The sequence below is a fragment of the Oncorhynchus nerka genome, linkage group LG1 (genome assembly GCF_034236695.1).
Source record: "Oncorhynchus nerka isolate Pitt River linkage group LG1, Oner_Uvic_2.0, whole genome shotgun sequence".
In the NCBI taxonomy this organism is placed as follows: Eukaryota; Metazoa; Chordata; class Actinopteri; order Salmoniformes; family Salmonidae; genus Oncorhynchus; species Oncorhynchus nerka.
The window spans coordinates 13,118,926-13,240,255 of record NC_088396.1 but is presented as its reverse complement, the minus strand read 5'-3'; the positions used below and the strand labels follow the sequence as shown (position 1 = coordinate 13,240,255).

Below are 121,330 nucleotides of genomic sequence, written 5' to 3'. Positions count from 1 at the left end.
TGTCACAACGCAACACAACTGATTGGCTCAAATGTGTTAAACGCATCAAACACATTAAGAAGGAAAGGCACACCTTTTAACAAGGCACACCGGTTAATTGAGATGCATTCCAGGTGACTACCTCATGAAGCTGGTTGAGAGAATGCCAAGAGTGTGCAAAGTTGTCATCAAGGCAAAGGGTGGCTACTTTGAAGAATCTCAAATATAAAATATATTTTGATTTGTCAAACACTTTTTTGGTTACTACATGATCACATATGTGTAATTTCGTTGATGTCTTCGCTATTATTCTACAATGTAGAAAATAGTACAAATAAAATAAAAACTCAAATGAGTAGGAGTGTCCAAACTTTTGACTGGTACTGTATATCTGAGAGCCATTAGAAATATCAGGAAACTATTTTAAAATGTTTTTGCATGTATTTATCCCCTTAATTAAGGCGCTAAACTATCTCCATATAGACTAGCACCGAGACCTTAAGCCAAACAGAGAACATCATCCTGTTAGTGAGTGTCTCATCTTTCAATAGAGGGTCATAATAGTTTTGTTAGACCAAACCGTTCGGACGCAACAGACGTTTTTGTGAGGAGACCGATTTTCAGGATATCTCATGATCTGACAAACACTGCTCTAGCTCTGCCACCTCTCAGGGCGATGTCAGCGGATGTGGTGGATTGAGACGCAGCCCATGCAACAACAAAAAACAACATATCTCTAGTTTCAACAGACCGATTTTGATGGGAATTTCTGTGTGATGTTAGTTATTCTTATTTGTTTAGGTGGTAGACCAGTTTTAATATTGCAGATAGATTGTAGCATCCATCAATGTGATTGTCTGCATCATTTCCAATCCCCCATATATTTTTGGGCAAATGTATATATATAGTGAACAACAACGCTTAGGCCTCTACTTCCAGCTTATATATACTATATACATTTAATGGACACAGTCTGTTTTACAATAGTTATATTCTGTTTGTTTTTACTCCTGTCCTTCCTCTACCCTCAACCTCCCCCATCTATTTCTGATGTCCATCCGGTTTGATTTCTATTTGCCATATATTTCAAACTGTGCTCTTTCACAAAAGGTCTTAGCCCATAAACGTTTTGTTGTTGTTTGTAACATTTGCAAAAAGCTTTGGGAACTTTGTACCTGTAGTCAACTTCATTCTGATTCTGCGGTCACAGTCAAACAGATACCTAGCCTAAACATCTTGATTCTATGTTTAGCGGAGATCTTCTGTGAATAAAGTAGTTATAAAAGGGAAGAAGAAAAACGTCTAACAATGTCATTTGACTGCTCTATGAGTGGTCTGGATCACTCTGCGATGTGGGAAGGTGTTTAAGAGCAAAGTTACTAACGAAGGCTCAGGGAAACGAGGCTCTGATGTTTCCATCTTTTCCCCCCCATAGAACATATATCAATATATCAAATTGTGCAAAAGGCCTGATGCCAAAGGCACATCTTATCTTTAACTTTTCACCCAAACACCAGATGTGCTCTCTCTCCCATGTCAAGTATGGGCAATGGCCCTGAGCGATAAACATGCAAAAGCACAGTGGGGTTAGCGCTGCACCAACCAAAAGAATCTGGAGTAGGAAACTACTGAAGAGGAAGTCCCAGTAGGCTGTCTCTAGTGTAAACTAAAGAGAATGGAATGCTGACATTAACTTGACTATCGGTCTCTCTGCCAGGCTTATGTCTGGAATTACAACATTTATTTGAAACCCAACACCCCTGCTGAAGCCATGCAAGTCACCCATAATGGAAAAGATCATCAGATCTTTAACGGTGGCCCTGACTGGGCATATAAGGGTGAGTACTGAGTAGCATTGACACATTTTAGAGGGAAGGGACAAGGTGGGTTTCATCACACACAAGGCTTTTGAGTAATGTGATATCTTCCACTTTTTTTCAGAGGAGGTTTTCTCATCCATTGAGGCAATATGGTGGTCACCAACTGGAAAGTGCCTGTCTTATGTTGATTTTAATGACACAATCAACTTATTTTTGTATGGATATGGACAATACCTCAGAACGGTGGTTGTCCCATACCCTAAGGTGGGATGTTGTAATATGTGCCCTTTTAAAACATGGTATGAATGTCATAAGAATGATATATATACCACAGATAGCAGGTAGTACGTCAAATATACAGTATACCGTGATCACACATTATGTGTGTGTTGTACATTGTACAGAGTAAATACAGTATTTGAGCTACAGTGGGGCAAAAAAGTATTTAGTCAACCAACAATTGTGCAAGTTCTCCCACTTAAAAAGATGAGAGAGGCCTGTCATTTTCATCATAGTTACACTTGTGGGCAAAAAATGTGGAGAAAAAATCCAGAAAATCACATTGTAGTCACACATTGCAATCACATTGTTGATTTTTAATGAATTTATTTGCAAATTATGGTGGAAAATAAGTATTTGGTCAATAACAAAAGTTTATCTCAATACTTTGTTATATACCCTTTGTTGGCAATGACAGAGGTCAAACGTTTTCTGTAAGTCTTCACAAGGTTTTCACACACTGTTGCTGGTATTTTGGCCCATTCCTCCATGCAGATCTCCTCTAGAACAGTGATGTTTTGGGGCTGTTGCTGGGCAACACGGACTTTCAACTCCCTCCAAATATTTTCTATGGGGTTGAGATCTGGAGATTGGCTAGGCCACTCCAGGACCTTGAAATGCTTCTTACGAAGCCACTCCTTCGTTGCCCGGGCGGTGTGTTTGGGATCATTGTCATGCTGAAAGACCCAGCCACGTTTCATCTTCAATGCCCTTGCTGATGGAAGGAGGTTTTCACTCAAAATCTCACGATACATGGCCCCATTCATTCTTTCCTTTACACGGATCAGTCGTCCTGGTCCCTTTGCAGAAAAACAGCCCCAAAGCATGATGTTTCCACCCCCATTCTTCACAGTAGGTATGGTGTTCTTTGGATGCAACTCAGCATTCTTTGTCCTCCAAACACGACGAGTTGACTTTATACCAAAAAGTTATATTTTGGTTTCATCTGACCATATGACATTCTCCCAATCTTCTTCCGGATCATCCAAATGCTCTCTAGCAAACTTCAGACGGGCCTGGGCATGTACTGGCCTGGGCATGTCTGGCACTGCAGGATTTGAGTCCCTGGCGGCGTAGTGTGTTACTGATGGTAGGCTTTGTTACTTTGGTCCCAGCTCTCTGCCAGGTGCAGGTCATTCACTAGGTCCCCCCATGTGGTTCTGGGATTTATGCTCACCGTTCTTGTGATCATTTTGACCCCACGGGGTGAGATCTTGCGTGGAGCCCCAGATCGAGGGAGATTATCAGTGGTCTTGTATGTCTTCCATTTCCTAATAATTGCTCCCACAGTTGATTTCTTCAAACCAAGCTGCTTAGCTATTGTAGATTCACTCTTCCCAGCCTCGTGCAGGTCTACAATTTTGTTTCTGGTGTCTTTTGACAGCTCTTTGGTCTTGGCCATAGTGAAGTTTGGAGTGTGACTGTTTGAGGTTGTGGACAGGTGTATTTTATACTGATAATAAGTTCAAACAGGTGCCATTAATACAGGTAACGAGTGGAGGACAGAGGAGCCTCTTAAATAAGAAGTTACAGGTATGTGAGAGCCAGAAATCTTGCTTGTTTGTAGGTGACCAAATACTTATTTTCCACCATAATTTGCAAATAAATTCATTAAAAATCCTACAATGTGATTTTCTGAAAAAAATCTGTCATAGTTGAAGTGTACCTATGATGAAAATTAAAGGCCTCTCTCAACTTTTTAAGTGGGAGAACTTGCACAATTTGTGGCTGACTAAATACTTTTTTGCCCCACTGTATATGTACTGTATCCTGAAAGAATGCTCATCATTTTTGTTATTCGTGTTATCTCCTGTCAAGGCTGGTTCAACAAATTCTAAGGCAAAGCTGTTTGTGGTGGACACAACAAATCCGTCAAGGCGACCTGCCAGGTGTGGTATTTGTTCAAATGTGTAGATTTTAATGATTGATTCCAGTCTACTGTAAATGTTAGCAATGTCAGAATTCAATACCTACAGTATGAAAGTGTATATCATTCCAAAGGGAAAGGCAACACCCATTACCTCAGGCAAATGGGAGGTCATCTACATTGCAAAACTCACCCAAGGCGCTATGTAAGTACAGATGCAAATCCATTTCACTTAATTAGATAACAAAATAGAGTAAACCTACTATTTATCTATCACTTTGACCACATTGTCTTTAATGTGTTTCTCATAACCCCCCATGGATATTTCATTTCAAGTGGTTTCTCTAAATTCATGATCCTGAATACCAAATAAACCATGAAAGTATGTTCAATTGTTCATCGTTCAGATGGAGATGTTCACTCGTATGAACCTGTGTTTGTTTGTTTGTGAGGGTTATGATCGGAAGGAGCCATTCTGCTCCCCAGTGCCTCACCTGCGGCCTGTATAAGGACAGGTGTCAGTACAACTCAGCCTACTTCAGCTACGATGCCTCTTACTACCGCATGGACTGCTATGGTCAGTTACCCCATTCCCCATTCACACCCTGAGCACTAACCCATCCGTGATCAATGCACAAAAATAACTGTGCTGGTCAATATCAATGAGTAACACAATAAGTGTCCCAGATAACACCCTATTCCCTATGCAGTGCACTACTTTTGACCAGGGCCTATAGGCCACAGTCTCAGTTCTGACCTCTGACCTCCAGGTCAGTTAGTACCTGAGGTTATGTGGTGAACAATTAGCCTACGTGATGTTTTAGTGTATTGTGTGTGCTGATTGTTTCTTAACAGGACCTGGAACACCTTTGTTCACACTCGGGGACGATAGAGGCTCAGGTGAAGGTATGCAAAAAAGTACCACTATTATGAAAATACTCTTTGTAACTGACCAATACTCAGGTTCATGAATCTTCACCACAAACGGGCCAACTTCTGATATGACTTTTAATTGATAAAGAAGTTTTGTTTTAAAGCTCCTGGTTCTTCGTGACAACAAAGATCTTGAAGACATGATAAAAAATAATTCCAAATGCCGACCATGCAGTGTGGGACCCTGAGGGTAGCAGAATTTGGTGGGACTGAAGTTTTACAGACTGGCAGATCAAATCATACCACGCTAAATCAAATGTATCTCTATTGGCCTCATGTTTCACTACCTTTTTGCCAACAGATCTTTGGTATCAAATGATGTTACACCCTAATTTCCCCAAAAAACGAAAAGTACCCTCTTCTAATTGATATGTAAGTACACAGGCCTAAGCATCTTACAGGATTTGCAGAGAGTTGATTATCCATTCCACTTCACTTTACTGCCTCCAGATCCAGTACATTATATTACAATAATTGTAATTGGTCAAGTTATATACTGATTTCCCTTGCAGATATGGAGGCCCCTGTAGTCAGAAGGCAGATTATCGCTACAGACTGAAATGGGGGTTCGTACCTCTCCATAGTGGCCAGTTTCGATGGATGGGGAAGCAGTTACCAAGGGGACAAAATAATGCACTCCATCTACCAACGTCTTGGAACGTTGAAGGTGGATGATTAAATAACGGCCATGGGGTAAAATGCCATTGAACTACAGAGACTTCAGTGTGTCAAGTATAACATCTGTTTAACAGTATGTAAAAACAATTTACAAGTTCAGCAATGTATTCATTTCTGATAATTCATGCAAATCGGAATACCCCAAAGTGGGCTATCTGTTGCTCTTGAAAAAGGTCTCATTAATGTAATCTGCTCTCATCGGTTTTTGATTCTGATGAGATCAACACTTGAATGACATAATACTGTAATTCCCGTCGCCGGGAATACTAACCACCGGTCCTGGGATCCATCATTACGCACACCTGGCATCCATCATTACGCACACCTGGCATCAATCATTACCTCCCCTATATCTGGCACTCCCTTAGGTTGTTTCCCCAGTCAGTATTGTTGATGTGTTTCATGTCTACACGCTACTCATGTTTGTTATATTGTTTGCTGTTCCGTTTATTATTATTAAACTCACCACCTGAACTTGCTTTCCGACTCGTATACACCCAGATCCCACGATCTCCTTTGCGGTGGAGGTGGACGCTTCAGAGGTGGGCATGGGGGAAGTTCTGTCTCAACGACAGGGTCATCCACAGATATTGTATCCGTGTGAATATAACTCTTAAGAAACTGTCCCCTGTAGAGAGGAATTACGACGTCAGTGATCGAGAGCTCCTGGCGGTGAAGTTAGCATTAGAGTGGAGACACTGGCTAGATGGCGCCAAGGAACCATTCTGTATCCTTACCGACCATTGGAACCTGGAGTACATACGGACAGCGAGGAGGCTGAATCTGCACCAAGCAAGGTGGGCCCTTTTCTTCACAAGGTTTGACTTCACGCTGACCTATCGCCCATGTTTAAAAAAACACCAAGGCCGATGCCCTGTTCCGTCTCTACGATTCGGGAGAGGGTCCTGTCCAGAATGCACCAATAATCCCATCCTCCCGAGTCGTAGCTCCTGTGGTCTTGAATGTAGATGTGGACATTCGCCAAACTCTGGAGAGGGAGCCCACACCCACTAACTGTCCTCCTGAGCGTATCTACTTTCCCAAAGGGATAAGGGATCGGCTGCTGACCTGGGCACACACAGCTGTTATCACTTGACATCCAAGCATTTCTCGCACTTCCCAATCCATCTCTGAGAAGTACTGGTGGCCCACCTTGGCGCAGGACGTCACTCGTTACATCAACTCCTGTTCCGTATGTGCCCAAACCAAATTCCCCCAGAACGCTCCAGCAGGGAATCTCCTTCCCATGCCTCAGCGTCCATGGTCCCATCTATTCATTGACTTTGTTACTGATCTCCCCTCCTCTGACGGTTCCACCACCATTTTGGTGGTTGTGGATAGATTTTCAAAACCCTGCCGTTTAATCCCTCTTTCTGGTCTCCCTACTACTATTCCAGCAGGTCTTCCGGCATTATGGCCTTCCCGGAGGACATTGTCTCAAACAGTGCCCCCCAATTCACATCACAGGTAGGTAGAGCCTTTATGGAGAATCTTAGGGTCACTGTCAGCCTCACTTCCAGGTATAGGCCTCCGTCCAACGGGCAGGTGGAGAGGATGAACCAGGAGCTGGGGAGGTTCGTGAGGAGTCACTGTCAGGACCGGCAGGGAGAGTGGGCTCGATTCCTTCCATGGGCGGAGTATGCCCAGAACTTGCTACATCACTCCTCCACTGGGTTGACCCACTTCCAGTGTGTTCTGGGTTTTGGAGCGTCTCTCACGTGAGACTCCAGCATGTCATCCACCGTCAAAAGGAGCAGGCAGACTTCCACCACAGTTAGACCCCCGTGTACCACTCTAGGGACCGTGTCTGGCTTCCTACCAGGAACCTCCCACTCCGCCTGCCCTGCAAAAAGCTGACCGGAGGATCAACGAGGTGACATTTCGGTTTCAGCTTCCCATTGACTTTTGTATTTCACCTTCTTGGTTCGCTAGCTGATGCTGTCCCCCACGACACTTCTCCACCCATCCTGAACATCGAGGGCGGTACGGCCTAAGCCGTCAGATCTCTACTAAACTCCCGACGTCGTGGGGTCGGCTCCACTATCTGGTGGACTGGGAGGTGTATGGCCCGGAGGAGCGGTGTTGGGTTCCGGTGAAAGACATTCTGGATCTCAACATCATCCGTGATGTCCACCTTTGCCGCCCGGACCAACCCTCTCCTTGTCCTTGGGGCCGTTCCTCTGGTCGGCGTCGTCCTGCATCTGGAGCTGCGGGGGGGGGGGGGGGTACTGCCACATCTACTCTCACTCCTCCCCTCCGGCGTTCGATGTTGCAGGTATACTAACCACCGGTCCTGGGATCCATCATTACGAACTCTTGGCATCAATCATTACACGCACCTGCACGTCATCAGGCACACCTGGACTCCATTATCTCACTTATTACCACTCCTATATCTGGCACTCCATTAGGTTCTTTCCCCAGTCAGTATTGTTTATGTGTTTCATGTCTATACCTGCTTGTGTTTGTTACATTTTTCAATGTTCCATTTATTATTGAACTCACCACCTGCACTTGCTTTCCGACTCCCAGCGTCTACATTACAGGGTGCTGGAAGTGGAGTTAAGTGTCGAATAGCAGTTGCCCAGTAGCTAAGTGGGTATATTATGGTATGTATCAGGGCGTATAATCATACAACCGGTCTAATACTATAAAAACATGCATTTAGTAATGCAAAAAGTTCAAAAGGCAATGTTTGTTTCATGTTTATATGAGTACAGTCACTAGCTGGATATTCCTTTCCCAGACTTGTGTATACTGAATGCTATATTAGTAAACCGGAGAAGAATGCTGAAGGTAAAGACATCAGAAACATCACAATGTCCCTCTTAGTCATCAAATAATCTATTGTATGTCAACTGTAACTGTGTCTATTAAAAAAATATTATATTCTACAGTAACAACTAGAGCACAGAATTTCAAATCAGTGGACGATATCCTGGTTCATGGGACAGCTGCTGGTATGTGTCTTCGTTTCAGTTAAATATTTTACATGCTACTCAGTCACGCACTCACACACAATGCTGTATTCTTAATTTTGTATAATGATGTAATAATGTATAGAATATAGTACTCGGTATAGCCATTAACAGGTGAATGCTCCTGATCTTATTCAAAATTGGTTTTAATGGTATTTGACCGATGCATATATTTCCTTGTTCAATAAGGTATTACAAACAGTTTGTTTTTCTTGTAGACAATGTTCACTTCCAGCAATCTGAACAGATATCCAAAGCCCTGGTTGACCAGCACGTTGACTTTGAGGCAATGGTAAATATTGGTTTGGGGAGGACAACCTGAGGAAGGTGGTGGGGATGATGAGTTACACTTGGAGTCCGCGTGAGGAGTGTCAAATATTCTACATTGGTTCTGATCTACAGTATGCCTATGTTTGATAGTCATAGGGCTAACTATAGTACGTGTAATAATATTTGGGGGAGTTACTACTGTATGTTACATGCAAACTATATGTTACAACTTTCATTACACACATTTGACAGTTTATAAGACATTTTGCATACCCTTCACTGAGTGGTTTTGAATATGACCTAACTGTATCTATGATATGAACTACACTGAGTGTATAAAACAATAAGAACACCTGCTCTTTCATTGACAGACTGACCAGGTGAATCCAGGAGAAAGTGAATCCAGGTGAACGCTATGATCCCTTATTGATGTTACATTCACTTCAGTCAGTGTAGATGAAGGGGAGGAGACAGGTTAAAGAAGGATTTTTAAGCCTTGAGACAATTGAGGCATGGATTGCATATGTGTGCCATTCAGAGGGTGAATGGACAAGACAAAAAATGGAAGTGCCTTTGAGTGGTTTATGATAGTAGATGCTAGGCGCACCGGTTTGTGTCTAGAACTGCAACGTGCTGGGTTTTTCACACTCAACAGTTTCCCCTGTATCAAGAATGGTTCACCAGCAGCGGCGACCCGTCATTCAGGTTAGGTGGGGCAGACCTCCACCTGTTTTGAGCCCCACCTGTTCAGCAAAAAAAAACATATACAGTTCCTTCGGAAAGTATTCAGACCCCTTGACTTTTTTCCACATTTAATCCTAGTAAAAATTCCCTGTTTTAGATCAGTTAGGATCACCACTTTATTTTAAGAATGTGAAATGTCAGAATAATAGTAGAGAGAATGATTTATTTATTTCATCACATTCTCAGTGGGTCAGAAGTTTACATACACTCAATTAGTATTTGGTAGCATTGCCTTTAAATTGTTTAACTTGGGTCAAACATTTCGGGAAGCCTTCTACAAGCTTCCCACAATAAGTTGGGTGAATTTCGTCCCATTCCTCCTGACAGAGCTGGTGTAACTGAGTCAGGTTTGTAGGCCTCCTTGCTCGCACACACTTTTTCAGTTCTGCTCACAGATTTTCTATAGGATTGAGGTCAGGGCTTTGTGATGGCCACTCCAATACCTTGACTTTGTTGTCCTTAAGCCATTTTGCCACAACTTTAGAAGTATACTTGGGGTTATTGTCCATTTGGAAGACCCATTTGTGACCAAGCTGATGTCTTGAGATGTTGCATCAATATATCCATATCATTTTACTACCTTATGATGCCATCTATTCTGTGAAGTGCACCAGTCCCTCCTGCAGCAAAACACCCCCACAACATCATGTTGCCAAACAGTTCTATTTTTGTTTCATCAAACCAGAGGACATTTCTCCAAAAAGTACCATATTTGTCCCCATGTGCAGTTGCAAACCGTAGTCTGGATTTTTTAAGACGTTTTTGTAGCAGTGGCTTCTTCCTTGCTGAGCGGCCTTTCAGGTTAGGGTGATATAAGACTTGTTTTACTGTGGATAAAGATACTTTTCTACCTGTTTCCTCCAGCATCTTCACAAGGTCCTTTGCTGTTGTTCTGGGATTGATTTGTACTTTTCTCACCAAAGTACGTTTATATAGACAGAACGCGTCTCCTTCCTGAGTGGTATAATGGCTGAGTGGTCCCATGGTGTTTATACTTGTGTACTATGAATGTGGTACCTTCAGGCATTTGGAAATCTGCTCCCAAGGATGAACCAGACTTGTGGAGGTCTACGATTTTTTTTTTTTTGGTCTTGGCTGATTTCTTTTGATTTTCCCATGATGTTAAGCAAAGAGGCACTGAGATTGAAGGAAGGCTTTGAAATACATCCACAGGTCCACCTCCAATTGACTCAAATGATGTCAATTAGCCCATCAGAAGCTTCTAAAGCCATGACATAATTTTCTGAAATTTTCCAAGCTGTTTAAAGGCACAGTCAACTATGTAAACTTGTGACCCACTGGAATTGTTATACAGTTAAGTTAAATAATCTGTCTGTTAACAATTGTTGGAAAAATTACTTGTGTCATGCACAAAGTAGATGTCCTAACCGACTTGCCAAAACTATAGTTTGTTAATGAGAAATGTGTGGATTGGTTGAAAAACATGTTTTAATGACTCCAACCTAAGTGTATGTAAACTTCCAACTTCAACTGTATGTACATGTGATATATCAGTTTTTATATTTTAAATACATTTGCAAAAAAATCTAGAAACCTGTTTTTGCTTTGTCATTATGGTGTATTGTGTTGAGGGGAAAAAACGATCTAATACATTTTAGAATAAGGCTGTAGCATGACAAAATGTGGTACAAGACAAGGGGTCTGAATATTTTCCAAATACACCGTAAATAGTATAATTGCTACAATAAAATGTTTGACCGCTTTTCTTTAATTATGTTCTTATTGATATTCTGAAGTTATTTTACAAGTTATATGCTGTAATTAACATTGTCTTGCTTGTATTGACTATTTGTATTTGATATTAAATGATTTTGTTGATCACAAGAAAAATGTGACCATTGAATTCGCCAGTATGTACTGAAAGCCAATGCATGTTTGTATTGTATAGCATTTTCATATAAATTATTTCAGTGGTATTGGTTAAACTATTTATTGCACTGAATTAGTTGTGTAATGTTAATCTTGTTTTTATTTTAAATTGTATGAGAAATGTAATTCAACTGTATTGTAATTTAAACATTGGTATAAGTATAATGTACCAAGTGCCTTTAGAAAGGCAGACATTTTTACAAATGAATTACAAATGAAAAGCTGAAATGTTTTGATTCACTAATTATTCAAACTCAAATAAGTTCAGGAGTAAGAATTTGCCTAACAAGTCACATAATAAGTTGCATGGACTCACTCTATGTGCAAAAATAGTGTTTAACCTTATTTTTGAATGTCTTCCTCATTTCTGTACCCCACACATACAATTATCTGCAAGGTCCCTCAGTCAAGCAGTGAATCTCAAACACAGATTCAATCACAAAGACCAGGGAGGTTTTCCAATGCCTCGCAAAAAAAAAGGGCACGTATTGGTAGATGGTTGAAAAAATGAAAGCAGACATTTGAGCATGGTGAAGTTATTAATTACACTTTGGGTGGTGTATCATGGCACCCAGTCCCTACAAAGATACAGAAGTCCTTCCTAACTCAGTTGGCGGAGAGTAAGGAAACAGCTCAGGGATTTCATAATGAGGCCAATAGTGACTTTAAAACAGTTACACAGTTTAATGGCTGTGATAGGAGAAAACTGAGGATGGAACAACATTGTAGTTACTCCACAATACTAACCTAATTGAAAAGAAGGAAGCTTGTACAGAATAAAAATATTCCAAGACATGCATCCTGTTTGTAACAAGGCACTAAAGTAATACTGCCAAAACCATTTGCAAAGCAATTATCTTTTTGTCCTGAATACAAAGTGTTATATCTGGGGCAAATACATAACAACACATTACTGAGTACCACTCTCCATATTTTCAAGCATAGTGGTGGCTGCATCATGTTATGGGTATGCTTGTAATCGTTAAGGACAGGAGTTTTTCAGGATAAAAAAATAAATGGAATGGAGCTAAGCACAGGCAAAATCCTAGAGGAAAACCTGGTTCAGTCTGCTTTCCACCACACTGGGAGATTAATTCACCTTTCAGCAGAACAATATCCTAAAACACAAGGCCAAATCTACATTGGAGTTGCTTACCAAGAAGACAGTGACTGTTTCTGAGTGGCCTAGTTACAGTTTGGACTTAAATTGACTTGAAAATCTATGGTAAGACTTGAAAATAGCTGTCTATTAACAAACAATTAGACAGAGCTTGGAGAATGTTGAAAAGAATAACGGGCAAATGTTGCACAATCCAGGTGTGGAAAGCTCTTAGAGACTTACCCAGAAAGACTGACAGCTGTAATCACTAACAAAGTTGATTTTAACATGCATTGACTCAGGGGGTTGAATACTTGTCTAATCAAGATACATTAGTGTTTTATTTTTCATGAATTTACAAATGTTAGTATTTTTCTTCAAATTGACAAAAAAATGACAAATCAATTTTAATTCCTCATTTTGTGGAAAAGGTCAAGGGGTGTGAACACTTTCTGAAGACACTTTATATGATTGCTTCATGGTATATGATTGTTCACATGGTACGCTACATTGCCAAAAGTATGTGGACGCCTGCTCGTCAAACATCTCATTCCAAAATCATGGGCATTAATATGGGAAGGCTTCTGGGAAGGCTTTCCACTAGATGTTAGAACATTGCTGCAGGGACTTGCTTCCATTCAGCCACAAGAGCATTAGTGAGGTTGGGCACTGATGTTGGGTGATTAGGCCTGGCTCGTAGTTGGCGTTCCAATTCATCCCAAAGGTGTTCAATGGGGTTGAGGTCAGGGATCTTTGCAGGTCAGACACATTCTTCCACACCGATCTCAACAAACCATTTCTATATGGACCTCGCTTAGTGCACAGGGTTATTGTCCTGCTGAAACAGGACACTGAAACTAAGGGGCCTAACCCAAACCATGAAAAACAGACAATTATTCCTCCACCACCAAACTTTACAGTCGGCATTATGTATTGGTGGCAGGTAGCGGTCTCCTGGCATCTGCAAACCCAGATTCGCCAGATGGTGAAGTGTGAATCATCACTCCAGAGAATGCATTTTCCATTGCGCATAGTGATTTTAGGCTGTGTGTTGCAGCTCGGCCATGGAAACCCATTTCATGAAGCTCCCGACGACGAGTTCATGTGCTGACGTTGCTTCCCGTTCTGTGAGCTTGCTTGGCCTACCACTTTGCGGCTGAGCTGTTGTTGCTCTGCACTTTACAATAACAGCATTACAGTTGGCCGGGGCAGCTCTAGCAGTGCTGAAATTTGACGAACTGACTTATTGGAAAGGTACATCCTATGATGGTAACACGTTAAAGTCACTGAGCTCTTCAGTACGGGCCATTCTACTGCCAACATTTGTCTATGGAAATGTCATGGCTCTGTGCTCGATTTTATAGACCTGTCAGCAACGGGTGGAGCTGAAATAGCTGATCCACTGATTTTAATGGGTGTCCACATACTTTTGGCCATGTAGTGTATATGAGTATATACCAAGTTCACATGGTATATGATTCTTCAGTCTGGACACATTATTGATACAGACTGTGTGTTTTGCATATGATCACATTAGTATTGAACAAATAAACAAATTAATATAATACTGAATTACATTGTGTTTGTTCCTTGATCACCTAAATATCTGATCAGTCTCTAAATTCCACTCAGGGATAAAATGCTGAAAGGAGGTGTTTCAATGTTTGCTTAACTCCATGTTCTTACGTTCCACAAACACTGAACCTGCAGTGCAAACCAGGCTATCTGAAAACAGATGGTAGACTGTTATATAAGTATTTGGATTTGTTGGACAGGATGAAATCATGTTTGATTTCGACACCTAAGTGACAGCTTTTACCTCTGGACAGTTCCACATTTAAACAACGATGGACTGCAAATGTATCTAGTGCGTTGAGTCGAGTTCTGACTAATGGATTGAGAGTAACGAATGTGCTTGTGCGTCTGTGAGGAGGGTGCCACCTGAGCAGACAGTCACCCAGCTCAACTATATAAAGGCTGGCCAGACCAAGAAGGGGCCAAGAAGCAGCTCCAGGGAGCCAAAGAGAGAAAAAAACAGCAGAGATCTACCTACGCACAGCAGGCAGCCAGGCACAGACTCCCCCTTTCTCACCGACACTCAACAGAGGGAACACAGGTGAGCAGCACCAAATCCCTAAAACTCATTTTCAACCATTGATACCTCACATCAGGAAGTTTCTCTGAATTTGTTTTTAACAATCTCCTATTTCCACTGCTAATATCTAGGAGGTCAAAATATGAAAGGCACCCACTCTTTCGCTGGACTTCTGCTCTTGATCATTGCTCAGAGCAGCTTGCAAATCCCGCAGGACACAGAGGACAACTCCAGGTAGGAGCCTCAAACTCTGAGAAACTTTTGAACTCTGCACCAATCAGGCTTAGTCTCTCTCTCTCTCTCTCTCTCTCTCAGCATCCTGTAACTACTGACTTGTCTGTTTCTGCAGCCTATTGACAGAGGACTCTATGTTCAGCGAGCCAAGGGAGCTTTCGAACACGAAGAGACATTCAGAGGGAACATTCTCTAACGACTACAGTAAATATCTCGAGTCGAGACGAGTGCAAGACTTTGTCCAGTGGCTAGTGAACTCGAAGAGAAGTGGGTGAGTGTGTCTTTCTTTTTCTCCTACTGTGTGTGTCTGTTTTCCTCATTCCATTTCAAAAAGCAGTAGATCATCTTCCAATATGTTCCAGCTTAACCTGAAACGGTATGAATGCAGTACTTAAGCGATAGGATGAATGAGCTATAATGAGCCATAAACAAAGACAAAAATGACATACTGTAAATTTTAATAATGTAAATTTTTATGACATACTGTAGATATTTACTACATGTTGGTTATTTTCATGGTTTTACATTGTTTTCAGTTACAGCTCAGAGAAATCTTACTATAGCAGCTTAATAATGCACAGTGAATCAATGTGTTTAACAACTACTTATTTCTCATGTATTATTATTTTTATATAGTTACTATCAACACTATAAAATCTCTCCATATTTTTTCAGGGGTCCCATCAAACGACATGCAGAGGGTACCTACACCAGCGACGTGAGCTCCTACCTGCAGGACCAGGCAGCCAAGGAGTTTGTGTCCTGGCTGAAGAATGGTCGAGGCAGACGAGAATAGGGCTCCTCTACTCAGTCACAGAGTCTCAGTGTCTTATGTCTTATGAGCCCCCAGTCAAGAGAGAATGCAACTCATCCAGAATGAACCCCCTGTTCAATTTCCTGTTTCATAACCTGTATCCTCCTTCCTCTGGTCATGCTAATAAATCCCCCGACAAGAAATTGTGTTGCCTGTCAATTGCTTTTTGTTTGTTAACATAAAATGGTGACATACTGTATTAACTAAATGCTTCACTTTGTACTTCAAGGGCAAGTTTTTCAGTGTTAGGAGGGGAACAAGATCGAATGGTTAAACAATAGCCTGATTAAAAAAGTTTGAGAAAAAAACAACACTCTCCTTCTAAAAATAACAGGTTAAAAATTTTGGTAAAACTGGCCCAAAATCTGTAGTCTGTACTTTGCTAATTTTGTTGGAGAAAAATGTTAATGAACCATTATTCTTGCCATACAAAATGTATTCAAATATCCAAAGATACACTCAAAAGTATGTGGACGCCCCTTCAAATTAGTGGAATTGGCTATTTCCCGTTACTGACAGGTGTATAAAATCGAGCAAACACCCATACATTCTCAGTGCTCCGTTACTTTCAACGTGGCACCGCCATAGGATGTTTCCAGTAAGTCAGTCATCAAACTTCTGCCCTGCTAGTGCTGCCCCGGTAAAAAGTGCTGTTATTGTGAAGTGGAAACGTCTAGGAGCAACGGCTCAGCTGTGAAGTGGTAGGCCACACAAGCTCACAGAGCGGGAACACCGTGAAATGGGTTTCTTTGGACGAGCAGCCGCACACAAGCCTAAGATCACCGTGCTCAATGCCAAGTGTCGGCTGGAGTGGTGGCCTGCACAAAGCCCTGGCCTCAACCCCATTGAACACCTTTGGGATGAATTAGAACGCCGACTTCGAACCAGGGCTAATCGCCCAACATCAGTGCCCGACCTCACTAATGCTCTTGTGGCTGAATGGAAGCAAGTCCCCGCAGCAATGTTCCAATATCTAGTGGAAAGCCTTCCCAGATGAGTGGAGGCTGTTATAACAGCAAAGGGCAGACCAACTCCATATAATGCCCATGATTTTGGAATGAGTGTCCACATAATTTTGGCCATGTAGTGTATCTAAACACTAACCAGAGATGCCTTATCATATGAACCCATAAACACAAATATTGTGGAAATACTATATTCAGTTCAAATATAATCCTTACTTTTATAATAAATGTAATTGTATTATATATAAATATAGAACCTGTGTCAATCGATGAGTAACAATTCAATATCATGTTCGAGTAGAGAACCTGTGATCACGGAGGTGGAACCCAAATCAATCAGCCTTGAGGACAGCCATATCACCAAGGGGAAAACACACCCAGGGATTTCAATCAAGTAATGGAATGACGTGATGTGAATCAACAGCCTGGCAGGGATCAGTGATCAGGGAGCACTTCCTAGGTGTTACTGGCATGGAAATAAACTAGTCACATGTGCCAGACATATGTCATGCTTTGGGATGTGATACCTCTCTAAGCTGTCAGCTAGTGAATTGAAAACCATCTGTTGATTTAGAAAAAAAAACACCTGCCCACACAATTCTATTTATATTCCAAATCATACTGGGCATTTGTCGTAATAGAAGTTGGGTCTCTTTTGTTGTTGAATAAAAAATTATATGTAATTCACTTCTGTGGATGAGGCTGTCATTGTTTTGTACAATATGTTCAAGTGAAGTCAGTGTATAATCCACCGTATTACCTCCAGGCAAATTGAGGTCCTGCAATGAATGACTTCAGCAATTGTACTTCCTCTTTATCCAACCTTATGCTCAACAAGGCAGATGTGGCTGTGAGTGAAGTGGAAGACTCAGTTCAGTTGTGGAGATTTCTGTCAAACACTTTCACCCACAGTGTAACGTGACCTGACCTTTGACCAATCACATCCAATTTTTTTCAGAGCTGATCTGATTGGTCAAAAAAACAATTAGTGAAAAAATGATTCTGTCTAAAAGCTGCCCTAGTGTATAAGGTTAGTCAACCTTTGAACTCAAAGTTGACCCTCCCTGCCTTTATTCACTGGAAATTGCATACTCCTTGGCTTTCTCGTAGATCAAAGCATACAGAGTAAATCTAAAAACTCTTACAGATTTAGAATTAGGGTTCTATTTAGGGCATTTGTTTTAGGTGTCAAGGCCACTTCAGATCACTAGTTGACTTACTCCAAATCAGACATTCCAAACAGCATGCAGTAATATTGATGGGGAAAAGAAACATGTTCAAATAAATGTATTAAGTTTGAGTTTTATACTTTCATAGTAAATGTGCATACAGTTGAAGTCAGAAGTTTACATACACTTAGGTTGGAGTCATTAAAACTCGTTTTTCAACCACTCCACAAATATCTTATTAACAAACTATAGTTTTTCTACTTTGCACATGACACAAGACATTTTTCCAACAATTGTTAACTGACAGATTATTCCACTTATAATTCACTGTATCACAATTCCAGAGGATCAGAAATGTACATACACTAAGTTGACTGTGCCTTTAAACAGCTTGGAAAATTCCAGAAAATTCTGTCATGGCTTTAGAAGCTTCTGATAGGCTAATTGACATACTTTTAGTCAATTGGAGGTGTACCTGTGGATGTATTTCAAGGCATACCTTCAAACTCAGTGCCTCTTTGCTTGACATCATGGGAAAATCAAAAGAAATCAGCCAAGAACTCAGAAAAAAATTGTAGACCTCTACAAGTCTGGTTAATCCTTGAGAGCAATTTCCAAATGGCTGAAGGTACCACGTTCATCTGTAAAAACAATAGTACGCAAGTATAAACACCATGGGACAACGCAGCCATCATACCACTCAGGAAGGAGATGCATTCTGTGTACTAGAGATGAACGTACTTTGGTGCGAAAAGCGCAAATCAATCCCAGAACAACAGCAAAGGACCTTGTGAAGATGCTGGAGAAAACCGGTATAAAAGTATCTATATCCACAGTAAAACGAGTCCTATATTGACCTAACCTGAAAGGCCGCTCAGCAAGGAAGAAGCCACTGCTCTAAACCCTCCATTAAAAAGCCAGACTACAATTTGCAACTGCACATGGGGACAAAGATTGTACTTTTTAGAGAAATGTCCTCTGGTCTGATGAAACAAAAATAGAACTCTTTGGCCATAAAGACCATCGTTATGTTTGGAGGAAAAAGGGGGAGGCTTGCTAGCCGAAGAACACCATCCCAACCGTGCAGCATCATGTTGTAGGGGTGCTTTGCTACAAGAGGAACTGGTGCACTTCACAAAATAAATGGCATGATAAGGAAGTAAAATTATATGGATATATTGACGCAACATCTCAAGACATCAGTCAGGAAGTTAAAGCTTGGTCGCAAATGGGTCTTCAAAATGGACAATGACCCCAAACATACTTCCAAAGTTGTGGCAAAATGGCTTAAGAACAACAAAGTCAAGGTATTGGAGTGGCCATCACAAAGCCCTGACCTCAATCCTATAGAGAATGTGTGTGAAGAACTGTGCGAGCAATGCGTGTGCGAGCAAGGAGGCCTACAAACCTGACTCAGTTACACCAGATCTGTCAGGAGGAATGGGCCAAAATTCACCCAACTTATCGTGGGAAGCTTGTGGAAGGCTAGCCGAAACGTTTGACCCAAGTTAAACAATTTAAAGGTAATGCTACCAAATACTAATTGAGTGTATGTAAACTTCTGACCCACTGGGAATGTGATTAAAGAACTTAAAGCTGAAACAAATCATTCTCTCTACTATTATTCTGACATTTCACATTCTTAAAATAAAGTGGTGATCCTAACTGACCTAAGACAGGGAATTTTTACTAGGATTAAATGTCAGGAATTGTGAAAAACTGAGTTGAAATGTATTTGGCTAAGGTGTATGTAAACTTCCAACTTCAACTGTATACAAGATACATAATAAACAGTAATACTTCAGCTCTAAAGACCAGTAACAATAGCAGAAAATAAACTTAATATTGTTTTGCAGTGCCATGTTTCCTTACACTGCTCCACAAACAAAACTGATTGAGTGACTTTTCAAACACATTTATTCAGAGCTAAGTACAATGAGTAACACGAGTAGTAGTAGCAGAGTAGAAATGTTCAACAAGAGATTTCAAAATATTTTGCAGATACTAATCATTTAAAATGAAGCAAAAGGTGTTATAGATAAATAGGCTTAGAAAATTAGATGTGAACAAATTCGTTGTTGGTATTGTACAAAGGAAATATAGTTTAATAATCTTTATAACAATAAATATACAGTGCCTTGCGAAAGTATTCGGCCCCCTTGAACTTTGCGACCTTTTGCCACATTTCAGGCTTCAAACATAAAGATATAAAACTGTATTTTTTTGTGAAGAATCAACAACAAGTGGGACACAATCATGAAGTGGAACGACATTTATTGGATATTTCAAACTTTTTTAACAAATCAAAAACTGAAAAATTGGGCGTGCAAAATTATTCAGCCCCCTTAAGTTAATACTTTGTAGCGCCACCTTTTGCTGCGATTACAGCTGTAAGTCGCTTGGGGTATGTCTCTATCAGTTTTGCACATCGAGAGACTGAATTTTTTTCCCATTCCTCCTTGCAAAACAGCTCGAGCTCAGTGAGGTTGGATGGAGAGCATTTGTGAGAAGCAGTTTTCAGTTCTTTCCACAGATTCTCGATTGGATTCAGGTCTGGACTTTGACTTGGCCATTCTAACACCTGGATATGTTTATTTTTGAACCATTCCATTGTAGATTTTGCTTTATGTTTTGGATCATTGTCTTGTTGGAAGACAAATCTCCGTCCCAGTCTCAGGTCTTTTGCAGACTCCATCAGGTTTTCTTCCAGAATGGTCCTGCTCCATCCATATTCCCATCAATTTTAACCATCTTCCCTGTCCCTGCTGAAGAAAAGCAGGCCCAAACCATGATGCTGCCACCACCATGTTTGACAGTGGGGGTGGTGTGTTCAGGGTGATGAACTGTGTTGCTTTTACGCCAAACATAACGTTTTGCATTGTTGCCAAAAAGTTCAATTTTGGTTTCATCTGACCAGAGCACCTTCTTCCACATGTTTGGTGTGTCTCCCAGGTGGCTTGTGGCAAACTTTAAACAACACTTTTTATGGATATCTTTAAGAAATGGCTTTCTTCTTGCCACTCTTCCATAAAGGCCAGATTTGTGCAATATACGACTGATTGTTGTCCTATGGACAGAGTCTCCCACCTCAGCTGTAGATCTCTGCAGTTCATCCAGAGTGATCATGGGCCTCTTGGCTGCATCTCTGATCAGTCTTCTCCTTGTATGAGCTGAAAGTTTAGAGGGAAGGCCAGGTCTTGGTAGATTTGCAGTGGTCTGATACTCCTTCCAAATCAATATTATCGCTTGCACAGTGCTCCTTGGGATGTTTAAAGCTTGGGAAATCTTTTGTATCCAAATCTGGCTTTAAACTTCTTCACAACAGTATCTCGGACCTGCCTGGTGTGTTCCTTGTTCTTCATGATGCTCTCTGCGCTTTTAACGGACCTCTGAGACTATCACAGTGCAGGTGCATTTATACGGAGACTTGATTACACACAGGTGGATTGTATTTATCATCATTAGTCATTTAGGTCAACATTGGATCATTCAGAGATCCTCACTAAACTTCTGGAGAGAGTTTGCTGCACTGAAAGTAAAGGGGCTGAATAATTTTGCACGCCCAATTTTTCAGTTTTTGATTTGTTAAAAAGTTTGAAATATCCAATAAATGTCGTTCCACTTCATGATTGTGTCCCACTTGTTGTTGATTCTTCACAAAAAAATACAGTTTTATATCTTTATGTTTGAAGCCTGAAATGTGGCAAAAGGTCGCAAAGTTCAAGGGGGCCGAATACTTTCGCAAGGCACTGTAGCTCCTATAAATGTTCCCCTTCTAGAAAAAGTGCTATTGCATTTGTTTCTATAGCCCATGTATGTTGCCCTTTAGTAGACACCTTCAAGTATCAGTTCAGCTTCATATTTAGTTACTGAGTGGACAATCATTCCTGGGCACACACAAACAACTCAAATAAAAAAAGAACAAACAAGCATTAACTTTGCAGCTTGAAAATATTGATATACTGCAATAACTGCAAATATTTAAACTTTGGCAACAAATATTATGATTTAAAATAAATGCCAGGATTTTCTTTTCTTCTTGAACATTGTTTCAATACTATCTATTGATATGCATAACAGTATTCTACAACGTAAGTCAGGCGTTTTACTAATCAAATCCTCAATGCAATGTTTGCTCTTTGTACAAGAATAAATTGCCAACAATAAATAATATAAAAATGCTATTTTCAGCTAATCTCTTTACTGGTAGTAACACAATTGGAAAATATTCTAAACTTAAAGACTATTGCAAATAGCTAAACTCATAATGCATTGAATGTTTTAAACAAAGATACTGTAGATTTTTATTTGCCAATGAAAGTAGCCAATTCCTGCAGTCAAACGACCTAGTGGCCCCATGGGTGAAATTTTGTTTTTTACGCCGGGATGCAAACTTAAAAGGTAATAAAAAATGTTTAAACCCATAACCATCATGTGAGGTGTATACTTTTGTTTCAAAGTAGATTTGTTTAAGACGACCAAGAAACACTCCAAGTGACCCTGATTGAGCCCACTGCAGTAAAAGGTTCATCAGATGCTGTATATTTCACAAAAGTGGATTAATAAAAGTTGTATGCATACAGTACATTTTCACTTTGCATATATTGTAGATATATGAACTCATCAATTGTATATACTGATGCACAGTAGATAGTCTTTAACTGCAGTATTGTACACACTTTTTTAATCGATTGTTTATCTGGTTGGATAATTTAGCAATTTCAAAACAACTGTCATATTAGGATATTGAAAAAAATACAAAAACATACAAAATACATTCAATAAATTAAAAAACAAACACAAGCTGAAAACAGTTTCTCAATGTGACAGGTACATCCTCGACAAGAAACTTTGTTGCTTTCACATACAGTCAAACGTACCTTTCCTATATCACACGGGTATTACTTGACATTTAAAAACACAAAAACAAATCAAAACAAAGAAGCAGCTTCCAACGCATAAACTATAAACACTAACGCTTTTGAACACACAAAGATTTACAAGACGAATGTAAAGGAATGGTAAACTGTGGCACACAATTTTCATTTGTTTTCAACACAGTGAAGGGGGAAACGTCATAGACTTGTCTCCCTTGCGAAGCAGCCCTTCTGCATATTTCTCCTCTTCTTTTGTTTCCTTCCACTGTTCTTGGATAAGCTGTGGGTATCAACACTGGCTGTTAGTGCTTTCAAGTATACAATTTCAGAACGTAGCTTATAACTATCAGCTGTCCGGCTCCAACAATGGAGATTCTCCATTATGAATCTTTTTTTTTGTCCAGGATTAGACTTAATCTGTGTCCCCAAATGTATCATCAACTGATGTTTTAGTAGGGAGGGGCTTTAACGTGAACATTAACACCATATTGATGTGCTTTAGTAAATCGCATGGTAATCCCATCCCATACAGAGTTGCACTGTATGTTCAGGCAGCTGAGAAGTATAATGGGATCAGAATCTCAGACAATGTTCATGAAAGAGCAGTTTTCACAAGAGAGATGTACTAATATAATTACACTCTCCAGCTGTTGCGTAATGGGAGCCTGCAGCTAGTACACTGTCGTGCTCCTTGCCGAACTGCCCGTCACGGCCATTGGCTGAGGCATAGTAGATTGGGTAGAGGGATGACTGTCATGCTAGCAGAGCCTGATTGGCACAGCAGCATCATGTTGTCAGAGATGCACTTTCCTACATGCACTTTACATCCTTGCTTTCTCAGTCATGTCACTTTAGACTGAGCACATTCATTTGTCACTGCCTGTAATACGCTGGGTTTATATTCCAAGCAGTGAACAGGTAACGGATTTAGCATCCATAATATTTACCTTTGCCTAACATTGGCAGTCATCAAAGAGTTTCAAAGAGCTGTGCTCTCCCAGTGTTCATGAACTCGAAAATGCAATAACATGACAATTTGAAAGATGCAAAATAAGCAGCATCTAATTTCAACCTGATGGTAAATTGAGGAATAAGACATTGTACAATCCTGCCTCATATCATGCAAAGATAAACATAATTATTTTTATTCCAAAAAGTGATGGTCACCAAATGGAGAAAGGATGCTCAAACGGGCACGGGGAACAGACTCTTACCTTTGAGGGGTTCAGCATCTTAGAGGACATAAGAGAGTTTATGACAGAGATGGAATGGGAAAATACAGTCAAGAAAATTCATTCATTCATAAAGTGGAGACAACTCCTTTCTACAGTGAATAAGTAGCATCTAGTTTCAACCGAACGGTGAATCTGCAATTTCGTTCATATACAATAGCCATGACATATCAATATCCTGAAAATTCTCTATGAGCATGGAACTTGGTCAATATGAGGCATTTTATGAATTCAATGGTACATTGTCATCCGTTTCCAATATAATGGTTATAACACGGTATCTATTCAGTATAGGAGGTATCCTAACTTGAGATATTCTCAACAAACTCCATATTTTCACAAGGATTGATGCCATGGGGAAATGTGCAAGAAAGTTTGAGTTGCAGGCACATATCTTAAATTAAGACACATTTTTATACAAACTGACAGAAGAGAAACAAAGATATGTTTTAAATGAAAAACCCCAATGTGCTGATTTTGGGGAAACATGCTTGAGGCAATGCAATACCATTTTGAGTTGTCGGAGTTGACATTCCACGTGTTTCCAAAAGAGCCTTTGGACATTTCATCTGTGATGTTGAGTACGGATTCACTCCTAAAAAACAAGACATAATCATGCATTATAATACACAACAAACAAGTCAACTATTTTACTACCAATGAAGCTTGAAGTCTTTTTACAGTTTAAAAAGGGAGATATAATGTCATCATAATGGCCTGACTTACTTTTGATATCCTTCTAATGGTAATTGCACTATTCCCTCATCCTCTCCCAACATGCTTTGCTCCTCCTCCTGAAGAATATGATCATCAACAGGAAGTTGTTAAACTATAGTGATAGTACTATATATAATTAATTGGTTAAAACACATGCAGAGATAAATCATTACAATAAAAGTTACATATCTACAGTAAAAATGAACATTATTTTGAGTTGACATAGCCTTGTTCTGTTCAATGTTCTCTAAGGCCTTGCTGGCCTTATCTCAGGGTAGTAAGTTGGTGGTTGAAGATATCCCTCTAGTGGTGTGGGGGCTGTGCTTTGGCAAAGTGGGTGGGGTTATATCCTGCCTGGTTGGCCCTGTCCGGGGGTATAGTCGGACGGGGCCACAGTGTTTCCCGACCCCTCCTGTCTCAGCCTCCAGTATTTATACTGCAATAGCTTATGTGTCGGGGGGCTAGGGTCAGTCTGTTATATCTGGAGTATTTCTCCTGTCTTATCCGGTGTCCTGTGTGAATTTAAGTATGCTCCCTCTAATTATCTCTCTCTCTTCCCTCGGAGGACCTGAGCCCTAGGACCATGCCTCAGGACTACCTGGCCTGATGACTCCTTGCTGTCCCCAGTCCACCTGGTCGTGCTGCTGCTCCAGTTTCAAATGTTCTGCCTACGGCTACAGAACCCTGACCTGTTCACCGGACGTGCTACCTTGTCCTGGACCTGCTGTTTTCGACCCTCTCGTCCTACCACACCTGCTGTCTCTAACTCTGAATGATCGGCTATGAAAAGCCACCTGACATTTACTCCTGAGGTGCTGACCTGTTACACCTTCTACAACCATTGTGATTATTATTATTTGACCCTGCTGGTCATCTATGAATGTTTTAACATCTTGGCCATGTACTGTTATAATCTCCACCCGGCACAGCCAGATGAGGGCTGGCCACTCCTCATAGCCTGGTTCCTCTCTAGGTCTCTTCCTAGATTCCTGCCTTTTCTAGGGAGTTTTTCCTAGCCACCGTGCTTCTACATCTGCATTGCTTGCTGTTTAGGGTTATAGGCTGGATTTCTGTATAGCACTTTGTGACATCGGCTGATGTAAAACGGGCTTTATAAATACATTTGATTTGATACTCTAAATAACCAAATTCATGTTGTTACTTCAAAAGAATACAATATAAAAATCGCTGGCACCATTCAAACTAATGAGAGTCTGGAACTTTAAAGCCAATTATCTCAGAATCATCTTTTTGCAGATAGAACCTTATAGTCTCAAACTCTAGCCTTGTTATGCAGATGCTATTTTCATACCTCTTCTTCGGCATCCTTCAATTTCTTCTTCTTACTCTCTGGCATCAGATCATCCAGCCAGCTCATCTCTCTCTTGGTGAAGAAGCAATCCATCAGCTTCCTAATAAACACCAGAGCCAACACCTGCAAGGAACACAAACACACTTACTACTTAACTTACTATTCACGGATTGCATGTTTCGTCAAAATATAGTTTTGAACGTTCGTTTTGGACGGATGCCTAACTGAGCATTCTACTTAATGCATCATCAAGGAGCGCTGATGAACATTTAATCAAAAGTGCATTACGGTGGCTGGGAAATAGAATGACATTCAAAAGGGGCAAATAATTAGTAGGAAAACCTTTTGTCATCATTTTGATGTCACCAAATTTACTTTAGATGCCGTATAATATTAGCTAGCTAGCTAAAATTGAGGGGGTGGCACCGGATTTTAGCTAGCTAACGTTATCATTGCTAGCTATTTATGACGAATTTTGCTAGCTAATGACAACACTGCTATCTGTCTAAAGATAATTTGACAACATGATAATGCTGGCAAAGTTGTTTCCTACAAAATATGTCTCTACTTTATCAATGTCATTCTATTTCCATGCACTATAGTGTCATTTCGACGAAACAGTAGTTATTCTCCGTCCAGAATGGCTGAGTTTATCACCACTTTAGAGGGCTGATAGATGGCTTGAGAACGTTCAAAAACAATGGCATGACGTGACCGAGTGACGGAGGTGCAACCTATGACACTCAGACAAAATGATCTACGTAAATAATCCTTGTCCCAGCAAGAACGGCCCATAGAGCAGGAGCCTATCTCCTGTTTCTGGTGTGCATCTATGCAGCTTGATGCACAAGTACACCCACTGGACAGGACGCATTCTAATGTAAAACTTAAGTCAATGGCTATACTGTACATCTCATAGTGGTGCTAATTGTGTTAAACTACAATGTGGCCAAATAAATCTACATGTAACCTATGACCTAGGGAGAAAGCTAGGAGAAAGGCATTTGCGAACCATCATGGGGAAGACGATGGCATAATTGGAGGTCTTGATGACCCAGAGCATGACCAGGCAGCTGAGCTGGATGATGGTGAAGAGGTGGACCTTCCTCAGGGGAACGTATCTCAGGTAGATGAAGTCTGGCTGGTGCTTGGCTGGCATGCCAAACAGCTTCAGACGGTCAAAGAACTGACGAGCAAATAGAACAAAGGCTTTACATGATAACCTCGGGAGCATTCAATTTAGGCCAACTGTGTTGTGATAAGTCTGCATTTTCTCAAGATGGCCTTTTTTGAACTTAGCTTTAGATGTTAGCCAAGTGTGTTAGAACTTAGCCTTTACAAGCCTATTTTGACTGAGAGTGTACATTAACTTCATCTGAGTGTGCTTCGTGACATCGTACCTGTATCCCTCTGAGCGAAGATGCTCCCATGTACAGGAATACTCCATACAAGACAGGCATGGGAATATACTGAAGGGACGAGAGCAATCGTATTATGATTCAGTTATACAAGCATCAGTAAAGACGAGAAACAGTCGAATACGTGGGATTGAACCACATGAAACATAATGGTATAAATGATCTGTTCACTTTGAGGCACTGCAGACTTATACTCTGGGTGCAAAATAAATACAACTTGAGCAAGACAGAGATACTTATATTGCATTCGGAAAGTATTCAGACCCATTGACTTTTTCCACATTTTAATACATTATAGACTTATTCTAAAATGTATTCATTTTGTTTTCCTCGTCAATCTACACACAATACCGTATAAAGACAAAGTGAAAATAGTTTTTTTTTAATGTTTGCAAATGATTAAAAATAAAAAACAGAAATACCTTATTTACATAAGTATTCAGACCCTTTGCTATGAGATATGAAATTGAGCTCAGGCGCATTCTTTTTCCATTGATCATCCTTGAGATCTTTCCACAACTTGATTGGAGTCCACCTGTGGTAAATTCAATTGATTGGACATGATTTGGAAAAGCACACACACCTGTCTACATATGGTCCCACAGTTGACAGTGCATGTCAAAGCAAAAACCAAGCCATGAGGTCAAAGGAATTGTCTGTAGAGCTCAGAGACAGGATTGTGTCGAGACACAAATCTGGGGAAAGGTATCAACAAATTTCTGCAGCATTGAAGGTCCCCAAGAAAATAGTGGAACCACCAAGACTCTTCCTAGGGCTCGCGCCCGGTCAAACTGAGCAATCGGGGGAGAAAGGCCTTGGTCAGGGATGTGACCAAGAACCCAATGGTCACTCTGACAGAGCTCCAGAGTTCCTCTGTGAAGATAAGAGAACCTTCCAGAAGGACAACCGTCTCTGCAGCACTCCACCAATCAGGCCTTTATGGTAGAATGGCCAGACGGAAGCCACTCCTCAGTAAAAGGCACATGACAGCCCGCTTGGAGTTTGCCAAAAGGCACCTAAAGGACTCTCAGACCATGAGAAACAAGATTATCTGGTCTGATGAAACCAATATTGAACTCTTTTGCCTGAATGCCAAGCGTCACGTCCGGAGGAAACCTGGCACCATCCCTACGGTGAAGCATGGTGGTGTCAGCATCATGCTGTGGGTATGTTTTTCAGAGGGAGGGACTGGGAGACTAGTCAGGATCGAGAGAAAGCTGAACGGAGCAAAGTACAGAGAGATCCTTGATGAAAACCTTCTCAAGAGTGCTTAGGACCTCAGACTGGGGCGAAGGTTCACCTTCCAACAGGACAACGATCCTAAGCACAAAGCCAAGACAATGCAGGAGTGGTTTCAGGACATGTTTCTGAATGTCCTTGAGTGGCCCAGCCAGAGCCCGGACTTAAACCTAATCTCTGGAGAGACCTGAAAATAGCTGTGCAGCGACACTCCCCATCCATAGATTGATGAGGGGGGAAAAGGATTTAATCAATCTTAGAATAAGTCTGTAACGTAACAACATGTGGAAACGTGAAGGAGTCTGAATACTTTCCGAATGCACTGTATATTACACTGTGATAGGAAAAGCCTTTGGACAGCCCGGAGGCTAGGGCCAAAACAATATGAGCTCAGAGAAGCTATCTGACCTTGAGCACAGAGGTCATGAAGACGGAGCAGCCCATGAGCAGGAAGATCATGAGGCCGGTGAAGCGCTGCTCCCGGATGCCCAGGAATTTGGGCTGTTCCCCGGGGGCCGAGCACTCCGACTCCAGCTTCAGACTGTTGACGTGGGAGATGGAGAGCACGGTGGCAGCCACGAACCAGGGCAGCCCCATGATGGAGCACACCCCCAGCATGATGCCCACCACAAACAGATCCAGATGATACCCACAGCCTTTCTGTGGGAATTGATAGACAATACAGCACAACTGAGAATGCACTACTCAATACATAGGAATGGCAACACTTTCAAATGGAATGTTTCAAGAAATTATGTTTACAGAAGTGCTCCACTGTCAAAGACTTCTGAAGGGGGCGTCTTTAATCCATGTCAACAACCAGTACCAAACAGGTAACGGTCAGGCTATGGTATACAAATCCTCCCAGATGATCTGAGCCTCCCCATTCCAGTAGCCTACTGCACGGTTTCCCAAACTCGGTCCTGGGGTGCACCTTTTGGTGTTTGGCCCTAGCACTACACAGCTGATTCAAATAATCAAAGCTTGATAATGAGTTTGGTTATTTGAATCAGCTGTGTGGTGCTCGGGCAAGGGCCGACTTTGGGAAGCACTGGTCTACAGTACCTTTAGTTTGTGCTCCTTCCTGTTGATGATGACCGCGGTGATCTGCTGGTCCATGAAGATGAGGATGGTGCAGAGCAGAGCAGGGATCACTGTCACTAAGGTGGTCCACCAAGGGTTTCCGCCTAACGGGCTGATCAACCAACCACGGTCATCTCTGGTCGGCTGCAAGGATTTAGGTTCTTGGTAAATATTGCATCGACATAGCATGGCGACTGTCCATAGTGTAGAGTATCTTGAGTTAAAAATGTGGAATCACATGGTAATATCTTGTTATCTACCTCACCTTAAACACACTGGGGACTTTTAGTTTTGGAGACGGGACCCCTAAGACATAGTCCACCAGGACCATGGTAAAGATGGTGATGAACACAGCAAAGTCACTGATGACGGCTCTCAACTGTGCAAGAGAGGGGTGCATGTCAACTGTCTGGTTTTAGCACGGGGGAAAAATCTATATTATTGTTCAACATCAAACTACTATGTCAATCACAGATTGCACAGGTAAATCAAACACAGAGCACCTTGGTTGTTGATTCAATTCTCACATGGGCCACACATTTGGCTTGAAGAAAAAACGCGGGTTCTGTGCTCAGACAACGGGAGAAAAAGTGCTGCTTGAAACCATAATAGAATCCAAAGGAAGTGGTGGAGGCGGACACTTCTCCATTAGAAACTCCGACAGTATTCTCATATGACCACTGGAGTGCTCCACTGCACCATAAAACTCAGGAGCATGACAGAAACCCTGTCTGCAGTCGACAAACACATAACAGATACAAATGAGTGGGATTACAGCAGGAACTGGGTCTGCTGCCTTACCTTGGTGGGGAAGTAACTGCTGAACTTGAACTCTTTGAGGAAAGCCGACATGAAGACAGTGGAGAAGAAGAGAATGACAGACCAGAAGAGAACATCTGGAATGTAGGGTCCATGAGGGCCACAGGCGGTGCCCACAAACTCCCCTCGCCTCTTTATGCAGTCCTGCAATAACAGGTGGTCATTAAAAACATCCTGTATTACAGGGTTGGGGTCAATTCCATTTCAAATCAGTCAATTTACACGGATAACGGGACTGAGTGTATAGGGGATGTTTTTCCAAATGTGACTATTAAAACCTACCCAAACCAAACTGAAAGCACAAAACATTATATTTAATCATGGCAAGGTGACTGGGAATATGGTTGAATACAAACAGTGTAGATATTCCCTCCGTTAGGCAATCAAATAGGCAAAACATCAGTACAGAGACAAAGTGGAGTCGCAATTCAATGGCTCAGACATGAGACGTATGTGGCAGTGTCTACAGACAATCACGGATTACAAAGGGAAAACCAGCCAAGTCGCGGACACTGACGTCTTGCTCCCAGACAAGCTAAACACCTTCTTTGCCCGCTTTGAGGATAACACAGTGTCACCGACGCAGATCGCTCCCAAGGACTGTGGGCTCTCGTTCTCCGTGGCCGAAGTGAAAGACATTTAAGCGTGTTAACCCGGCCCAGACGGCATCCCCAGCCACGTCCTCAGGGCATGCGCAAACCAGCTGGTTGGAGTGTTTATGGACATATTCAACACATCACCGGGGGCACACTTCCTGCCCTCCGGGACATCTCCGCAATAACATCTGCTAAATATGTGTATGTGACCAATACAATTTGATTTGATTTGAATTAACTGAAATTACAATTTAAAAAAATTCTCAGAGCATTTAAGGGAATTGGAATTGGAACATCCTACATTTAAATGGAATTGACCCCAGGGTTCTGCTGGGATAAGAGCATGCTTGTCCACAAAAAAGTTAAATTAATACTAAAAATGTGTTTTCATGATTTGTCATGGGGTAATCCAGAGTAATCCAGCCCACATGTCCTTAATCCCCTGCACTGGGCCAGCTCCATCTGGGAGAGCCTGCCACTTTGTGTGGAACAACCTAAATGTGCTCTTTTTTGGTCTCTACCATCATGCTGGGGGTGGGCTGCTTAATCAAAAATACAATACAACATTTCCTTTTGTGTGTAGAGTAAAACGTTTATCCTCAACATGTGACAAAACCTGGAAAAACCACAAGACTAACCATTTGTTCTATTTACAGTATCCATCATCTTCCTAATTTTGCTTGATCCTATCAACAAATTATGCCACACCCTCTCATACACTACCTTGACCTCAAGTGCCTCCCAATAGATCTCCGAAGCAGTAATGTTGTTCTGCTCCCAGTACCGTAGGGTGGCATTACTGGGATCCGGAGGTTCAACACATGAACACCTATGGAAACAACAGAACACTTCACCATCAAATCCCTTACCGATCACGATCATCTCAAATGCTATGCAGGACTTCTTTCAAACACAAGTTAATATGTTGCTGTCATTCTGAACTCTAAGGGACGGTTTGCTTGACACAGATTATGCCTAGTTCTGGATTAAGATGCAGTTTAAGAGGCCAAGAAGACGATCAAGGACCTCAGCGAACCGAGACGGTCTGTTCACTCTACCTTCTAGCAGAAAGAGATGGTACAGATGCATCAAAGAGAGACTGAATAACCACAATAACAGCTTCTACCTTCAGGCCATCCCTAGCCACCTGGGAATCTGCCCTGCAGTTTGAGACTAATGTGCCACGTACTGTATATAGAGAGTCATTGAACGCTGGTCACCTAATATTCTGTTTATATACTGTTGTTTACTCACTGTGTAATTATACTATATTCTCGACATAGCCCATCCTAATATACCTACTACTGTACATACCAATTTATATCCAAATGATATACTGTCTATACACACCACGTATTTATATTCTGCTTCTGACACATGCTCACTCTAATATACAGTATCTACGGTATCTTCTCAGGATTATTAATTGGACCTGTTCTGTCAATTTTTTATTTCATTTTTCTTAAAAATGTTAGTAAAAAAAAAATGGTACTTGTTCTATTGCACTGTTGGAGTTAGTACCACAAGCATTTTCACTGCACCTGCTATAACACCTGCAAATCTGTGTACGCAATCAATAAATGTTGATTTGATTCAATGGAGTGAGTGCACACTTACGAGTATCGTGTGAGTTTGTCCAGGTTGTTGTTCATGTTGATGGGGTAGTGTTCCCCCAGGTGGATGAGCTTCTCCAAGGCCTCGTAGATGAAGATGATGCAGATGAGCGAGGCGAAGGCCTCCTCTGTGAATCGTGTGATGTAACAGACCAGGGAGCTGGCATCTGTGGCCACCAGGAGCAGACAGAGGAATGCTGTCCACAGCCCTATACAGGTTCTCAGTGAGAGGTAGGATAATCCATACTCCCTGAGGACAGAGTGCAAAACATCCCTTTTATTTTATATTTGTAAATGTAATCTTATTTATTCAGGAAGTCCCAAAAAGGGCAGCTCAATTAAAAAACACATAGATCCTTCACAGTACAGTGCATGCACAGCACCGGAAGAAAAATCACTGACACTGCAGCACTAACATTTCGTAAATTATATGACAACATCTGAGGTTTTAACCTCCTCTCTGATCTATCTGCAGGATATGGGATCTAAGGTTGTCATTACCACAATGGTATTTTAATACTACTTAAAGCCGTATAGAACATTAAAACAAATGATCGATGTACTGTAGCAGTACTGTATATGACATCCGGTCATCCTCCATCAGTATGTGACCTTAACTATTGTTATAGGGACGGATGATCATCACGCAATCAAATTGCACATTATCAGATGTGGTGGCAGAATTTGGGGTGAGCTGTTGTAACTTCTCAAGGGATATGTTCTGTGTTGGACTGTGATGTTATGCCTTTCACAGACTCCTGGTGTGTCTGCACGCTAACACAAAGCCGTTGTGTTCCAGGACTGTTGCTTGTGTTGAAAGAGCTGTTGGGTAACAATATGATTGTATTATCAGCTCCCACTATATAAGGGGCATGTAACCATTTATTATTTGAGTTCTTCCCTGTGAAATCAGAGGTGGGATCTCCCTTCCAGCTCCTTGTATTACACATGTTTCTATGATATCATTATATTATATCTCTGCCTTAATCTTTGGATGGAATTTTCCACAACACAGAGATGTGAGTACAGAAATGGCCTGAGTGCTATAGACAATACATAGAGATTATTAATCATGTGGGCCCATAGCGTTATACTACTGTATATGTAATTATAACTATATATAACAATACAAATATACTGTTGTCAACAAACTTACTTGCAGAATTTGTACAATATCTTCTCAAACACCAGCACAGGCCCTGTGCTGCCCAATATGGTGAGTGGCTGGCCAGCAAAGAGGGAATAGGCTATTCCTGTCATTGAGGCGCCAAACAGTGATTCAATTGCACTCTGAGGGACACAAAGAAACATACACTGTAAACCCCAAGGCATTTTTAACTCAAATACTTCTAGTAAGTTGTACTCAAACTCAACGAAGTCAGTATTACTTCAAATGTTAATGTGGTACTGACTCAAATCTAAATGAGAAGTCACACCAACTACATTTTTTTTGAAACGTATGATATCTTCTGTTTTTGAAATCCCAGCATGCGCTTTTGCAGGTTGATTTTATGCAATTGTTTTTAACATCTGCATTTTTGCATGTACCTTGTTTGATTGATTGATTAAATGTTTAGCTACACAAATATATTTTAGAAACTTATCCGATCATTGAATTTTTACATCCCGTTACTGAAATGGTTGTTCCAGTTGAAATGGCTTTAGATAGTTTCCCCACCACATGTCTTGACCCTGGCAGTCATTCTGAATGCTGGTTACGGGTGAATACAAATGTAAACTGTTGGATAGCCTAATGCTGGCTAGGTTCCAATAGGAATTAAACATCACTTTGCAAGCCAACAGAATGTGATTTACAGTGAGGGTTGCAAAATTCTGCTAAATGTCCCAGGGTTTTCCAGAACACCTGGTTGGAAGATACCTGAAAAAATACTTGGGAAAGCTTGTGGAATTTTGCAACCCTACTTGCAGGACTGATGTGCCCATGTGGGGGCGTTGAATTTAAGTATACCTTACAACAATAAACAAAAAATGCATTTGTGTTACTTATATGGAGGTAGTACTGCTCACTTCAGCTATTTAATCTTCTTAACTCATTTATTTTTTTTATAGGTAATTGGTTTCCTCAAAATGTTTGAGCAGACAGAATTGGTTTTACAGCGTAGATAACATTTATGAGCAAGAGAAATCTCTCAATAAATGTCTAAGCCGTTTATTATTCTATTACTGTGTACTTGATCGGGATGGGTTGCATCCTAAATGGAATGCTATTCCCTATATAGTCCATTACTTTTGACCAGGTCACAAAAGTAGTGCACTATGTAAGGAATAGAGGGAGCCATTTGGGATGAAACCCATGGTGTCTTACTATGCGTCCTTCTGTTGCCTCTCCCAGTAAACCGCCGAACGTGATGACAGGTGACATGCAAGCACAGTACAGGAAGAGGAAGGAGGCCAAGCACTGCAGGCTGAGACCGTCTGTGTAGTCGGACAGGTAGTGGGGCGCCTTGCGTTTGATGTCCATCAAGAGACCACCAAATAATCTGTAAACATAATGATAACATAAGCCATTTAGCAGACGCGTTCATCCAAAATGACTGATATTATTGTGTGCGTACACGTTTAGGTGGCTCCAGCAGGAGTCGAAACCCTGAAACCATGCTCTATCAACTAAGACACAGAACACCTACTGTATATCTAATACCAGCACAGGTCAAATTATTTTATTTTATATAATGGTCAGTCATTTAAACCTCTTGTGACGCTCACATTGAAACTAACCTCCTTACAACTGCCTGCATTTCAAATCCACATCCAACCGCATCTGCTGTCTCGTGGTGAAGTGTGGATTTTGCAGTTGGAGCCTTTTTATACAATTTTAAAAAACTTTATGTACTCCTCACACTACTTAATGAGCATGAAATACTGTAGAGAGAGTAATGAGGATGACTTAGTATGAGCTCATGCGGAAGAATATAGACCAGGCATTTGGGAACCCATCAATAGGTTGCTACACTCTGAGGTTGCAAATTGTACTTAAATTGGGACAAACTCTTGTCACTATAGTTGTACACTATAAGGTACATCAATTGTACTATTAGTTATAGGTACATAATTGTACCCTTATAGGCCATGCTCAAACGTGAATTAACAGACTATGGGCAAATTTTCCCCTCACGGGTGGCAAAAAGAACTAACTGAAAGCCACTCCCCCACTAAGCCACACCTCCAATAATTATACCTTTCTATTCAAAATGTTGTGTACACAAATGTACCATTATACTAGATTGTCTTCACATATACCCTTAAAGGTACCGGACAGTACCATGTGAGATCATATGTGTACCTCTGTTAGTACATTATGTGTATTTTAATCTTTTGTACCCCATGGAACAATACTGTACCCTAATCGTACCTTTATTCTGAGAGCGTATGGCAACCATTGCATGACTTTCGTTCACACCTAAAAATGAACTGCATGCAATGGCATCCTGTCCTCTGTCCAAGGATCCGTAGATGTTTTAAAAAAAAAAATAGGTGAAAAACCTGGTTACTTTGAATCTATCGTTATTTCTTAATACACAACCACAACCACATACACTCACACTCTCTGAGCCCCAGGCTGCCCCGCCTCACCTACCGTCCTGTCCGCTGCAGTTCCGGACCACCATGTCCCTCGTGCTCCTCTTCATCACCTAGATCTGTGCCGGTCTGTGCTGCAATCCTCCTCTTCTCCTGTTATTCAAAGAACACTTATCTGTTATTTCTTTCATTTTTTTTGTTGAATGAAAGAAAAATGCTGTGATTTGTATGTCTGCTGATGACAGACTTGTTAAAGAAAAGGCTTCAACTTACCTGAGATGGCACATTTTTTGGTGGCTCTATTCGTATAGAAGGATCCCACTCCCCTGGTGGCAGGACAGTAACTTGGTCCAGGAACTCATCGATTCCAGCAATCAGATCATTGCGGTCCTTCGCTTTGTAGGCAACATCATGGAAAACCTTGGAACGAAGAACAAGAATAAATTCAGTCATGAATTGACATGTTAATTCAGTCATGCCCAACAGCTATGTTCATTATCGGAGAGGCTGTCTTACCTCGTCTGTCATTAGTGTTGCGATGGATCGGCCAATCTCATGGTACTGTGGCCCTTTCCCAAGAGGCCCTAGTAGAATGAACAAGAACCTAAAAAAAACAGAGCGGTATAGAGACAGTTGAGGGTCACCCCAAAAAGGACTAAGGAGGGCATAGTGTTAGTCATAGACAGAAGACCATAGTTACAGACTTATAGAAGGTAGGGTTGTGAAATTCCCGTAACTTAAAAAACTAAATCCCAGGCTTCCAGAAATCCTGGTTGGAGGATTCCCGGATGTCCTGCTTATTTTCTCCTGATTCCAGGAATATTCCATCCGGGATTTCAAGAAATCCTGGGAATTACGGGAAGTTACGGGAATACTGCAACGTTAATTGGGGGTCATAGTGTTACTAACCTGGTAACGATGGGGACCTCAGCCAGCCCGTTGAGCATGACTGCAGGTGAGAGACGTACAAACGCCACCACAGGCTTGTCTAGGAACTCCGCCTCACCCACCAACACGTTGGACGCTTCCGCTCCCGGGGGAATCTTCTTCATGAAATGGAGGTCTATCTGGATGGACACAGGATAGAATATGCCAACGTTTAGTGGAGCATTTTACGACTGAAGTCTTAATATAGCATTTTACTGTATTAGTATCTCAACTCCTCAATTCAAAAGAGTATTCATGGGTGGCACGTTTCGTCACAATATTGTTTTGAATGTTTGTTTTAACATTTACATTTACATTTAAGTCATTTAGCAGACGCTCTTATCCAGAGCGACTTACAAATTGGTGCTTTCACCTTATGACATCCAGTGGAACAGCCACTTTACAATAGTGCATCTAAGTCTTTTAAGGGGGGGTGAGAAGGATTACTTTATCCTATCCTAGGTATTCCTTAAAGAGGTGGGGTTTCAGGTGTCTCCGGAAGGTGGTGATTGACTCCGCTGTCCTGGCGTCGTGAGGGAGTTTGTTCCACCATTGGGGGGCCAGAGCAGCGAACAGTTTTGACTGGGCTGAGCGGGAACTGGACTTCCTCAGTGGTAGGGAGGCGAGCAGGCCAGAGGTGGATGAACGCAGTGCCCTTGTTTGGGTGTAGGGCCTGATCAGAGCCTGGAGGTACTGAGGTGCCGTTCCCCTCACAGCTCCGTAGGCAAGCACCATGGTCTTGTAGTCTTAAGACTGATGCCCAACTGAGAATTCTACTCAATGCATTGTCAGTGGGCACTGTCTAAAATGCATTACTGTGGCTTGGAAACACGATGACGTTTCAAAAGTAGGCAAAAAAATTGTAGGGAAACCTTTTGTTATCATTGTGATGTCGCCAGATTGACTTTAGATGCAGTATTTAGTTAGCTAGCTAGAATTGAGGGGACGCCACCGAATTTTAGCTAGTTGACATTAGCATTGCTAGCTATTTTTGACAAACTTCGATAGCTAATGGCAACATTGCCATCTCTCTAAAGTAAATTTGACCACATCATAATCATGCCAACGTTGTTTCCTACTAATAATTTGCCTACTTTAGCAATGTCATCATATATCGAGGCCACGTTAGTGTAATTTTAACGAAACAGTCATTAGTCCCTGTTATGTGTGGGCACCAGTCACCTTAATGGCGCAGGTGTTGTAAGAATGCTCATAACAATGGCATGACGTAACCGAGTTTTTTATTTATTTTTATTTTTATTTCACCTTTATTTAACCAGGTAGGCTAGTTGAGAACAAGTTCTCATTTGCAACTGCGACCTGGCCAAGATAAAGCATAGCAGTGTGAACAGACAACACAGAGTTACACATGGAGTAAGCAATTAACAAGTCAATAACACAGTAGAAATAAAATGGGCAGTCTATATACAATGTGTGCAAAAGGCATGAGGAGGTAGGCGAATAATACAGTTTTGCAGATTAACACTGGGGTGATAAAAGATCAGATGGTCATGTACAGGTAGAGATATTGGTGTGCAAAAGAGCAGAAAAGTAAATAAATAAATAAATAAAATTTAAAAAAACAGTATAAAAACAGTATGGGGATGAGGTAGGTGAAAATGGGTGGGCTATTTACCAATAGACTATGTACAGCTGCAGCGATCGGTTAGCTGCTCGGATAGCTGATGTTTGAAGTTGGTGAGGGAGATAAAAGTCTCCAACTTCAGCGATTTTTGCAGTTCATTCCAGTCACAGGCAGCAGAGTACTGGAACGAAAGGCGGCCAAATGAGGTGTTGGCTTTAGGGATGATCAGTGAGATACACCTGCTGGAGCGTGTGCTACGGATGGGTGTTGCCATCGTGACCAGTGAACTGAGATAAGGCGGAGCTTTACCTAGCATGGACTTGTAGATGACCTGGAGCCAGTGGGTCTGGCGACGAATATGTAGCGAGGGCCAGCCGACTAGAGCATACAAGTCGCAGTGGTGGGTGGTATAAGGTGCTTTGGTGACAAAACGGATGGCACTATGATAGACTGCATCCAGTTTGCTGAGTAGAGTGTTGGAAGCCATTTTGTAGATGACATCGCCGAAATCGAGGATCGGTAGGATAGTCAGTTTTACTAGGGTAAGCTTGGCGGCGTGAGTGAAGGAGGCTTTGTTGCGGAATAGAAAGCCGACTCTTGATTTGATTTTCGATTGGAGATGTTTGATGTGAGTCTGGAAGGAGAGTTTGCAGTCTAGCCAGACACCTAGGTACTTATAGATGTCCACATATTCAGGTCGGAACCATCCAGGGTGGTGATGCTAGCATGCGGGTGCAGGCAGCGATCGGTTGAAAAGCATGCATTTGGTTTTACCGTTTAAGAGCAGTTGGAGGCCACGGAAGGAGTGCTGTATGGCATTGAAGCTCATTTGGAGGTTAGATAGCACAGTGTCCAATGACGGGCCGAAAGTATATAGAATGGTGTCGTCTCGTAGAGGTGGATCAGGGAATCGCCCGCAGCAAGAGCAACATCATTGATATATACAGAGAAAAGAGTCGGCCCGAGAATTGAACCCTGTGGCACCCCCATAGAGACTGCCAGAGGACCGGACAGCATGCCCTCCGATTTGACACACTGAACTCTGTCTGCAAAGTAATTGGTGAACCAGGCAAGGCAGTCATCCGAGAAACCGAGGCTACTGAGTCTGCCGATAAGAATATGGTGATTGACAGAGTCGAAAGCCTTGGCGAGGTCGATGAAGACGGCTGCACAGTACTGTCTTTTATCGATAGCGGTTATGATATCGTTTAGTACCTTGAGCGTGGCTGAGGTGCACCCATGACCGGCTCGGAAACCAGATTGCACAGCGGAGAACGTGGGATTCGAGATGGTCAGTGACCTGTTTGTTGACTTGGCTTTCGAAGACCTTAGATAGGCAGGGCAGGATGGATATAGGTCTATAGCAGTTTGGGTCCAGGGTGTCTCCCCTTTGAAGAGGGGGATGACTGCGGCAGCTTTCAATCCTTGGGGATCTCAGACGATATGAAAGAGAGGTTGAACAGGCTGGTAATAGGGGTTGCGACAATGGCGGCAGATAGTTTCAGAAATAGAGGGTCCAGATTGTCAAGCCCAGCTGATTTGTACGGGTCTAGGTTTTGCAGCTCTTTCAGAACATCTGCTATCTGGATTTGGGTAAAGGAGAACCTGGAGAGGCTTGGGCGAGGAGCTGCGGGGGGCGGAGCTGTTGGCCGAGGTTTAGCCAGGCGGAAGGCATGGCCAGCCGTTGAGAAGTGCTTATTAGCTTTAACGATTTGGATTTATCGGTGGAGACCGTGTTACCTAGCCTCAGTGCAGTGGGCAGCTGGGAGGAGGTACTCTTGTTCTCCATGGACTTCACAGTGTCCCAGAACTTTTTGGAGTTGGAGCTACAGGATGCAAACTTCTGCCTGAAGAAGCTGGCCTTAGCTTTCCTGACTGACTGCGTGTATTGGTTCCTGACTTCCCTGAACAGTTGCATATCACGGGGCTAGTGCTATTGCAACAGGATGTTTTTGTGCTGGTCGAGGGCAGTCAGGTCTGGAGTGAACCAAGGGCTGTATCTGTTCTTGGTTCTGCATTTTTGAACGGAGCATGCTTATCTAAAATGGTGAGGAAGTTACTTTTAAAGAATGACCAGGCATCCTCAACTGACGGGATGAGGTCAATGTCCTTCCAGGATACCCGGGCCAGGTCGATTAGAAAGGCCTGCTCACAGAAGTGTTTTAGGAGCGTTTACAGTGATGAGGGGTGGTTTGACTGCGGCTCCGTGGCGGATACAGGCAATGAGGCAGTGATCGCTGAGATCCTGGTTGAAGACAGCGGAGGTGTATTTGGAGGGCCAGTTGGTCAGGATGACGTCTATGAGAGTGCCCTTGTTTACAGAGTTAAGGTTGTACCTGGTGGGTTCCTTGATGATTTGAGTGAGATTGAGGGCATCTAGCTTACATTGTAGGACTGCCGGGTGTTAAGCATATCCCAGTTTAGGTCACCTAACAGAACAAACTCTGAAGCTAGATGGGGGGCGATCAATTCACAAATGGTGTCCAGGGCACAGCTGGGAGCTGAGGGTGGCCGGTAGCAGGCGGCAACAGTGAGAGACTTATTTCTGGAGAGGGTAATTTTCAAAATTAGTAGTTCGAACTGTTTGGGTATGGACCTGGAAAGTATGACATTACTTTGCAGGCTAGCAGTAGACTGCAACTCCGCCCCTTTGGTAGTTCTATCTTGACGGAAGATGTTATAGTTGGGTATGGAAATCTCTGAATTTTGGTGGCCTTCCTGAGCCAGGATTCAGACACGGCAAGGACATCAGGGTTAGCAGAGTGTGCTAAAGCAGTGAGTAAAACAAACTTAGGGAGGAGGCTTCTGATGTTGACATGCATAAAACCAAGGCTTTTTCGATCACAGAAGTCAACAAATGAGGGTACCTGGGGACATGCAGGGCCTGGGTTTACCTCCACATCACCCCGGAACAGAGAAGGAGTAGTATGAGGGTGCGGCTAAAGGCTATCAAAACTGGTCGCCTAGAGCGTTGGGGGCAGAGGATAAGAGGAACAGGTTTCTGGGCATGGTAGAATATATTCAGGGCATAATGCACAGACAGGGGTATGGTGGGGTGCGGGTACAGCGGAGGTAAGCCCAGGCACTGGGTGATGATGAGACAGGTTGAATCTCTGGACATGCTGGTTGTAATGGGTGAGGTCACCGCATGTGTGGGAGGTGGGACAAAGGAGGTAACAGGGGTATGCAGAGTGGGTCTAGGGGCTCCATTGTGAACTAAAACAATTATAACTAACCTGAACAACAGTATACAAGGCATATTGACATCTGAGAGAGACATACAGCGAGGCATACAGTAATCACAGGTGTTGAATTTGGAAAGCTAGCTAAAAACAGTAGGCGAGGCTAATCCGCTAGCACAACAAACAGCAGGTAAAATGGCGTTGACTAGGCAACGGGGCCGACAGGTAAGACAAACAAGCAGAAAAGTACCGTGATTAATGGACAGTCCAGCGTGCGTCAGCTATGTAGCCAAGAGATCAGTGTCCAGGGGGCAGCGGTGGATGGGCAGGGGGGCTGGCGAGTGTTATCCAGGTTTTTTTTTTTTTTTTTTTTTTAAACTAACAATGACTAACTAGCTTGTAGCTAGTTAGCTGGTTAGCGTCTGGAGGTTCTTGAGTGTGTCATAAAAATAAGAGTAAAAGTAACAGCGATTCCGTATCACATTGGGTGAGGCAGGTTTCCGGAAGGTATAAACAAATTAAAAATCAAAAAGAGATAGAAAGTAAATGGGGTCAGAGAGTGATTGGGACGCGGTGGTACAGACGGTTAGCAGGCCTGTGCTAACAAGCTAACAGTTCGTAGGCCCGAGCTAGACAAGGTAGCAGTTAGCGGACCGGAGCTTGACAAGCTAGCCGTTAGCAGGCCGAATTAGCAAGCAGGGAGATAGCGAGGGCTAGAGAGTTAACCTTTGGGGGACGTCGCGATGGGGTGAGTCTGTTTATTTATTCCTCTTCATGCGGTGAGCTGGAGATACAGCGATTCAGAAATCGCGGGCCTTGGCCAGCAGATGGATCTTTGGCGATGTCGCAGCGGAAAAGCCTGTTGAAACCCCTCGGACGATTATGTCGGCGGACCAGTCGTGATGGATGCGGGGCTCCGTGTCGGCAGTAGAGGGTCAGTAGAGGGTCCAGGCCAATTGGCAAATTAGGTATTTTTGGACCTCTTCGGGTAGTCGGGAGATGGGCTTAGCTCGAGGCAGCTCCAGGCTAACTGGTGCTTGCTCTGGGACAGAGACGTTAGCCAGGAGTAGCCACTCGGATTGCAGCTAGCTATTTACGATGATCCGGTATAAAGCTTCAGAGCTTGCGGTAGGAACGGAGATGTGGTAGAGAAAAAGCAGTCTGATATGCTTTGGGTAGATGTCGCCCTAGTTAGCGTTGAAGACCGCTAGCAGTGGGCTAGTAGCTAGTTAGCAGCTAGCTTCTGGTGAGGGTTCCGATTCTAAAGCATAGAAAAAGCAGATCCGTACCACATTGGGTGATGCGGGTTGCAGGAGAATATATTCAGCCTGTGGTTGGGAAGTGAGATTAAAATATGTACGAAATATATACGGGAGAAAAAAGAGGAAAAAAACTATATTTACACTATACAGGACGGGACAAGACAAAACACACGTCCGACTGCTACGCCATCTTGGAATACTATGAAGTGAGTGATGAAGGTGCAACCCATAATAAATAGGTAAAGAAAAGCAGAACATCTGAAATATATTCTAAAAAAAAAAATAACTCTACTGAAAATGTGTGACTAGGGATACAAGATTCTGGTAACATTCCTCAAATTCCCTGGTTTTCTGGATTGCCTGCTAGTTTTCTCCTGATTCCTGGAATCGTCCAATCAGGATTTCTGTAAAATCTAGGAATTATGGGATACTTACCAGAATTATGCAACCCTGTGTCTGATAATAGTGCATTTCCTGTTAATAGCTAGACATAGATTGGCCAACTGGATCCTATTTCATAACATAACCATCATAACATACACATGAACATGTGTTATAATAGACTATTTCAGAAGAATACCATAAATCCATCTAAAGTGCAATCTCCATTTACATAACCTCTGGAAATGTTATCATCTCCTTGTTGTTACACTGTCTGCCCCCACAGTGACACATCCATCCAGACCTGAGCCTGCCTGGCTGCCTGCAAACTGATCCTCCTGTCTCTGTTCTGCTGTGATCCTGTCTGCCTGCTATGGAGCCGCACTGCGTCAAATGGAAGTGAGGTAACTTTAAGAAGAGGCAGTAGGGGCATCGGAGTCCCAGCTATAAACTCCAGGCTCACTGCTAACAGAATACGGAGGCCTAAAACTATATTGTAGTGAAGTGGAACAGAAAAGCGCAGCCTATAGAATGTGTAGCAAATTGAAGTAACTTAGCAATTGCATTTTATTTATAATATTATAGGACAATACATGTGTAACATGAGCTTCTAGTGGGTGGGCTATACTCGGCCTTGTCTCAGGATGGTAAGTTGGTGGTTGAAGATATCCCTCTAGTGGTGTGGGGGCTGTGCTTTGGCAAAGTGGGTGGAGTTATATCCTTCCTGTTTGGCCCTGTCCGGGGGTATCATCGGATGTGTCTCCTGACCCCTCCTGTCTCAGCCTCCAGTATTTATGCTGCAGTAGTTTGTGTCAGGGGGATAGGGTCAGTTTGTTATATCTGGAGTACTTCTCCTGTCTTATCCGGTGTCCTGTGTGAATGTAAGTATGCTCTCTCTAATTCTCTTTCTCTCTTTCTTTTCTCTCTCTCGGAGGACCTGAGCCCTAAGACCATGCCTCAGGACTACCTGGCATGATGACTCCTTGCTGTCCCCAGTCCACCTGGCCGTGCTGCTGCTCCAGTTTCAACTGTTCTGCCTGCGGCTATGGAATCATGACCTGTTCACCGGACGTGCTACCTGTCCCAGACCTATTATTTGACCATGCTGGTCATTTATAAACATTTGAACATCTTGGCCATGTTCTGTTATAATCTCCACCCGGCACAGCCAGAAGAGGACTGGCCACCCCTCATAGCCTGGTTCCTCTCTAGGTTTCGTCCTAGGTTTTGGCCTTTCTAGGGAGTTTTTCCTAGCCACCGTGCTTCAACACCTGCATTGCTTGCTGTTTGGGGTTTTGGGCTGGGTTTCTGTACAGCACTTTGAGATATCAGCTGATGTACAAAGAGCTATATAAATACATTTGTTTTGATTTTCATTTGAATAGAGGTGCTATTGTTAAAGTGTACAGTCCAAATACAGGCCTAAGTATGTTAAATAGGCATGTTAAATCTAGAACATCCGTAGAACACTCTCTATTAAGCTTCTTTGTCCCCAAAAATATTTGGTTGCATTTTATTTATGGCTTTATTCAACCACATTAGACAGTCTTAAATACATTCTCAGAACAAGAACAAAAGGCTCTGATACTTTGGTATCAGGTCACAGACAAATGGTTACTGACAAAAGGTTAGGATTTAGAGGTAAGTGAGACTGCTGTTGTCCCAGTCTAATCTACAGTGCTAATGGCAGTGTTGGTGAGATGACTGTTTTGCTATAGAGTGGTTATAATGGTTTAAATCCTAATCCACAAAAAGAGGACTTTTGTGGCTCAAAAAAGCAACAAGTACAAACAAATGAAAATGGAACAGATTATTTTTAACGTTCATACACCCGTCAACTGCAACAGCTGGTGTGTTAAGTGCAGTATGTGGCAGTGTTGTACGTTAGTGAGTTCAAGGCCTATATTCATAAAGTGTCTCAGAGTTGGAGTGCTGATCTAGGATCAGTTTGGCCTTTTAAATCATAATGAATGAGAGGGAGGGACCTGATCCTAGATCAGCACTCTTACTCTGAGATTCTTTGAGAATACGGGCCCAGAATGTCTTACTGTACCTTACTGAAGTCCACAGCACTGTTCTCTCTGCTGACATCAGCTTTGCCGTCATTGGGGATGGGTAGAGAGGTCTGGGGAGGAATCACCTGACCTGGAACACAAAGAGAGGAAGGAGTCCAATAAGTCAACTACTGAGCCCTCTATATCAGACCAACATCAAGGTTTCACAGCAGTGCAGGTGCCAATGGTAATAAAGCACAATGTCACACAGAGACACAGAGACAGAGAGAGCACTCTTGGGATACCAAAATGACCAACAGTGCTTTAGATATCTATAGATTTGCACTGAAATGGTGATGTAATCTGGGATTTATCAGACATTGACAAAGTACCCTTATTTAGTGCAGATCCCAAGAGAGGACTGAAGATAAAGCCTAAGAGTGGCTGCATGGGGGAGGATGGGAGTCATAGATGGCCTTGGTGAGGATGGGTGGGCAAAGCTTGTCCATTAGGATTTCAGCATGATCATTTTAGCATTATCATTGTGTCAAGGAGACTGACTGATGCAAACAGGAAATTAGCCCACAGCTGCCAGAGTAGAGCAAAAGGATTTAAATCGGAAGGATTACTTTTTATTTGCGAGAGGGCACAGATTAATACTAATTTCAGTGTTTGATCCGTTCACAAGCCAGCAGAAACGATCAGATGCAAATCGAATTAATCAGAAATAAAAGCATGCCTTGCAATGATTCATTTTGACTCATAGTTCCACATGAACTCAACGAGAGAAGCCTCAAGCTATTTACCAAGCTGGCTGCCCATGAAGAAACACCACAGCCTCTTTAGCTTTAAATGGCATTACTTGCAATGAGTAGGAGGGTGCCCTCACTAACATGGCCCTGGTTTTGTTCATTAGTCCCACACTCGCTGTTTGCCGCTCTTTAATGTAGCTTTTGGATAAACAGTCTACCTAAATGAATGTGCCTGTGTCACACCACTCTGAATAAAATTACAGCAGAGTGACTCGCTAAAAGGGTTTTGGGTGGTCTTCGTGTATCAAAATTGCCATGTGGAATGCTGGCAAACTTGCTTCTCGAAACATAATTCCTGTAAAAGGTGATGGACATTCTGAATAAGGTCATTCCTTGTTATCGGTGAACCCTGCTGCTCAGGGTCTTTTCTCTTCTGAATGTTTCCCTGTCCACATCTTCTACACTGATCACACCTTATCTCCATATTTTCAATTCTGATATTAAAAACATATAACTCAATGTATAGTCGATGTTAATGTTCATGGTAAGTACAGCGACTTGATAAATATGCCTAATAACTGTCACTGATGTCTCATTGTGATCAATGGCATACATTTACAATGTACGGCTCATGTGATATGAGTTATTGTCTACACTATACACTAACTGACTCTTGGTTAAATGACCTGAAGCACAAAGCACAACCTCTTAACTGTTATTGACAGAAACAGCTTTGAAATTAGCAACCTTCACAAGTTATGTTTTAGGATGTGCTAGCAGTAGAGAAAGGTCCTGTCAAGGTTTAAGAGTGGCCTGGGTCTGGGTCATCCTCCTTGTCCACGGGCTGGATATCAGACTGGGGTCTGGGACCCTGTTTCTGGGGCCTGTGTGTGGAGTGGCTGGAGGGTGGCGGGTGGTGGATGAGGTCAGGAGTGGAGAGGAGATGAAGGAGACACACTGGAGACAACACAGTGGCCGTGGGGTGCAGGATGAGACCTGCCTTTCACTGCAAGACCCCGCTGCCATAAATGAGCACCAGAAGGAGGACTTAAGGGTAGAACAGAGTGATGGACCACCTGCCAGACACACATACACACATTCATCCACATATACAGACACACACAAGGAAACAAGAGAAGAGAGACACACTGAACACTGAACAGAAGGTAAAATATGGACAATGTAATGTAGAATGAGAAAGTTATCCACATGGGATGATTGAAACCACTACTTACAAGACTATTTCCAATTTTAAAGTTGCTGTGACCAGAGGTAAAAAGTGAGGAGAACTGAAACACTTCTGAATGCACCAGGGCCCAGGTTTCAAACATTTTTGAAGAAAAAAAATCGAGGATTTTTCTTAAAAGACAAATAAGAATTTCATAAAATAGTTCTTAGGTGCAATTCCTAAGAACTATCCTTAAATCCCATGCTATCTTCTGCAATATTTTAGTGCTTCCATACCCTCTTAAACATGTGTTTGAGCTAAAGACTTCTGTAGTTCATTGTTGGCATCAGATTTGTCTATTTCTTCTGCATCCACTGATGCCAACCATTAGTCTGTGCGATTGACGGGGGCTGAACTAGAGGTTTGCGAGACTCGAAAACGCTTCATATTCAATTATTGCATTGCGATCTTGCCTAGTGTTTTCTCAAGCTTTCCTATATATCTCAGATGTATTTCAGACACTCATCTTGTGGATATTAACGTTTATTTCCCTCATTTCAAGTTCAAGGACAAATTCCGCCCAGGACATAGATTATATAATATTGTAATAACCTCACATCGTTTCTGTCACAAACTCCGAACTCCACACAGTTGTCACTGACTGGTTGGATATTCATTTCCAATTTCTGTACTATCAGGTTTTTGCTTGACAGACCTAATTTTTTAATTGACATTTGTCAATAAAACTCAAGAATGCCAACTTCTTATGTCAATTTTGTGTTCTTCTTGTAGCCCTGGTTGTCCTGAGAAAACACTTCAATGTGAGGCTAAATATGAGGACATAAAAGATAAGATCAAATGAAAAGAGTGATTTTTCAGGTTTTAGATCCAGGGACTGGCTGGATTAAATTAGATAAGAACTTTTCAAATGTCTTCTTAAGATGATTGTTGCTACTTACTTGAGCAGAGAGCTGCCTGCTACTCACCGTTCTTGTCCATGGACTGGGGCTCGGACTGCTTCTTGTCAGCGAAGGACCGTACAATGGGGATGCGGTTGGCCAGCTTCTTCTGGTTCTGGTGGTGGTGCTGCTTGAGGAGGGACTCTCTCACCTTCCTCCTCACCTCGTCCCCCAGAGGACCCACGGTCTCCTGCTGGTCCAACACCATGTCTGACAAACAGGACCACACAATCAACAGTTCGACAGCAATTAGGAAACCATCTATAACATTCTGATTACAATGCTTACAATTAAAGATTGAAATTAATATCATAGAACAGGGTAATTTTCACTAGGAACAAAACGTTATGTTGCAAAACGTTTCTCTACGGTATGCACTAATGAATACAATGCAGGCGTATGCGGTAGTTCCAGATGTCACTCAGCACCACAGCAGTGATTTTCAACCTGTGGTCCGCAGACATTACTTTTCACAATGCAAATTGTTTAACAAACATCCATCTGTAATAATCTGCCTTTAATCTGTTACATTCCCTGATCAAATTGACTCTACATTTTAACGCTAAGACATTTTGTGTTAAGACATTCCGTGACTCAGTTAATGGTGGTCATCCAGAAATGTTAACTGTGACTTGATGGTCCCCTGAAAGGAAAAGGTTGGGAACCGCTGCTCTACTGTACAATACCTGCTACCTCCTCCACAGAGCTGGCCCTCATGTCTAGCAGCACGATGCCAGTGAGGATGCAGCTGCGCAACTCGAACAGGCTGTGCAGGGACAGCGTGGCCACGTAGGGCTTACTCCAGCGCTCTCCTCCATCCTCCACGTCCTCTTCAAACTTCAGCCACCTGTATGAGGGACAGAGGCCCAGTTTCAGTCAAACTGTTCCAGGGGACTAGGGGATAGATGACAGCCAGCTGTCCAGCCATCTGGAAGCCCTGTACTGATAGAGCTCAGCTTACACAGATGGGGACACCAAGAACGTACTGATGCTGTGCCGGAATCTGGTCGAGTGGTAATGCACTCGACTCCGGACCATGCCCCTCAGTGATGGGGTTCGAACCTTGGTCCAGCTGCTGCAGTCTGTGCCCTCCCTACCAGTCATTCCTCCTTAATTGTCTGCCCCCTGTCCTGTCTAAAAACCAATATGAAAGGATGTTTGGATCTCCGATTTGCTTTAAAAACACAAAAGGAATATGTCTATGCTATGGAAGAGACGGACCGCCTGACATTCCATGTAAAGGTGTATCAGTCAATATCAACGTGACAGAAAGTATTGTAGTGTAGTGTGCACAACAGGATATTTATCCAGTCCAGACCGTATGCTTGTTGATTACAAGTAGAGGTACAGACATTTTTACTACAAGTAGACAAGGGTTAGTTTCCCTTTAAATCTGGGCTCCCTCGTACTCATGCACCAGACTTTATGCACCAGACTTTATAATCAGAGCTTTACTTAGCCCATCCGTCCCCAAGGTCTACACTCCCTCCTTATGTATCGTTGAGTCTTTCAGGTAACAGTTTTGGGCATTAGGATATTATCACAGAGAATAAAATGATAAATAAATAAATCATATCATATATATATATATATATATATATATATATATATATATATATATCAATTCCATCACTTTGCATGATTAAAAAATCAACCCATGGACCAACATGGAATCCCTAGGATGTGTCATTGGAATTCGATGAAAAGCTTTCAGTAGTGACAAGGGGTGTGCCATGTGACTCCCTACCTGGCGGTTTCCCTCCACTCTGCGTCCTCTCCGTCTTTCAGGCAGATCTCGTCCAGCTCAGTGAAGAGGTCATGGGGGATGTGTTCCTCGTCGTCATCCTCTGTGCCCAGCAGGAACTGCACTCTCTGGGATGGCGTGTCTGGAGCGCAGGGTCGAGTAAGGGCATCACTTACAGTACTGTCTGCCATACAGACTCCCTGACTAAGGAGCTCTGCAGCAGGTTATGCCCATAGTGTGAACAGCATCCCCTCTTTTGAAATGCACTATGCCACCATGTAGACATAACATATCGTATAGCTCTTAAGACGATAGAAATATAATCCGGCTGCTGCTTTTTACATGGGCCAGTCAGACAGTGGCAATACTTACAGTATGTGGGAGACTCTCTTCCATTGTCCACTCCAGAGTCCAGCTCTCTGCTTCTCTTCCTGTGTCTGTGTCCGTGATGCCGATGTCTCCGATGGCTCTTCTTCCCAATGGGGACATGTACCCCAATGTAGAGTGTCCTGTGACCTAGATGCAGCCACAGGGATATAAATATGATGAGATAAGATGATAACATAAGATAATAGGTTGAGAGGTGTCACGTTGTATAAAGGATTGGAGACAGGCGCAGGAATGCGTAATAGGGGATTTTAATACTCCGCCCAAAAATACAACATGCCATGAATAACCGACCCTAAATGGAGACAGCGGGAATGGCCCGTCCGACGCTGCCGCAACTTCGGCAGCTGCAACTGGTCCGTCCAACGCCGCCGCAACTTCGGCAGCTGCAACTGGCCCTGATCGACCCGCACCGCATTCTTGTGGTCATCCTCGAGGCCGGTGTCGTCCGTCAGGGGATGGGTACGGCGCAGAGAAGCGGTGCTGGGCTCCTGCGGGGGACATCCTAGATGCTTCACTCATCAGGGATTTTCACCATTGGCGCCCTGACCTACCCGCACCACGTCCCTGTGGTCGTCCCTGAGGCTGGTGTCGTTCCGCACATCGGGGGGGGGGGCCCTTCCGTGCACCAGTTCCGCAGGTCTAGGTCACCGGCCTCTAGGCGTCACTGAACGTCACTCATTATGCACACCTGATTCCAATTCCCCTGATTAGTAATTGTATATATGTGCGCTTTGTTCACCATTGTCTTGTCGGTTATTGTTCCCATGTCCGTTGGTCTGTGAGTACCTGTGCTTTGTTATTTCGGCTTCTGTGCTGCGTGTATTGTGCACTTGTTATTATGGGTCTCGTCCCGTGTAATGTTGTGCATTTGTTGTTACTGGTCTCGCGTCGTGTATTGTTATTACGGGTCTCGTCCCATGTATTTATTCAAGGTTTTACCTCGCTCTTTTGTTCGGGTTACATACCAGCGTTTTTGTATATATGTTTGTTTTGGGCTTCGTCCCCGTGCCTTTCATGGCATGTTGTATTTTTGAGTAGAGTATTAGAACCCCTATTAAGTATTCCTGCGCCTGTCTCCAAATCATTTATACAACGTGACAAGAGATAGAGAAATCATTTTATTCAAAGAGGTCACTGATTAAGGCTGCCGTTTCTGTTTGTATTTACGGGTCAATATCAACAGAGATATACCCACAACAAAGACAAACATTGTGGTTTACACTTTACTTTCTAAACCAGCTATAAGTAAATACCAGCTTACATACCGGCTATAAAATAAAGCAAGACACAAATTGCATAAATATATCTTAGAATAATCTGTTTTTCTACTTCTGAGGTCAAGCCACTGATTTTTCATTGAGCGATACAATAACCTACCACAAATCTCTGACATTAAACAACTGTACACAACCTTTTTTTTGACATCGTTGTTTTGTATCAGTGGAGGTCTAAAAATACATCTCTAGGAATGTGTTATCTTCAACATCTGCCATAGAAGTACTATACAGGCCTCTTAAAATCCCCCTAGTGTCATGTTATATCTTGTCCCTGTGCTTTCTCTTCTCTTCGTTTCCCCCTGCTGGTCGTATTAGGTTACTATCTTTCTCTCTCTCTTTCGTTCCGTTCCTGCTCCCAGCTGTTCCCCATTCTCCTAACGACCTCGTTTACTCTCTCACACCTGTCTCCTCTTTTGCCCTCTGATTAAGTCTCTATTTCTCTCTCTGTTTCTGCTTCTGTCCTTGTCGGATTCTTGTTTGCTTTGCCCTTGTCCCGTCCTGTCGTAATCTGCCTCTTTATTAGATGCTACGTGTGAGCAGGTGTCTTTGTCCTCTACGGCCCGCGCCTACCCTGAGGGACCTGCAGTCTGTTGCCGCTAGACCTGCAATTCTCCTCTACTACTAGAAGGAGGACTCTCCTGCAAAGATAGAGGATTTATGTTTTCCCTGTTTGGACATCTCCTGTAACGATTGAGGATTTATGTTTTCCCTGTTTGGACATTAAAATACTGTTTCTGTTGAATCGCTGTTGGGTCCTCACTCATCTGCATAACAGAAGAATCCGACCAAGAATGGACCCAGCGACTTCGGATCCTCTCTACTCAGCCGTCGAGATCCAGGGAGCGATGCTAGGCAGACACGAGCAGGAATTGTCTGCTGCTCGACATGCCGTTGAGACCCTGGCCGCCCAAGTCTCCGACCTCTCGAAACATATTCACAATCTCCGCCTCGATCCACCGGCTACTTCCAGGGCTTCCGAGTCTCCGGAGCCCAGAATTAATAACCCACCGTGTTACTCTGGGGAGCCCACTGAATGCCGCTCGTTCCTCACCCAGTGTGATATTGTGTTCTCTCTCCAGCCCAACACGTACTCCAGGGGTACAGCTCGTATCGCCTACGTCATATCTCTCCTTACTGGACGGGCTCGTGAGTGGGGCACGGCAATCTGGGAGGCAAGGGCTGAGTGTACTAACCAGTATCAGAACTTTAAGGAGGAGATGATACGGGTTTTTGATCGTTCAGTTTTTGGGAAAGAAGCTTCCAGGGCCTTGTCTTCCCTATGTCAAGGGAATCGATCCATAACGGACTACTCTATAGAGTTTCGCACTCTTGCTGCCTCCAGTGACTGGAACGAGCCGGCGTTGCTCGCTCGTTTTCTGGAGGGTCTCCACGCGGAGGTAAAGGATGAGATTCTCTCCCGGGAGGTTCCTTCCAGCGTGGATTCTTTGATTGAACTCGCTATTCGTATAGAACGACGGGTAGATCTTCGTCACCGAGCTCGTGGAAGAGAGCCGTTATCCGTTTCCCCCTCCGCATCACTACCATCTTCCTCCACTGGCTCAGGTGCTGAGCCCATGCAGCTGGGGGTATTCGCATCTCGACTAAGGAGAGGGAACGGAGAATTACCAACCGCCTCTGTCTCTATTGCGGTTCCGCTGGTCATTTTGTCATTTCTTGTCCAGTAAAGGCCAGAGCTCATCAGTAAGCGGAGGGCTACTGGTGAGCGCTACTACTCAGGTCTCTCCTTCAAGATCCTGTACTACCTTGTCGGTCCATCTACGCTGGACCGGTTCGGCAGCTTCCTGCAGTGCCTTGATAGACTCTGGGGCGGAGGGCTGTTTTATGGACGAAGCCTGGGCTCGGGAACATGACATTCCTCTCAGACAGTTAGGGAGCCCACGGCCATGTTCGCCTTGGATGGTAGTCCTCTCCCCAGGATTCAGCGTGAAACGCTACCTTTAACCCTCACTGTCTCTGGTAATCATAGCGAAACCATTTCTTTTTTGATTTTTCGTTCACCTTTACGCCTGTTTTGGGCCATCCCTGGCTAGTGTGTCATAATCCTTCTATTAATTGGTCTAGTAATTCTATCCTCTCCTGGAACGTCTCTTGTCATGTGAAATGTTTAATGTCTGCTATCCCTCCTGTTTCTTCTGCCCCCTCTTCTCAGGAGGAGCCTGGTGATTTGACAGGGGTGCCGGAGGAATATCATGATCTGCGCACGGTCTTCAGTCGGTCCAGGGCCACCTCCCTTCCTCCTCACCGGTCGTATGATTGTAGTATTGATCTCCTCAAGAAGCGTTTTACATCCGCTCCTATCCTTGTTACACCTGACGTCTCTAGACAGTTCATTGTCGAGGTTGACGCGTCAGAGGTGGGCGTGGGAGCCATTCTGTCCCAGCGCTCCCATTCTGACGATAAGGTCCACCCTTGCGCGTATTTTTCTCATCGCCTGTCGCCGTCGGAACGTAACTATGATGTGGTAAACCGCGAACTGCTCGCCATCCGCTTAAGGCGAATGGCGACAGTGGTTGGAGGGGGCGACCGTTCCTTTGTCGTTTGGACTGACCATAAGAACCTTGAGTACATCCGTTCTGCCAAACGACTTAATGCGCGTCAGCTCTCGAGTTCGTTATTTCTTATCGTCCGGGCTCTAAGAACACCAAGCCTGATGCTTTATCCCGTCTCTTCAGTTCTTCAGTAGCCTCCACCGACCCCGAGGGGATTCTCCCTGAGGGCGTGTTGTCGGGTTGACTGTCTGGGGAATTGAGAGGCAGGTAAAGCAAGCACTCACTCACAGTCCTAGGAACCTTCTTTTCGTTCCCGTTCCTACTCGTCTGGCCGTTCTTCAGTGGGCTCACTCTGCCAAGTTAGCCGGCCACCCTGGCGTTCGGGGTACGCTTGCTTCTATTCGCCAGCGTTTTTGGTGGCCCACTCAGGAGCGTGACACGCGTCGTTTCGTGGCTGCTTGTTCGGACTGCAGACTAAGTCTGGTAACTCTCCTCCTGCCCCTACCCCTGGCCTTGCTGTGTCTCAGTCTGTCCCCAGCCACCGCATCTCTCCTGGTCCTGCTCCTAGCCTTGCTGTGTCTCAGTATGCCCCAAGTTGTCACTCTCCTGGCCTGTTTGGTCCTGATAGCTCCAACTCTTACAGTTCTCTACCCGTGTCTCATTTAAAAAATAATAATAGCACAATGATTCCCTCTTCATCGTTTTCCGGTACGGTCCTGAGGAAAGGAGTTGGGTTCCATCTCGGGACGTGCTGGACCGTTCATTGATCGGTGATTTCCTCCGTTGCCGCCAGGTTTCCTCCTCGAGTGCGCCAGGAGGCGCTCGGTGAGTGGGGGTACTGTCATGTTATATCTTGTCCCTGTGCTTTCTCTTCTCTTCGTTTTCCCCCTGCTGGTCGTATTAGGTTACTATCTTTCTCTCTCTCTTTCGTTCCGTTCCTGCTCCCAGCTGTTCCCCATTCTCCTAACGACCTCGTTTACTCTCTCACACCTGTCTCCTCTTTTGCCCTCTGATTAAGTCTCTATTTCTCTCTCTGTTTCTGCTTCTGTCCTTGTCGGATTCTTGTTTGCTTTGCCCTTGTCCCGTCCTGTCGTAATCTGCCTCTTTATTAGATGCTACGTGTGAGCAGGTGTCTTTGTCCTCTACGGCCCGCGCCTACCCTGAGGGACCTGCAGTCTGTTGCCGCTAGACCTGCAATTCTCCTCTACTACTAGAAGGAGGACTCTCCTGCAAAGATAGAGGATTTATGTTTTCCCTGTTTGGACATCTCCTGTAACGATTGAGGATTTATGTTTTCCCTGTTTGGACATTAAAAGACTGTTTCTGTTGAATCGCTGTTGGGTCCTCACTCATCTGCATAACACCTAGTGCATCATCTGGTTCGATAAATAAAAAAGACGTCACCTTTTATTACATGAATTGCAGTAAAAAGACCGTGAGAGTTTGAAATATGGCTGTGTCTGTTAGAATAACATGCAATATTGAGTCAAATACAGATTAATATTATGAAATTGATGAGTAATTCACCCTAGTCTCATATAGAAACTAAACCATTTGCAGTTGACCGGGATCTGTGCAACCAGACAACTGCAGAATGGGGAGGATGATGAGACAGCAAGGAGTTTAGATGGGATATGCAGCAGGGGTGTGGACCGTCACCTTGCTGATATCAGTGAGACTAAATTGATGTGCTGCTGTGACAGTGTAAGGGTAATCCGCCCTGACTCCAGGCCCGCTCTTGCCTCGGGGAGAAACACAGCTTTGTGACAGCTCCTTCAGGCCTGGGGCTTTAAGAAGGCAGCTAGCAGCCTCTGCTGTTCAAACCAATTCCAGTTATCCCACAAACACTAGCGTATCATTGCTAATCACTTCCTCTATTTACACAAGTACTGGGAACTTCAGTGCGATGATAAATGCATAGCTGGAAATGAAAATTAAATTATTTGGAAGTAACATCCTTGAAAGCTCAGCATGAATAAATATGTGCATTCATGCATGTGCGTGTGTGTATATGTTTTCATGTGCGTGTGTATATATGTTTAATGTGCGTATATGTTTTCATGTGCGTGGCGTATATGTTTTCATGTGCGTGTGTGTATATGTTTTCGTGCGTGCATGAGAGAGAGAGAGAGAGAGAGAGAGTGCCAGTGGAGGCTCCTCAGAGGAGGAAGGGGAGGACCAATTTTCAAAATTTCAGAAAAATGTAAATAGTGAAACATTAAAAAAGTTACAACTAAACTAAATATACTCACGTCACCAAATAATTAATTAAAACACACTATTTTGCAATGAATGTCTACAGTAGCCTCAACAGCGCTCTGTAAGGTAGAACCATGGTGTAGCCAGAGGACAGCTAGTTTCCATCCTACTCTGGGTACATTGACTTCAATACAAAACGTAGGGAGCTCAAGGTTCTCACCCCTTCCATAGACTTACACAGTAATTATGACAACTTCAGGAAGATGTCCTCCAACCTATCAGAACTCTTGCAGCATGAACTGACATATCCTCCATCAAAGGATCATAGAATGAATCTAGGACCAAAAGCATAAGCTACAGTTAGCTAGCACTGCAGTGCATACAGTGTTGTGAGTAGTTGACTTAAAAAGAGAGAAAGACCATAGTTGAACAGTTAAAAAAAAAAAATCTTCAAAAATGAAGGAAAAGCAAGAGCGAGAGAGCGAGAAGGATAGCGAGAGAGAGATATATTTCATTGTAGTTTCTTCACTTACTTAGCTAGCGAATGCAGCTAGCTAGTTTAGCCTACACAAACACCCAGCTCAAACAGAGAGGGATTCTAGGTTAGCTAGTTGGCTATGGCTATCGAACACTGGAACTCTTCCAAGTCAAGGTAAGCGTTTGGTTTTATTAATTTGCTGACTGTACACTGTCCTGCATGATTGTAACGGGTTTTCTAACGCTTTAGTTCTAGTAGCTATGTTGACTATGACGTTAGGTAATATGGTGACAACAATGTAGGCTGTGTGTAGCGGTTAGCAGTTATGATATGTTTTTTTGACTGGTCAGAGACAGCTGTTTTGTGTTGTGCACTGAAGTCCACAAGCGAATGAAAAAGGTGAGAAGAGAGTACGTAGATGCGAGAAGGAATAATTCAATGAGCAAAGTGATCATGCTGTTTGTATGTGGGTGCTATGAAAGTGTTTGCAGGTAATCAAGGGTGTAATCATTCCGCCGATTCTTTTGAAAAATGTTTCTTAAACGGAAGCAAACAGAACGAAACGGTGATAAACATACCTGAATGTGTCCAATAGAAACTCTAGTTTGCAACTGTTGCACTAATGTTTACAGCCTAGATCAGCTAGATGCAGGTAAGAGTGTGCAGGGTGTTTTGCAAGTGTATTGAATGTCTCACTGTCTGTCACCTTGATTACACACATTTTTCTCTCGGCCTGTGCACTTACGTTGTAAACTTTCAATAATAGCCTAGGTTATAGCAACCTCATGATAAGTATAGGGAAAATGTGAGTATAATATAGTAGCCTAAACCTATCAATGTTACATTGAACTGGCTGAAGGGAATATGAATGACAGTTATCCAATATGCTGTAATAGAAATAAGGCCATGGTCATAACATTTTTTATTTGTCCTCCCTCATCTTAAACGGCACGGACCGCCACTGGTGTGTTCTCAGACTGTGTTGTTCAGATACTGTGATTCTGGCCTGGGGGCTTGTGAGTGACTTCACACGGAAGAGACCTGAGCACACACTGTTGGCGTGAGCTGAATCCTAGTCACAACACACAGAGTCACCAGCCACTGTGCATTAGAGCAACTTAAGAACCAGGCAAATCAAACTTCACGATGTGTTACTATGCGCTAAAATTAGCAGGTCTTCTCTTTGGTCGTCAGGTTTTTACAATTCAGATACAAAGATAGGTGATTTTCAGCGATCTACACACTATTGAAATCATGAGTCACGACTAACTGACCAATCAGAGCACTGCAGCTCAAGCAGCTCTCGTTACCACCCTCTCTAGTCTCACGGGTACGGTGTCCATTTTAGGACAGCCTCAGTCTTGATAACAACAGCCTTCTCTCAATTGGCCCTGTGGGTTGGTTGCCTTCTAACCTTCTTTTCAGGCTTCCACACAATTAACTTAAGGTATTGTACAACATAATGTCAATGTACCTTCGAGTTCCTCCTTCTCAAAATTGGTTTTCACCATGGACCGGTATCCACCTCTGTCCACCACAGCCTCTTCATCATTTCTCTGTGAAGGAGAGAAAAAAACTGAAATGATTGAAATGACATAATTGGAATGTTGAATCCATATAGTCATTATGTAAATGTAGTCATTATCTTCCCCAAGAGAATATTATTGCTTTCTGAAAGACTGGATAACAGCCAGGAGTCTCATTTGGCGTGGTTGCTTTGAGGTGCACTGAATCACACTGATCACACTTAGCTAGCAGATTGTAAACGGCTAATGTGACGCGCCATTAACCAATACAGGTTAGGTACTGTTTGGCGTAGCACAGATTATTTTTGCACCAACCTTAACTTGGCGATACTTCCCTCAATTCGCGACTTGGAAGACAACCAATGTCCGTTATGAAATAAAAATAAATGTTTTGCTCCATGAAGTAATCCAACAATGTGTACGACGCCATCTTGTCTCTTTCAAATCGTCTCTCTCATTGACTGAGACAGGTGGGTGTCCACCCCAAAGTGCTGCAGGTCACGATGACACTCAGCTGTCTCGATCAATGAGAGAAGATTTGAAATAGACAAGATGGCAGTACTTATCTAATAACCCCTATCAACCAGCTGGAACAGAGTAATGGTCGGACTAGGGAATATTTTCAGTAGCTATATCACACTTTGGTTCATCAGAATAGCACGTTATGCTTGTTGTCTTAGCTGCATGCTCATGGGAGCCAGGTCACCTAAGCATTTCAATGTTCCAGCTCAAACAATAATCTACTCCAGGGTCAACAAAAAAAAGTACTCAAAGTATAGTTTATTACTGACAAATAACGTTGACAGACTTACATATTATCAAGAATTATAAACTGGCACGTTAGCTACAATAAGCATTGGGGCTATAGAAGTGAGCGAGGTTGTAACATCAAAACAGAAAGGGTATATAAGACCTTTGTGAGAAGTAAGTTGACCTCAGAAAAGGTCATTAAATGGTGACAAAAAGACAGCTGGATAGTGTAGATTTACACACGGCGTTTCCTGTTTGGCAAAGCCCCAGTCTGACTAAAAGCGCCTCTTCTAAAAACCCTTATCAGAACGAACAACCACTCAGTCCTATTGCGAATGAACTGTGATGCAGTTACTTAACACATTTGAACACATATGGCACCTTACACCACACAATCATTGTGCAACGAATCCTCTGCTCTTCAAAACAATAGACGGAGGAAGAAGTGTCTAAATGAAGTGTGAACGTGTCAGATGTGTGGTGCTGATGAGAGGGAGACGTGGGGGTATTAGTGGTGAGTGCTGCTGATTTGATGACCTCACATGTCCACCTATGTAAGGCGGCAGGGAGGATGATGAGAGAGAGAGAAACAGTGTGTGAGAGTGAGAGAGAGAGAGCGAGAGACAGATGGGTGTCACGACACAGCAAGATGCTCACAAATCTAATTTAAAGGGATTTCCCCTTCGAAACCCTAGGAATTACAACCTCCAACCGAGCAGTCTTTGTCCGGATGTGACGTGTTATCAATGTAGATTACAATCCCACAATTATGCTTTGTCATTGTTATGACTTGGGCTATGGTCTCAGGGTGGCTGTTATATTTCGAAGTCCAAATGTTATGTTGCTGCTGCAAACAATAAGAATGTACAAATAACAGAGATGGCACGGAAATCCAACAACCCAACAACTTCAAGATGTCTTGCCCCTGCTTCAGTTGAACACAAACCCTACATGGTGTGCTGTCTAAATGAGAGTACTTCTGCTGTTCTGTTAGCAGACATTGGCCAGCTCTATCACGAACTGCTGCTTCCCCAGACACACAGCTAGCCGGACAAGGGCACTGAATTATCATCTCAACTCTGTTCAGGCCTTCGCGGTAGTTCACAGCTCTATATTTTAACATGCCTTATTGAGAGCCTTCGCGGTAGTTCACAGCTCTATATTTTAACATGCCTTATTGAGAGCCTTCACAGTAGTTCACAGCTCTATATTTTAACATGCCTTATTGAGAGCCTTCACAGTAGTTCACAGCTCTATATTTTAACATGCCTTATTGAGAGCCTTCGCAGTAGTTCACAGCTCTATATTTTAACATGCCTTATTGAGAGCCTTCACAGTAGTTCACAGCTCTATATTTTAACATGCCTTATTGAGAGCCTTCGCAGTAGTTCACAGCTCTATATTTTAACATGCCTTATTGAGAGCCTTCACAGTAGTTCACAGCTCTATATTTTAACATGCCTTATTGAGAGCCTTCAGTTCACTCTATATTTTAACATGCCTTATTGAGAGCCTTCGCGGTAGTTCACAGCTCTATATTTTAACATGCCTTATTGAGAGCCTTCGCAGTAGTTCACAGCTCTATATTTTAACATGCCTTATTGAGTACCTTCGCAGTAGTTCACAGCTCTATATTTTAACATGCCTTATTGAGAGCCTTCGCAGTAGTTCACAGCTCTATATTTTAACATGCCTTATTGAGAGCCTTCGCAGTAGTTCACAGCTCTATATTTTAACATGCCTTATTGAGAGCCTTCGCAGTAGTTCACAGCTCTATATTTTAACATGCCTTATTGAGAGCCTTCGCAGTAGTTCACAGCTCTATATTTTAACATGCCTTATTGAGAGCCTTCGCAGTAGTTCACAGCTCTATATTTTAACATGCCTTATTGAGGGCCTTCGCAGTAGTTCACAGCTCTATATTTTAACATGCCTTATTGAGAGCCTTCGCAGTAGTTCACAGCTCTATATTTTAACATGCCTTATTGAGTGCCTTCCATTCACTTAATATGCTAATGCTAATGTGTGCAGGTGGCAGCTCGGAGGTCTATGACCAGAACTCCCAGGAGATGGGGGGGGGGGGGGGGGGGTCTGGTACTGCAGGATGGAGCAGAAGAGTGCATGTCACCAGCCCACTCAGTGATTTCTGCAAGAGGTACATACACTGCCTGTGAGGGAGCCTTTGAGGAGACATAAGAGAGAGAGCTGCACACAGCAGAGAGAGAAGCATGGCCAGATGAAGATGTATTCCCTCTAACACCTTGGCCTTTCCACACAGGGGCATGGAGTAGCAGGCAGAGCAAGTGAATTGTGGGAAGGCTCTAGTAAGCTAAGTGCAGCACTTCAATGATACTGCCCCCAACAAAGAGTCCTTGAATGTTTTGTCAATCCTGCTCAACAGATCTACTCTTTGATTGGTTTATCAGTATGAACTGTCAGAAACATACTGCAACATTGGACAGGCCTGCAAACATTAACCGGAAAGTTGCTAACGTTTGATGAATGCGCGGAGATATATGTGAAAGATCCGGTAGTTTGTTGTACCATGTGCTCTATATATGAGTCTCTCTCTATATGAGTCACCACACACACAGACACACACATAGGCACACACGCCTACATAGGCTCACAGGCATGAGAGCACTTAATTCAAAAGATAAGCATTTTATGTGTTAAAAAATGTGACATTTAGTTTGTATAAGACATGATCCAGATCCCTCTTCTCCTGACATAAATTACAACGTCAGCATGTCTATGCAAATGTGTGACCCAAATAGCTGTCTTCTCCCTAACCGCCGAAGCCTACGGAGTGTTCCGGAGAACTAGCAGTAATAACCTCATTACTGACAACGAGTTAGGTGTCGAAAGCATTCCACATGGATGCTGGCCCATGTTGACTCTAATGCTTCCCACAAGTGTGTCAAGTTGGCTGGATGTCCTTTGAGTGGCGTACCATTCTTGATGCACATGGGAAACTTTGTGAAAAGTGTGTGAAAAACCTAGCACTCTTGCAGTTCTTGACTGGCACCTGCTACCATACCTCGTTCAAAGGCACTTCAATCTTTCGTCTTGCCCATCTCGCCCCAGGAATGGCAGACATGCACAAACAATGTCTCAATTGTCTCAAGGCTTCAAAATCCTTCTTTTAACATGACTCCTCCCCTTCATCTACAGTGATTGAAGTGGATTTAACAGGTGACATCAATAAGGGATCATCGCTTTCACCTGGATTCACCTGGCCAGTCTATGTCATGGAAAGAGCAGGTGTTCCTAATGTTTTGTACACTCAGTGTATATCAGTATTATAGCACCAGCGCTGCAGTAAATCAATAAGAAGGTCTGGCCTGTCAATAGTGCTGTATACAATTAGCACACCCTGAACACAATCAATAAAAAAACAGGGTCCCATGTCTCACTGCTTCACTGGGGCAACTTGGACAGGGCATCATGACGTGGATATCACACAACATCTTTCCACGGGTAGTTGTTACGAGCCGTTACGAGTGAACTGAAGCCAGTTGAACAAGTTATGCTATATTCTTCAAACACAGTTAGTGCACCATGTTCATACCAAGCACAAGAAATGTGAAACATTGACAAAGTCGGTATGTTGTACATCTGTGTGCACTAAGGATGACAGAATCAGCTTTGTGTGGATGGGTTCTCTAACATAGTCCGAAACTGACAAATTAAATCTACTTAGTAAACAAAAGAAGTAAAAACATTTTTTTTATTACTAAAAGCTTCTATAGTGTAAACCAAACAAAGTGCGTGAGAACCATGCTGGATGTGGCAAAAAAGCTAAATGAAACTTTGAAGACAGCTGCTTTGATTCTTCAGCCAGGCCTCTCACGCAAAACGCACTCTAGTATGAGGATGTCATGTGCGTGAACAGGTTGTGGGGGGGGGATTCTCGGATTCAGAAAGGTGCACGGTGTTTCCTCCGACACATTGGTGCGGCTGGCTTCCGGGTTGGATGCGCGCTGTGTTAAGAAGCAGTGCGGCTTGGTTGGGTTGTGTTTCGGAGGACGCATGGCTTTCGACCTTCGTCTCTCCCGAGCTCGTACGGGAGTTGTAGCGATGAGACAAGATAGTAACTACTAACAATTGGATACCACAAAATTGGGGAGAAAAAGGGGAGAAAAAATAAAATAATAAAAAAAACAGAGACAATTAAAGACAAAAAGTTCAGAGGTCAAAGATCAAGTTTTCGAAAGCATTGATGATATCTCTCAAGTCCATGGCCGCGTCTCGAATGTCACCCTATTCGGCGTACTACTTTTGACCAGTGCCCATTGGGACGCAACCAATCTATTGTAGAATAATGTACTAATGGTCAGGTCTCATCAAGTGCAGTAAGAGTACATCCAAGCTGTAACTACAGCGCAGCAGCATTTCTGTGGTCGAGCAAACATCAGGACTTGGGAGCATTACAGTACACATCACACACTACTGTAGTGCTTCAATGACGCAGTAGCACACTCTGCTATCAGACCTGTCACTCCCACAACACAGACACGAGCATAGAGGTTCATCTACAAATGACATCTACAGTACAACTGAAGTATGGGTGAAGTGTGTTATCATTGATTACATGTGCTGTATAGATCTAGCATTTCTGGTTTGCCTTGGCTCATGTTTCTCTGAAACCTGTCTTGGACATCAAATCAAAATCAAAATCAAATGAAACGTTATTGGTCGCATACACTTATTTAGCAGATGTTATTGCGGGAGTAGCGAAATACTTGTGTTCCTAGTTCCAACAGAAGCTCTGGCGCTGGACCAGCGCAAGGACATAAGGGCCCATTTGGATTCTGAAGGACACTGCTGTCCTTCCACAGCTGCTGTGGCACATGGGTCAGGCTCCGTGGCCAGGACCCAGGTTGGTAATCTGCATGCTGATACACAGGAGGGATCAAAGTCTGTACAGTGCTTCAGGATTAAAGTGCACCCCGCGCATTTTGCTTAGCGATATATTAACAGAACATTTACTTACTTAGTCCTCTTTGTCCCGGCTGCACAGTACATTAGCTTCCATTGAAATGTGTTCTCCCTGTATTCAGTTTTGTCTGTGTGCACCCGGAAGTGTTCATGTTTGTCATGGGTAGCGTTCTACGCTGTCTGTACAATATAGCAGGCCAAGGCGTGTATTGTTGCGCGTGTAAAGTGTTCATGTAGTGTGTTTTAGGAAGCAATGGCTTGTGACCTATTTTACCCCCAAACTACAACACCTCTCTATGTGGTGTTTCTGGCTAACCTGGTGTGACATCCAACACTCCATCCAACACTACATGTGTGCTTCTACACCTGCATCGCTAGGCTGTTTTGGGGGGGGTTTAGGCTGGGTTTCAGTACAGCACATTGAGATATCAGCTGATGTAAGAAGGGCTTTATAAATGCATTTGATTTGATAGTGACTACATCCAACACTCCCAATGAGAATGACCTCGAGCATACAGCAGCAGCATGACATACTGTAGGAATGAATGACAAGAGAGAAAAAAAGATGACCAGAGATCAGCAGGCTACAATACATGAACAACGGTGGTGAAAATAGAAAGGGTGGTGATGTGGAATAGTGTTGGCCTAACTCGCACTGTGGAAGCGCTGTGCACTCAAAGGCAAAAGGCATATTTAAGAGCAGAGGACTGTGCGGGATTAGTGGGGGCAGCCCAAGTGATTTAATTGGATGAGGCAGACATAATTTGGGGTCTGATCCGTGCAGATGTTCACTCTGGCAGCAATAGCACCAGCAGCCTCATAATGACAACAACACCGTGCTCAGATGGCCCCGGGGTGAAGTTTCCCATAGGTACAGTTCTAGATTCAGCTTCCCTTCCCCCAATCCTAACCTTAACCATTAGTGGGGGGAGGCTAAACTGAACCAAGATCAGCGTCAACTGCTCAGATGAGCTCAGCTTTGCATAGTACATAATACAAAGAATTACAGTCCTTCAACATCCATTCACTTTTCCCGCAACAAAGTTGGCACCTCTATAAGAATCACAAGGATGTCCAAAAACATATCATCCCTACAGGCTCTGTAATACAAAATGGCAAGCAGGCTTTGCCTTTGCTGGTGCAGAATTAATATGGGTGCACTCATCTCCTCTCCTGTATCCCAAGGATCAATGGCTGACATCAGCAGGACAGGCTATCTCTCCCACCTCGGCCCACTGGCTGCCCTCTATCTCTCCTCTATCTTCTCCTATCTCTGAGAGGTGTACTTACTGTACCCTTCAATACAGTGTTCACTCCGCTATTAACGTTACACCGTTCAAATAGTATACTTCGTTGTGTTAACTTTGCCCTGACGTCATTAAAGCACAGGATACTGCAAGCATGATAAAGTGAAGCTGTTTGACACTGAGTTGTACAGATATATCTAAAAGGCTTTTAGCATTAACAGGAAACATCAGCATCACACACACACACTTTAACCTTAGATAGCCTTAAGAACATCTGGCGAAGAACATCCTCCCAAACACAGAGCAGAACAGAGAGCAGAGCATAGTCACACCATTACAGAGTAAACAGAGCAAGGTTATACCTTTAAAGAATAAAAACGACTTTTAGGACCCAAGCCTCCAGCAGAATGCATGAACATATCCTTAAGGTGTCCTCTTGTACTTAAGAGTGCTGCTGAGCCGAGGTCAGGAGGCTGAGCTGAGCTCCGTAGTACCTGTGTGCCTCTGCTGCCGGGACAGGCACACACTCTGCAAGGCAGTCTACCTTCTCACGATGACAGGAACAGCCTTACAAATGCACACTCACTCCCTCTGTTGATTTTAACAACTGAGCAACCATTTATCCACCAATCCTGCATGAGATTACAACAATGACATCACTGGTGTCCAGACTCTTCTCTAAGTGGGAGATAGCTGGTGCTAAGCCATTGTGTTTCCCTCTTTTTGTATGGCTTTCAGAGTAAAGCCCCTGTTGTAGCAGCTTGCCATCGCTGCACCACTCCGCTCCGCCTTGACCTGTCAGCCTAGCCACTCTGGCCTGACCTTGTTCTCTCTCTCTCTCTCTCCCTCTCTCTCTTCTCTCTCTCTCTGCAGACTGGAGCTCAGGTAAACCATGAGGCAATACAAAAGATGGGGAGCTATCACCCCAACGTAGCCAACTAAAACAGTGTAAGTTCATTATTTTAAAGGCCCAGTGCAGTCAAAAACATGTGTTTTATATTTCTACACTATGAGGTTGGAATAATATGATAATGCCTTTTTAGTGTAAGAGCTGTTTGAAAAGACCGCCTGAAATTTCCGCCAGTTTTGGTGGGAGGGAGTTGTGTTCCAAACCTCTGCCAATAACAGCAAATGTTCCGTTTTTCTCCTCCCACTCAGACCACTCCCAGACAGCCCTAGCTAAATTCTTGCTTGAGCAATGTCTCTTTGCTAAGAAGCTATTTTTGTTTATTTTTGACCATTTCAATTGAAAACAATCATAGTAAGCTACTTCATTGTTACCCAGAAATAATTTGATATTGAGATAAAAACAGCTGCATTGGACCTTTACGTGATGCATTGCCTACCAGTAACAGCATTTACATATTGAATAATGTTCATTTGTGTATCAATGCCAGTTTGAACAAACACAACAATGTCACTGACACTGAGATAATTCAATTGTTTAACATTGATTTTATGAATCTATTTTAGAGACACATAAGGATGTACTTTGATAGAGAGACCAGTGAACAGAAATAAAAGCACATAAAAACAATGCTTCTGAGAACTAACTTAACACACTTCTGTGTCCGGGTGTTGACACCTGAATGAACAGTATTGTCATTATAAGCATTTTTTAGGCTAGCAAGTCCATGGCAGTTCATGAAACATAATTACAAAAGCAGAAATGGTAACCTGTGTAGGGCAGAACTTGTGCTGCTCATCAGTATGTTTTATATTTTTTATTTAACCTTCATTTAACTAGGCAAGTGAGTTAAGAACAAATTCTCATTTACAATGACGGTCTACCAAAAGGCAAAAGGCCTCCTGCGGGGACGGGGGCTGGGATTAAAAATACAAATAAATGAAATACAAATATACGACAAAACATTCTGAAACTTCTGATGACCAGGTGGCGAATCGCATCTCTGCATGTCTGGCAGACTTATCAGTGTGGATGACGGATCACCACCTCAAGCTGAACCTCGGCAAGACGGAGCTGCTCTTCCTCCCGGGGAAGGACTGCCCGTTCCATGATCTCGCCATCACGGTTGACAACTCCATTGTGTCCTCCTCCCAGAGCGCTAAGAACCTTGGCGTGATCCTGGACAACACCCTGTCGTTCTCAACTAACATCAAGGCGGTGGCCCGTTCTTGTAGGTTCATGCTCTACAACATCCACAGAGTACGACCCTGCCTCACACAGGAAGCAGCGCAGGTCCTAATCCAGGCACTTGTCATCTCCCGTCTGGATTACTGCAACTCGCTGTTGGCTGGGCTCCCTGCCTGTGCCATTAAACCCCTACAACTCATCCAGAACGCCGCAGCCCGTCTGGTGTTCAACCTTCCCAAGTTCTCTCACGTCACCCCGCTCCTCCGCTCTCTCCACTGGCTTCCAGTTGAAGCTCGCATCCGCTACAAGACCATGGTGCTTGCCTACGGAGCTGTGAGGGGAACGGCACCTCAGTACCTCCAGGCTCTGATCAGGCCCTACACCCAAACAAGGGCACTGCGTTCATCCACCTCTGGCCTGCTCACCTCCCTACCACTGAGGAAGTATAGTTCCCGCGCAGCCCAGTCAAAACTGTTCGCTGCTCTGGCCCCCCAATGGTGGAACAAACTCCCTCACGACGCCAGGACAGCGGAGTCAATCACCACCTTCCGGAGACACCTGAAACCCCACCTCTTTCAGGAATACCTAGGATAGGATAAAGTAATCCTTCTCACCCCCTCTCCTTAAAAGATTTAGATGCACTATTGTAAAGTGGCTGTTCCACTGGATGTCTTAAGGTGAACGCACCAATTTGTAAGTCGCTCTGGATAAGAGCGTCTGCTAAATGACTTAAATGTTAAATGTTAAAACACACATCACAACAAAAGAGACAACACAACACTACATAAAGAGAGACCTAAAGACAACAAAATAGCAACATGACAACACAGCATAGTAGCAACACAACATGGCAGCAGCACAACGTGGTAGCAGCACAAAACAGGGAACAAACATTATTAGGCACAGACAAACAGCACAAAGGGCAAGAAGGTAGATACAACAATACATCAGGCAAAGCAGCCACAACTGTCAGTAAGAGTGTCCATGATTGAGTCTTTGAATGAAGAGATGGAGATAAAACTGTCCAGTTTCAGTGTTTGGTTGCAGCTCGTTCCAATAGCTAGCTGCTGCAAACTGAAAAGACAAGCGACCCAGGGATGCGTGTGCTTTGGGGACCTTTAACAGAATATGACTGGTAGAACGGGTGTTGAACGAGGGTTTTATAAATAAGCATCAACCAGTGGGTCTTGCGACGGATATACAGAGATGACCAGTTTACAGAAGAGTATAGAGTGCAGTGATGTGTCCTATAAGGATATAATCTCTACATAATCTCTACATAATACACTAGAGCAAAGGCCTCCACATGTCTAGTGGGGCACATTACTGGCATGATACTGTTCTATGCCATATGGTTCATCAATCACATCCGTTTGAGCCCCCAGTACTTCTCAACAGGGTTGAGATGACAGTTATGGTTTTTAGGCCAAATACTTCTCAGGGGGAAGCCAACATATACAGTGCATTAGGAAAGTGTTCAGACCCTTTGACTTTTTCCACATTTTGTTAAATTACAGCTTTATTCTAAAATGTATTTTAAAAATGTTTTCCCTCATCAATCTACACACAATATTTTTATTTTTATTTCACCTTTATTTAACCAGGTAGGCCAGTTGAGAACAAGTTCTCCTTTTCAACTGAGACCTGGCCAAGATAAAGCAAAGTAGCGCGACAAAATCAAACACAAAGTTACACATAAACAAACGTACAGTCAATAACACAATAGAAAAATCTATGTACAGTGTGTGCAAACGTAGAAGAGTAGGGAGGTAGGCAATAAATAGGCCATAGATGTGAAATACTTACAATTTAGCATTAATACTGGAGTAATGGATGTACAGATGATGATGTGCAAGTAGAGATACTGGAGTGCAAGAGGATAAGTAATAATATGGGGGTGAGGTAGTTGGTTGTGCGATTTACAGATGGGCTGTGTACAGATACAGTAATCGGTAAGCTGTTATGGTAGCTGATGCTTAAAGTTAGAGAGGGAGATATAAGACTCCAGCTTCAGTGATTTTTGCAATTTATTCCGGTCATTGGCAGCAGAGAACTGGAAGGCAAGGCAGTGTTGGCTTTGGGGATGACCAGTGAAATATATCTGCTGGAGCGCGTGCTACGGGTGGGTGTTGCTATGGTGACCAGTGAGCTGAGATAAGGCTGGGCATTACCTAGCATAAACTTATAGATGACCTAGAGCCAGTGGGTTTGGCGACGAATATGCAGTGAGGGCCAGCCAACGAGAGTGTACAGGTCGCAGTGGTGGGTAGTATAGGGGCTTTAGTAACAAAACAGATGGCACTGTGATAGACTACATCCAGTTTGTTGAGGAGGGTGTTGGAGGCTATTTTGTAAATAACATCGCCAAAGTCAAGGATCGGTAGGATGGTCAGTTTTACGAGGGTATGAGTGAAGGAGGCTTTGTTTGCGAAATAGGAAGCCGATTCTAGATTTAATTTTGGATAGGAGATGCTTAATGTGAGTCTGGAAGGAGAGTTTACAGTCTAACCAGACACGTAGGTATTTGTAGTTGTCCACATATTCTAAGTCAGAGCCGTCCAGAGTAGTGATGCTAGTCGGGCGGGAGGGTGCTGGCAGCAATCGGTTGAAGAGCATGCATTTAGTTTTACTTGCATTTAAAAGCAGTTGGAGGCCTCGGAAGGAATGTTGTATGGCGTTGAAGCTCGTTTGGAGGTTTGGGTTAGGGTGTCCAAAGAAGGGCCAGATGTATACAGAATGGTGTCGTCTGTGTAGAGGTGGATCAGATAATCACCAGCAGCAAGAGCGACATCATTGATATATACAGAGAAAAGAGTCGGCCCGAGAATTGAACCCTGTGGCACCCCCATAGAGACTGCCAGAGTTCCGGCCAACAGGCCCTCCCATTTGACACACTGACAGAGAAGTAGTTGGTGAACCAGGCGAGGCAGTCACTTGAGATGCCAAGGCTATTGAGTCTGACGATAAGAGTGCGGTGATTGACAGAGTCGAAAGCCTTGGCCAGGTCGATGAAGACAGCTGCACAGTACTGGCTTTCATCAATGACGGTTATGATATCGTTTAGGACCTTGAGCGTGGCTGAGGTGCACCCATGACCAGCTCGGAAACCAGATTGCATAGCGGAGAAGGTACGGTGGGATTAGAAGTGGTCTGTGATCTGTTTGTTAACTTGACTTTCAAAGATTTTAGAAAGGCTGGGCAGGATGGATATAGGTCTATGACAGTTTGGCTCTAGAGTGTCTCCCCCTTTGAAGAGGGGGATGACCGCCTGTCCGGCGCTGCTGCCGGAGTCTCCCGCCTGTCCGGCGCTGCTGCCGGAGTCTCCCGCCTGTCCGGCGCTGCTGCCGGAGTCTTCCGCCTGTCCGGCGCTGCTGCCGGAGCCCCTCAGCCCAGAGGCGCCGGAGCCCCTCAGCCCAGAGGCGCCAGAGCCCCTGCCCCTCTGTCCCGAGCTTCCGCCCCTCTGTCCCGAGCTTCCACCCTCTGTCCAGAGCTTCCGCCCCTCTGTCCAGATCTTCCGCCCCTCTGTCCAGTGGGGTCATTGAGAAGGGTGGCCATGGTTAGAAAGCCACGGAGGCGGACAATAAGGCAGACTAAGACTATGGTGAAGTGGGGTCCGCGTCCCGCGCCAGAGCCGCCACCGCGGACAGACGCCCACCCAGACCCTCCCCTATAGGTTAAGGTTTTGCGGCCGGAGTCCGCACCTTTGGGGGGGTACTGTCACGTTCTGACCTTTATTTCCTTTGTTTTGTATTTATTTAGTATGGTCAGGGTGTGAGTTGGGTGGGCAGTCTATGTTTGTTTTTCTATGATTTGGGTATTTCTATGTTTCGGCCTAGTATGGTTCTCAATCAGAGGCAGGTGTCATTAGTTGTCTCTGATTGAGAATCATACTTAGGTAGCCTGGGTTGCACTGTTTGTTTGTGGGTGATTGTCTATGTTGATGGCTTGTTTCAGCGCAGCTCGCATTAGCTTCACGGTTGTTATTTTGTTTACTGTTTTTGTATAGTGTTTCAGTGTTCAGTTCTTTCTTTAATTAAACATTCAACATGAACACATATCACGCTGCATTTTGGTCCTCCGATCCTTCTCGCCTCTCCTCTTCAGATGAAGACGACCGTGACAGTAGGGGTCCATATTTTTTAGCCATTTCAGATCAGCTGTCTGGATTTGGGTGAAGGAGAAGCTGGGGGGCTTGGGCAAGTTGCTACAGGGGGTGCTGAGATGTTGGCCGGGGTAGGGGTAGCCAAGTGGAAAGCATGGCCAGCCATAGAAAAATGCTTATTGAAATGATCAATTATCGTAGATTTATCGATGGTGACAATGTTTCCTATCCTCAGTGCAGTGGGCAGCTGGGAGGAGGTGTTCTTATTCTCCATGGACTTTAGTGTCCCAAAACCTTTGGGAATTAGTCCTACAGGATGCAAATTTGTGTTTGAAAAAGCTAGCCTTAGCTTTCCTAACTGACTGAGTATATTGGTTCCTGACTTCCCTGAAAAGTTACATATCGCGGCGGTTATTCGATGCTAATGCAGACCACCACAGGCAGTCAAGTCTGGGGTGAACCAAGGGCTATATCTGTTCTTAGTTCTACATTTTTTGAATGGGGAATACTTATTTATGCATCTTTTAAATCTTTATATCTCATCTTTTTGTTGTGGATTTTTAACACGAGTCATTTTCTGCACGTAAATTACATTTCTGTAAACAACAGGCAAGGAAGTAAATCTGATCTAAATCAAATTGCTGATGAAGTGTGAGGTCTGATTGGATAATGAGCACATCAACATTTTGTGCACAGAGAATAGAGTCAGGAATACAGTATAGTGCTGTAAGCAGAGATTACTGTACTCATCATTCCACATGGCTCAAAACAACCTAAAGAGCATTCAAATGTTGGATCCTGACCTAAACCTCCATCTGCATGTTAAGAAGGTTGTCCAGTCCTGCTTTTATCATCTAAAAAATATAGGTAAAGTCAAGTCTTTTATTTCAGTCACTGATCTGGAGAAAGTTATACATTATTTTATTTCCCCACACCTAAATGACTGTGAAATTGTTACGCATTACGCACAGGAACAGAACAGAACAGCCTCGTCCAACAGTCGTCCTCCCGTCAGTCATCACACCAGTCAATGCAGTCTATGAAGAGGATTGTATTTTGGGGGTTATATAAAAAGCTGCTTTACTGTCAACAGCAAATGGATAATGAAAACAAATCTCTTCGGAAGTGATTAGAGCAGCAGAGATGCCGGAAGTGCATCAAAATTCTATTTTTAATTTCATCTGGACTAGTTTGAAAAATGTTAATTGCATCCTTCCTTCCAGAAGCACTCAGAGACATGCTAAACTGAGGTTGACATCAGCGGCCTGTGCAGTTGCTGGATATGCTCTTAGGAAGCCCATCATCCAGTGCCGTTTCGAGGCATAAGCGACATAAGCAGCTTAAGACCACTATGAAGTCAGTCTGGGTCTAAACTTACTGTTAGTTTGGATAGTAGAATAGGCTACACAACGCGCAATTTCAAAATTTGGTAGTGCATGATCAGCCTTCCTTTTGTTATGTCAGTCACTGAAAGTCATTTAATTAACCCATGTCAGCTAACATTTAATAGATTGCTAGGTAAGTTGGTCTAGCCAGCTATCTACACCTTGTAGTAATCATGGCCGAATTGGGGCCCTGTAGAGGTTGATTTTGTTAGTCACTCTCACTCAGATATCATATGAACATGGCATAAGTCATAGCAAAATGTGATGAACTGCAGGAAATCTGCTTTAAAACTGCAAAGTTGTCTCTCTGTCCCATAGGGAAAAAAAAGAGTAGAATTGCAGAAAATCTGTTTTAAAACTGCAACATTTCAAATCAAATTAAAATAAAATTGTATTGGTGACATACACATATTTAGCAGATGTTATTGCGGGTGTAGAGAAATGTTTGTGTTCCTAGCTCCAACAGTGCAGTAGTATCTAAAAAAGATCTAAAAGTAAAAGAACGGAATTAAGAAATATATAAATATTCGATTGAGCAATGTCAGAGTGGCATTGACTAAAATACAGTAGAATAGAATACAGTATATACATACGAGATGAGTAAAGCAGTATGTAAACATTATTTAAACATTATTAAAGTGACTAGTGTTCCATTATTAAGGTGGCCAGTGATTCCAAGTCCATGTATACAGGGCAGCAGCCTCTAAGGTGCAGGGTTGCGTAACCGGGTTAGCGATGGCTATTTACCAGTCTGATGGTGTTAAGATAGAAGCTGTTTTTCCGTCTCTCTGTCCCAGCTTTGATGCTGTCAGCGATTGGGTGCAGAGATGTAGCGGAGTCAGGCGCAGGACACAGGTTTTGAGCAACACAACTGAGTTTCCCCAAAAAGCCAAGCAAAATTCCAAATAGGAAGATACATACACACTAGAACAATCAACAACCACTAAAGACACCAACAATCACGGAGAGAACAGACATTTATGCCAGAGGGTTAAATAAGGAACAAGATATGGGAATTGAAACCAGGTGTGTGTAATATAGACAAAACAAAACAAAACTGAAACATGGATCGGTGGTGACTAGAAAGCCGGTGACGTCGACCGCCGAACACCACCCGAACAAGGAGAAGGGCCGACTTCGGCGGAAGTCGTGACAGATGCACCTGTACTGACCTCGCCTTCTGGATGTTAACGGTGTGAACAGTCTGCGGCTCGGTGGTTTTCTGTACGGCGGAAGGCCAAAATGTGTAGAATTGCAGGATATTATATTTAAAGCTGTAAAAGTTTCTCGCCACTCCTCTAAAATGTTTTGCCCGTGAGGTGACGGGGATCCCCAACCAAATCTCACTTAGGGCCCCCAAAAAGCTAGAAATGGCCATTCCATCACCCACCAATGCAGCCAACCAAAATACTTTAACAGTTATGTGCAGTGCAAGATACGTTAACGTTGTCCACAGGCAAATGTCGAATATAGTTTTATTCCTGGTTACAGACACCCTTGGCCTAAAGTGCACTCGAAGGGATGGATGACTGTCTATAACCACTGGAATCAAACTGGTTGAATCAACGTTGTTTTAGTGTAATTGGTTGACGTATTGGGACGTGGAATCTACATGGAAAATATATTGTCATCAAAAAGTCAACGTTTAAAAAAAAAAGAAGCTGTTTGAAAAACGTCATCAACAAAAACTTTTGTTTGAGGGTGGAACTTCAACCACAGGATTATGTCATCATTGTAACCTATTTTCAACATAGACAAACCCGGTATAAAATATGTTCAATTTGTACCTTTTAAACTAAGTCAGATTTTCAACCTTATTCCCACTATCAGAAAAAAAATATATAGGCTGGGCAGCACCTCCTATGGAGTGTTGCTCTATCTACAGCTATTCAGTTGTTCTCTCACCAAAGGTTTCAACGGTTACAGGCACACAATAAGGAGATTATTGTGGATAGTCAGATTAATGTAATATTTAGATTAAAATGCTTACATGCTTTACAAAAATATCGATGCCCCTAATAATCCTGTTTACACGGACACATCTGAAATCAGGCTACTTGATGGCAATCCGATAAATGCAGAAAATCGCTAATCAGAATAAACTCTCTTCTACACCACTATTTTGGGGAAACATATTTGATTCTGAGTTCAGACATACAAGTTTGTATGTGAAAACTGCTTATAAGACACATAGATTCAGTTGTTCCGAACTCACTTCGCTTGCGCTAAAGAGGGAGGCTCGCTCGGCTGGTGCTAGCACATCCGCAGATCAAATACACCGCTGGAATGCCGATTAGGTGTCCTAATAATTTGAGATTTCGCAGAAAACCAGATGTTTTAAGGTGTTTACATGACTATTGTGTAATCGGCCTACTGCCAAAATCAGTATAATATCTAATTATTACTGTGCACGTAAACGTACTCACTGACTACTACCAATGTGTTATCTTGAGAGTGATTATTCTTAAGTTTTAAGACCTAAATGTATTCGAAGTCATTCCAGAGGGTAGGTATAAAAGCGCAAATGAAATGTAACCATACTTTATAAGTCAAATTTCATCAATGACACTATTTAGGCCTATATAGTATAGCATTTACAAAGTCATCAACAGCTTCCATTTCAATTCAACCCAGGGTTCAACTAAAAATAGACAATGCATAAATGTATAGGCCTAAGGTTTCAAGCTTTGGTTTGAATTAAAATGTTAGTCATTAATATGTTGGATTCACGTCTCCATCTCAACCAAAAATCTAAGTTAAAGAATAGGACTAAATCAAATCAAAGTGCAATTCATTTGATTTGATTTGATTAGATTTAGTCATATTCTTTAACTTAGATGTTTGGTTGAGATGGAGACATGTGTCACTGACTTAGTCTGGCTTTAATTCCAGTTTGCCTACAAATGAATAAATGATATGTTGGGTGTACGTCTCCATCTCAACAAACAATCAAAGTAAAGAATAAGACTAAATCGAATCAAACATTAAATGCACTTTACATAAAGGTTGATTTGATTTAGTCCTATTCTTTACTTTGATTCTTGGTTCAGATGGAGGCATGCATCCAACATATCAATTATTCATTTGTAGACAAACTGGAATTAAAGCCAGACTAAGTCAGTGGCACAGATGGAACTGCGTTAACAACCAATGGCACGAAAGATATATCTCCTTCAAATGTTGATATTTGGTTGCATTGACAACCAAACACAATTCAATATCCCTTTGGCAATAGAGTAAATAACATATTAACTTGTTAACATAATGTGTTATCTGTCAACAAGTTAATAGGCTATTTACTGTTTTGCAAAAGTGGCCATGGATGTGTTACAAAGGTAATATTGGATGGTGTTTGTTTGACAACGCAATCAATTAACAACATTTAAAAGATATTTAATTATATGTTGGATTCCAACCAAACCAAAAATAAAAGTGAAAGAATAGGATTAAGCCAGTGGCTCAGATGAAACCTTCCAAACATTAGATATCCTTTAAATGTTCATATTTTGATAAGCTGTCAACCAAACACAATTCAATAAAAAATTAAATACAGTAAATAGCCTATCTTACAAACTAATGTAACCATATTTATTCAACCTTAAAATAAATAACACATCCATGGCCACATTTTGAGGTTAGCCTACAGTAACTATACAGTGCCTTGCGAAAGTATTCGGCCCCCTTGAACTTTGCGACCTTTTGCCACATTTCAGGCTTCAAACATAAAGATATAAAACTGTATTTTCTTGTGAAGAATCAACAACAAGTGGGACACAATCATGAAGTGGAATGACATTTATTGGATATTTCAAACTTTTTTAACAAATCAAAAACTGAAAAATTGGGTGTGCAAAATTATTCAGCCCCCTTAAGTTAATACTTTGTAGCGCCACCTTTTGCTGCGATTACAGCTGTAAGTCGCTTGGGGTATGTCTCTATCAGTTTTGCACATCGAGAGACTGACATTTTTTCCCATTCCTCCTTGCAAAACAGCTCGAGCTCAGTGAGGTTGGATGGAGAGCATTTGTGAACAGCAGTTTTCAGTTCTTTCCACAGATTCTCGATTGGATTCAGGTCTGGACTTTGACTTGGCCATTCTAACACCTGGATATGTTTATTTTTGAACCATTCCATTGTAGATTTTGCTTTATGTTTTGGATCATTGTCTTGTTGGAAGACAAATCTCCGTCCCAGTCTCAGGTCTTTTGCAGACTCCATCAGGTTTTCTTCCAGAATGGTCCTGTATTTGGCTCCATCCATCTTCCCATCAATTTTAACCATCTTCCCTGTCCCTGCTGAAGAAAAGCAGGCCCAAACCATGATGCTGCCACCACCATGTTTGACAGTGGGGATGATGTGTTCAGGGTGATGAGCTGTGTTGCTTTTACGCCAAACATAACGTTTTGCATTGTTGCCAAAAAGTTCAATTTTGGTTTCATCTGACCAGAGCACCTTCTTCCACATGTTTGGTGTGTCTCCCAGGTGGCTTGTGGCAAACTTTAAACAACACTTTTTATGGATATCTTTAAGAAATGGCTTTCTTCTTGCCACTCTTCCATAAAGGCCAGATTTGTGCAATATACGACTGATTGTTGTTGTTACGGATGCAGTTATCCTGTGTGTGTGTGTATCCTGTGTGTGTGTTTCTTTTCTCTCCTTCTCCCCTCACAGGTGAAAACCATCACTCCCCAATCAGTCAACAATCAATCATCAATCAGAAGACACACCTCCTCCTACTTCCTATCCTATCACAGTTCCTTCCCCATGGTTTAAAAACCCCATCATTTGTTTGTTCTAGAGCAATCTCTAGCTCAATCTCTCTGTAAATGCCATGTCTGTAGGTCTCTGTGTTTCACTCTCGCTTTGTGTCTTAACCTCTCTTTTGTTTAAGCACCTCATAGCACTTTGTCATCACCTGTGAGTATTGTTTTTGGTTAGGGTGTTTGTTTGCTGGTGGGAAAAGGGGAAACCAAGACAAGTCGCCCATGGGCATACACTACCCGTAGGTGAACTTTGTTAAATACACTAGTTAGAACTGGGTGGACCACCCACTGTATTTTTGGTTAGTTAGTTAGCTGTTGTTAAAGTAGGCTAGTCTAGCTTAGGGGTGTTTTTGAATACTTATTTTTTCTTTCCTTGGGTCCAGCTCAGCCCCTTTTCCTGCTCCCCCCATTACCGTGTGTTTATAAATAAACCTAGAGTTTGACGGTAGATTTCTGTTGTCGTGGTTATTTCGTGCACACTTTTACTTTGTCACAATAATAATTTGCATGAGTTATGTTACGGGTCTCATTACCATCCCCCCTAGACTGTCGGGCCAAAAGGGATTCGTAACAGTTGTCCTATGGACAGAGTGTCCCACCTCAGCTGTAGATCTCTGCAGTTCATCCAGAGTGATCATGGGCCTCTTGGCTGCATCTCTGATCAGTCTTCTCCTTGTATGAGCTGAAAGTTTAGAGGGACGGCCAGGTCTTGGTAGATTTGCAGTGGTCTGATACTCCTTCCATTTCAATATTATCGCTTGCACAGTGCTCCTTGGGATGTTTAAAGCTTGGGAAATCTTTTTGTATCCAAATCCGGCTTTAAACTTCTTCACAACCGTATCTCGGACCTGCCTGGTGTGTTCCTTGTTCTTCATGATGCTCTCTGCGCTTTTAACGGACCTCTGAGACTATCACAGTGCAGGTGCATTTATACAGAGACTTGATTACACACAGGTGGATTGTATTTATCATCATTAGTCATTTAGGTCAACATTGGATCATTCAGAGATCCTCACTGAACTTCTGGAGAGAGTTTGCTGCACTGAAAGTAAAGGGGCTGAATAATTTTGCACGCCCAATTTTTCAGTTTTTGATTTGTTAAAAAAGTTTGAAATATCCAATAAATGTCGTTCCACTTCATGATTGTGCCCCACTTGTTGTTGATTCTTCACAAAAAAATACAGTTTTATATCTTTATGTTTGAAGCCTGAAATTTGGCAAAAGGTCGCAAAGTTCAAGGGGGCCGAATACTTTCGCAAGGCACTGTATATATATATATATATACCTTAATTCCATTATTTTACTTTTAGGTTGTGTGTATTGTTGTGAATTTTTTTATATTACTGCACTGTTGTAGCTAGAAACACAACCAATTCGCTACACCCAAAATAACATCTGCTAAACATGTGTAAACATGTGTATGTGACAAATACAATTTGATTTGATTCGATGCAAAGGTTGCAGGTCTGAGGAGATATTCACAATTGTTATAATAATCTGCACAAAATCTTGTACAGCATTGATCACTTGCACTATGTCCTTTTAATGTGATCTCAACTGCAATCCAAGTCATTTGGTTGTGCTATTAGATAAGCACAGTGATAACACATTAAGTTGTATAAATACAAAATATCTGACATTGTATTCCCATTTGAACTTTGTTGCAATATAAATGGTTGAAAGCACAGTGATAACATATTTAGATGGCAACTAAACCAAAAATCTGACATTGTTTTTCCATTGGAATTTGGTTGAGCTTTCATATGGTTAAATGCATAGTGATAACACACTGGGAAATCAAAAAACCTCTGTCTGTCTTTTTGAGTCGGTGAATTAAGGTTGAAATCTCATTGATCAACGTCTCAACCAAATATTACCCACATTTCCACGTTGAAATGACATGGTTTGCCCAATGGGTTGTCTCTATAGGTGGGACAACATATTTGTTACAAATGGCAGCCTATTCCGTAGTGCACTACTTTTGACGGGAGCCCTATGAGCCCTGGTCAAAAGTAGTGTACTGAAAGGAATAGGCTGCCATTGGAACGCATACAATTTGTCTGATCACTTATCTCATTTGTATTAAGAAGGCTCTCTCTGATCTTTAGCAGGGCACTTGGCAGGCACCCTGAGACAATCCCCTAGCATCAGGCTTATGAGTTCATAGGTTGCACTCATGAGTCTGTGATTCAGTGAATGTCAGTGTAAACATACTGTACAATCTATTTCCCTGGGTTCATTTACTGTATAATCTCAGCGCATGAGGTCACCACTGGTTTTACCAAATGTAAAATGAAATGGCATCTGCCATAGGAGAAGCAATTACAACTATGTGTACAGGCCTGCAATGCTAAGCTACACTCTTCACTGAAAATGGTATCCTGTTGAAAGTCAGCTTTTTTCTACAGATTCGCAAATGTATTCATTAGCAATATGTTTATATTAATATTTTAGAACACAGTGGTATAATTTGTCCTTGTGCAAGAAATTTCCTCTTAGAAGAAAATAAAGAACTCTATTATATTCTATTCGAGATGACATGAGTATGGAAGCTCGTTCCTGCCACCCAATAAAATCTATGAGATAGTAAGTCAATTATGAGATGATAAATCATAACTTTATTTGGTAAACAGCTGAGGAATGGGACAGGATAAATCTAACCACTCTCAAATACATAGACGAAAGGACTCTCCAATACAGTACATTCGGAAAGTATTCAGACCCCTTCTCTTTTTCCTCATTTTATTACATTACAGTCTTATTCTAAAATGGATTAAATACAAATGTTTCCTCAATCTACACACAATGCCCCAAAGCGAAAACAGAAATACCTTATCTACATACAGTGGGGCAAAAAAGTATTTAGTCAGCCACCAATTGTGCATGTTCTCCGACTTAAAAAGATGAGAGAGGCCTGTAATTTTCATCATAGGTACATTTAAACTATGACAGACAAAATGAGAAAATAAATCCAGAAAATCACATTGTAGGATTTTAATGAATTTATTTGCAAATTATGGTGGAAAATAAGTATTTGGTCAATAACAAAAGTTTATCTCAATACTTTGTTATATACCCTTTGTTGGCAATAACAGAGGTCAAACGTTTTCTGTAAGTCTTCACAAGGTTTTCACACACTGTTGCTGGTATTTTGGCCCATTCCTCCATGCAGATCTCCTCTAGAGCAGTGATGTTTTGAGGCTGTTGCTGGGCAACATGGACTTTCAACTCCCTCCAAAGATTTTCTATGGGGTTGAGATCTGGAGACTGACTAGGCCACTCCAGGACCTTAAAATGCTTCTTACGAAGCCACTCCTTCGTTGCCCGGGCGGTGTGTTTGGGATCATTGTCAAGCTGAAAGACCCAGCCACGTTTCATCTTCAATGCCCTTGCTGATGGAAGGAGGTTTTCACTCAAAATCTCACGATACATGGCCCCATTCATTTTTTCCTTTACACGGATCAGTCTTCCTGATCCCTTTGCAGAAAAACAGCCCCAAAGCATGATGTTTCCACCCCCATGCTTCACAGTAGGTATGGTGTTCTTTGGATGCAACTCAGCATTCTTTGTCCTCCAAACACGACGAGTGGAGTTTTTACCAAAAAGTTATATTTTGGTTTCATCTGACCATATGATATTCTCCCAATCTTCTTCTGGATCATCCAAATACTCTCTAGCAAACTTGAGACGGGCCTGGACATGTACAGGCTTAAGCACTGCAGGATTTGAGTCCCTGGCAGCATAGTGGTGGTAGGCCTTGTTACTTTGGTCCCAGCTCTCTGCAGGTCATTCACTAGGTCCCCCCGTGTGGTTCTGGGATTTTTGCTCACCGTTCTTGTGATCATTTTGACCCCACGGGGTGAGATCTTGCGTGGAGCCCCAGATCGAGGGAGATTATCGAGGGAGTGGTCGTGTATGTCTTCCATTTCCTAATAATTGCTCCCAAAGTTGATTTCTTCAAACCAAGCTGCTTACCTATTGCAGATTCAGTCTTCCCAGCCTGGTGCAGGTCTACAATTTTGTTTCTGGTGTCCTTTGACAGCTCTTTGGTCTTGGCCATAGTGGAGTTTGGAGTGTGACTGTTTGAGGTTGTGGACAGGTGTCTTTTATACTGATAACAAGTTCAAACAGGTGCCATTAATACAGGTAACGAGTGGAGGACAGAGGAGCATCTTAAAGAAGAAGTTACAGGTCTGTGAGAGCCAGAAATCTTGCTTGTTTGTAGGTGACCAAATACTTATTTTCCACCATATTTGCAAATAAATTCATTAAAAATCCTTCTCATTTTTTCTGCCATAGTTGAAGTGTACATATGATGAAAATTACAGGCCTCTCTCATCTTTTTAAGTGGGAGAACTTGCACAATTGGTGGCTGACTAAATACTTTTTTTGCCCAACTGTAAGTATTCAGACCATTTGCTATGAGACTCTAAATTAAGCTCAGGTGCATTCTGTTTCCATTGATCATAACTGAGATGTTTCTAAACTTGATTGGAGTCCACCTGTGGTAAATTGATAATTGATTGTCTATATAAGGTCCCACAGTTGACAGTGCATGTCCAAGCAAAAACCAAGCCATGAGGTCGAAGGAATTGTGGCCTCCATCATTCTTAAATGGAAGAGGTTTGGAACCACCAAGACTCTTCCTAGAGCTGGCTGCCAATGGTCACTCTGACAGAGCTCCAAAGTTCCTCTGTGAAGATGGGAGAACCTTCCAGAAGGTCAACCATAACTGCAGCACTCCACCAATCAGGCCTTTATGGTGGATTGGCCAGACAGAAGCCACTCATCAGTAAAATGCACATGACAGCCCGCTTGGAGTTTGACAAAAAGCACATAAAGGACTCTCAGACCATGAGAAACAAGATTCTCTGGTCCGATGAGACTAAGATTTAAATCTTTGGCCTGAATGCCAAGTGTCACGTCTGGAGGAAACGAGGCACCACTCATCACCTGGCCAATACCATCCCTACAGTGAAGAATGGTGGTGGCAGCATCATGCTGTGGGGATGTTTTTCAGCAGCAGTGACTGGGAGACTAGTCAGGATCGAGGGAAAGATGAACAGAGAAAAGTACAGAGAAATCCTTGATGAAAACCTGCTCCAGAGCGCTCTGGACCTCAGACTGGGGCGAAGGTTCATCTTCCAACAGGACAACGACCCTAAGCACACAGCCAAGACAACGCAGGAGTGGCTTCGGGTCAAGTCTCTGAATGTCCTTGAGTGGCGCAGCCAGAGCCCAGGCTTGAACCCGATCGAACATCTCTGGAGAGAGAGACCTGAAAATAACTGTGCAGTGATGCTCCCCATCCAACCTGACAGGATCTACAGAAACGAATGGGAGAAACTCCCCAAATACAGGTGTGCCAAGCTTGTAGCGTCATACCCAAGAAAATTTGAGGTTGTAATCGCTGCCAAAGGTGCATCAACAAAGTACTGAGTAAAGGGTCTGAATACCTTTAGAAATGTGATATTTCAGGTTTTATTTTTAATACATTTACTAAAATTTTGAAAAAACTGTGTTTGCTTTGTCGTTGTGGGGTAATGTGTGTAGATTGATGAAGATTTTTTCATCCATCCATTCTAGAATAAGGCCGTAACATAACAAAATGTGGAAAAGGTCAAGGGGTCTGAATACTTTCCGAATGCCCTGTATGGATGCATGGACTGACCATTTATGAGATCAAAATTATAGTTTTAACCATGTTTTGAATATAATCAGTGTTTGTTTACAATTACATTGTTTACAAACAATGGAGTTAAACAAGTTTATATTTTGGGTTCTGATGGGGTAAGACTGTTTGCTCATGAGGCATTTCTAAGTTATATTCTTCAATAATAATTTAAAAGTCCAAAAATGGATGTACCAGTCCCTGATTTTCAAACAGGCACCAACTCACGTCAACAAAACTCTCCATACCCCTTATTAATATAGGACAATATCACCACAAACTAACTCTCTCTCTATCTCTCTCTCACACACACATATGCACCCTATCTTACTACTTACTAGTACTTTCATATGACTAACTTACTTAGTACATACTTACATCTTACTATAATATTATGACTTACATATCTCAAAATAATGACTTGTTATCTCAAAATAATGGCATACTATCTCATAATTATGACTTGCACTCTCATAACAACTTACTATCTCATAATTATTACTTACTATATCATTATACTGACATATCTCATAATTATGACCAACTCTCTCATAACAACGACTTACTATCTCATAATTATGACTTACTATCTCACAATAATGTCTTACCCTCATAATTATGAATTACTATGCCATAATTTGTAGTCAGGTTCGTTTTTTGCATGGCAGGAACGAGCATCCATACATGAGTGTATGTAGCCTATTGAGGAGATGATAAATATATCGAGTTTCACTGATGTTATTATTTTACATTTATGAGAAGCCTATAATAGAATGCCTGCTTAATGCAACGTCATTCAAAGTTGTCAAAAATAAATTAAATTGCATTTCACATGAAATTACAAAAGTCATTCGTGAATAGGTTGAAACTGTCTGATGTGTGAAAAGAATATGGCATATGTTATGCTAGGTATTAGCGTCATTGTAAATAATAATTTGTTCTTAAAACTGACTTGCCTAGTTAAATAAAGGTTAAATAAAAATAAAATAAAATATTTAAAAAACTGCAGGTGATTGATCATAGCGGATATAACAATTATACCGGGCTTCCCTGTTGATCTAATTAGTTCGATATCGCTGATTTTGATATCGTCTAGAATATGACACTATAGTACATTGAACATGATACTTGTCAAATATCTAAATTACTTTCACCCTCAAATATTTGGATCTTAAAGATGAGTGCCCCACAAAGAAGATAACGTCTGCCTAATCAGTGTATTGCAATGGGAAAGAGTAGCTTCTTACCGTTGGCAGTAGCGCCTCCATTTGAGCGCCTTGGTCCTTAATGTCCATGTTCGATAGTCTAATTCCCGGAGTATGGAATGGTGGTGTTATTTTTACTATAACCAGTGTTAGATCTGAAAAGTGCAGTACGGAAAACCACGAACTGGCACGCTATGGTCACATGTTTAGCAGAAGTCGTGAAGCCTTGGCAGATATCATTATTCCTCACATAGGCGCAGTTTATATTTTATCAATACACACAAACCATAAGCATCCTTCTTGCTTTGTGACGCCGCAGAATAGATTGTTGTGAGCACATTTATTATCGAGAGAGTTTCTCATAAATGTAGAATTTTGGTAGGCTACCATATCTCGCTGATGTTTATTACGACAAAAGTATCATTCTAAAAGACACCCGAGACAAACTTTACACAACTCACTGACTCAAACTGCATTAGAACAGAGAGCATATACATGGACGTAACTACATATAAGCACACCTGTAAATATATATATATGTATATTATAATAAAAATATATATTTTGTACACAATAAATAAAATAAATGACGTGTCAATATCTAAATGTTGCCCTTTGAGTTAACTAACTAATCGCAACTGCCTTTTTGCGAACGAGTGGAATCATCAACAGTGGTTTGTTCGTTATGTTCTCCTGCATCCCCAGCACTTGACTTCCGGGTGTGCCCTTTTACCAGCACATTCACCACGCTCTCTTAAACGGCTAACCCGCCTTCTCGCGGCACAGACCGAGGGCCTGAGACGTGAAACGAACAAGCCTACCCCAGCATGAAGTCAGCTCAAGTAGGCAAATAGAGACGCTGCTGGCAGAGTTTGCGAGATGCCGGACAAAAGGCCTTTTTAAAACCACCCTGCGATTCCTGCCGCGTCTACAGACATCCCTCAAACAACCAAAAACCTACTCTCGGAGAATGAGTGCACAAATGGTAAATAGTCGCTTTGTTATAGATAAAATATATATGTCATGGAAAGGTGGCTGCTGGCAGAGATTTATATTGCAGTAACGTTGAAGGTCTCTGGCTAGCCTACTTAGCCAGCTAGAAGAATGAAGTAAGGAGCTGACATTAAAACGAGCCTATATTTACATGAGCAAAAAATAGGCTACTAAGTTCTTATAATAACTTTGCTTTACAGAGAGTAGGCTACTGAGACAGACAGTGATGTGGCGCTCAGTGAGTTGTGAGGCTGAGGCAGGCTGCAATGCATGCAATTGAGCAGAGGAGACAGAGAGAGGTTAGTACAGTCAGTATTGGAGGCTGCTGTGGGGAGGACGGCTTATAATAATGGCTGGAACGGAGTCAAAGCAATGGCATCAAACATATGGAAACCATGTGTTTGATGTATTTGATACCATTCCACTGATTCTGCTCCATCCACTACCACGAGACTGTCATCCCCCAGTTAAGGTGCCACCAACCTCCTGTGGTACAGTGGTTCCCAAACTTGCTGTCGGAGCCCCATGTGGGGTCCCCTGAGAAAATCTGTAGTAATCTTATCAAACAAGTTCTATTTTTTTTATTTTATTAGATAAAGATATGTTTCATTATGAACATCTCCACATGGCCTATCTTCCCTATAGGCCTAGATTAAATGGCAAACAATATAGTTGTACAAATGTCATACATTCTCGTTTATATCGGTGGTTGTTTGTCTTATCTCGATCACCCACTGGAGTTGATAGTTTTCCCATTACCCACCTTTTTCTTACCACTACGTCACTGATATTAATACCGAATCATAAGTAATATTCTAATAATTCATGTGAATGTGATCATACGATCCTCTGTGTGCTCTATTGACGTCTTTTTGTGCAGAGCTTGATTAGTAATGCCTAGGAATACAAATGTGAACACTATGTCATTTTAGAAAAGAGATATCTATGTAAAAGAGTTGATGATTTTATGCAATTCATCATTACTTTGGACTGAAGAGTCGCTGATGCTACACGTCAGTGCGAATTATTCAGCTTTCAGGGGTATAACATTAGATTTGTATGGCTATATGTGTTTGTACATCGACTGCAGTGAATGAAACTACAGCAGCCAAGGCAATAATGGCTGGGTTCATTTTTGGTTGTTTTTGCTGTTCACCAAATAGTATTTTAACGTTTTTTTAAATTGTATAGAAATGCAGTAAATGAGCTTCAACTTTACCAAAAAAATACTATAAGAAACAGGGGCAATGTTTAGTCGTTTATTAACATAATTGATTCAAATTACATGGACAGAGGGAATCCGATTCTAGATCAGCACTCCTACTCTGAGACCCCCTTTTATGAAGACAGGCCCTGAAGGTTACCAAGCTAGGACATCACTCAGACTGGCCACACCCACTCACTACTGGGCCATGCTCCCTCCATCCAAATTCAGTGTCCAACTTGGCCATGGTTCAAAAGCCATGGCAGCAGCTCTCCCTTGGCTCTCAGCATCAAAGAGCATCAAAGGGGAAGCCCACATTGCCCTCCCTTAGGTGTCACTGTGCTCCCACTCTACGCAACAGGTCATTTATGCTCTGTACCAATCCCATGTCCTCCTCAGAAAGAGCTCACCGTCCACCACAAATACCATCACTCCTTGCTTGGCACAATGCCTGCTGCTTGGCATGATATAACATATATCAATACAATCATTCAGTCAACTTGCGAAGTTGATGCTGTTTTGACTGATACACCTCAACAATTCTCATATTTGGGAAAGTACTTGATGCCCTCTGGTGTATATGAATGGAACAGCATCAATAAGATACACTGAGATAGTGTTGCGTAATTTAGACAAGAATATTGGTCAACGGTCATTGTGAAAAGTGACACTGTATTTGAGAATTGCATAGCGAAATAGTCCTCATATAACTCAATTATGACTTGTGTTTGTATTGTCTACTTAAAAATATACTGAATAAGTACACGATTGAACATGCAATGCATTGTCATAGCCACAAGGTGACAGTGGTAGAGATGCAGTATGCAGGCCTACATGTCCTGAGTAACAGAGACGGTTTGTATTGTCCCTGCATCATTTTTGATGTAAGCGTATTAATGTAACGGACTATTTTACATCAAAACCAGTATCCAAAGGTTTACCAAAGTTTTCCAGGGTAATACAATTGTGGATGTGCTTTGGATGTGCACTGTTTACTGTGGAGATAAAGAATGCTTTCTCCAAGTGATGAAAATGGGTTATTAGCCTTTTCTGTGAACACTTGAATGGGGCCCTTGAATGGTGCCCTTGGCCCAACTCACCATCAGTGACTTAAAATAATACCTGCATAGTCTAGCCCCATAATAATCTTCATGATCTGTGATCTCTCTCTCTCTCTCTCTCTCTCTCTCTCTCTCTCTCTCTCTCTGAAATGGCACACTATTCCCTTTATATTGCACGGGGACTAACTTTGTGTTGCATATTGGGGGTGGGGTTCAAGGTCAATGGGTTCCAGTGTCAACACTCCTCTAGGGGGGGTCTGTGGTCATGAAGGGAAAATACATCCAAAAATGACCTGATAATTTGGTCAATATACCCCAATCACAACTGAAATTCCAACATTTTTCTATAAAACTGTGTTCTTACTTTTAACAAGGGGTTTTTCTGCCATTGTACTCCTTGGACAGCCGGTGGGCTACCTAAGCGTTTTTCAGGCCACCTAAGTTCAAACAGTCTAAATAAAATAAAAAACAATTTAAATATTTTTGGGGGAAAGATAAAGTATGTGGAAAAGTAATAGAGCTATACATTTTGTAATAATATAATCTTTGAGAACTAACAGTCACCAAACAAATAAGCTAGACCATCAAGGAGAATTGAAAATTCCAAAAACAATGAATTTAGCAGTATTGATTTTGTTATCATGTTTGAGCAGGGATGGAATATAAGAATTTTTGGCTCTGGCCAGCATGGCTAGTAGACTGCATGTTTTCTCAGCACTAGTCCATAATCTGTAACATGCAATATTTGAAATGACAAAGGATTTTTGGCACAGGCCAGCTGGGCTAGTAGACTGCAATTTTTAAGCGAGCGGGCTTTCCATCCCTGTGTTTGAGCATGAGAAATCAGTATTAGCCATGGAAAGGTGAGACTGCCATGAACATGTCACTTGTTTTGTTCTAGGATGCCCACAAGCCTCACAAGTCTCGTCTGAAGATAGCCTGTTGAAAGAATTTGTCACTGGCCTACCCACAATAAATACCCCATAATGTCAAAGTGAATAATATTTTTTCGAAATTAATAAAAAATGAAATGTCTTTAGTCAATAAGTAGTCAGCCCCTTTGTTATGGCAAGCCTAAATAAGTTCAGGAGTAAAAATATGCTTAACAAGTCACAGAAGTTGCATGGACTCACTCTGTGTGCAATAATAGTGTTTAACATGATGTTTGAATGACTACCTCATTTCTGTCCTCCACACAAACTCAGCAAAAAAAGAAACGTTTCTCACTGTCAACTGCGTTTATTTTCTGCAAACTTAACATGTGTAAATATTAACAAGATTCAACAACTGAGATGTAAACTGAACAAGTTCCACAGACATGTGACTAACAGAAATGGAATAATGTGTCCCTGAACAAAGGGGGGGAGTCAAAATCAAAAGTAACAGTCAGTACCTGGTGTGGCCACCAGCTGCATTAAGTACTGCAGTGCATCTCCTCCTCATGGACTGCACCAGATTTGCCAGTTCTTGCTGTGAGATGTTACCCCACTCTTCCACCAAGGCACTTGCAAGTTCCCGGACATTTCTGGGGGGGAATGGCCCTAGCCCTCACCGTCCGATCCAACAGGTCCCAGACGTGCTCAATGGAATTGAGATCCGGGCTATTCATAGGCCAAGGCAGAACACTGACATTCCTGTCGAGCAGGAAATCATGCAAGAGCGAGCAGTATGGCTGGTGGCATTGTCATGCTGGAGGGTCATGTCAGGATGAGCCTGCAGGAAGGGTACCACATGAGGGAGGAGGATGTCTTCCCTGTAACGCACAGCGTTGAGATTGCCTGCAATGACAACAAGCTCAGTCCGATGATGCTGTGACACACCAGACCACACCAGACCACCAGACCATGACGGACCCTTCACCTCCAAATCGATCCCGCTCCAGAGTACAGGCCTCGGTGTAACACTCATTCCTCCAACGATAAACGCAAATCCGACCATCACCCCTGATGAGACAAAACTACGACTCGTCAGTGAAGAGCACTTTTTGCCAGTCCTGTCTGGTCCAGTGATGGTGGGTTTGTGCCCATAGGTGACGTTGTTGCCGGTGATGTCTGGTGAGGACCTGCCTTACAACAGCCTACAAACCCTCAGTCCAGCCTCTCTCAGCCTATTGCGGAAAGTCTGAGCACTGATGGAGGGGTTGTGCGTTCCTGGTGTAACTTGGGCAGTTGTTGTTGCCATCCTGTACCTGTCCCGCAGTTGTGATGTTCGGATGTACCGATCCTGTGCAGGTGTTGTTACACGTGGTCTGCCACTGCAAGGACTATCAGCTGTCCGTACTGTCTCCCTGTAGCGCTGTCTTTAGGCGTCTCACAGTACGGACATTCCAATTTATTGCCCTGACCACATCTGCAGTCCTCATGCCACCTAGCAGCATGCCTAAGGTACGTTCACGCAGATGAGCAGGGACCCTGGGCATCTTTCTTTTGGTGTTTTTCAGAGTCAGTAGAAAGGCCTCTTTAGTGTCCTAAGTTTTCATAACTGTGACCTTAATTGCCTACCGCCTGTAAGCTGTTTGTGTCTTAATGACCATTCCGCTGGTGCATGTTCATTAATTGCTTATGGTTCATTGAACAAGCATGGAAAACATTGTTTAAACCCTTTACAATGAAGATCTGTGAAGTTAAATGGATTTGTACGAATTATCTTTGAAAGACAGGGTCCTGAAAAAGAGATGTTTCTTTTTTTGCTGAGTTTACAATTATCTGTAAGGTCCCTCAATCGAGCAGTGAATTTCAAACACAGAGTCAACCACAAAGACCAGGGAGGTTTTCCAATGTCTCGCAAAGAAGGGCACCTATTGGTAAATGGGTAAAAAAAAGGAAACATTGAATATCCCTTTAAGCATGGTGAAGTTATTAATTACACTTAGGATGGGGTATCAATGCACCCAGTCACTACAAAGATAAAGGCGTCCTTCCTAACTCAGTTGCCGGAGAGGAAAGAAACCCATCAGGGATTTCACCATGATGCCAATGGTGACTTTAAAACATTTACAGAGTTTAATGTCTGTGATAGGGGAAAATCGGTACCGTGTACCCACGGTGACTATTAAAACCTTCCCCAACCAGAAACAGCGCGAACCACTGCTTTTAATCATGGCAAGGCGACCGAAACATGACCAAATACAAACAGTGTAGCTATTCCCTCCGCAAGGAAATCAAATAAGCTAAGCGTCTGTCACGTTCTGACCATAGTTCTTGTGTGTTTCCTTGTTTTAGTGTTGGTCAGGATGTGAGCTGGGTGGGCATTCTATGTTGTGTGTCTAGTTTGTCTGTTTCTGTGTTTGGCCTGATCTGGTTCTCAATCAGAGGCAGGTGTTAGTCATTGTCTCTGATTGGGAACCATATTTAGGTAGCCTGTTTTGTGTTGGGTTTTGTGGGTGGTTGTCTCCTGTGTCAGTGTTTGTACCACACGGGACTGTTTCGTGTTTTCATGTTTCTTGTTTTGTAGTTTATTCATGTATAGTTTTGTTATTAAAGAACCATGAATTATAACCACGCTGCGTTTTGGTCCGCCTCTCTTTCACCAGAAGAATCCCGTTACAGAACCACCCACCACAACAGGACCAAGCGGTGTAGTGACAAGCAGCAACAGCAGGAGAAGCAGCCAGCATCACAAGACTCATGGACTTGGGAGGACGAGTTGGACGGAGAAGGACCCTGGGCAGAGCCAGGGGAATATCGCCGCCCCAAAGCAGAGCTGGAGGCAGCGAAAACAGAGAGGCAGCATTACGAGGAGCAGGAGAGGCAGCGATGTCAGGATTTCGGGACATGGGAGCAGAATCTGGACTACACAACTTGGGAAGAGATATACAGGTGGGCGGTCGACCCAGAGAGAGTGCCTGAGCCCGCCTGGGATTCGATGGAGCAGTGCGAGGAAGGTTACAGGAGAATGAGGTTGGCGAAGCGAGCACGGCGGCGCGGTAGGAAGCCCGAGAGTCAGCCCCAAAAATGTATTGGGGGGTGGCACACAGGGAGTATGGCGAAGCCAGGTAGGAGACCTGCGCCAACTTCCTGTGCTTACCGGAGAGGGAGAGAGACCGGGCAGGCACCGTGTTATGCTGTGGAGCGCACGGTGTCTCCAGTGCGGGTGCATAGCCCGGTGCAGTACATACCAGCTCCTCTTATCGGCCGGGCTAGAGTGGGCATCGAGCCAGGTAAGGTTGGGCAGGCTCGATGGTCAAGAGTTCCAGTGCACCTGCACGGTCCGGTCTATCCATTGCCACCTACACGCACCAGCCCTCCGGTGGCAGCCCCCCGCACCAGGCTTCCTATGTGTGTCCAGAGCCCAGTACTCCCTGTTTCTCCTTCCCGCAGTCGCCCTGAGGTGCGTGTCCTCGGCCCAGTACCACGAGTGCCGGCACCACGCATCAGGCCTATAGTGCGTCTCGCCTGTCCAGCGCTGCTAGAGCCTTCCTCCTCTCCAGTGCAGCCGGAGTCTCCCGCCTGTCCAGCGCTGCCAGAGCTCCCGCCCCTCAGTCCAGAGGCGCCAGAGCCCCTCAGTCCAGAGGCGCCAGAGCCCCTCAGTCCAGAGGCGCCAGAGCCCCTCATTCCAGAGGCGCCAGAGCTCCTCAGTCCAGCGCTGCCAGAGCCTTCCTCCTCTCCAGCGCTGCCGGAGTCTCCCGCCTGTTCAGCGCTGCCAGAGCTGTCAGTCTGCAAGGAGCCGCCAGAGCTGTCAGTCTTGCAAGGAGCTGCTAGTCTGCAAGGAGCCGCCAGAGCTGTCAGTCTGCAAGGAGCTGTCAGTCTGCAAGGAGCTGCCAGAGCTGCCAGTCTGCAAGGAGCTGCCAGTCTGCAAGGAGCCGCCAGAGCTGCCAGTCTGCAAGGAGCTGCCAGTCTGCATGGAGCAGCCAGAGCTGCCAGTCAGCATGGAGCAGCCAGAGCCGCCAGTCAGCATGGAGCAGCCAGAGCCGCCAGTCAGCATGGAGCAGCCAGAGCCGCCAGTCAGCCAGGATCTTCCAGATCCGCCAGTCAGCCAGGATCCGCCATTCAGCCAGGATCCGCCAGTCAGCCAGGATCTGCCAGAGCTGCCAGTCAGCCAGGATCTGCCGGAACCACCAGTCAGCCAGGATCTGCCAGAACCACCAGCCAGCCAGGATCTGCCAGAGCCATCAACCTGCCTGAGCTTCCTCTCAGTCCTGAGCATCCCCTCAGTCCCGAGCTTCCCCTCAGTCCCGAGCTACCCCTCAGTCCCGAGCTACCCCTCAGTCCCGAGCTACCTCTCAGTCCCGAGCTACCTCAGTCTGGAGCTGCCCCTCAGTCCAGTGGGGCCCTTTGTTAGGGTTCCTAGGTCGGCGGAGACCCTGGGTCTCGACCCCGACCTATGCAACTGGGTCCTGGACTTTCTGACGGGCCGCCCCCAGGTGGTAAGGGTAGGAAACAACATCTCCACCCCGATAATCCTCAACACTGGGGCCCCACAAGGGTGCATTCTTAGCCCTCTCCTGTACTCCCTGTTCACCCATGACTGTGTGGCCATGCATGCATCCAACTCAATCATCAAGTTTGCAGATGACTACTACAGTGGTAGGCTTGATTACCAACAACGACGAGATGGCCTACAGGGAGGAGGTGAGGGCCCTCGGAGTGTAGTGTCAGGAAAATAACCTCACTCAATGTCAACCAAACAAAGGAGATGATCGTGGACATCGATGGGACAGTAGTGGAGAAGGTGGAAAGTGTTAAGTTCCTCGGCGTACACATCACGGACAAAATGAAATGGTCCACCCACACAGACAGCGTGTTGAAGAAGGCGCAACAGCGCCTCTTCAACCTCAGGAGGCTTGAAGAAATTTGTCTCGTCACCGAAAACACTCACAAACTTTTACAGATGCACAAACGAGAGCATCCTGTCAGGCTGTATCACCGCCTGGTACGGCAACTGCTCCGCCCACAACCATAAGGCCTGTTCACCCCACTACCATCCAGAATGCGAGGACAGTACAGGTGCATCAACCCTGGGAACGAGAGACTGAAAAACAGCTTCTATCTCAAGGCCATCAGACAGTTAAACAGCCATCACTAACATTGAGTGGCTGCCGCCAACATACTGACTCAAATCTCTAGCCACTTTAATAATTACAAATTGGATGTAATAAATGTATCACTAGTCACTTTAAACAATGCCATTTTATATAATGTCTACATACCCTACATTACTCATCTCATATGTATATACTGTACTCTATACCATATACTGCATCTTGCCTATGCCGTTCGGCCATCGCTCATCTATATTTTTATATGTACATATTCTTATTCATTCCTTTACACTTGTGTGTGTATAAGGTAGTTGTTGTTAAATTGTTAGATTACTTGTTAGATATTAATGCACGGTTGGAACTAGAAGCACAAGCATTTCGCTACACTCGCATTAACATCTGCTAACCATGTGTATGTGACCAATTTTATTTGATTTGAGAAGGGCCTTGGTCAAATCAAATGTTATTTTTCACATGCGACGTACACAACAGGTGTAGACCTTAACGTCTTACCGTGATATGCTTACTTACAAGCCCTTAAGTTCAAGAAATAGAGTTAATAACATATTTACTAAATAAACTAAAGTAAAATAAATCTGATTACTCACAAGTTAACACAAGAAATGTACATAACTATAACAAGGCTATATACAGGGGGTACCAGTACCAACTCAATGTGAGGGGGCACAGGTTAATCAAGGTCATTTGTAAAGTGACTATGCATAGATAATAAACAGCTAGCAGCAGCAGTGTAAAAACAAAAGTAAATGTAGTCTGGGTGGCTTGATTAGTTTAGCAGTCTTATGGCTTGGGGGTAGAAGCTGTTAAGGAGCATTTTGGTCCTAGACTTGGCGCTCCTGTACCGCTTGCCGTGGGGTAGCAGAGAGAACAGTCTATGACTGGAGTCTTTGAAAATGTTCTGACACCGCTAGTATATGGGTCCTGGATGTCAGGAACCTTGGCCCCCGTGATGTACTGGGCCGTATGCACTACCCTCTGTAGTAGTGCCTAACAGTCAGATGCTGAGCAGTTGCCATACCAGGCGGAAATGCAACAAGGTTAGGAAGCTCTCAATGGTGCCGCTGTATAACTTTTTGAGGATCTGGGGACCCATGCCATGAGGTTTTCAGTCTCCTAAGGGGGAAAAGGTGTTGTCGTGTCCTCTTCACAACTGTGTGTGTTTGGACCATGATAGTTTGTTGGTGATGTGGACACCAAGGAACTTAACTCTCAACCGGCTCCACTTCAGTCCTGTCAATGTTAATGGGGTCCTGTTCGGCCCTCCTTTTCCTATAATCCACGATCAGCTCCTTTGTCTTGCTCACATTGAAGGAGAGGTTGTTGTCCTTGCACCACACTGCCAGCTCTCTGACCTCCTCCTTCTTGGCTGATTCATCATTGTCGATGATCTGTCCCCTGTTGAGTCGTCTGCAAACTTAATGATGGTGTTGGAGTCGTGCTTTAAATTTATTTATTTATTTATTTATTTCACCTTTATTTAACCAGGTAGGCTAGTTGAGAACAAGTTCTCATTTGCAACTACGACCTGGCCAAGATAAAGCGTAGCAATTCGACACATACAACAACACAGAGTTACACATGGAATAAACAAAACATACAATCAATAATACAGTAGAACAAAAGAAAACAAAAAGTCTATATACAGTGAGTGCAAATGTGGTAAGTTAAGGAAATAAATAGGCCATGGTTGTCATGTATTGTCATGTTATGTCTTGTCCCTGTGCTTTCTCTTCTCTTCGTTTCCCCCTGCTGGTCGTATTAGGTTACTTTCTCTCTCTCTCTCTCTCTCTCTATCGTTCCGTTCCTGCTCCCAGCTGTTCCTCATTCTCCTAATGACCTCGTTTACTCTCTCACACCTGTCCCCTCTTTTGCCCTCTGATTAAGTCTCTATTTCTCTCTCTGTTTCTGCTTCTGTCCTTGTCGGATTCTTGTTTGCTTTGCCCTTGTCCCGTCCTGTCGTAATCTGCCTCTTCATCAGATGCTGCGTGTGAGCAGGTGTCTCTGTCCTCTACGGCCCGCGCCTACCCGGTGGGACCAGCAGTCTGTTGCCGCTAGCCCTGCTATTCTCCTCTACTACTAGAAGGGGGACTCTCCTGTAAAGATAGAGGATTTATGTTTTCCCTGTTTGGACATCTCCTGTAAAGATTGAGGATTTATGTTTTCCCTGTTTGGACATTAAAAGACTCTGTTTCTGTTAAATCGCTTTTGGGTCCTCACTCACCTGCATAACAATGGTGGTGAAGTAATTACAATATAGCAATTAAACACTGGAATGGTAGATTGGCAGAAGATGAATGTGCAGGTAGAGATACTGGGGTGCAAAGGAGCAAAATAAATAAATACCAGTATGGGGATGAGGTAGGTAGATAGATGGGCTGTTTACAGATAGGCTAAGTACAGGTGCAGTGATCTGTAAACTGCTCTGACAACTGGTGCTTAAAGCTAGTGAGGGAGATGTGAGTCTCCAGCTTCAGAGATTTTTGCAATTTGTTCCAGTCATGGGCAGCAGAGAACTGGAAGGAAAGATGACCAACGGAGGAATTGGCTTTGGGGGTGACCAGTGAGATATACCTGCTGGAGCGCGTGCTACGAGTGGGTGCTGCTATGGTGACCAGTGAGCTGAGATAAGGCGGGGCTTTACCTAGCAGAGACTTGTAGATAACCTGTGGGTTTGGCGACGAGTATGAAGCGAGGGCCAACCAACGAGAGCGTACAGGTCACAATGGTGGGTAGTGTATGGGGCTTTGGTGACAAAACGGATGGCAATGTGATAGACTGCATCTAGTTTGTTGAGTAGAGTGTTGGAGGCTATTTTATAGATGACATCACCGAAGTCGAGGATCAGTAGGATGGTCAGTTTTACGAGGGTATGTTTGGCAGCATGAGTGAAGGATGCTTTGTTGCGATATAGGAAGCCGATTCTAGATTTAATTTTGGATTGGAGATGCTTAATGTGAGTCTGGAAGGAGAGTTTACAGTCTAACCAGACACCCAGGTATTTGTAGTTGTCCACGTATTCTAAGTCAGAGCCGTCCAGAGTAGTGATGCTGGACGGGCGAGCAGGTGCTCGATTGAAAAGCATGTATTTAGTTTTAAGAGAGTTGTATGGCATTGAAGCTCGTCTGGAGGTTAGTTAACACAGTGTCCAAGGAGGGGCCAGAAGTATACAGAATGGTGTCGTCTGCGTAGAGGTGGATCAGAGAATCCCCAGCAGCAAGAGCAACATCATTGATGTATACAGAAAAGAGAGTCGGCCTGAGAATTGAACCCTATGGCACACCCATAGAGACTGTCAGAGGTCCAGACAACAGGCCCTCCGATTTGACACACTGAACTCTTATCAGAGAAGTAGTTGGTAAACCAGGCGAGGCAATCATTTGAGAAACCAAGGCTGTAGAGTCTGCAAATAAGAATGTTGTGATTGACAGAGTCGAAAGCCTTGGCCATGTCGATGAATATGGCTGCACAGTAATGTCTCTTATCGATGGCGGTTATGATGTCGTTTAGAACCTTGAGCGTGGCTGAGGTGCACCCATGACCCGCTCTGAAACCAGATTGCATAGCGGAGAAGGTATGGTGGGATTCGAAATGGTCAGTAATCTGTTTGTTAACTTGGCTTTCGAAGACCTTAGAAAGACAAGGTAGGATAGATATAGGTCTGTAGCAGTTTGGGTCTAGAGTGTCACCCCCTTTGAAGAGGGGGATGACCGCGGCAGCTTTCCAATCTTTGGGAATCTCAGATGATATGAAAGAGAGGTTGAACAGGCTAGTAATAGGGGTTGCAACAATTTCGGCAGATAATTTTAGAAAGAGAGGCTCCAGATTGTCTAGCCCGGCTGATTTGTAGGGGTCCAGATTTTGCAGCTCTTTCAGAACATCGGCTATCTGGATTTGGGTAAAGGAGAAATGGTGGGGGCTTTGGCGGGTTGCTGTAAAGGGTGCCGGGCAGTTGACCGGGGTGGGGGTAGCCATGTGGAAAGCATGGCCAGCCGTAGAGAAATGCTTATTGAAATTCTCAATTATAGTGGATTTATCGGTGGTGACAATGTTTCCTAGCCTCAGAACAGTGGGAAGCTGGGAGGAGGTGCTCTTATTCTCCATGGACTTTCCAGTGTCCCAGAACTTTTTTGAGTTAGTACTACAGGATGCAAATTTCTATTTGAAAAAGCTTGCCTTAGCTTTTCTAACTGCCTGTGTATATTTGTTCCTAACTTCCTTGAAAAGTTGCATATCACGGGGGCTATTTGATGCTAATGCAGAACGCCACAGGATGTTTTTGTGCTGGTCAAGGGAACTATACCTATTCCTAGTTCTAAATTTTTTGAGAAGTGCATGCTTATTTAAGATGTTGAGGAAGGCACTTTTAAAGAATAGCCAGGCATCATCTACTGACGGGATGAAGTCAATGTCATTCCAGGATACCCCGGCCAGGTCGATTAGAAAGGCCTGCTCGCAGAAGTGTTTCAGGGAGCGTTTGACAGTGATGAGAGGTGGTCGTTTGGTCGCAGACCCATTACGGATGCAGGCAATGAGGCAGTGATCGCTGAGATCTTGATTGAAAACAGCAGAGGTGTATTTGGAGGGCGAATTAGTTAGGATGACATCTATGAGGGTGCCCGTGTTTACTGATTTGGGGTTGTACCTGGTAGGTTCATTGATAATTTGTGTGAGATTGAAGGCATCAAGCTTAGTTTGTAGGATGGCCGGGGTGTTTGGCCACACAGTCGTGGGAGAACAGGGACTTCAGGAGGGGACTAAGCATGCACCCCTGATGGGACCCCGTGTTGAGGATCAGAATCACAGATGTGTTGTCGCCTACCCTTACCCCCTGGGTGCAGAAGTTGCAGAGGGAGGTGTTTAGTCCCAGGGTCCTTAGTGATGAGCTTTGTGGGCAACTATGGTGTTGAATGCTGAGCTGTAGTCAATGAACAGCATTCTCACATACAGTGGAGAGAACAAGCATGTACAAAGCATGTAGAGGTCTGTCATTTTTATCATAGGTACACTTCAACTGTGAGAGGCGGAATCTAAAACAAAAATCCAAAAAATCACATTGTATGATTTTTAAGTAATTAATTTGCATTTTATTGCATGACATAAGTATTTGATAACCTACCAACCAGTAAGAATTCCAGCTCTCACAGACCTGTTAGTTTTTCTTTAAGAAGCCCTCCTGTGGGGGATCACGTGACCCTTGAACGAGATGGCCGCATGAACTAAGAGCTCCACACAAGTAGTTTCCAATTCCTAAACTTACCTCCACTCCAAGTTCAAACTCATTTAGCTTTAGTAAAAAAAAAGTCATGGCGGCTACAAAAGGCGACACTACAGGTGACATTTTTACCCGGACTCGAGCATTAGCGACGGAGCTCCAAAAAGCCTCCAAGAAGAAGCTAGCTTCAGAAAAAGCTAGCGCCATTAGCCAGGAACAAGAGGACCCGCTCCCCCCGAGGCACAACGAATGCCAACCTCGCACTCTGTCGAAGACATCCTTTCTGAGTTGAGATCCCAACGTACAGAACTAAACACTAAATTAGATGCCATTAACTCTCAGCTCAGTGCGATAGGGGGGGGCAAGGTGATAATCCTGGAAAACGCTTTGCCTGACATCAACAACAAGATAACCATAAACGCGGGGCGCCTGGACGAGGCAGAGGGGCGAATCCTATCCATGGAAAACTTATTGACAGATGCCATGGAAACAATAGCATATGCTAAAAAGAAAATAGAGCATCTGGAAGAGAAAACAGAGGACCTGGAAAACAGGGGCGAAGGAATAATTGTGTTCTATTCAAGCTGAGCGAAAAAGAAGAGGGAAACATGCCACTGATCCGCTACCTGCAAGACAAAAATGTCCCGAGTGGCTCCACCTGTCCACCGACAGGCCCATAGAACTCGAGAGAGCTCACCGAGCACTGAGGCCCCCACCAGCAGCCAGACAACCAGTCTGGACGGGGGCTACTGTGTCATTTACTCAATGCGGGGTGGAGAGGATGAGGCATTTCTTTGGTGGGGAGAGGGAGACGTTGTGCGTTGCTAACTGTTCCCGTTTTTTTGTTTTTTTTCGGAACACAGAATTGAGACTAAGCTGGGGGGTAATAGATCCAACGGGATCTTTCGAGTTGTTTGGGAACTCGGCTGGGGTGTTCAGAGATTATTATTTTATGTACACCATTTATTTTCCTTTTATGTGAACGCAGCTGTAACTACTATCCACTTTTACCCAGCGATGACTTGCACTAAAGTTTGATTACTGTTCGATGACGATGACTAGTACCTTAAATCTATTGACATGGAACTGCCATGGTCTAGGGCATGCAATAAAATGGAAAAAGATACTATGTGCTCTAAAAAAGGAAAAGGCAGACATCGCGCTATTACAAGAGACACACCTCTGTGATGCTGAACATGCCAAACTCCGCAGAGCTTGAGTGGGACAGGTGTATTTCTCATCTTTCAAATCAAACAGTAGAGGCACAGCCATACTTATCCATAAAAATGTTCCATTCATAATTGACAAAAACATATCTGATCCGGAGGGGAGATTTATTTTGATAACTGGGTCACTATATGGTCAACCAATTACTATCTTAAACATATACGCCCCTAACACAGATACTCCTGCTTTCATGTCAAAAATGATAACCCTGTTCAATGAGCATTGTGTTTCCTTTGGCGTGGTGGCCGGAGATTTTAATTGTACCCTTAACCCAACCCTAGACAAATCATCTCAAGTCCCCACCACAAATCCTAGATCTGCAAAGATGTTGAACTCTCTTACTAAAGAGATAGGACTGATAGATATCTGGAGAGAGACTAATAGCTCATCTATGGACTATACATACTACTCTAATGTCCATAACACCTACTCCCGTATAGATTACATTTTTATTCCAAAGAGTTTCATAAATTCAGCCACATGTACAATCGGACCCATAGCACTTTCAGATCACGCCTTTGTCCACCTCCACTTTGACCTCTGCAAAAACATCCCGAGGTCAAAGAGCTGGAAATTCAACACCTCCATGCTATCTAACGAAGCGTTCCATACATTGGTAACTACATGGATAGACAACTACACACAAGACAATAAAGATGATCCTGTTTCTCCGGCCACAATGTGGGACGCTGCTAAAGCCACACTAAGAGGTCATCTAATTGCATATGCTTCCTCTAAGAAAAAAGCAATGGAAGCACACAGGCTAAATCTTGAGGGGGAGCTGGAACGCTGTGAAAAAATACATAAACAATCCCCAGACAGCACCTCCTGGAGTCATCTTAAAGCAGCCAAAGCCAAAGCCAGGACTACACTCGGGAGATAAAAAAATGGTTTTCAGTCAGAAAACCAGTCAGAGCGTACAATCATGGCTATCCGAACAGCAGAGGACGAGGTCACATATGACCCAAAAAAGATAAATTTAACTTTTCATGATTTTTACTGCAAACTATATACCTCTGAGAGAAAACACACGGAGGCAGAACTCCACTCTTTCCTAGAGGAAATCTCGCTACCTAAACTATCAGAGACCGACCAAGAAGATCTCAACTCCCCCTTCACTCCTGAGGAGATCCTGGAGGCAATTACCTCCATGCCACCTAATAAGTCCCCAGGCCCAGATGGATTCCACAGAGAGTTCTACAAAGCTTTTTGGCCCCAGCTCAGCCCTATCTTCATGCCAATGCTGGAGGATTTTTGCAAAAACGGAGTTCTCCCAGAATCAATGCACACAGCTCGCATTACAGTGTTGCTAAAAAAGGACAAGGACCCCCTATCCTGCTCGTTCTTCCGGCCCATAAGCTTGTTGGATTTCGACTATAAAATAATTACCAAATTGCTCGCCAAAAGACCAAAATAATAAAAGCGGACCAAACTGGATTTATTAGAGACAGATACTCTTCTGATAACATTCGCCGTCTTTTTAATATTATTGATCAAGTAAATGCACAGAAGACCCCTGTCCTGCTGGCTTCACTGGATGCTGAGAAGGCGTTTGACAGGAGTGGAGCTTTCTGTTTTCAGTCTTAGAAAAGTTCAATATGGGCCCAAATTTTATTAAATGGATCAAATCACTATACTCTCATCCAAATGCCATGGTGACTACTAATGGACTGAACTCTGACAGATCCCCTCTGGAACGGGGCACAAGACAAGGGTGCTCGCTGTCCCCCCTGCTCTACTTGTTGGGGGCGGAGCCTCTGGCAGAGCTGATAGTCATTTAGGTCAACATTGGATCATTCAGAGATCCTCACTGAACTTCTGGAGAGAGTTTGCTGCATTGAAAGTAAAGGGGCTGAATAATTTTGCACGCCCAATTTTTCAGTTTTTGATTTGTTAAAAAAGTTTGAAATATCCAATAAATGTCGTTCCACTTCATGATTGTGTCCCACTTGTTGTTGATTCTTCACAAAAAAATACAGTTTTATATCTGTATGTTTGAAGCCTGAAATGTGGCAAAAGGTCGCAAAGTTCAAGGGGGCCGAATACTTTCGCAAGGCACTGTATATATGTGGGTATGTATGTATATATATATATATGCACCAAGGAAAAAAAAATATATATATATATATTTTTTTCTTAATCTTTTATTTTAATTGTATTTTTTTTCAAATGTATTATTATTTTATCTTTTAAAAACTTTTAAAAACTTTTTTAAGCCTGTCACATCTGTGAATGTGGAATGTGTTTTGTTGGTTGATTGAAAAACAAGAAAACTTAATAAAACTTTCAATTGAAAAAAGAAGCCCTCCTGTTCTCCACTCATTACCTGTATTAACTGCACCTGTTTGAACTCGTTACCTGTATAAAAGACACCTGTCCACACACTCAATCAAACAGACTCCAACCTCTCCACAATGGCCAAGACCAGAGAGCTGTGTAAGGACATCAGGGAATGGAAAATGGAAGAAGTTGGAAGAAGTTCAAGATGATGGTCAATCATCCTCGGTCTGGGGCTCCATGCAAGATCTCACCTAGTGGGGCATCAATGACCATGAGGAAGGTGAAGGATCAGCCCAGAACTACACGGCAGGACCTGTTCAATGACCTGAAGAGAGCTGGGACCACAGTCTCAAAGATATCCATTAGTAGCACACTACGCCGTCATGGATTAAAATCCTGCAGCGCACGCAAGGTCCACCTGCTCAAGCCAGCGCATGTCCAGCCCCTTCTGAAGTTTGCCAATGACCATCTGGATGATCCAGAGGAGGAATGGGAGAAGGTCATGTGGTCTGATGAGACAAAAATAGAGCTTTTTGGTCTAAACTCCACTCGCCGTGTTTGGAGGAAGAAGAAGGATGAGTACAACCCCAAGAACACCATCCCAACCGTGAAGCATGGAGATGGAAACATCATTATTTTCTGCAAAGGGGACAGGACGACTGCACCGTATTGAGGGGAGGATGGATGGGGCCATGTATCGCGAGATCTTGGCCAACAACCTTCTTCCCTCAGTAAGAGCATTGAAGATGGGTCTTCCAGCATGACAACGACCCGAAACACACAGCCAGGGCAACTAAGGAGTAGCTCCGTAAGAAGCATCTCAAGGTCCTGGAGTGGCCTAGCCAGTCTCCAGACCTGAACCCAATAGAAAATCTTTGGAGGGAGCTGAAAGTCCGTATTGTCCAGCGACAGCCCCGAAACCTGAAGGTTCTGGAGAAGGTCTGTATGGAGGAGTGGGCCGAAATCCCTGCTGCAGTGTGTGCAAACCTGGTCAAGAACTACAGGAAACGTATGATCTCTGTAATTGCAAACAAAGGTTTCTGTACCAAATATTAAGTTCTGCTTTTCTGATGTATCAAATACTTATGTCATGCAATAAAATGCAAATTAATTACTTAAAAATCATACAATGTGATTTTCTGGATTTTTGTTGTAGATTCCGTCTCTCACAGTTGAAGTGTACCTATGATAGAAATTACAGACCTCTACATGCTTTGTAAGTAGGAAAACCTGCAAAATCAGCAGTGTATCAAATACTTGTTCTCCCCACTGTAGGTGTTCCTTTTGTCCAGACGGGAAGGGCAGTGTGGAGTGTGATTGAGATTGCGTCATCTGTGTATCTGTTGGAGTGGTATGCAAATTGGAGTGAGTCTAGGATTTCTGGCATGATGGTGTTGATGTGAGCCATGACCTTTCAAAGCCTTTCTAAGCACTTCATGTGGCTACCGACGTGAGTGCTACAGGCGGTAATCATTTAGGCAGGTTACCCTCGCTTCCTTGGGCACAGGGATTATGGTGGATTGTTTGAAGCATATAGTTATTACAGACTCTGCCAGGGAGAAGTTGAAAATGTCTGTGAAGACATTTGCCAGTTGGTCCGTGCATGCTTTGAGTACAAGTCCTGGTAATCCATCTGGCCCAGTGGCTTTGTGAATGTTGACCTGTTTAAAGGTCTTGCCACATCGGCTACGGAGAACGTGATCACACAGTCGTCCGGAACAGCTGGCGCTCTCATGTATGCTACAGTGTTTCTTGCCTCAAAGCGAGCATAAAAGGCATTTAGCTTGTCTGGTAGGCTTGCATCACTGGGCAGCTCGCAGCTGAGTTTCCCTTTGTAGTCCGTAATACCTTTCAAGCCCTGTCACAGCCGACGAGCGTCAGAGCCGGTGTAGTAAGATTCAAGGAGGTGACCAAGTATCTGATGGTCACTCTGACAGAGCTCCAGAGTTCTGCTATGGAGATGGGAGAACCTTCCAGAAGGACAACCATCTCTGCAGCACTCCACCAAACAGGCCTTTATGGTGGAGTGGCCAGACAGAAGCCACTCTTCAGTAAAAGGCACACGACAGTTCGGTTGGAGTTTGCCAAAAGGCACCTAAAGGACTCTCAGACCATTGCAAACAAGATTCTCTGGTCTGACGAAACCAAGATTGCATTATTTGTCCTGAATGCCAAGAGCCACGTCTGGAGGAAACCTGGCACCAACCCACTATGAAGCATGGTGGTGGCAGCATCATGCTGTGAGAATGTTTTTCAGAGGCAGAGATTGAAAGACTAGTCAGGATCTAGGTAAATATGAACGGAGAAAAGTAAAGAAGATCCTTGATGAAAACCTGCTCCAGAGCATTCAGGTACTCAGACTGGGGGGGGGGAGGGTCACCTTCCAACAGGACAATGACCCTAAACACACAGCCAAGACAACACAGGAGTGGCTTCAGGACAAGTCTCTGAATGTTCTTGAGTGGCCCATTCAGAGCCCGGATCGAACATCTCTGGAGAGACCTGAAAATAGCTGTGCAACAACGCTCCCCATCCAACCTGACAAAGCTTGAGAGGATCTGCAGAGAAGAATGGGAGAAACTCCTCAAAAACAGATGTGTCAAGCTTTTAGCATCATACCCAAGAAGACTTGAGACTGTAATTGCTGCCAAAGGGGCTTCAACAAAGTACTGAGTAAAGGGTCTGAATAGTTATGAAAATGTGGTATTTCAGTAGTTGTTTTTTTTATTATAAATTTGCAAAAATTTATAGACACTTGTTTTTGCTTTGTCATTGTGGGGTATTGTGTGTAGATTGATGAGGGGAAAAAATATTTAATCTATTTTTTAATAAGGCTGTAAGATTACAAAATGTGTAAAAAGTCAAGGGGTCTGAATGCTTTCCGAATGCACTGTATATATAAAGTTGAAGTCGGAAGTTTACATACACCTTAGCCAAATATATTTAAACTCAGTTTTTCACAATAAGAATGTGAAATGTCAGAATAATGGTAGAGACAATTATTTATTTAAGCTTTTATTTCTTTCATCACATTCCTAGTGGTTCAGAAGTTTACATACACTCAATTAGTATTTGGTAGCATTGCCTTTAAATTGTTTAACTTGGGTCAAACATTTCGGGTAGCCTTCCACAAGCTTCCCTCAATAAGTTGGGTGAATTTTGGCCCATTCCTCCTGACAGAGCTGGTGTAACTGAGTCAGGTTTGTAGGCCTTCTTGCTCGCACATGCTTTTTCAGTTCTGCCCACAAATGTTCTAATGGATTGAGGTCAGGGGTTTGGGATGGCCACTCCAATACCTTCACTTTGTTGTCCTTAAGCCATTTTACCACAGCTTTGGAAGTATGCTTGGAGTCATTGTCTATTTGGAAGACTCATTTGCAACCAAGCTTTAACTGATGTCTTGAGATGTTGCTTCAATATATACACATAATTTTCCATCCTCATGATGCCATCTATTATGTTAAGTGCACCAGTCCCTCCTGCAGCAAAGCACCCCCACAACATGAGGCTACCACCCCCGTGCTTCACGGTTGGGATGGTGTTCTTCGGCTTGCAAGCTTCCTCCTTTTTCCTCCAAACATAACAATGGTCATTATGGCCAAACAGTTCTATTTTTGTTTCATCAGTCCACAGGACATTTCTCCAAAAAGTACAACTTTTGTCCCCATGTGCAGTTGCAAACCGTAGTCTGGCTTTTTTATGACGGTTTTGGAGCAGTGGCTTCTTCCTTGCTGTGTGGCCTTTCAGGTTATGTCGATATAAGACTTGTTTTACTGTGGATACAGATACTTTTGTACCTGTTTCCTCCAGCATCTTCACAAGGTTCTTTGCTGTTGTTCTCGGATTGATTTGCACTTTTCGCACCAAAGTAAGTTTATCTCTAGGAGACAGATCGCGTCTCCTTCCTGAGCGGTATGTCGACTGCATGGTCCCATGGTGTTTATACTTGTGTACTATTGTTTGTACAGATGAACGTGGTACCTTCAGGCGTTTGTAAATTGCTCCCAAGGATGAATCAGACTTGTGGAGATCCACAATTTTTTTCTGAGGTCTTGGCTGATTTATTTGGATTTTCCCATGATGTCAAGCAAATAGGCACTGAGTTTGAAGGTAGGCCTTGAAATACATCCACAGGTACACCTACAATTTACTCAAATGATGTCAATTAGCCTATCAGAAGCTTCTAAAGCCATTACATAATTTTCTATATTTTTCGAAGCTGTTTCAAGACACATACAACTTAGTTTATGTAAACGTCTAACTCACTGGAATTGTGATACAGTTAATTATAAGTGAAATAATCTGTCTGTAAACAATTGTTGGAAAAATTACTTGTGTCATGCACAAAGTGAATGTCCTAACCGACTTGCCAAAACTATAGTTTGTTAACAAGAAATTTGTGGAGAGGTGAAAAACTAGTTTTAATGACTCCAACCTAAGTGTATGTAAACTTACGACTTCAACTGTATATAGTCTGGACACACCTACTCATTCAAGGGGTTTTCTTTAGTTGCACTATTTTCTACATTGTAGTATTATAGCGAAGACATCAAAACTATGAAATAACACATATGGAAACATGTAATAACCAAAAATGTTAAGCAAATCAAAATAGATTTTAGATTCTTCAAAGTAGCCAAACTTTTCCTTGATGACAGCTTTGCACACTCTTGGTATTCTCTCAACCAACCTCACCTGGAATGCTTTTCCAACAGTCTTGAAGTAGTTCCCACATATGCTGAGCACTTTTCCTTCACTCTGCGGTCCAACTGATTCCATTTAATCTCAATTGGGTTGAAGTTGGGGGATTGTGGAGGCCAGGTCATCTGATGCAGCACTCCATCACTCTCCTTCTTGGTCAAATAGCCCTTACACAGCCTGAAGGCGTGTCGGGTCAATGTCCTGTTGAAAAACAAATGATAGTCCCACTAACCGCAAACTCCTCTGAAGAGTTGATGATGAGATGTGTCTGTTACTTGAATTCTGTGGAGCATTTATTTGGGCTGCAATTTCTGAGGTAAAGTTAACTCTAATTAACTTTTCCTCAGCAGCAGAGGTAACTCTGGGTCTTCCTTTTCCTGTGGCGGTCCTCATGAGAGCCAGTTTCATCATTGTGCTTGATGGTTTTTGCAACTGCACTTGAAGAAACTTTCAAAGTTCTTGACATTTTCCGGATTGACTGATCTTCGTGTCTTGAAGTAATTATGGACTGTCGTTTCTCTTTGCTTATTTGTGCTGTTCTTGCCATAATATGGACTTGGTCTTTTAGCAAATAGGGCTATCTTCTGTATACCACCCCTACCTTGTCACAACACAAGTGATTGGGCTCAAACGCATTAAAAAGGAAAGACATTACACAAATTAACTTTTGACAAGGCACAGCTGTTATTTGAAATGCATTCCAGGTGGAAGCTGGTTGCATTCCTCATGAAGCTGGTTGATAGAATCCCAAGAGTGTGCAAAGCTGTCATCAAGGCAAAAGGTGGCTACATTGAAGAATCTCAAATATAAAATATATTTTGATTTGTTTAACACTTTTTTGATTACTTTATGATTCCATGTGTTACAGTGGGGCAAAAAAGTATTTAGTCAGCCACCAATTGTGCAAGTTCTCCCACTTAAAAAGATGAGAGAGGCCTGTAATTTTCATCATAGGTACACTTCAACTATGACAGACAAAATTAGAAAAAGTCCTGAAAATCACATTGTAGGATTTTTAATGAATTTATTTGCAAATGATGGTGGAAAATAAGTATTTGGTCACCTACAAACAAGCAAGATTTCTGGCTCTCACAGACCTGTAACTTCTTCTTTAAGAGGCTCCTCTGTCCTCCACTCGTTACTTGTGTTAATGGCACCTGTTTGTACTTGTTATCAGTATAAAGGACACCTGTCCATAACCTCAAACAGTCACACTCCAAACTCCACTATGGCCAAGACCAAAGAGCTGTCAAAGGACACCAGAAAAAAAATTGTAGACCTGCACCAGGCTGGGAAGACTGAATCTGCAATAGGTAAGCAGCTTGGTTTGAAGAAATCAACTGTGGGAGCAATTATTAGGAAATGGAAGACATACAAGACCACTGATAATCTCCCTCGATCTGGGTCTCCATGCAAGATCTCACCCTGTGTGGTCAAAATGATCACAAGAATGGTGAGCAAAAATCCCAGAACCACACGGGGGGGCCTAGTGAATGACCTGCAGAAAGCTGGGACGAAAGTAACAAAGCCTACCATCAGTAACACACTATGCCGCCAGGGACTCAAATCCTGCAGTGCCAGACGTGCCCCCCTGCTTAAGCCAGTACATGTCCAGGCCCGTCTGAAGTTTGCTAGAGAGCATTTGGATGATCCAGAAGAAGATTGGGAGAATGTCATATGGTCAGATGAAACCAAAATAGAACTTTTTGGTAAAAACTCAACTCGTCGTGTTTGGAGGACAAAGAATGCTGAGTTGCATCCAAAGAACACCATACCTACTGTGAAGCATGGGGGTGGAAACATCATGCTTTGGGGCTGTTTTTCTGCAAAGGGACCAGGACGACTGATCCTGGTTAAATTCATTAAAAATCCTACAATGTGATTTTCGGGATTTTTTTTCCTCATTTTGTCTGTCATAGTTGAAGTGTACCTATGATGAAAATTACAGGCCTCTCTCATCTTTTTAAGTGGGAGAACTTGCACAATTGGTGGCTGACTAAATACTTTTGTGCCCCACTGTATATACATTTGAGTTAAAAATACAATGAACAAAACATAGATCACATATGCATGCTTACCTTGCATTTCCGCATAATTTTGCACCTTTTGGGAAAGTGGTCCAGGCCCTCCACTACCCTCTGTACGAGCCTCGTTAGGCTATGGTCCCTGCTGTTTTATACCGGTGACCTGTAGGCCAATCAATATGAACTTGAGCCACACAAATTCATTATTTCATCATTGGTACATGCATAGGCTAGTTTGGATTTAGAAAGATGATAGCTTCTTGCTCCAGGTAATTAGCTTTTATATCGTTTATTGCAATGAAGCACATTACAGCAGATACAGAAGCTTCCACATAAAACACAAGCTATAAAAAAAATGATGGATGGTCAGAGAAAGACTTGAAAATTACATGTTTTTTCTCTTAGTAATGTAGTAAAAATTACACTATATTAACATGTATAACGTTTATTACCACACCTATAATGAATGTCTGTCTTATTTTGAGTTTGATCAAATGGCTGTGTCCTCAAATGTCTAACATCTGATTGTTTTCTACGGACACTGTGATTGAACATTATGGGCAAAGAGTACTACAATGGGAACATAAATAATTAGGCTACATGTACTCAGATCTCACTCTGTTACACAACGAAATAGCCATCATAGACTCTCTCTCCATCGTTTTTAAAAAATCACATTGTATGAGATCACTTGACTATATCATAGGCCTACGATTTGCGTTTTTAAAACACAACTAACAACGATTTCTATTCTTCAGAATCTTACAAATCAATTCAATAGTTTACAATCATTTCACAATATCACAAAATGGTTAAATAGCTTATTATGTACATCATTTTCATAATTACAATAGACAATAGCTGTTGATTAAAACTAGTTTAAATTAAATAAAGAGGCATGTAGGCCTTCAGCTATTAGATAGCAAACTAATCATGTTAAATGTAAACGTCGCCTAAATTTTCCCAGTAGGCCTATGCGCTACAAGCCGACATTTTTTAATCCTTCGTCAATATTGGTCCAAGACAGGGTGTGCATTACAACTGATCGGCCTATCAGTTGGATATTATCAGTTGCATATAAAGATAGATTAATCTAAATAGAACACATTCCCCCCCCCCCCCCCCCCCCCGTTTTGTGGTTGTCTAACTGTGTGGATAGAAACTATAGTAACCAATGTCCTTAACGCAATTTTTCTCACACTCTCTTGGAGGCAAGATCTCAGATTTCAACGGGGACACTGTTTCCGAAACCGGTGTGGCAGACGGTGAAATTCTTCTCCGTTTAGCTTGCTCAAAGATACCAGAATCACTTGAATCAATCGACTTGATTGAAGACGGCGTCTCTATCCAGCTGGATTCGGATAAGTCTTTTGATTTTGCCTCGTTAGACCCACCGATGGGTGACCTTTCTGTTGGGATGGTGTCCGCGTTATCAACCAGGTAGTTGGACGTGCCTGTTCTGCCAACAGAATTTGTTGGCCAGCAAGAGAGCACAGAGCTAGACTTACTGCAGTACTGGGGTGGTGTGTGTGTGCCCCAGCCGGAAGGGTCGGCATAGTAACCTAGAGGTCTGTTTGAGCACCCTGTAGTGGGCAGTGGAAGTGTCTTTACTCCAGCTGCTGCATAGGACAGCAGGGTGGCCGCGTTACCGGCAAAATCAGCAGCCGCGGCAGCATCGTATGGCGAGGCGGCAAAGTCCAGTCGGTTATTGGCAGGGTTGACAAACCATCGCTGCGGGGATGCAACTGTGGGCTCTTCGGTTTGTTGCGGGGATAGCAAGCTGTTACTAAGTGGGACGCTGCGGTCCGTGCCAGGTCCAGTCCCTACGCCAGGGTGAAAGCGAGATTTGGCATAACTGCTGACAAATTGGTCCTGTAGGAAAGAACCAGCCATGGCATATCTCGCACCAGGCATGATCTGAGAGCGAGGCGAGTCACCCGGTGATGGTGTTAACCGGTCAATGTCGCAACCTGTGTAGACACTGAAAAGACGAGGAAGAAACAGACAAACAAATTATGAATCACCATGGGCTAAGGTTGTCACTGCCAATGTGATGTGCAAGAATGGAACAAACTTTGTTCATGACTCATTTCTTAAAAATGCTGAATAAACTATGTTTTTGGAGAGGGAACATCAGCAAATAAATGTAAATAAATGTCGTGATAAAATTGTCACCATTTTATAATGTGGTAATTACATTGGATTGTTTAAAGGCCTACTCCAAAATATAATGCTTACCCACCGGGTACAGACGTCAATTAAACTTCAAGTCCACGTTGGTACAACGTAATTTTGATGAAATACATGGAAACAACGTTGATTGGACGAGTGTGTGCCTAGTGGGTATGATCAAATGTGTCCCCATTGACATTCAAGAACATTTTACATTTGATCAACGAGGACACAAAATGTTTTCCTGACAGTTAAATGTATTTACATTTCAATTGAACACGAGCAAAAAAATTATGAGGTAGCCTGTGCTACACTTCATGTACATAAACTCTATAATTTGTATTGCCTCGGAGAGATGAGGAACCAAACGAAACAAACGGTTTCATAATGAGAAGGGATCAATAACAAATAATAAATGGCAAATAGTCTTACGTGTCATAGTTGTCCCGAAATCCTTTAGCAAATGGATTGTGGTCGATTTTTAGCTGGGTAATCTGCACACAAAAACAAGTATGACGATTTTAGGAATAGGTGCATGTAGTTGTTTATTCCTAATTACGTTGCAAATCCGAATATGCCAAACGAATTGTGTCTTTCGATAGGCAACAATACTAGAATACTTAACGAATGGAATTATCATCAATCAGATTCTCTTACATCGGTATTCTGGTAAGCTGTGACTGCGATGAACTGTGTTTCTGGGAAGGTGAACGTCTGTACTCTTCCAGGTTGGCTGGAGTCCTCGGTTCCGTCTTCGTTGACTTCCACCACATGGAGCCTGGGCTGGTACTTGTGAAGCGATTGTAGAACCACCATCTGGAGGTAGACAAGTAAGGAAGAGATTCCATGACCACTGTCAATTTCGACCTACATTTGGAGCCAATAAGCCATGATGTAGGCTAAATGAACCAAACTGAAGACAGGGTATGGCTTTCGTTTTTTATGACATTTTCTGAAAACTATTATTTGGACTTTTGATGGTGATGTATCATTGGAGAAAGACCTAATAAATATTGTGTAATAACTGCATAAGGTGCGCGCAACAAACTCTCTCCATGCACACCGCTCAATAGTTAATTCAGCGTCTCTGAAAGTCTCTGATCATATTATTTTACGTTTATAAAACAAGGTCGTAGCTGACCTGTCCGGTGTTGTTTGAGCCTCCTTTATTGTTCGTTAATTTCAGCTTCCCAAATGAGATTTCTTGGCGCATCCAGTGCGCACCGGTGTTTGGAGAGTCAGGGTGCATGTACACCCTGTTTCCTGTGGAAAACAAAGAAATGACATAGCCTACATTGAAATGTGTTGTTTTTACAAAATATCATACACATCACAATATTGATTTTCAATTACATTAATTCGATGATATCATTTTGTAATTGTATTAGCCTAATGTTGCGTGTTAGCTTGGAACGGCTGAATCAATTTAAGATGATTCTTCTTTTTATAATATAAACTACTCTTAATTATCAACCATTACCATCACTGTATTATTCACAGAGATGTAGAGGAACGTAGGCCTACCTGTGACATTGGTGTCCGCTTTGCCACATGGTACCCACTTGCCACCTTGGAATCGCCAGTGATTTGGATCAGCAAGAATAACATCCACAAATATGTTGTAGTGCGCCGTCGGATCCAGACCAGAAATGTTGAAACTCAAAAAGGGGAACATTCGTCTGCAGGTAATAATTAAAAATATGTAAATAATATTTGGTCAAGATCGGTGTAAATGTCCTGCATAATAGACCCTGTCCAACATTTGGTGATTTACCCAATTTGAAAGTATTACTGCAACAATTCAAGAAAAACATAGTTATTTTTTTTAAATTGTAATTTATAATAAAGGCAATATATTGAACGAATTACAATTGCAATGCCCTTCCTTATTTAAAACAAATCGGACGCATGCGTATTACTTCACAAGCTATACCAAACTTGTGATTAAAATTAATGTAGCTGAGAATACCTACCGTCCTTGTTTGGTGATTATCATCTCTGTTTGATGTCTGTGAAACTTCAGCCACAGGGCCCTGTTGCACAGATACACCTGCGCTTTCCCAGGCAGCAGCCCAGCTTGCGCCGAGGAAAACTGGTAGAACGCCCCTCCTTGATAAGTGTGTCCATACTGTTGTGCGTATGGGTAACCCGCGGTTGGGTAGCCTTGCGGAGAGCTGTTGGTCAGAAGACTATTGTACGCTCCATTAGTGATGACTGGATGGTGGGCCAAATAACGACTCGGACTCCCGATAGAAAAAGCCGGGTGCGCTGGTCCATGTTGACTCGGATAGGGGAACATAGTACTTGGAGTTGCTGAGACTGACTGTGGTTGGCTAGATTGCGAAAGGGTATACCTTTCTCCTGTAGATCCATCGAAATTATGACGAATTTCAGAGACTCCGTGGAGATCAGGAGAGAGTTTACCTCTCTGGACGTCCCCTGATGCGTCCTTGGAGTCCGGGAAATTGTCAGCCTCTGACTGGTTCGTCATCCCCCTGGAATTTTTTTTCAGAGTTGAACTTCTCTCCAGGTTGTCACTAGCAGATATAATAGGATGGTCCTGCAAGGATAGCTCAGATCCATCGGAGCTTGGGTAGCCTCTGCCCACATTCAGACATTTCTTGGAGAGCCCACTAGTGCAATTCTCGAGCTGCATAGCTTTCAACACTATTAACGCAAACTATATGGAATCGCAAGCTTTTGTTCACTCCTAACTCTATATAAGACACGCAAAAAAATCGCCTTCCTATATTTTCAGTCACCTTGAGTAAGAGCAAATGAGCCAATTGACACTATCCTGCAATCAGGAAGGTTTTGCTATTCATCACTCTTCATGCATTGCTAATGAAACAACTATTGCTATTGGTTAGCTCAAGACAATAATTTAATTAGACAGCTCTTAATTAGGATAATCATGAGGGCTTTGCCCATAAACCCAATTTGCTTTCAGAGACAATCAGCCAGTCCTTATTTGATAACATTTTACTTTATGTGATATATTTATTGTAGATATCACACCAATGTTAATTGTTTATTATCTTAATGATGCATTGCCACATGCTCATATAAATATCAACAAAAATAGGCCGGAATCTTAGTTACGTTTTTCCCATGTATATTTCGACATTATTATGGGAAATATGCGTTATTTACCTATTCATCTGGTAAGAGGGGCAAAGTATGTCTACCGGAGAAACAAAAATATATTATGAACATACCAAAAGTGACAAGCAATGACAGGCAGTGCACTTCATGCTTTAAAATGTTTGTGATAGCGTGAAATGATGCCGTTCCTCTGAAATGTGTTTGAGTCTCAAGGCAGGTAAATATTTCATTATACTGGTCCAAAGTTATGAATCAGAGCACTCATAACAATGAGTGAGTGAGTGCAATGACAAATAAAATAAAATAAACATCAAAATCAGCAAGAATGGGGAAAAACACCAATAAAATAACGTTATGAAAGTAATTTTGAAATTTCAGAATTTTAACAAATGTATAAAATCTTTTTGTTCAATGATGTCATAACATAGCACTATTATTATTAAACGAGTCGACTCTTGAGTTTCATTGTTTGATTAGCAGTTATAGGCCTAATTAATAATACACAGGGAAAAAGGGAAAATCTGATATTCCTCTAAAAATATTTCTGCATTAAAGGTCGATTTCATCTAATCATTTTGACTGTTTTTCCGTATGAGAGCTTCATTGATGTGCATGGGCAGTGTGACAGCGTCATTGGATAAAATCCAACCTGAACGTTGTGGTCCAGACTGAGCCAAGACGATGCTGTGTCTTGCTTTACAAGGCTGGCAAAACTCCAACTACTTACTTATTGACTGAAATACATGATAGGTTATCCAAATGTGAGATGTAGACCAATATTTTGTATTTAAATGTCTCTTTGGAAACTCAGGCGATTAATACTTTTTTGAAGAGGATAAATAAATAAAAAACGTTAAAGCTCCATATCAACACTGATATTTGTTTGCTGTTTGGCTGACATAATTTCCTACTCAACAGCTAGATTTAGAGAACTCAACTCAGTAACCATCATGTGCAGTGTTCACAGTTGTGTATTAATCTTAAACATTAAGTTATCTATTTGGGAGATTTTGAGCGGTTCTGGCCCGTTTCCGACGGACATTTTTGTGTACAGAGCACTCGGTGAGTGACGCAACATCAATTGCCGTGCACTCCGTGAAAGCTCTGGTTGTCCCGCTTCGCATGACGCTCTCTGCTCTCGTCTGAGATACAGTATGTGAAATCTCACACCATGATAAATATTTGCATAGAGAGCGACATGTCACATTTTCTGGCCTATCCAGACAAAGGATCGACTTCCTCTGGCGGTGACCCTTGCAGCTCCGTTTACAATAAGGCATATGAGGGATTTGAAATGGAGAGCCTGGCAATTGCAGAAAAAGCAGCATCATCTAGTTTAGATATAGTCAATTGGATTTAGAGCTCTAAATATACAAAACTACAACATCATTTTGTAGAATTGAAACAATTCCACTTTCTCTTCGTCACATAGGGATGAAATCACATAGTGCTTAAAGCTGAAGTTATAATGAGTTAGCAGGCATTTGAATGTTGGAGCGGCTGGTAGTTTAGTGGTTAGAGCGTTGGGCTAGTAACCGAAAGGTCGCTGGATCATAATTCCCGAGATTACAAGGTAAACAAAACCTGTCGTTCTTCCCCTGAACAAGGCAGTTAACCGACTGTTCCCCGGTAGGCCGTCATTGTAAATAAGAATTTGACTTGCCTAGCTAGTTAAACTTTGATTTTTAAAAAATGGCGTCTGGGGTTGCTGGACAGAACATTTTATGTCATCAATTAAATTAAATGGGGACAATTTTGAACAGTCACTAAGATTGAACATATTTATTTTACTGTTATAAGAACGATGAAATAAATCGTTTATAATTTGATTGTTACTATATTTTGAAACCACTTAATTCATTTCAAGCCCACTTTTGTTGAAAAGGTAAAAAAATATATATGTGTTTTCATATTTTCATCATATTTTCTATACTGTGTATTAAGCTTTTGTCCTCAAAAGTGAGCAATATAACTATTTTTACTAGAAAGGTGCAATTTTAATATCTCTGGCAGTATAAGCATTACATTTAAGTCATTTAGCAGACACTCTTATCCAGGGCAACTTGCAGGAGCTTTGCTCAAGGGCACATCAACAGATTTACAGTTGAAGTCGGAAGTTTACATACACCTTAGCCAAATACATTTAAATTTAATTTTAAATTTAATTTTTTAATTTTTATTTATTTTTTATTTTTTATTTTTTTTACAATTCCTGACATTTAATCCTAGTAAACATTCCCTGTTTTAGGTCAGTTAGGACCACCACTTTATTTTAAGAATGTGAAATGTCAAAATAAGAGTAGAGAATGATTTATTTAAGCTTTTATTTATTTCATCACATTCCCAGTGGGTCAGAAGTTTACATACACTCAAATAGTATTTGGTAGCATTGCCTTTAAATTGTTTAACCTTTTGGGTAGCCTTCCACAAGCTTCCCACAATAAATTAGGTGAATTTTGGCCCAATCCTCCTGACAGAGCTGGTGTAACTGAGTCAGATTTTTAGGCCTCCTTGCTCGCACATGCTTTTTCTGTTCTGCCCACACATTTTCTATGGGATTGAGGTCAGGGCTTTGTAATGGCCACTCCAATACCTTGACTTTGTTGTCCTTAAGCCATTTTGCCAGAACTTTGGAAGTATGCTTGGGGCCATTGTCCATTTGGAAGTTCCATTTGCGACCAAGCTTTAACTTCCTGACTGATGTCTTGAAGTGCAGCAAAGCACCCAAACAACATGATGCTGCCACCCCCGTGCTTCACGGTTGGGATGGTGTTCTTCGACTTGCAAGCCTCCCCCTTTTTCCTCCTAACATAACGATGGCCATTATGGCCAAACAGTTCTATTTTTGTTTCATCAGACCAGAGGACATTTCTCCAAAAAGTACGATCTTTGTCCCCATGAGCAGTTGCAAACCGTAGTCTGTCTTTTTTATGGCGGTTTTGGAGCAGTGGCTTCTTCCTTGCTGAGCGGCCTTTCAGGTTATGTATAGGACTTGTATATATATATGTATATAGGACTTGTTTTACTATGGATAAAGATACTTTTGTACCCCTTTCCTCCAGTATCTTCACAAGGTCCTTTGCTGTTGTTCTGGGATTGATTTGCATTTCTCATTTCTCCACAGGTACACCTCCAATTGACTCAAATGATGTCAATTAGCCTATCAGAAGCTTCTAAAGCCATGACAGTATTTTCTATAATTTTCTAAGCTGTTTAAAATGCACAGTCAACTTAGTGTATGTAAACTTCTGACCCACTGGAATTGTGATACAGTGAATTATAAATTAAATTATAAATTAAATAATCTGTCTGTAAACAATTGTTGGAAAAATTACTTGTGTCATGCACAAAGTAGTTGTCCTAACCGACTTGCCAAAACTATAGTTTGTTAACAAGAAATTTGTGGAGTGGTTGAAAACTTCCGACTTCAACTGTATCACCTAGTCGGCTCCGCTACGGGCCCAACATTCCCAACCTCTTGGCTACATGCCGCCCATAACTAGGTATTGTTTATGGCCCATGATAAATAATTACTTTTGGGTATGTCTATTTAGGTGGAAATGTACATTTTGACATTACATTTAACTCAAAGGGATCAGCACAACCAACTGATAACATTTTTTTAGTGCTGGGTGATCCCAGCGTCTCTATCACGATGGTACAGTTTAGCTTTCGTTAGGTCCTTGGTAGTCTTGAAGTTCTAGCAAGTTCAGCAAATGCATTTCTCTTCTCTCTTACATGATAGGTGGGGAAACACAATGTGAGTGCTGTGGAGCTGCATGGTTCAATACCATTGCTACAGGCCAAGGCAGTTGACTAGTGATAGTGAGAGGATGAGCTACTAATAACTGAAATGGCGTATTGGCGGCAATCAATAAAGTTTGACTGAAGTAAATTAAACAGAATACTTTTGATGTATACAACTTCCCTGTTTTCTTCAGTCATCAACATTATATTTCAGGGGGAAAACAGCCAAGCTTGAAATAAAGCATAAAGCATCAGTATACTGAACACACATAAATGTTATATTCTGTTTCAATAAAGTTGCATAAAGTGTGTGTTAGAACCTTAAACAAGCCAAATTGAATGGTGCAGAAGAAGCCCCCATCTCTGATAGTGGGGTTTCCAGTAGAGGCTAGAGGCTTTGTATTCTAATGAAGAGTTGCGCATCTATGAAGCTAACAAGAGAGGTCATTACAGCAGGGCAATAGGGTCCAGGATCCTATTCCTGTGAAATGTACAAGCATGGGCTTGCCCGTGCCTCTAACCAGGAACTGGCGCAGGTCTTCTCTTCCTCATTACAGGATTATGGTTAACTTCCATCACTGATCTTTAAAGGACAATTCCACCCCAAAATATGTTGGTATTTGTTTCATTCATCCATTGTTGACATAGTCCCGAAATGTTTTGCTTGTCAACAATCAAGTTTTCAAGATATGTAACTTTCAAAATACAGAAATCATCCCTGTATGATGCATTTTGCATCAGCATTATATGATCCAAAATGCATCATAAGGGGATGCATAGAAAAAATGGTGCCGGAGGAGATGGCTGCTGTTTTGCGGGCTCCTAACCAATTGTGCTATTTTGTGGGGGTTTTTGCGTTGTTTGTAACTTATTTTTTACATAATGGTTCTGACACCGTCTCTTATGACCGAAAAGAGCTTCTGGATATCAGAACATCGATTACTCACCTCGAACTGGACAAAGTTTTTTTCTTTAACAAGTTGGACACGAAGGATTTACTCCAGATACCCGACCAGACCCAAATCCCCGCCATTCACATGAAGAGAAGACGCCGATACAGGAATTCGCCAATACGAGAATTCTGTCGGCGAGTGGGTAACCCGCCTCTACCATCCATCCTATTGGCCAACATGCAATCATTGGAGAATAAACTGGATGAGCTCCATTAAAGACTATCCTACCAACGGGGCATTAGAAACTGTAATATCTTATGTTTCACCGAGTCGTGGCTGAAAGACGACATGGATAATATACAGTTGGCTATTTTTTCCATGTATCGGCAAGACAGAACAGCTGCATCCGGTAAGACAAGGGGTGGCGGTCTATGTCGATTTGTCAATAACAACTGGTGTGCAAAATCAAATATTAAGGAAGTCTTGAAGTTGTGCTCGCCTGAGGTAGACTATCTCATGATAAGCTGTAAACCACACTATTTACCAAGATAGTTTTCATCTATATTTTTCATAGCTGTCTATTTACTCACCACAAACCGATGCTGGCACTAAGACCGCACTAAGACCGCACCGATGCTGGCACTAAGACCGCTGTATAAAGCCATAAGCAAACAAGAAAATGCTCATCCAGAGGAGGCGCTCCTAGTGGCCGGGGACTTTAATGCAGGGAAACTTAAATTTGTTTTACCTAATTCTACCAGCATGTTACATGTGCAACAAGAGGGAAAACAATTCTACACCACCTTTACTCCACACACAGAGACACAGACAAGCTCTCCTTCGCCCTCCATTTGGAAAATCTGACCATAATTCTATCCTCCTGATTCCTGTTTACAAGCAAAAACTAAAGCAGGAAGTACCAGTGACTCGCTCAATACAGAAGTTGTCAGATGACACAGATGCTGAGCTGGCATCGAGGAGTATGCCACATCAGTCATCGGCTTCAGCAATAAGTGCATCAATGACGTTGTCCCCACAGTGACCATACGTACATAAGCCATGGATTACAGGCAACATCCACACTGATCTAAAGGGTAGAGCTGCCGCTTTCAAGGAGCGAGACTCTAACTCGGATGCTTATAAGAAATCCCGCTGTGCCCTGAGACAAACCATCAAACAGGCAAAGCGTAAATACATGACTAAGATTGAATCCTACTACACCGGTCAGCGGATGTGGCAGAGCTTGCAAACTATTACGAACTACAAAGGGAAGCCCAGCCGAGTGTTCCCCAGTGACACAAGCCTACCAGACGTGCTAAATGACTTCTATGCACGCTTTAAGGCGAGCAACACTGAAGAATGCATACGATCACCAGCTATTCTGGACGACTGTGTGATCATGCTCGCCGTAGCCAATGTGAATAAGACCTTTAAACAGGTGTCAGAAAATAAATTACAAGATTATGTTATAATACTATTATTGCATCAAATGGTTGTTTATGCAACATAATAGATGGTTCTTATAACTCTATTGTTTCTGTGTGAACGGAAAGTGGGCCTCTGGGAGATGTAACACTGACTGTAGATTTACGATGGATTGGTGATAAAGACAACATTCCATAGCATTTGTCTGTGTGCCTGACTGGAAGGTACCAGGAAGAGATGGCTCAGGGCCAGACCCTAGTTTCTACACAATGAGAAGTCTTTACAGCAGATGCTTTTTGCTGTGAATTATTAGTATCTTTCATACGAATCTTAACTTTGTGACCCATTCCATACATCTGTTGTTTGTCATGAAAATCCAGGAAGATGAACTTTGCTATAAAATGCTGTGGCTCAAATCCGCTCTTTGGGCTTTGGTCAGTACATCACTGGGGCCAAGCTTCCTGCCATCCAGGACCTCTATACCAGGTGGTATCAGAGGAAGGCCCTACAAATTGCCAAAGACTCCAGTCAC

General features: G+C 42.8%; 3 protein-coding genes, 1 long non-coding RNA gene and 1 pseudogene across 10 annotated transcripts; 3 read left to right on the top strand and 2 right to left on the bottom strand.

Moving 5' to 3' along the window:
* The first annotated feature begins 4,031 nt into the window (after positions 1 to 4,031).
* On the top strand, positions 4,032 to 7,433 carry LOC135573974 (prolyl endopeptidase FAP-like; annotated as a pseudogene).
* A 7,080-nt stretch (positions 7,434 to 14,513) lies between these two features.
* LOC115130786 (glucagon-1-like) lies at positions 14,514 to 15,842 on the top strand. The gene is made up of 4 exons (XM_029662232.2): positions 14,514 to 14,653; positions 14,764 to 14,866; positions 14,982 to 15,137; positions 15,542 to 15,842. Exons 2-4 carry the CDS (start codon positions 14,775 to 14,777, stop codon positions 15,660 to 15,662), a joined length of 369 nt encoding a protein of 122 aa, XP_029518092.1. The 5' UTR covers positions 14,514 to 14,653; positions 14,764 to 14,774; the 3' UTR covers positions 15,663 to 15,842.
* A 6,249-nt stretch (positions 15,843 to 22,091) lies between these two features.
* LOC115143773 (sodium-driven chloride bicarbonate exchanger-like) lies at positions 22,092 to 85,368 on the bottom strand. Of its 6 annotated transcripts, XM_029684615.2 has the most exons (26): positions 65,895 to 66,102; positions 58,543 to 58,624; positions 50,587 to 50,730; positions 50,218 to 50,356; positions 49,157 to 49,317; positions 48,498 to 48,680; positions 45,651 to 45,742; positions 37,170 to 37,327; positions 36,777 to 36,864; positions 36,534 to 36,680; positions 36,319 to 36,413; positions 35,047 to 35,221; positions 33,877 to 34,010; positions 32,725 to 32,970; positions 31,831 to 31,936; positions 30,494 to 30,655; positions 29,958 to 30,071; positions 29,675 to 29,836; positions 29,018 to 29,269; positions 27,353 to 27,421; positions 26,965 to 27,138; positions 25,953 to 26,075; positions 24,650 to 24,717; positions 24,432 to 24,518; positions 23,906 to 23,923; positions 22,884 to 22,971 (listed from the first exon to the last, which is right to left on the bottom strand). In XM_029684615.2, coding segments are annotated over exons 1-25 (3,219 nt in total). In that variant the 5' UTR covers positions 65,952 to 66,102; the 3' UTR covers positions 22,884 to 22,971; positions 23,906 to 23,922. The 6 variants fall into 6 exon arrangements, 5 of the variants coding, with proteins under 5 accessions (XP_029540383.1, XP_029540300.1, XP_029540220.1 ...); XM_029684523.2 differs by having other exon boundaries at positions 22,092 to 23,923; positions 65,895 to 66,103; XM_029684440.2 differs by lacking the exon at positions 23,906 to 23,923 and having other exon boundaries at positions 22,092 to 22,971.
* Positions 43,196 to 46,862, top strand: LOC135563006 (uncharacterized). 2 transcript variants are annotated; one of them, XR_010460198.1, is made up of 3 exons: positions 43,196 to 43,455; positions 43,884 to 44,001; positions 44,532 to 46,862. It is a non-coding gene; the product is annotated as an uncharacterized LOC135563006 (long non-coding RNA). The 2 variants fall into 2 exon arrangements; XR_010460192.1 differs by having other exon boundaries at positions 43,884 to 46,862.
* A 25,205-nt stretch (positions 85,369 to 110,573) lies between the features above and the next one.
* Positions 110,574 to 118,715, bottom strand: LOC115143683 (T-box brain protein 1-like). Its single transcript, XM_029684187.2, has 6 exons — positions 113,602 to 118,715; positions 113,153 to 113,307; positions 112,770 to 112,891; positions 112,286 to 112,444; positions 112,061 to 112,122; positions 110,574 to 111,437 (listed from the first exon to the last, which is right to left on the bottom strand). The coding sequence occupies exons 1-6, from the start codon at positions 114,282 to 114,284 to the stop codon at positions 110,600 to 110,602; spliced, it is 2,019 nt and encodes a 672-aa protein (XP_029540047.1). The 5' UTR covers positions 114,285 to 118,715; the 3' UTR covers positions 110,574 to 110,599.
* Positions 118,716 to 121,330: the final 2,615 nt, after the last annotated feature.

Excerpts from the sequence above, each read along its gene's own strand:
- LOC115130786 (XM_029662232.2), top strand. The coding sequence starts at position 14,775 with ATGAAAGGCACCCACTCTTTCGCTGGACTTCTGCTCTTGATCATTGCT. Across the intron at positions 14,867-14,981 it reads GACACAGAGGACAACTCCAG|CCTATTGACAGAGGACTCTA; the intron begins GTAGGAGCCTCA and ends CTGTTTCTGCAG. Across the intron at positions 15,138-15,541 it reads GTGAACTCGAAGAGAAGTGG|GGGTCCCATCAAACGACATG; the intron begins GTGAGTGTGTCT and ends ATATTTTTTCAG.
- LOC115143683 (XM_029684187.2), bottom strand. The coding sequence starts at position 114,284 with ATGCAGCTCGAGAATTGCACTAGTGGGCTCTCCAAGAAATGTCTGAAT. Across the intron at positions 112,445-112,769 it reads GCTCAAACAACACCGGACAG|ATGGTGGTTCTACAATCGCT; the intron begins GTCAGCTACGAC and ends GTCTACCTCCAG. Across the intron at positions 111,438-112,060 it reads TTTCGGGACAACTATGACAC|TGTCTACACAGGTTGCGACA; the intron begins GTAAGACTATTT and ends TCGTCTTTTCAG.
- LOC115143773 (XM_029684275.2), bottom strand. The coding sequence starts at position 65,951 with ATGTTCATGCATTCTGCTGGAGGCTTGGGTCCTAAAAGTCGTTTTTAT. Across the intron at positions 49,318-50,217 it reads GAGTGGAGGGAAACCGCCAG|GTGGCTGAAGTTTGAAGAGG; the intron begins GTAGGGAGTCAC and ends TCCCTCATACAG. Across the intron at positions 34,011-35,046 it reads AGGCAACAGAAGGACGCATA|AGTGCAATTGAATCACTGTT; the intron begins GTAAGACACCAT and ends TGTGTCCCTCAG.